The following is a 144,179-nucleotide window of genomic DNA, read 5'->3' on the forward strand; positions in this document are numbered from 1 at the left end:
CTCTGTTTGCAAGTAGAGACTGTCCTGCATTGTGGTGTTTGTCAACGGTCCCATGAGATGGGAGTACAAAAAAGACTTTCAATTGGTGTTCAGAAATGGTTCGGCTGTTGTAATGGTGGTTTGCTATCAAAGAAGACACTGTCTGCATTGATAGGAGTTTATATGGAGACACTTGTCAGTCCATTTTCAACTTCCCATGGGAGGTTTCTTTCTCTTCGGTAACCTTTTCACATCTGTACATGCATTCTTATATCTTACCTTACAAATCACTTTAGGTGCACACTGTTAAGTTCTTTGAAGATAGGTGAAAGTTTACAGGAGTTGAAAAATAACTACTCTTGGTACCCTGTCAGAACGATTTATATAGCAATGCATAGCACCAAGGTATAGTGATACAGAAAAATAAACTAACACAGCTAAAACTAGTAGAAGTCATGGCAAAATATAACCTGCCCTGACTGTTGGTATGATGGATGAGGAGATCATTGATAGATTAATGATAGATTAATGTGTTGTAGACACCTTTTTTTACTGGAACACAGATTAGGCAAATTAGTTCAGGAGGAAAACTCTAGGGACTGACTCTTCATTGAAAAACCGTAACTCTTAGAAAAGTGATGTTATATGTATAAGATTTTGTCAGTCAAATGTGCCTCTAAAATCTTAAGAAACTTGAATATTTGGAAAATCAATGGAGTTTTCAAAAACTCTTGTTAGTTCTTTTCAAGTATAATGTAGGTAACACATAGTTAATACAGACCTAGAGTTCCTATTAGGATTAAATCTAGGTGTGAGAGACACTGAGTTGTCTGTCAGAGATAGATAAAACTGGTAAGAATAATCCTATCCAACCCTTATGGCACTGACAAGATAATACTTGCATGTATGTGAGAACATGGGATTAAATTGTGGGCCTTTAAGTGTGCCTATTGAATAAAAAGCGTATTTTTACCTGCAGGTGGTGGTGGTGGTGGTTACATTTGCATATATGTGAGAGCATGGGATCAAATTGTCGGCTTTTAAGAGTGTACCAATTGAATAAAAAGCCTATTTTTACCTGCAGGTGGTGGTGGTGGTGGTTACATTTGCATATATGTGAGAGCATGGGATCGAATCGTGGGCCTTTGAGTGTACCTATTGACTAAAAAGGCCATTTTACATGCAGGTGATGGTGGTTGATATTGTTGTGATAATTTTCAGCAAGTACTTGAAAACCTATTGTTTATTTTGAAGATGGGCTTCACCTTTCAAGGTTTTACATATAAATCAAAGTTTAGTAGGAAACTCCCTCCTACTAATTAAATTATAACCGGAAACTATTGTTTCCAAGCTGAAAAGCTGAACTTGTATCTATTAATGTCAGTGAATAATGTAATTCTTCTGCTCTGTTGGTGGCCTACTGAACTGAACATCACCAAGTGTTGTCTAAGACATTCATGTTGAAGAGTTGAATTGACAGTTACCATGACTTGTAGAGGATCGTAAATTTAAAAATAGTAGGCTTGGTGATTCAGTGGACTAATAAAACCAGGCTTTGGACCATGTCATAACATCAGGCCAAATTTTGGTGTTGTGGTAATGACAGTGTAGCACATGTACAGTTTTCACTACAGTAAAATGCCAATTGTATTATTTACAATCGTCATAAAAAGTTTGATATTTTGATGATCATCAGTTTTGTACCTTTTAAATATATTGTTGAATAGTATGTTCATCAGATTCAATCATCAACCCATGCTATCACAACCCCATCCCAATACACCCCATCCTGCCCAATAAGTTTGTCATCTATTTCTGCAGGGAAATCCTTATAAAGGTTTAGTATTCATACTCATTCTAGACTTATTAATGTGACTAAACCCTACCTTAGATATTCCTGCTATGATTTCAACATTTCTGTCTATGGATTACATGTTTATATGTTGATGTGAGATCAGAGGATAATAAATATGATTAACTTCCCTGATTGGACAGTGCAAATGCCCATAAATAACATTAACTTCCACAATTGGACAGTGCACATGTCTATAAATAACATTATAAACTTTCATGATTGGACAGTGCGTATGTCCATAAATAACATTAACTTCCCCGATTGGACAGTGCATATGTCCATAAATAAAATTAACTTCCCCGATTGGACAGTGCATATGTCCATAAATAACATTAACTTCCCCGATTGGACAGTGCATATGTCCATAAATAACATTAACTTCCCCGATTGGACAGTGAAATGTCCATAAATAACATTAACTTCCATGATTGGATGATGAAATGCCCATATTAAGACTAATATTTTTATTATATGCTGCAGGTGACCATTTTTTGATTTTTGTCATTTTGGTTCTACCTCAACAAGAAAGCACTGATCTACCCAATCAAATCAATGTGTTAGTGAAACCACCTAAGTTTGATTGCCAAAATTGGCACATACAAATTACATTGTATCTTGCAAGTTTGGTGTATTTGCTTTGGCAAAAACATGTGTAAGAAGCTTCACTTGGCCACTGAGCAACTATTCTGAATGTTCCTATCAGAAATAGCATGAGACCAAACTCATATTGATTCATTAATTAACTTTGCTGAATGAAAAACAATATTATGGTAGCTTAGTCTTTGCACCTACATTTAAGCCTTCAAATACAAACCAAACATAATGTGAAATTATCAACTTACTCCCTTTCCAATTGGTTGCATCTGATTTACTTATTTGCTTAAGTACGAGTACCAAACTAAGACATGAAAAGAACTCTTTATAGCATGTTTAAAAAGATGAAAGGGATGACCCAAACAAGAACTGTCCCTCAGTTTGAAATTTATACAAGACTTAATGAATCTGGCTGCATTATTTGTGTGTGTTGACGATCCATTGGTTTGCAGCAAGCGCTATTGGCATTAATTTGATAAGGTTTTGAATCTGACTATTTTGGCCGACTGTTGATTTTAGATATGCTACAGTTGTATGTAAATCTCTTTGTGGGATTGAACTTAATTTGCACAGAATCTAAAGTGATGGGCAGCCTGGGAGTGATCAAGGAGTCAGTTTTTCCCTAGGGGTAAATGCTCTGTAAAACAGGAATGGGCAACCAGTTAATCTTTAAATGTTAGAAAGGGTTGTGTCTAGAAGTCAGGATTAATTGCTTCTCAGTTGAATAGCATTGACTGTAATCCGTACAGCAATGACTAGACAGTGAAAGAGGGTAAATACAATGTACTCATCAACACAAACAATCATACAGTTATACAATTGTAGATGAAAGAATGGCGATACTTTAAAGGCCTGTGATTCAGTCCCAGATTCTTACACAACTACAATCTGATGAAGTTTTAAGTGGAGCCATGAGGATTAGATGGACTCTTTTGTATATCAGCCCTTCAATACTTCATATCATAACATCAGTACTTCATATCATTCCATCAATGCTTCATATTAGCCCATGAGTACTTCATATTAGTCCATCAGTACTTCATATTAGCCCATCAGTATTTCATATCAGCCCATCAGTACTTCATATCAACCCGAAATGATAAGATGTACTGTTCCACCGAAATATCTTCTGATATGAAGTGCACACAATCTTGAAATGATATGTTTCAAGACTATCCAGTAGCCATAACGATCGGTTTCCAATGAACCTCCACTTGTTAACATGAATATTTTAATTGGTGATCCAACATACTTCTATAAATTCTATCCTACACACGATACAAGAAATAGCATAAATTGTGGGGCAATATCCTTGCTTTGAGGTTAATGGCCAAAACTGGGTTTCAAAATTAATGATTCTCCAAAACATTAAGTCAGGAATTTGATATATCATGTATGAGACATACCAAGGGTGATGTGATGTCAGACAGTGCAAATCTAGTAGTAGTGTCTAGTCTTTCAGTCACTTGTTCCTAATGAAAAAAGCCTACCCAATACTGTAAACTCTCACCACCTATCCGGAATTTTTTTTAATGTATGAAAAATTAGAACATAAACAAAGTTTTTGCTGAAGTGAAAGGGATTGCCAGATAGTGAAATGTGAAATGAACAAATCGAGTAAACTAAATATGCTGACAGACTTTAGATTAAAGTGGTGGTCTGATAGTCTCTGCTAATGCTTGAAAACAATAAATAATGTACAAACATGCAGAAGTACTCAAAGTCTTCCCCTGTAGAGCATAGAATGATATGATTTAATAGTCTTAGTTTTGTTTAATAAATACACACATGTACAAGTATGACCTTGCAGTGTAGTCACTATAAACTCCATATTGCGTTGGTGTCCAAGTTGTTCATGCTATTCTCTCTCAAAGAATTGTGTTTTAAACAGTCACATTTTCACCCACACTTATTGTGATTTCAACTCTTGGCATAATGAGGCTCTGGAAGTGGGATTTTTTTTTTGCTGTGACTATTTTTTAATTCTAAAATTTCATTTTGTGATATCAGTGTGTATGAGTATGTCAACCTGTCATTTGAATTGTTACTTTTGATCACTGATAAAAATTATTTTTCCATTGTTAGTACTACAGTGGATCAACCACTACTTTTGGCTAATATTTGAAAATTAACAATCCTTAAACACATTCATCAGGTCTATAAAAAATAGTTATTTATTAATACGTTCTTGTACCATGACCACGAAAAAAACCTTGATCATGGCACAAGTATTCCTACAATCATGGTGAAATTTTGCAAAAACAGTAGGGACTTTTAAAAGTGGCACAGTATTAGTCTGGCAATTCTGAAGTTAGTTCTAAACTAATTTAACTATGTGTAATTTTTCAAAGTCATAAGTTGAGACAAAAAACATCTCATAAACCTTTGATGAGGAAGACAATTAAGTCAACTTTATTGCAAGTGAACATATCCAGTCCTTATCTGGAGAAACAGACAGTTAATTGAAACTTGTAATATAGTTCAATGAGTTTCCCACCCACTTCCTGGCCCCATCCTGATAGATAATGCAGACACTAGAGTGTTTATTGTTTCATCAAATAACTTGGAGTTTGTTTCTGAAACAGTACAGACCACTGTTTATTTTCTGTCTAATCAAATCTGTAGGGAAGTGAAAACTTGTAAGAATTTACTGTCCTATCCTTCAAGTATGTCTGGTATCTTGGACAACAACATTTCAACAGCAGTGAACAGTATAGTTCAGAATCACAGTATCTCTGTATTGCATGGGTAGAGGTTTAATTTGATACAGACAAAGTACTAGTATGGGACAGGACAGCACTACCTACTTACAAAAGTTACATGGTTTGAAACTTGAAAGTAGCTAAATCTAATTGACATGGTCGATCATTTATTATAAAATACACCATTCTCTGGTTTGGTTTGGTTTGTGAGAAAGCAGTTACATGTAAGTACCCAGCATAGTAGTTAGTCTGGATGCCAACATGGTTTCTAACTAAATTGTGAGTGGAGGTGTAAATCGTAATGATACCAATAGGAACTAGACTGCTTAGGAGTTTGGTAGAACATTGTTCCATTGGATTGCTAATTTTTTCATCATAAATATGAAATTTATACATAGTCTGTTACATGTACATGATTTCTTTGTCAATTTGTGTGGTCATGAATTTGATGCAATTATCTATACCTGATTAATTCTCCAAATAAGCAATATTAAACTTAACGTACTCCCTGTAGATATTACAAACAAACTTGGTTTGAATCTATCTACTTTATCAGCTATACATAATATATATGCGTCCATTGGCACATTTCAAAAATCAGATATGATTAGAGAAGGTCTTAAGAAAGATTCTAATGTGCATGAAACGATAAAAAAATATTTTTCGACAATTTAGAAATGTTTGTAAATTTAAGCTTAGAGGTTGAAAACACATATTTTGTTATATTAATGTTTACTTTGTTTACAGAAAAAAAGTATGTTTAAATTTTGGAAAGTTTGTAATTTAAAGCCAGAAATTTAGAATGTATATGGTATCCACAATTAGAGAGAAAGAATTTTGAAAGTGTATAAATATTGTAAGTTAATGCCAGAAGTAAAGGAACATATTCCCTTGACATCTGTAAATGATATAGTATGTCATGCCTAGGCCAAGTAGTGGTCAGCAAAGATTAGTATGGGTCTATCAACTCTAAATATCACATCTCCACAGAGATCTAGTTGTGTCTATAATGGGTACATAATTCATTTCTGAACAGTGCATGTCATTTTGGTACCGTAATATCATCAACACCTTTCAAGTGGGACTGTTTCCACAACGATTTAGTAATGTGTATTCATTTATGTGTTGCCCTTGACACCTTTTCAAGTGAGTGTACCACAGTGACCCAGTAATGGTAGTGGGAAAATTCATGCCATTTGGTATTAGATGCCTTTCAAGTTGGGTATCCATAGCGATCAAGTTCTGTGTCTAATAAATGGAAATTCATTTCTAAGAGTTCATCATTTATGTATCTATCGATTCATCACTGACACCTTTCTAATGGGAATGTACCAGTACTACACAGTTATAGTTGATGAAAAATTCATTAATAATAATAGTCTAAACATTTTTGAAGTCGATGCCTTACAAATGGTGCTGTATCCACAGTGATCCAGTAAATGCCTGAAGGCCTAGTTTGGCTTAGGAATAAAATTTAGGTGTGAAAAATCCATTGTCTAGTAGAGCTGGAAAAAAAGGGAAGTTAATTCAGAACAAAAGAATTGTAATTTGGGTGCTTGGTTGAGATTAGACTAATTGAAGAACCCAGGATTGAGTCCTTCACCGTAATTACACTGGTAGATTTGGCCATATTTTCTGTGTTATCATTGGCACCTTCCAAGTGGAGCTATAATGTGTGCAGTGATTCACTTTATTAAGTGTACAATATAATTCATTCTCTACCTAACTGTAGAGTTTTCACAAGGGCTTCCTATGTGTGTAGATTGTCTAACTTGTAACATCTTTAATAGTACTACGATATGTACCTCCCTAGTAAAACTTTACAAAACAATGGTTGTTGACAAATTTAGTCAACTTGTGTCACCTTTGAAGTGGACCTATAAACTGCAGATGGCACAGTTGTACCAAGTTGCCATAGTAGTCAGAAACCATGTTGGGTATGATAATATCTTTTTCCTGTGTGACCTCTTAGTTATGCAGTCAGTTTGCTCATTTGACCCCAGTATCCAAGGACAAACTGGGGAATTTGAAAAAAACCAACATGCTCGTTTTGCAAACAGATTTAAGTAGTCCAGTGTACATGTCCATGTCAATTTACCCACTGTGACTCTCAATGCTCTCAGCAGAAGTTATAGGTTTACTTGTTGTGTACAACCATCATTAACATTCTTGCGCAACAAAGAAAAACTAATTTTATTCACATGACCATGTAATAAAATTGCTTCTTATCGTCTGACAGAACCCAGAAATTTGGCATATATGAACCACTCTTTTTATGATGTTATAGCTGAGGTTTTAGAAGCCTGATGATATAATATAATATAATGATATGAGTTTTAAAGTTGTTTGACAGATGAACATAAATTGGTATTTAAAACATGTTGAAAATGTATAATCTAATTTCTTGTAGTACAGTATGATTTATTCGAAGTAAAAGAACCATAAGATTCAAACTAAGTATACAAACCTGTATTTAATTAATATATAATAAAAAGTTACTAAAATACCTACAGCATGAAGTAACTTCCGCTTGAAATGAAAAGGTAGCAGTCAATAGCAGGTTCATCACATCAGTGATATACATCACTACATGTATTTACATCAAGTTCAGTTTGAATTATTTAATTTTCAACTTTCTCAAATGTTTCTGTAGTGATGACTAGTACGCATGGTACCTTTCAAACACAGCTATTACATTTGAAACCTTCTCATTATACCACAGTCCACATTTCTATTTGTTTAGAATTAGTTTTCCAATAACATGAGATTGTTTCTATGGTTGTATAAAGGGTGATCTGATCCAGCACCTAATCCTAACTGACAAACACGGTATAGTTTGGTTCTTTTCCCACAAGAAAACACAGACAGTATCTTAAATCACTGGAATAGTTTAATATAAACAAACATGTAAATACTGTTAGGGATTCTGTCTCAAATTTGTCAGCAGTTGGCTCTAGAGGTTTCCATTTCATTATTTTCACACGGTTAGCCACTTCCTATCAGTGATGGGATCAGAATGGTTGTATTACAGTTATTGTGTTTGTAATCCTGTCCTGTCCAGACCATGTGTACTGGTTCCATCTGTTTGTCACGGACTACCTTTCCCAGGGTATATGTACTGATTCCAGCTGCTTGTTAGTGACAACCCTGCCCGGACTATATGTACTGATATCATCTGTTTGCGACTACCCTGCCCTGCCCGGACTATATGTACTGATTCCATCTGCTTGTCACTGACAACCCTGTCCTAGCCCAGTGACTTGTTGTGGTCCCACTATCTAAAGCTATCATTTAAACAACTGAGATATCCATAACAGGTATCTGAGCTAACCCTGCTTGAACCATGGGTAGAGATTCCATCTGCTCACACAGACAACCAAGCACTGATTCCATCTGCTTGTCATCCTGTCTTCACTTGGAGACTTGTTGCGGTCTCACTATCTCAAGCTATGACAAAAAAAATACAAAAATAGGTACAGCAAGTTTCTGGGGTAACCCTGCCATTACTGTTAGCACTGATTCATTCCATCTTATTATCAATGACAATTAACCCTCCAGGACTGTTAGCACTGATTCCATCTGAACCCTGTCCAAACTTTTCATACTGACTCCATCTGTTTTTCCGTGTAATCTGACAGAAAAATATGGGCTACACAAAGACTATCAGTGTTTTCATTTGTACTAGAGGTGGAACCAGTTCTTATACTCAAATAAGACATTTATTTCTAGATGTTGAAGACAAGACAATTAGGTTAAGACAATGGCACAACAGACCAAGGGGCGGGAATGGGCCATGTACATGTATAGTTTGGTTCGTCGGGGAAGATAACAATGTGGTAAGTCTGCACGTGAAGGGATGTAGGGAGGACGGCCAAATGCAGTAGGAATTACGAGGCATAGCAATTTATGGTAGGGAAGTAGGACCATGAATGGTATGGATAGAGATAGAAGTAATAGAATGGCAGTGTTAGCATTGTTTCTCACTCTGTAGTCAAATAGTTACAGATGTGATCCCCCACAACAACTAGAACAATCAAATCAGTCACACCGATTTAATTTACATTACATGATTTGTATTTATTGAAGGAACTTTATCTTAGCTAATCGACAAATCCAACACATTTCACTTAAACCATCAATATCTGCAAATTTATTATTTAACACAAATTGAAAAGACCCTAGCTTCAAGCAGTGGCTTTTCTCAAATGGATAGGAAGGCCACCCACTTTAGTCTTTACCCCCCAAGACAGAAATTGTAGAGCAGTCTGCAACTAATAGAGGTATTCATTCATAAGTTGAACTGGTGTCAGAGATCACTTGCATCCATTTAATGAACTGTACATCAACACTTTCCATTCTTTCATTAGAAATTCTTCACTTTTTTGCATCTAGACATATTAACATTATGATGAAGAATCATCTAGAGAGGAGAATAGTTATGAATAAATTTAAACTTACTACTGCACTAAAATGCCTGGATAAATTCTACCTTTCAACCTGAGTTCTCAGGGATGTGAAGTCACAGTGTTGAAACATGTGTGACATAGCCATACTGACATACAATCATATATTATAACCATTTATAATGTGTGTAGTGTGATTTTATGAACTTTTATTGATGTGAAGTAATTATCATTCATATAATTATTTCATATTTGTTGACTATCATGAATTACAGGCCAGGTGCTAACTATAGGTCAGGGGCTAACTGTAGAAGCTAGATCATGATGTACATTGTACCTTACCTTACCTTTGAAACACTTGATTAACCAACCGTAGCAAAGAACATATACAGACTAGATGGCTATAACCTTATAATTTAAAACATTGGCTTTATGATGGAAAGAATAAAGGAAACAATGTCTGGTATCTCTGTCAGATTTCCTGTCAGTGACCTTGGCCTTAAAGTATGGCAATTTGAGGTATAAATCAAGATAATTAAAGGAACTCTTTACAGTTGACAATTAAGAAATGTCTTGCAAAATCAGCAGGATGGAACGGAACATCTCTTTTAGATGGATTTTTTTTAGAAATGTCTGCAAATGCATTAAGAGAACAGAGGGTTTGAATAAACACAATTACAGGAAAAGACCAAGAACTTGTTACAAGTTGGTTACTTCTCTGGTGATTGATTGTGCATTTGAACTTAAAGTATACTTATCATGAATTATGTGACTAGTACCAGGTGTGTTCAACTTGTAGGAGGGCTACATTGCTATGTGTATCATTTACAGGATAAGGTCAAGAAGATTTTAAATGCCACAGACAATCAGTTCAGAAGCCTGAAGTTTAAAGGCCCACTTCAGTGAAAATTTAAATGCGAAAAAAAGTTATTTGTGGAACTACAGAAAAAGTTTGTGTAGAACAAAGAATAATCATATTGAATCCTTATAGCTCCTTTGATAAGATAATGCTAATGCAAGAACCTGGGACTGACCTATGGGCCTTTAAACTCTGAATAATAGAATCTGCCAAAGCTCAGTTTTGCTGGCAGATAACAGACTTAAACTAGTGTGGCCTTCCCACCTTTGTGGTGAGGGAACATATACCACAAACCAAGCTATTTAGATTGTAAATTTATTCATGCCTGTTTTGCGTCAATGGTAAAACAGATCCCTACTCTTTGCAGTGATCATGGACAAAAATTTACAATTTACAAACGTTAGGAATGCTTTAATTGTGGTCGCCTACAGCTAAAACATCTTTGATCACTGGTTAATGGTATATAGGGACATGGCTAGTAGCCAAAATTGGAGGCCAAAGGAGATATAAACGTCAATTAACCTGTGAGACCTACTATGTTTCTGACTGCTAGACAGTATACTGTGATATGATATGGGATCCTGCAAAGCACTACCCTGGCCTGTTTTACTCAAAAGAGTGTATATAATGCCCACTCCTAAGAAAAAAATGTGTTTGTGGTATGAATGGGTTGCAGGGCTCGAAATTAACAGTAGTCTCATGTCCACACGCTACCAATTCTTGTCATGGGGCTACCATAATTTGTAGCTGTAGCCCACTAAGGCTACCACTGATTATGCAATGATTTAAAGGATGGAAGATTTATGGACATGAAAGTATTTTAATAACACACATATTTCCAATAGAGGAACTCTGTTTTCAGTTCAGAAATATGAGAGTATTGGTGACCATCCTTGGACTACCAATATCTGAAATTGGTAGCCTACTGGGACTACCAAAGAAAAAAGTTTGAGTCCTGGGTTAACAGAGTTTAATGTTTATTAAAATGCAAATAACTATTGCTCAGAATACTGGTCTACATGTACACCATTTGAACAAACTGTTGGTCATAGTTGCTGTATATTAAATGTTTATGTTCCACATATTATTGTATACATGGTTATGCAGAAGTTAATTTTGTGAAGTGTGAACAAACTACATGTATTGCATGGAGTTCTTTAGAAATTCTAGCAAAAGTTATATTTGGTTTAATGTTCAGATGTGAACAAACTCGTAAATTGCATATTGTTCCATGAATAGTTGTATGCAGATGTAGAATTGTATATAGGTTGATTTTGCAGTGTGAACAAACTATTACACACAATTCTGTACACTGTGAACAAACTGTGGATCACAGTTCTGTACATAGACATGTACCAGGTCAAGGCATAATTGTATGCAGGTGTATACACTGGTTAATTTTGTCATGTGAACAAACTATTGCAAATCATTCTATCCTAATAGTGCATGCAGGTATAGAAATCTATGCTGGGGTTACGTTGGACATTGACTTCCACAAAGGTATCTTCAGGCTGTTGCAATGCAATCAGTGAATTGTTGCCCAGACTGACTGCATTCAATTTATAAACACAGAAATTATTCATGACTGCACAAAGATTTGACCCGGACACTAGCAGAATGGATTGGGTCAACTTGTCCTTTAAGATGGTTTATCTCTTTGTTTGGCTCAGCATGTAAGTCTGTTGATATGGTGATGTAAATCAGTGTGTTATGTCTGTCTGGTCCTGTAGTTCATTTGGTTCACCAAAGGACAAAGACAAGAGAGTAGTAAATTTCTGTACATTTTGTATTTTGTAAAGGTTTGTATGCACACCACGTGCATACAAGGTTTGTCATTTTGATAGGAACCACAGAAAGAGCTCCATTTTCCTATAAATCTAGTTGAGCGCAATCATTGTTTCTGTCAAGGTTTCAGAATCCTGATAAAGTTTGTAAAATTTGCATAGATTTGCATACTTTATTTGTGTCTGAATTCCTGCGTTGGACTGGAAGTCTGGTTAAACACCTGCAGAGTTTAGGTAGATTTTATTGTATACTTGCCAGGTAGGGATTTAAGATGATGTGAACTGCATGTACTTCTAAATCTAACAACAAACTGAGATGCATGATCGTTTGTATGAAAACTGTCAAGAGAATTGTTACATCATCAGATTTGTTTGTACTTATAGCTAAGAAAGTATGTCTTGGAGATGATTAAACTTTCTTGTCAAAAGAATCTTGAAATAAACTATGGTCCCAGGCAGTGTGCACTCTAATAAGAGTTGAAAATTGTTTTTGTGGGTCAAAATAATGAAAAGTGGGCTTTCTTATGAGTCAATACATGGGTAAAGTGTTTGGCAGAACTCAATGACGCATGAGTGCAAGTGTGGTATACTCGGAGTACGATATGTTTATCAAAAAAAAACCACCCCAATTTTCCGTAAAAATGATACTACATGTATGCGATCATGCACGTTTGTGTAGAACGAGCTATCGCGTCCTCATTTTCATATCATATGCATGCAGGCATGCAATAATGCTTTCAGTATTGCACTGCACTAAAAATACCACTAGTATGCGTGCACACCAGTGCAAGTAATCTCTGGTACATATGTAACAATAGGGAGAATACAACATTTTGGTGGTTGACAAGAAATTACTAGCTGTGTGTTAGTGGTCCATCATATTAGCTCAGATGGGCAAGCTGATCCCAAGTGTCTTGAAACAACTATGTGGTTACAGTAGCCATGAAAGCAAGCCACATACATTGTACTCAGTTTTAATTGGTTGTTGTCCAGCTGGACTGAAGACATCGTGTTAGATCTGTGAGATCGGAAATTACCACTCCTAAGAGGTTGTAACCTAGTAAGATTGAAGTCTGAAGACAGATAGCCCTGATACAAGTCACGTTTTTGTCTCTCATAAATGATTGATGTCAACATTTGTACATTTGTTTCATACTGTGTCAGTGACATCAGTTGGAGTATCAGGCAGTGTTATGTCAGTCAGATATATCTCCAAACTAGGTCAAAGAATAATACTATTAGACACAATTATCAGCCACATGCTGAGAAACACACCAATCGAAAATAAAAACTAAAACTTATAAATCATTGTATGAATAATATATGTTAATATTTAAACATTTTAGACTTGCCAAATACAAAGAGTATCAAGACTAAGAAATTACGGTATGGTAAATATGATGTCATCACCAGAACTTTTCCCACAATCCCTTGCAGGAAATCTCCAAAATGGCCGAACACATGTCAAGTGCACTAAGGCTTCTTTACAAGATTTAAAAGTTGAAGAAGTTACTGACATGCTATTTTATCACCCAAATTCATATAGAAATTGATAGCAGTAATCAATACAAGTGTACTAAAGGTAGAAATGAGTCTGACTGGACTTTTCCTTTAAAGTTGATAGCAGTAATCAATACAAGTGTACTAAAGACAGAAATAAGTCTAACTGGACTTTTCCTTGAAAGACCCAGTTCGGATTAGAATTAATATTTAGATGTGAAAAAAAGTTATTTTTCAGAGCTAAAATAAAAATTAATCGAGAACAAAAGAATAATCCTGTGTAATCTTTATGGTTCTCACTCATGAGATAACACTGACTAAAACCTAGGATTGAATCCTGGGCCTTTAAAAGCTCAGTCGCTCTCTCTTTTCATATTTATAAAAATATTTATGTTTTACTTTGTCATTTTTGGTGTGGTTCTACCAGTTTAAACTGGTATTATTGCCTAATTATCAGGTAATTTCCATAGCTTTGATTTCTCCCACTATTAGAGATTGTCTAAATAATGTCTATAACTTCATAATGAATATTAGATCTTTCAGTAGAAATTGTTCTAGATCATATGTGGTAGTTTGGAAATGGGCCAAAACAAAATTTTACAATGATTTCACAATTTTCAGTGATGTTTTCATTCAAACTATTCTTTTTTTATACATTTAAAAAACTAATACATAATGTAGTGATACAAGTAGTCTGTAAGGTACACCATTACGGGAGTCTATGGTCTATGGTACAGGGTGAACGTAGCCTTTGTCAATAGAGGGCGTACTTTTGTTAAACTGGCATTGTTGTGCAATGGTTCATTCCTCATGATACACTTCATGTTCTGTGCGATGGCCAATATGGTATTCTAGATTTATGACTTATAAGAGAGCTCTACAGTTGGGACATTGATTATGAGAAAGAAAAGGAAGCGGTGTAGAAGTTACTAAAAGTTATGCAGTAGGTATGTGGAGTAGCTTGGTATCTTTGCTGGTTGATTTTGAGTAATGGATTGAACTTTATTTCACCAGAAAATGAGAACATAACATAAAACAATTTGCCATAATAATATAGTACCTACAATAAATGTTTACAATAAATGATAGTATGTTTCTGGTGAGGACCATGGATATAGTCCACTAGGGACTAATTTAGTCCATGATCCTGACTAATAAATGATAGTATGTTTCTGGTAAGAACCATGGATATAGTCCACTAGGGACTAATCTAGTCCATGATCCTGACTAATAAATGATAGTATGTTTCTGGTGAGGACCATGGATATAGTCCACTAGGAACTAATCTAGTCCATGATCCTGACTAATAAATGATAGTATGTTTCTGGTGATGACCATGGATATAGTCCACTAGGAACTAATCTAGTCCATGATCCTGACTAATAAATGATAGTATGTTTCTGGTGATGACCATGGATATAGTCCACTAGGGACTAATCTAGTCCATGATCCTGACTAATAAATGATAGTATGTATCTGGTGAGGACCATGGATATAGTCCACTAGGGACTAATCTAGTCCATGATCCTGTCAAATCAACCAGCAAGTTAAAGTGGCAATTTGGGGGTGGGGTGGGGTTTGTTAAGACGAGTTCGATTGCGAGATGGATCGGGATAAGAGAGGGGCATGAGGTTGTAGACAAAGACAATATATTAAAGAAGGGGAGGGGGTAAGGCAAGTGAATGGATTGGGACAACAGAGGGGTATGAGTTGTACTACATAAAGACAATTATTAAAGAGTTGTAATTGTTAGAGTTATGTGATCAGCCTTGGGATGGAGAAACTGAACTCAGACTGATAAAGTTCACCAGTGTAACTGTTTAGTTATAAAGTTCTGCATCTGATCCCGTTTAAACTATAAATTGCAGTGTGGCTCAGAGTAAATATACAGTGAATAACCCAGGCACAAGTAAAGTGTAAGATTACCCAAGACCTGACTGTATCCATTTAGTATTGTACAGCCAGCACTGTTATCATAGTGTACTTAAAATAGCATACTAGATTGATGGAAGGCATTTTCATTATTTTTAATGAGCAGTGTTTGTGAACTTTTATCACCTGTAGAGAACACATTTCAGTTTGTAAGGAGAAGGAGTGTAATTGAAATAGTCTTGGATGTTGTATGTTGATTCACCCTCTGAATTACAGGGTTCACCCTAGATGTTTATAAAGTATGGATTCCACTCAGACTATGATTTACAAGGGTCTCCATAGATCTTATGGAATCATATGTTCCATCTCATAATTTACAGGGTTCTGTCTAGGCCTTTATAGAGTGGACTCCAGCTGATCTGTATAACAATGCATTCTTTTGTTATGCTAATTTCCATGTTTCCTTCAATGTTTTCTGAGGAGAACACAGAACTGTATTATTTTGCACTTACTGATAAATGCCTGCAATGCTTCTAATGCTATTATATTTAAAAGTGTCTCCCTTCAACTATTGGTATTCATTTCCCATGAAAATATATGTGACTAAACTGTAGAATGGAATTCATGAGCATTTTGCAATCTAAGTATGAAGTAGAAAGATTGGTAGGGTTTATTTACATGTGCAGAAAAATATTACCAGAAATGAAAATGGGTGTACTTATCTAGAAAGTTCAGTCGAGCAGAGTACACAGAATAAAATTTAACGAAATGAAAAAAGTGCATACATGTACTTATGTTAAAAGTTCAGTGGAACATATTGTATATGTCACATTGTCAGAGAAGATGCTGATATAGATGCACAGCTGGGTTATCAGGCAACTATTTACCCTATGGTTGTCAATGAAAGGCTCTCAGTATTTTATGATAAATAGCTGTATAAATTAGATAGACAGCATTTCTAAACATTCAGTGACTTTTCTATCAACTAGCACCATTGTGAATTAGGTTGGATCTGTCATTACTTGCTTTTATATTATAAGTTAGACTCTACCAGGGATGACATTTAGTTTGTTTCATCTTATGTAAACTTTTCTTGGTGATTGTTCATTTGTATGGTTGAACTGCAAATTTGACAGAAAATATATGAGGTTGACAACTTAGGAATGGTAATTGGGACATAGTTATGTGTAGTGGACACAAATCTTTATACTTTATGCATTGTCAATGTTTGTTGACAGTAATTGGGGGTATAGCAAGTTAACTTTGGTAAAAAAGTAAATATATATGTCAATAAATAAATACACACTGGACAACATTGTAAAGTAAACTGTTGTATAAATGATTTATATATCATACTAGGGCTATATCATATTTGCCTAAATACTTACTATAGTATTATTAGAAATACATGACTTTTATTTCTAGTATAAGTTATTAACATATTGTGCTTGACATGCACAATGCAATTATTCGTTCAGTCTGCATATTGTAGATTGAGGATTCTTCAGAGAAAAATGTTTGCAAAACTGAAACATTGGAGGTTACTCCTTCAATGGTTGATTTTCTTTATGTGAATATTTTGGTCAAATGATCATTTTAAATATGCATTTTAGAACAAGTACATTTATAAAGACAACATGCATGGTTTCAGGCCAAAATAGTGCCTAAATCTGATAAAAATTTTCAAAAAGCATAAATTTTGTGTAAACAGTTTTTGCATTGTAATATTAGCAATTTGAACCAAGGTGATAAAAGATTAAGTTATTTAGGTCAAAATGTGTAACTACAAGTCATCATTATTTATTATCTGTACCGCGTACAAATGTACTTTCTCTTTTTTACATGTTGAATATATGGTTGCATCAGCTTTCTGTCAAAATTTGACATCGACACTTAGATCAAGGATTGTGTAAAGGTTTCCCGCCTTAAATAAAATTTAGATGTGTCACATTTTATAGAAAATAGAAACTTTTTTTTTTCAAATAAACTTGACAGGAAAGATATGAGTACAAGCATGGCTCATATGCTTTCTCTGAAAAGTGGAAATTGAATAGTTGAAGTGATACTTGATCTGAGACACACCAACTGTTAAGGTCATAGGGGCAGTCAGTGTTTGGTGGTCCTAAGGTGCCTGTGAGTAGAGTCAGTGCTCAGTTGATCCCAGTCCAAATAAACAATTCAAAACAAACCCAGTCAGGAAAGTCTCCTGTGAAAGTTACTGAATCAGCAATTGTGGTTTTGAAAGCCATGCATGTTTAAATGTAAATGTCATGTAAAAGGAATTGATAACCCGGAGTTGAAAGCCTGGGAGTTGTTAGGGTAGATTTTAGCTTTTGCAGAGTTAGTTGAGATTTAGTTGATTTATTACTGTGTCATAGCTATCAGTTCTGCTCTGGTAGTCAATGGTTTTCTCATGTTTTGTTATTTAGAACAGTTTTCTATTCTGTGTAAAGCCAGAGTGTATGTTTGCTTGTGTGGAAAAATAGCGTTTGAGAGTGTTCTACTCTGCACAAAGATGCCTGGTGTTTTACAATGATGAGCTGGAATCTATTTTTGTAAACCATCAACGTTTTCAAAGTAACTTGACAAAAACATGCATGTACACCAATATGCAAAGATCATGCCTTCCAAAAGATAGAAAAAAGGCAAAATAAGCATGCAAAAGGAAGAAGAATATAATAGTATGATTTTAAGTATCTTTCTGTGCAGAGTTTACACGTAAAAGAGTAAAGTGAAAATCCAGACCAATTCAAAGGAAAAAATAACACAATTTTCAATTTGTGTATTTCTAATTTCTATGCATTCTTGATATACTAGTACAAAGGTTACTTGAATGTTTTCAAAATCAACAATGTTATTTTGATCAGAAAATAATGCAAATATGATCAAGTTTCATAGATTTTGATCTAAATGGAAAATGTCTGGCTAGATAAAGGTTAATATGGGTGGTGTCGTCAAATACAGAAATACAAGATGGCCTGTAGCTGGTGAGGTCAATATGGACAGTATAATAGTTGTACTGTGTACTGCTACTGACTTTTAGAACGTTTCCCCAGCTGTCTGAAGCATCAAGAGATTATAGACAGCAATGATAATACTGAGATACTTCACATATTATTACTCTTAGCTTTTGATAAAGAAATAGTCTGACTTCTTACATGGCTGGATTAGATTCGAGACAGCTGTTGACGACAGACATACTTCTTGAATGAAAATATAAACTTTTATGAATATTTTTTGATACAATGGTTGTCAGTAACTTATGACAGTTGTAATAACAGATTCACAACTGGCGATTTGAAATGTTCAGATAGTCAGTTAGACTGTAAGATACGTTGTGCCGTTCTACCCTCACCGAGCTGCTCCCTGTAGGGCGCCTCATTACGACAAGGATTTTATATTGACTGTGACTTTTCTTTTAATTTCTTGCAGAAAAATTCTTTATGGCAAACAGACCCATGTAATATATGCAGCTGCCAAAATGATGTAGTAATATGTGAACAAATACAGTGCCAAGTACCTACATGTCAGTTTGTCAAGGTGAGAGGGAATTTATTGATGGTGATGGGGTGGTGGTGATGGGATGGGGGGGGGGGGAAGTAAGGGTTAAGGTATGGGGAGGGAAGGAATGAAATTATAGTGAAAACAGTACAGGTCAATCTACGTACATGTCAGTTTAGCAAAGGTAAGAGGGGGTTTATTGATGGGAATGGGGGTAGATGGTATAAATTGAGGGTAAGGTATGAGGAGTGAAGGAATGACATGATAGTGAAAAAAGTACAGTGCAATGTATGTACATGTTAGTTTGATAAGGTGAGATTGGATTTATTGATTGGCAAGAAAGATGGTTGGTTGGTTGATTGATTGGATGAATAGAATGATCTACTGTTCCTGTTCAGCGCCATAGAACATTACATCGTATAGCATTTTGGCGCAATACAAATTCCTTTGATTGATAAAAACGAGTATGTGTGTTTGTGTGGGGGTGTTTAGATGAAAGAATCAAGGAGGAGATGTGAGCATGAAATTTGGAAGGTGGTGGTAGAGAAAGTTGCATAGAAGTAATGTACAAATGGAGAGATGGAAGCTCATGACGTGGATGGTAAGGGATGGGCAAAGAACGAAAGATGTCTTCATTATGGGAGGATAAGGAAAGATGGAGGTGGGGATAGATGGTGGGAGAGATAGAAGGAAAATATCTGTAGGTTTGGATGAAAGGTGAGGGGAGATATAGGTGTGAATAGGTGGTATGAAAGATTGAAGGAAAGATATATTTAGGTTTGGATGGAAGGGGAGAGTGAGGGGAGATACTGGTGTGGATTGGTGGTAGGAAGGAGAGGGGTCAAAGGGGAGACTTTAACATTGAGGGGGAAATGTTTTTTAAGTCACTTTGATAAAAATATTTGAATGACATTGATGTACAATAGCAGACATATATGTAGCACATAGTGTTTATTAGACTTGTACATGTGTTACACATATGTCATATATATATAAACTTTCCATGAATGATGTATTTGTCATTATTAGGAACTATTATCTCCATTTGCACACTTCCATATTTACAGCTGATATATACTTCATGTCATATACATAACTAATATCTAATGTTGACTTTACAATATTTGCTAACAATTCCTCATCATTGGAAAATACAAAGGGTATGTATGTATCTACACAAGGTTTCATATACTGCATGAACTGTGCATGCCAAGTTTACGTTTTTAATACTGCTAGAAATAGTATCACTAGTGCCACCTAAGTCAGTTTCAATAATACAATATCACCAGTGCCACCTAAGTCACTTTCAAAAATACATTATCACCAGTTTCAATAATACAATAAATATCACCTGTGCCACCTAGTTCAGTTTCAATAATACAATATCACCAGTGCCACCTAAGTCAGTTTCATTAATACGATATCACCAGTGCCACCTAAGTCAGTTTCATTAATATGATATCACCAGTGCCACCTAGGTCAGTTTCAATAATACAATATCACCAGTGCCACCTGGTTCAGTTTCAATAATACAATATCACCAGTGCCCCTAAGTCAGTTTCAATAATACAATATCGCCAGTGCCACCTAAGTCACTTTCAATAATACATTATCACCAGTTTCAATAATACAATAAATATCACCAGTGCCACCTAGGTCAGTTTCAATAATACAATATTACCAGTGTCACCTAGGTCAGTTTCAATAATACAATATCGCCAGTGCCACCTGGTTCAGTTTCAATAATACAATATTACCAGTGCCCCTAAGTCAGTTTCAATAATACAATATCACCAGTGCCACCTAGGTCAGTTCCAATAATACAATATCACCAGTGCCACCTAAGTCACTTTCAATAATACATTATCATCAGTTTCAATAATACAATAAATATCACCTGTGCCACCTAGTTCAGTTTCAATAATACAATATCACCAGTGCCACCTAAGTCACTTTCAATAATACATTATCATCAGTTTCAATAATACAATAAATATCACCTGTGCCACCTAGTTCAGTTTCAATAATACAATATCACCAGTGCCACCTAAGTCACTTTCAATAATACATTATCATCAGTTTCAATAATAGTGTAATTTAATAATACAATAAATATCACCAGTGCCACCTAGGTCAGTTCCAAAAATACAATATCATCAGTGCCACCTATGGTAGGTCAGTTCCAAAAAAATCCAATATCACTAGTACCACCTAGGTCAGTGGGGTAACCTACCACTCTGAGATTTATATCAGGTCTTCATCTATCCTTACATTGCATATGATAACCAGTCACCTCTGTTAATCAACCTTGTTGTACTATGAAATGCATGTCTGATAAAAATGAACCAGCTTGACCATATATGGGCATACAGTTATAAAAACAAGATATGTCTGTAAGAGAACTGAGAAAACTTTATCGTATCAACTCCTGTTGACTTTTTGCATCATTCAAGCTATCAAAGTCAAATGAGAAACTGGGGCAAATCATATGAAGTGGTCTCTTAGAACTTTCTGACTGTTTAGTTTGCCAACAGTGAGCCAACATGAAGGACCTTGAAACGTGACTAAAGATTAAAGCATAACTTTTAATTGCAAGAAAGCTTGCTGGGATAAGGTGACCCTTGACCTTCTGTTTGTGTGAATGCAAGACATACAAGGTTGAAGTAAGACATAGACACTGTGATGAGGAGCAGAAATATGGAGAGTTAGTTTATCACAAAATCTATAAAACCTGATGGTTTTCATCTTGTACTATGTTCACTTATTCAAATGTCTTAGGATCAGAAATATGGAGAGTTAGTTTATCACAAAATCTATAAAACCTGATGGTTTTCATCTTGTACTGTGTTCACTTATTCAAATGTCTTAGGATCAGAAATATGGAGAGTTAGTTTATCACAAAATCTATAAAACCTGATGGTTTTCATTTTGTACTGTGTTCACTTTAATTTCAATGTCTTGTGTAATGCTGATTAAGTATCCTCTAATGTGATTGGATGAAATATGATATGATGTATAGCATCTTGTGTCCATTTCTGTATCATATATGTCCTATATATAAATGTTGTGTTGTGATGTACAATGTACGTGTTGCATATTGTATGTCCTGCAATGTGATGTGTTGCATCTTGTATCCACTTTTGTGTGATGTATATTGTATACCATAGGTATTTTGTCCTGCAAAGTGATGTGATGTGACAATACACAATGTGATTTTGTCCACTTACCATGATAGTGTATGCAATAATTTATTGGGTAAATGTTGTGTCCTGCAAAGTGATATGATGTGATGTGATGCATCTTGTAAGTCTTGCAAAGTGATATGATGTGATGTGATGCATCTTGTAAGTCCTGCAAAGTGATATGATGTGATGATATATGAATCTGTAAATTAATGTGTTGCATAGTGTATGTCCTGCAAAGTGATGTAATGTAATGTAATGTAATGTAATGTAATGTAATGTAATGATACAGAATGTGATGTGTTGCTTATCGTATCCACATACATGTACATGTAATGTAATTCTTTCCATAGTGTGATTAGGTACAATGTATGTGTCATGATAAAAAGTTAACAGTTTCCAATGTTTATTTTTGTTTGACAGGGTGAAAGTCTTCAAATCTTACCTAATCAGTGTTGTCCTGAATGTGTGTCTAATCAAGGCTCTTGTGAATATAAATCTGAAATTTATGGGGTAAGTTCATCTGAAATTGTCTTTACTAAATTAAATACTTACAGGACATTCAAGTTAAAGGGGTACACCACTTTAGGAAGAAAGGCATTTTTGTAAACTTATTGATAACCAATTTTGTTGGAGATTGATTGATTGATTGATTGATTGATTGATTGATTGATTGATTGATTGATTGATTGATTGGTTGGTTGATTGATTGATTGGTTGATTGATCGATTGATTGACTGACTGACTGACTGACTGACTGACTGACTGACTGATTTACTGATTTACTGACTGACTGACTGACTGACTGACTGACTGATTTACTGACTGACTGACTGACTGACTGACTGACTGACTGACTGACTGACTGACTGACTGAGTGAGTGAGTGACTGATTGTTTGATTGATAAATCGGTTGACTCTTCATATACAGACTTCATTTCAGTGCAGAGCAGAGCACAGTTCTCCCATTGAAACGTGTTGCATGATGTACAAACCAACACACTTCAGACAAAAAAAAACAGCCTACAATACAAACTGAAAATAACTTGGGAGTATCACAAAAAAGTTACAACGACAACATGTTACTTTAAAAAGGAAAGACAACTGAGAAGCTTAACAAACTAAATTCTTAAGTTCTATTTTCAAAGTTTTTGAATTCAGAGCTGATCTCATAGATGGGGACAGACTTCCACAGAACAGACCGGTACAACTGCTGACACCAGACTGTGGATGAACGGAACCTGTTACAAACAGAGAAAGTAAACAAATGAATTGGATTAATAACACTTGGCACAGCATGTTGGAAGACTTGTGTTACATTCCAACATTTCATAAGAACAATTTTATGGTCACTTTACATAGTAGTTCACGTTCACAAATAGATTTCCAGTTCCCTGGCATTTCATATGCACATAAAAAGGCCAAAAAACTGTTCTTATCAAACCATGGTGTGTACATGTAATACAAGGCTCTGTTCCAACATGCTGTGCCAAGGGTTATTAATCCAATTCAGTTGTTTACTTTCCCTGTTTGTAACAGCTTCCGTTCATCCACAGCCTGATGTCGGCAGTTGTACCACTGTAATGCAATATCTGTTTATTGCAAGACTTCTTTACTGCATGAGTTTTATACAATATCTATGTATAAAAGGCAATAATTTGATAATTTTGTTTCTTGTTTATTTTCAGCATAATACTCAATGGGAATCAACAGATTGCCAAACTTGTAATTGTTTTAATGGTGTTTTAGATTGTCAAAATAATACTTGCCAAACACAACGATGTCAAAACGACCAAGTTTTGCATCAAACTCAGGGAGACTGCTGTCCCAAGTGTATTTCTGTTGGTAGTAAGTAAATGTTAATATTATACGAGAAGAAAGGTTTTCACTCTGTTATGATGTTAAACATAAAATATTTCATAAAATAGAACAATGTCAGTATTTAGCCACCATCTCAGTGACCTGATCATCAATCGGTTCACATCATGTCATGTCAAGTCAATATTTTTGACTTTGTGATAAGCATTATTTTATCGCCATTATAATACACAATTAAAAAATAACCTTGCTGGAAGATCTTGGTGTTTTATGTTTATTGAATGTTTTTTAGAAATGCATGTAATGATATACAGACAATCTCACAATATATTATAACACCTTACAGTAAAGTTTAGAGAGAAAAAAATCTAGTTTCCTTTTGTAATCCACATGATAATAATTAAAGTCTGTATACAATCTCTGATAAAGTACTTTGCATACTTAAAACAGTGCAAGGAATGGTTCTGTGGTAACAAATTTGAAAATAGACTGAAGTGAGGGTTCTTTTACTCCCTTTTCTAGTTTAGAGACAGTTGCCAAAAATATGCAGTATTTGTATGGATCTGTTGTAAATTACTTTTGTGTGAATAAAAGCATTGATAAAAGATAACACCCAGCGTAAAATAAAGCACTTCGTACTGTCATTCCCTTTTTACTTGGGATAGTTGTTTCTTGGCAGAGGATACTGCCATCATAGTTCAAAACGAGAGAGCAGGACATCAGAGAGAGTCATGGTATGAAATGAAACCAATTATTACTGTAGTAAACTGTACAAGGTATATTGAAGTGACTTTAATGAAAGACAAAATATTTGAAGTATTTTTAAATCAAAATTTGAAATGTAAAATCCTGTTTATTTTCTTTTCACCAGGACCTTGTAGTTATGGTGGTACTATTTATAGGGATGGCAATGAGTGGAGTCCTGTGCCATGTACAATGTGTCAATGTAAAGATGGAAATGTGCAATGTTCTGTGGCTGATTGCCCACCTTTACTTTGTAGTCAGGTAGGTGTTCTGTGACCGATTGCCCACCGTTACTTTGTAGTCAGGTAGGTGTTCTGTGACTGATTGCCCACCGTTACTTTGTAGTCAGGTAGGTGTTCTGTGACTGATTGCCCACCGTTACTTTGTAATCAGGTAGGTGTTCTGTGACTGATTGCCTACCGTTACTTTGTAGTCAGGTAGGTATTCTGTGACTGATTGCCCTCCATTACTCTGTCAAAACATCTCACAACTAATGTTTCACATGCACCAAGAGTTCATAATTGAGTAATATATTAAATTTATCTCTGTGTTCACAGGAAGAACAGGTAGTGGTGAAAGAAAACAAATGCTGCCCAGAGTGTGTAGGTCCTCCATGTCTGGACAATGGCAATATATATGAGGTAATATAATCACTCTGGTCTTGGCCTATAGCCCCTTCACTTGGCTATGTCTATCAACACTCACTGAGATATTTGCCTCCTAACACTGACAGGTCTATTCAAACCAATCTTTAAATTATGATTTCAAGTGCTGACTCTCCAGTAGCTCCATACAGCAAGTTGATCGTATACTTTTTATCAATCATGAACATTTCATATTTCATTTTGTTTTTTCAAAATTTGTACCATACCTGTCATCCGGTCTATTGACTATATTTACATCACATAGCTCTACTCTCCCTGTTGATTCAGATCATGTGATGACACCAATGATGTCATCTGACACAGTGAGTAGATTTAAAACCCAATAAAATTTCTGACTGTTTTTTGACTGAAGCTTCATTGAATTCAAATGTGAAAGGTAGTGTTGAGAAGACATAGCTGAAATCATCCAATTGAAGGGTCTAGGTTGTCATAGACTTATTTAGAAGTATCTACGTGTGGGTCATGTCAAACTTGCAAATATAACTTCCACCAGCTTCCTTATAATTATTGTAACAGTTACTTTATGTCCTGTGTACTTCTTCTTAGAACTACATGTGAGGGTTTGACCATAGACCGTACACATGTAGGCTCTATGGTTTGACAAACCTGCAAATGTAATTTCCTATGCATTTCCACCAGTGGCTGGCATTTCATTTAGTTAACAGTTACTTTTATGGTCTGTGTACTTCTTCTGAGAACTTACACGTGTGGGTTTGACAAACCGGCAAATGTAATTTTGTATAAATTTCCACCAGCCTCCTGCATTTAATGAGTTAGGAGTTACTTTTATGTTCTGTGTACTACTCTTTGGTGAACACAAATAAACAGTATCAGCCCTGTAAAGTGCTGACCTTAAGATTGTTGCCCTTAGTTTATTACATGTGTACGTACTTTTGGATTATGGTTCGTGGACAGTCTTGATGGCCATCTATCAAGGTCAGGCTAGCTAAAAACAGTATTGTGGGCTATGTAAACTGTACTGTGTGTGTGTGATGTGCATACAGATTGCATTCCAAGTTCACACAGGAGAAATGAAGATGCCTTTAGTGTTTCACTGATGAGACAGTTTTTACAGAGACACCGACAACTTCAAAGGACTCTTGGTTCATTGTAACAAATGAAAAAACATTTTGACTCTAAATAAAAATTTGACCAGAAGTAAGGGACATAAGAACGTACAAATGAAAACTCCTAGTAAGTAGTAGAGTCAAGAAAATCTTCCAAAAAATATTTGGATACTGTAGTAGAAATTTTCATTTATCAGTACAATTATTTGTTGTGTCGCTAAGTTTGGGTCAAAAAGAAATTTCAAACCATGTAAAAAGAATTTTTTTCTAATCACCCTTAAATCTTATGTATTACCAAATATCATTTGATACGAACACACCAGGTTGCCCACATCTTGTTGAATACATGAACCCACCAGGTTGCTAACATCTGGTTGAATACTTTGCAGTGAGTGTCAGAATCCCTAGCGTACTTAGCATGTCATTGATCATACAGCTAGAAATACCTGAACGTAAACTTGATATTGTGCGGTATGTTTGCTGTACATGTACCAGTCATGGCCAAGTCAATTAGCTGAAGACTTCACTTTGAAAAATATTTAGTTTGTAAGATGAGAAGGCCATGTGTAAATGCTGCCATCTTGGTACTACACAGTCAATTTGAACTTTTCTACATACATTATGTTATTCCTGAACTTGCTTTATATAAGGGTTAGTGTCAGCTAAAATACTTTCAACTGCTAGGAATTTCATTTCATAGTGTTTTCTCCTGAAGAAAGTAACATACACTTGCTGATTTTGGGATGAAGTAAAATCACATAAGGCCAGCTGTACTTAATTCTGTATTTTACATTGAAACATCTTTAAAATAATGGGTCAATCGGTCGGTTAAATAAGAAAATAAAAGTTTAAAAAAAGTAAGTGTACATGTCCATGTAAGTGATACTTTCATTTCATAATCTTACTTTAACATTCTGGATGACTTAGAAATGACAATTAAAATCAGAAGAAAACTTTGAAGCAATTTTTTTATTTTGATGTTCCCAAATTTCAGCAATAAATTTTTGATCAGGTATGTGCTCTTGGGGATGTCATCATACAATCAGTGAAGTTGTGATTTTTTTGTAATCCTGACATAGAGGGCGTCATTTTAAAAATGATTTCGCCAGATTGAAAAAAAATGTAGGGTAGGGCGAATTGTTAGAAACAGAATTAAGTACAGCCGCACTAACATATAGTTGCTGATTTTTGGGATGGAGTGAAATCTAGGGTGAAATCTGGAGTGAAATCGTACCGAAATCGTACCATACATGATATCATATTTCACCTTATCTCACCTTCACATTAGTGAAAGGATGGTAATTGTATATATACATTGTAAAGATAATTCAAGTAGATGTGATTGAAGTGTAGTTTATCAGTGTTATAAGCCCATCAACACATTACACAAAGTCTAATTGTCTAAATAAATCACTTGTAAACAAGATGACCAATGTATGTAAACATACTACAAATCACATAGGTTTTGAATTAAGATAAAGGAATAAACGTACATACTTAAGTTTGTGATATGCCAGCAAAAAGTTGTAAGAAAATTGTGCTGTGTTTCATCTCTTTTTCTGAGTCAATCTCCATCCAAGTAGTTTCTTGTGTTGATTGTTAGCACAGTACATGATTTTTAGAAATTTAAAAGTTTTTAGACATATTTGAAGTATTTATGGATGTCAGTATAACTGTGGGTGTCTGTTTTTTCTTATTTTAGGATGGTAGCCAGTGGCAGAGAGATGCATGTACACACTGTGGATGTCAGGGAGGAACCACAAAATGTAGACAAATATCATGTGAAGATGACCAGCCTTGCCAAGCAGTAAGTCTCAGTATTAAAATTAGTAGTTTTCATATTCGTAAAATAGATTGATCATGCACATTTTGACCCCAAAATTTATATTGCCATGTTCTGCTTCAGTTCCATACTTACTTAATTACTTAGGCCAATCATATTGCCTTTTCTCAATACAAGGCAATACAAATTAAAGTCTGACCTACCCATTCTTGCAACCCATGAAACTACACCTCAATTCTCAGTTCTCCATTTTCACTTGCTCTGCAGTGTATGATGTGCACAAACAAAGTGATAGTGATAGGGGTTTTGGGAAAATATTCAGATTTGCAAGTCTCAAGAAAGCCCCCCCCCCCCCTCCCTCCCCTCAAAACAAATTACTGAAAAGTTGGTTGTGTACACTCCCGTCACTAGTGCATCACAGCTTGCCAACAACAATGACATCATTTTCAACACTCCTGTAGTCAATCATCACAGGGATGCAAACAATAGTGATGTCATTTTGTACACTTCTGTAGTTGCTCAACACAGGATGTCAACAACAGTGATGAATCTATCAGTCTACATTGCTCACCTGTCACAATCAACTCCTAAAATGCATTAGAAATTTATGGTATCAGTTTATCTTAAATCTAAACGTAAAACTAAATGTTAATTTTTTATTCATGAAGGATGAAGTTAAAATAACCAGAAGTGGACAGTGTTGTGCTGAATGTGTCTCAACACAAGGTAAAGTTACTATTTAATGATCAGTGTAGTGAAAGCTGCAGTAGTTGCAACTGGATCAAGTTTTGAAACTGTTTTGTTAGATATGATTACTTACTCACAATGTTGTATTCCTGTGACTAAACATATTTGTGTAGCTGTACACATGATATGGTACAACACATTGATTTTTAGGTCCTCACCCTAATGTGATCACAGTTTCAGCTTGTTTACTGTACTACTTATGGATAAAATAGTCTTAATCAAAGAAATAATACTCCAGTTACAGTGGAAGTTTTGACACTGGAAATACGATAGAAGGTCTATAACCTTCTATCTGTTACTGAACCCCATCAATGGACTTTGCTAAACATGGGTAAATTGAGACATTAAAAAACTAATCAGTGTGTATCCTTAGGCAACAAATTATCAATAAATCAACATTCTTTCTAAGTCTGGTAACTGTCTCATCTTCACTGTATGTCAGAAGGTCCTGGTTGGTTACAACATTCCATTCTCAAATTGATATTAATCTCACTCAAGAAATATTTTATATTGAGTCCAGGTTTTTTAGTCGTTTGTTATTGTATAATTTTTACTGGAGCCTGATTCAAAAGAATGATTATAAAAGAAAATGATAAAATCAAAATATGCATAACTTCTGTCACAAGAGGGCGCTATAGTGAATTATAATACAAGAGTTTCTGTCAGAAAAATAAGGTAAAACATTTGTCTTGTGATTCAAGTTTATCGCATTAAAGCTATTTACAGCATTTATGAATTTAAATGAAGTTGTGCTTATGTTTGTATAAATCATTCTTTGATTTATCAGCCTACTGTAATAATTTTCTTTAATTTCTTGATTCAGCAACGTGTAGGTTTGCAAGCAAAACACAGTACAGTGGTGATATGTGGAATATAACTGACTGTGAGTTCTGTATATGTACTAATGGTGCTGTCTCGTGTAAAGTTGCAGAGTGTACAAAACTACGCTGTAGAGAGGTGAGTCAATCAATTCTTAGGTACCGTCGTATAACGGAAACAAAAAATGCTGAATTTCCTGTACTAAAATTTGACCATGTTTTTGTCAAATCATTGTATAAGAATTACTCCTGGCACAGACTTATAGTGGCACAGCCATCAATTATTACCTCAACTTCCTGAGCATATCGTCACATCAGTGCAGTAAGGTTGTATCTGCCTATACAATTGCATAGCGGATATGATCTTATTGCACTGATGCTACGAATATTATAATTCCTACTACCTTCATTATTGCATAGTATCAGATCATTCAAATGATCACATCTATCCTACCAGGTTCCCATTTATACAACTGGGTTGACTGAGACACACAACTCATTGTTGAAATCTTGCCCAATGTACACTTATGTTGACATAAAATTTATGTCTTCCATAGGGTGAGGTTATTGTTAAACAAGAAGGCCAATGTTGTTCTCACTGTTCAACACCGTCAGGCTACTGTGCCCATGAAGGAAGAACTTATGTTGTAAGTATCCAGTTATTTAAAGATAGCATTTATTTATCTTTGTGATCTGTATGGCTGATCTCAAAAAGTAAGGTTGTTTGACAAAGTGTGGTATCTGAATGTGTGATTGAAGTCTACAGAAATCCTACATTTTATGTTGTACTGTACTGTGTTTGATTTCTTTGATATTGAGGGAATAGAATTTGTTCACAGGTAAGACATGTTCTTGCCATTAGTGTATGTGACTAAACACTGCCATATCAGTGATTGCATAAACTTTACAAAGTGTTCCTCTTGTAAGCAAGTATTATAGAGAGCATATGTGCTCTTCTTCAGTGACAATACACACACACACACACACACACACACACACACACACACACACACACACACACACACACACACACACACACACACACACACTCAGTGTGACCTCACTTTGGTAGCGGAACCCTTATAAATATCCTTGGAATCCTCCCCCAACCCTTGAAGACATTTCAAATGACACTTTACTCGTTAGATACACTTGACATACAGTCTTATTTCTTTCTTTTCTCTGTAGAATGGTGATAAGTGGTCACCTGATTTATGTCGTTCATGTAGCTGTGATAGTGGTACAGCACATTGTTACCATAGATCATGTCCACCGTGTCCTAAAGACCATGTAGAATATACAGTCAAAGGAGTGTGTTGTCCTATGTGCAGACCAGGTATGTGAAATACACAGTGTGGGGGAGGGGGGGGGGGTTATGATAGTGGTACAGTACATTGTTACCATAGATCATATCCACCGTGTCCTAAAGACCATGTAGAATATACAGTCAAAGGAGTGTGTTGTCCTATGTGCAGACCAGGTATGTTATTAATTATAAACACATCCCTACAGTAATAAAAAACTGCAGTCATTTCCAGCCATAGAATCTTTATCAGGACAGACCAAACAGTCAATGCTGTACAGAACAGCTTGAATGTGCCACATGCAACTACCCGATGTTCTCGCAAGCATGCTTAACAAACTAGATGGGAAATTATGTAAATTGTTCATTAATTCCAAATGGCTCCTTTGTCCTCCTTAGATGGAAAACTATTAGATATAGACTAGACCAGTTGTGATACAAGTCACATGCAACTTTGTAAAATACTTTGGGTGAAAATTGTTTGGACTAGATTTAAATGATAATTGTTTGATAATGTGAGATAATGTTTTTTTATTGCAATTTTTAGTAACTTGCAGTGATGAATGTGTTGGCTGTGATCGTAGAGGCTGCCTTCAGTGTCGGAACAATAGAAAGCTGTTAGAGGATGGTAGATGTGTAGATAGTTGTAGCCATGGTTTTTATAAAGCTGATGAACGTACCTGCCAAGGTGAGTCATGTCTCTCAAAATCTCTGTCATCATTAATGCTACTGAGATTTGCTGAATTCAAACATTTCGCTATATGTTAGTGTTTAGATTGTATTTCACATTAGTGGTCCAATATGCCATATTGTGAGACAGATAAAAGATTTTCTAGTTTGACCACTAGGAGTGCTGTTTGCAAGCTGTTTTGAGGTTGGAAACGTGGACCAGAATACTTGAGTACCGTATTGTAGAGACAACCGACACAAAGTTATCACAATTTATGTCACAGTGTTGTATTTGCTGTACTGTTTTATTATCGACTACTAGTCATCAAAAGTTATTTAACTAATATCGTTATGTACTTTTAAAAACACTGAGAGTTCTTAGCTTACACTTTAGTTTCATTTATTGCAATACAGTCAGCAGCCAGGACCAAATTTTAGCCCTTACTTTGCAGAGTCTGTGGCACCCTTTTGTGGTCATTGCAAGTGATATGGCTTGCACCTCGGTATTTTTTTAAAACCAGAATATGACATAATAAAAAATGATGACTTTGATAAAAAGACTAGATTCAGACCAATTTTGATGTATTAAAAGGCACCAGACATGCTTTAAAGTAGAATTTTTGAACATTGAGATTTTTAGCTCCGCTGTCAGCGAAAGCTGAAAGCGTAGCTTTAGGTATAGGTGGGTATTGAGGTATAGAGAGTAGAGTGAATCATAGGTGTCCGTCAAACTTTTATATTTTTACTATCTATTCCGAAAGTGACAGTCGGAATTCTTCGATATTTGGTGTGCATGTTCCCTGGGGGGAGGCTATTCAGATTTGTTCATGCCAAGTTGATCTGTGCCATTTTCAATTTTTTATGATTTTTTTTCATAAAATGTCATTTTCATCAACTCCTTGAAAACCTCTTATTAGATTGCTTTGATATCTGGCGTGTTGATGCGCAGGGTGTAGCTTACTCAGATTTGTTAATTTCAAGTCAGCACATCCTCATTTTTATTTTTTATGATTTTTTTTTTGTAATTTGAAAAAAAAATGAATATGTTAATGAGCATAATGACCGACGCCATATTGGAAATCAGTCGACGAGACTTTAAGTAAACTGCCACTTTTCAAAAGACACTATTGACGTCAAACAAGCAATGTAATATGTGCTATAGTCATAATTCTACGCATTGGGCGCCCAAATGACAAGCGTTTGTTCGAAACAGGGTTGTAAACTTCAAATCCAATTCTGCACCCTTCTACATAATCAGCCAGTCCGCAACATCCTCATTTGCATACTCTATCCTGATTCGACCAGAAGCTGAAGGTGACCTCATTTGACCGAGCGATTTTCCACAGCAAGTATCTTGAGTATCAACACAGGACATTCTTGGTACTCACTAAAATCACACTTCAGACCCACTATAAAAGTGTGATGTTTTCAGATAACATGTAACTTGTGGTTAATTCTATATTGTCGTGCAATTTGGAATGACAGTGAACCAGAATTCAGACAACTTGCGTAAGGAAGGGCATGCCAGGCATGCGGTTGAAGTTTATATGGCCGACAGTTCACATGTAAAGTTAAACGACATGAACATGTCTTGCCTTTCCAAAATGCAAATATTTGGCAAGTAAAAATAATTAAAATAATTACAACTTTAATTTGGCTTCAGACTTTGCATTATGTTTTGCGTATCTTTCCCCGTTTTACATGTAAATCCGAAAAGGTTCTCTCTCATCATGTCATCAGTGTCAGTGATCATACCGCGCGGGGCTGCTTTGAGTACGAACGAAGTGAGGCATGTTGAGGTATTTTGTTGAGAATTATAAATATTGCGAAATGTCAAGTACAAGGTTTAAATACAATGGCATGATGAAAAAAATGGCAGAGTCTGCTGACAGGATTATAAATATTGCGAAATGTCAAGTACAAGGTTTAAATACAATGGCATGATGAAAAAAATGGCAGAGTCTGCTGACAGGCGCCGGTCACAAGAAATACTGTGAATTAAAATATCAGACGATGTATGTATTAATCGCCGACAATCCACCCGTATGCACGAGGGACTAACCCGGAAGCAAGTCGTTGTCAGCCATACGTTACAGTGGTAACATCGTCCGTGAAATCGCTGCGTTCAGAGTGTCATTATTCACAGAATTGTTGTTTTCGAGTGAAAACCCGTCTTGAATTGTATAACTCTAACAAATGAAGACATGTCAAGTTATATTTTGAAAGTTGTATCGCTAGTTTGAGACGATTTTCTCACGTACTATCGAGGCTTACTTGGAAGTAGTAGGACCTTACTCCAGTTCATCGGGAAGTTTAGCCAGTCCGATAATTCTTTCTGGTTTAGTTTACAACACTTTTGATCACGCAGATTTTGTTGTTGTGATGAAAAGAAATAAAAAAAAGATCATTTCAACCATTTCGTTGTGTTTTCTTTGTGAAAGGTAACCGAACATGAACGAGTGTTACCACTGTAACGTGTGGCTGAGAATGACTCTCTTCCGGGTACTTGAGATCAGTGTCGCCGTACGGAAACTAAGATGGCGATTAATACATTTCTTCCCTATATATATCTACCACAACTAGTACAAGTTGAATGTTGTTGACTTTGTAAATTTGTTAGAAAATTGAAATTCAAATTGCCTCAAAATTATTTTAGATCCCTAGTTTATTTCATTCATCATTAAAATTTCCCAGGGTTAAAGCTGTAAGACAATGGAATTATTTATAGCCAACCTCAAAATCCTCTTTTTTTCTTTTTCTTGTGTGCATTTCCCAGTCATTTTTTTCTGAGATTTTGTGCAATTTTTCATAACAGTAGATTTTTGTTATAAAATGGTGACTATGGTATAAAAGTACAATACATTACCAACTTCTGTGTAAAATGTGTTTTATAGTGAGCCATCATATGAAACCACTAACCACTTTATTGCATCGCTAAAACAAAACTGCATAGTGAAGAGCTGATGACATGAACCACTTCTACATGTCACCAAAATAAAAAATTAAATTAAAAAAAAAACAGCGGAGCTATTCTGACCGATAGGTCGCTTGTTACAATAAAACATGGATGTCGAGGTGACCAAATCATGTCACATCTCTAGTGAAATATTTTTTGTGTTATTTATCTATCTCAGTAGGTGTTATGTTAACTAACATTGATAGTAGTAGTAGTAGTAGTAGTCGTTTAATCATAGACAGTGTCTATGGTTTAATAGAGTGACTTGTGACATTTTAACAATAGGATTACATCAAAAAAAACATTTTTCACCCCCTTACAGGTTTATCAATCACTCTGAATCAAAATTTTATAGATTGATATTTGCAGACACATGTAGATATTGTCCACTCATTGAACAATAGAAACAAAGTTTTATTATACTAGGGAATTTATAACCTGTTGCTATTGGTAACCAGACCCTAACTCCCTAGCTTGAACACAAATTTATATCTGTTGTACAATCGATCCGCTGTACTACATTCTTGCCAATATGTTGATCTATTTTTTTCAATTTGTCGTTGACAGCCTGCCATCCAACCTGTACAGCCTGTAGTGATGGAACAGAGTATCATTGTACTGTGTGTCCTGCAGACTCTCTACTCAAATATGGTCAGTGTGTTTTAGATTGTGGACCAGCTTTCTACCAGGAAAACACTGAATGTTTTGGTAAGTTTGCATATTAGATGAATTGACAGTTGCCATTTTCCACATTGTGTCACAGGACTGAACAGCAAACATAAATTAGAATTCACATGTTAGGTTATGCAATACTTACTCTTGATTTCTGGTGAAATTATGAATAGAAGATCATGCTACCCCATTAAATGAAACCATCTTTGTTGTTTGACATATGGGGCTCAAAATTAACTTTTTTCGTTGGTAGTCCTAGTGGGCTACCAATTACAGATATTGCTAGCCCAAGGATGGTGACCAATAGTTCCATATTTCTGAACTGAAAACAGAGTTCTTCTATTGGAAATGTTTGTTATTGAAATATTTTCATGTCTATAAATCTTCCATCTTTAAATTATCACATAATCAGTGGTAGCCTGAGTGGGCTACCAGCTGCAAATTATGGTAGCCCCATGTCAAGAATTGGTAGTCTGTAGACATAGGACTACTGTTAACTTTGAGCCCTGCCTCTTAAAATAATCTAAATTCTGAGTTTGACACTTGTATATACTTATTTACCATTCCATTTATTGTGTCTCTATACAGGATGTCATAGTTCATGTTTGGAGTGTACTGGACCAAAGAGATCACAGTGTTTAACTTGTACAAACACCACTAACGTCATCAGAAAACAGAAATGTGTTGAAGAATGTGGAGAAGGTTTTTATCACAAAGATGGCTTCTGTCTAGGTGAGTTAAGGATTGTTGATGTGTTACTTTCACTCTATATGGAGTTAAAATTGGTCAAATGGATAGTAAGACTTGATCTGACTCTGTACATGACAGATTCAATCCATGCTACTCTCATTCAAAACTAGATAACTGGAGTTCTTCTGCAAAATTTGAACCACATATGTTTCTTGGTGTAGTAGTGTAAATGTGTATCTGATAGGATGTGATTGCTGTGGTACAAGTTCTCTAGATCTTCATGCCAATAACAGTTCCTTGGTGCAACCAAACATGCCATTGATTTCATTTAGTTGGGTTGTCTGAGTGCTACTTTAGATCTCCTATCTAGTTGTGATTTCAATTTTCAGTGTGTAAAAGAAAATAATTTACAACACATCGTGTTCAAAATAACCTTCAGTTATTGGCTTGGATTGTATCATGTGGTATAGACTATTGACCCATAGTGACTTCAATTTGCATATAGGAGGCACTATTCTCATTCTGTTTTCCCTAGGGCATTATTCATGCAGTATGGAAGTCTTATCAGGGATTTGCTTTGACCATGCAGAAAGAATATTTGTCTGAGAATGTGATGTGTTACAAAACACTTATTGCCTGTCTTAAACGGGCACTAGTAGATGTCATATTACCCCTCATGCTGTTATGTAGCAACTATTTCTTTCATATTTCAGCCTTGGAAATAGTTGCTTCATAGCAACCCTTGGGGTAATAGACATCTACTAGTGTCCTCATAGCCATGCAATAAATGTATAATATGCCTGTGTTCAGAAATATATTTACTTTGTATTACCGGTAGTCCAGGGGCAAAATGATACATGCCTTGACAAGAACAACTACCTAAACAAGTGGATAATAACATAGGCTATTTACTAAATAGTTGCCTTTCCTGCTTCTATAGCTCCAGCAAATTGTTGTGCACCGTGAATCCTTTCTGTTCTGTACTTCATTTTTGATGTGTGTAAATATTTGTCAACAGAATGTGATGCGTCCTGTGCCCAGTGTGAGTTTGACGGCCCACGCTGCACCAGCTGTCTCTCCCAACAGTATTTACAAGATGGTGTATGTGTGACTAGATGTCAGCCTGGATTCTTTCAACATGCTGACTTCTTTTGTGAACGTAAGTGTTACTGTACAGCATGTTATACAGTACAATTGTCTAAATAGGAAAAGTTCTTTTACTGAGACCATAACATGATATTTAGTATTAGATATCCACCCACACATGCATGCACATACTGCATGTGAGAAGAAAATATATTCAAACTTTTTTCAGCGTGATGAAGTTCATAAAAGTAATCTATATTATGTTAATTTGTATTCATAGCTTGTCATCCTTCCTGTCATGAATGTAGTGGTCCTGGTAAAATTGCTTGTACATCTTGCAATACCAACAATGTCTTATTAAATGGGATGTGTCTATCAGACTGCAGTGATGGCTATTATAAACACAGTGGTATATGCTTTGGTAAGTATACAAAATTCTGTTTTGAGAGCAATGTTGTCATGAATTTATAAAAGACATCAATATGCAAATGATGTCATAAATATGCAAATTACATTGTTGATATGTAAATGATGTTATGGGTATGCAAATGATGCAGTATTCAAATTAAATTGTGCAACTTTCATCACTGCAAATTATGTCATTAAATATGCAAATTACATTAAGATGGAAATGATCTTATGGGTATGCAAATTACACAATATTCAAATAAAATTATGCAACTTTCATCACTATGCAAATTATGTCATTCATGTAGATTATATATTGAATACATGATGATGTCATGAACGTGCAAATGATATAATGATAACTGAAAATGATATCAATTTGTAAATGGTGTCACAAATATGTAAATTGTATATGAATATATTAGTTAAAAATATGCAAGGAATGTAATAATAAAATGCAAATTATGTCACGACTATGTATGAATGATGTGAATATGCAAATATTTGATTATATGGAAATAATTACATTCAAATGCAATGACGTTCATGGTAGAAACAGTCACCAATATTCAACAAACTTATTGTCCTTGTGAATGATACAGTGGCCCAGTGTCTTTTTGAAATCATTGATAAATAGTGTGAATGATACAGTGGCCCAGTGTCTTTTTGAAATCATTGATAAATAGTGTGAATGATACAGTGGCCCAGTGTCTTTTTGAAATCATTGATAAATAGTAGAGTTAACAAAATGATACCAATTTTGTAGGTTGTCATCCATCTTGTCGTACCTGTGTTGGTTCCGATGAGGAAGAGTGTACATCTTGTAAAGAGGATAGTCATGTTGTACAAGGACGTACTACATCACATGGACAGTGTGTATCTCAATGTCCACATAGCTATTATGCCAATGAACATGGAGTCTGTCAAGGTATGTGTCAAATTCAGAAAAATAAAAAAAAACATGAATCCTTCTCCCTAAAGCTTACGCAGAAAGTTGCTTGTTATGAGCAGAAGTTTAGTTCAATCTCTTGGATTGCACCATGATGTGGAGATTGCCTTGATACAAATATCTCCAAATTGGAGAACATAATGAATGTTTTTAGACTGTAATTACTGCACTAATGTTATGTTACAACTGCCAACATCAAACCATGGACAACTGGAAACTGTTACAAACGGGGAAAGTAAAACAAATTTGATGAATAACAATTGGCACAGCATGTTGGAAGTAGTTAGACTTATATTACACTCCATCACTTGATAAGAACAGTTGTATGGCCTCTTTCCATAATAGTTCAAGTTCACAAACAAATTAAAACTGGCACAGCATGTTGGAAGTAGTTAGACTTATATTACACTCCATCACTTGATAAGAACAGTTGTATGGCCTCTTTCCATAATAGTTCAAGTTCACAAACAAATTAAAACTTCCCCAGGTATGTCATGCAATATGAAGAGGCCATAAAACTGTTCCTATCAAACCATGGTGTGTAATGTACAGGCCTCTGCTTTTCCAACCTCCTGTGCCAAGTGTTATGAATCCAATTAATTTGTTTACTTTCCCTGTTTGTAACAGGTTTCATTCATCCACAATCTGATGTCAGCTGTTGTTGTATGCTATTGGTGATGTGAACCCCAAAGAAAATAACACATATTTCAAACATTTGATCCTAGGCAGATCATAATTTTTTTTCAAAATTGTATGAATTTTATAGTTCTTTTAAGTTTGTGATTTTCATAATTCTAAATTGATATAACTGATTGATTTTCAGGCTGCCATACAACATGTAGAACATGTGTAGACACTAGTTCTAGTGGATGTCTGTCATGTTCATCACCATTAGTTTATAGTGATGGTCATTGTCTCAGACAATGTTCCTCCAACCAATACCAAGACAGGGGAGTTTGTTACAGTAAGTTGCTATACCTGAATTTCAATATTGAGCAGGAATATGCAAATCATGTCATGAATATGCAAATACATGTTTGCAGGGGGCGGGGTGTTTAGAATTGGGCTGTATAGCTATTTCAGGGGAGTTTGTTACAGTAAGTTGCTATACCAGAATTTCAATATTGAGGAGAAATATGCAAATCATGTCATGAATATGCAAATACATGTTTGCAGGGGGCAGGGTGTTTAGAATTGGGCTGTATAGCTATTTCTATGTATCTGTTATCCTACTTATTTTGCACTGTTGTTAACATGGCAGTTCATGTTGTTATTTTTGTGTGTCATGATTGACTTTGAGTACCAAGTTCAAAGTTTATAACCTTGTAAGTTTGATGCAGGACCAATATAAGTAATTTGAATAAAAGCTGCTGATGTACTGAAAATCCTCTCAAATAAATTAATTTGAAAATCATGAAGACATAATGTTTATTTGTAGCTGTGCTATGTATTTTGGTAGATTATCTTCCGGACACAATGCAAACAGATACTGGCATACTATATGTTTACACTACTTTGATTACGTAGGTTACCATAGTAGCTGTGCGACATGTTTTGGTAGATTATCTTCTGTGTGTCCATCATGTCCACAACCAGACACTGACATACTTTTGTTTCCTGTACTTTTTTTTATCTAGAATGCCATAGCAGCTGTGCGACATGTTTTGGTAGCTCATCATCAGAATGTACGTCATGCCCACAATTAGCCAGATTACAGTATGGAGAGTGTCTGACCGGATGCAGAATATCAGAGTATCCTACTCCACAAGGTTATTGCCAAGGTTAGGATTATTTTCATCTGTCTCCAATCTAGTTGTAAGAAGGCATGTCATTGGTCATGAGTTGTTGTGACATTTTATGTGATTGGTCACTCATATTGTAATAATGTATTTGATTGGTCACTCACTTTTGTAACATTTTATGTTATTGGTCACTCATATTGTAACAATGCAATACAAAAAACTGTTTGCCAGATTCCAAAATCATTGATCTGTTCAGTGGCATTGGCATTTACTGATTGATCACTCATGTAACTGAGAACCAAATATGTAAGTTGTTGATCTCACGTTAATGATTAATTGAATGGGATGATATATTGTAAGAATGTATGTTATTGGTTGTTGATTATCTTGGCGAGTTATTTTCCATGATGTGCATAATTTATCACAATTGGTGACCTGGAGAGGTTAAAACCTTCTTAAGGTCAAGTCCATGTAAAAGACAGTGGCCATGGCAGGATAAGGGACTTTTAATTGTCACATGTACACACACACACACACACACACACACACACACACACACACACACACACACACACACACACACACACACACACACACACACACACACACACACACACACACACACACACACACACACAAATATGCATACACTTCTATATACATAACTCAATAATGTAAAGTTAACGTTTTATCATTTTTTATCCTTAATTTGTGTCCACAGCTTGCCATTCAAGTTGTGCTGTATGTGTAGCTTCATCTACTGGTACAAGTAGTATATGTACAGAGTGTGTAGATTCTAATCAATACATATTGAATGATGTCTGTGTATCAGACTGTGGTAGAGAATATCACATAGACAATGGAATATGCCAAGGTAAGAATACTATTAACACTTTGCCATTGTAGCTTTGAAATTTATCAATTTATTAAGATTGATAGACGAATGGATGGATGGATGGATAGGTTGGTCGGTAGGTAAGTAGATAGACAGACAGACAGTGGAGAGAGAGAGAGAGAGAGAGAGAGAGAGAGAGAGAGAGAGAGAGAGAGAGAGAGAGAGAGAGAGAGAGAGAGAGAGAGAGAGAGAGAGAGAGAGAGAGAGAGAGAGAGAGAGAGAGAGAGAGAGAGAGAGAGAGAGAGAGAGAGAGAGGGGGGGGGGCAGACAGACAGACAGACAGACAGACAGACAGACAGACAGACAGACAGACAGAGACATAGATAGATATGGACATGTGGTGTTGCTGTAAATATTTGTCAACTCTATAAACATCTTATTTTTATTTACAGCTTGTCATGATACATGTGTGACATGTTCCAGTAGTGGCTCTATGGGTTGTACATCATGTCCAAGGGGTCAAGTCTTAGCACACACAGGAACATGTACTAACAGCTGTTATGATGGTTACTATAATGACAATGGTATATGTAGAGGTAAGGTTATGTTTTTTTGACTACTAAGTACAAAGGTACTGTACTAAATATCACTATATATTGAAGGTAATAAACACTTCCACATCATGAATATTTATTGTTCATCTAATTTAGATGTCTGTCTTCTAAATCCCATGAGGCAACACTGGACCACTACTAGGACAATGAATGTGAAAACATCTTTCAGTGTGGTGTTGGCAATCATGCTAAAGTTATGCTGTATAAAAATTGTGAAATGACTTCAGAACCCAAAGAATATGAATTTTTTTTTCACTTCCCGCAGTGCATGGCATTCCCTTATAATATATATATCTTCCATCTGTACATAATTTTGTTTTCAGTGCCTATCAACAGATATACCATCGTGATCAATTCTTGAATGTGTTTGTTGTTATTTTTCCTGTAGAGTGTGCTCCTGGGTGTGTATTGTGCAATGGACCTGGTGAGTGTATGCGATGTAGGGACCCTGCCAGGAGTATACAGTATGGAGAATGCATTGAACAATGTGCAGAACAATTCTATGCTGATCCACTGACAAGAATATGTACAGGTAAAGGAAGATTATAGATGTAACATAGCCATTGATTGGCCAAGAATACTCTGGTTTTGAATGTCTTTGTTTCTTAACCAGTCATATTCACTGACATAAATATGACACAACTTGGTGTCTACTGGTTACCAGTCTATGGTATAAATGTTTCTTGGTTCCCAATGTTTGGACACTTTAGGAATGATCGCACAAAAGCTCAATAAATGAACTTCGTTCATTTAGGACAAAACCCCCTCCCTCTCCCCAGAAATGAACATTCATGAGAGCAACATTGACATGTTTATATATTATGTATTAAAATGATGATGAAAATTGTAGCGATAACACCATTACAATTGATGCAATGTAAAAACATGATTTTTAGTACACTGTATTACCACTGAGTGGGTAGAAGCTCAACTAGATATGTGATCTTAAAGTGGCTAAATGGACAAAAAGTGTTGCGAATTTGACAGATCATGTATTCATGATGTAAACACATTAAAATAACACAGCACTGCATAGTGCATTACTCATTAGCAGTAAATTCAGAACCTGTTATCATTGAAGGTGTAAAAGTTTTTGAAATTTGGTTAGAAGTGTGAAAATGAAGTTCAGCAATCTCATTGACACCCCTACCCCCTACCCCCCACCCCCACCACAAGGAGCAAAGTTTGTTTATTGAGCTTGTGTGACATTGTGTGATCTTCTCTTACTGGAGGTCTTCTTTCGAGTCTTTCAACATCAAATTTTTTTTTTGTCTTTCAGAATGTGATTGGAGCTGTAATTCATGTGTTGGTCCAACTGCATTTGACTGTATTCTATGCATGGATAGTTTTCTCTTACAAAATGGTACATGTGTCCCTGGATGCACACGTGGATATTACCCCTTGGAAGACCAATGCAGAGGTAAAATTGTTAAACCTAACATAAGCATTTCTAACTTTTCACCAGTTTTAAAAGTTGTGAAAAGTACATTGCATTCAGTAACCACAGTATTTGTCCATCAAGCTCTTTTCTGTGTCCTTGTTGATTTCTTTGCCACCATCATATTTTTGTTGTGTGTGCTGTTTGTTAAAGTGACAATATGGATGACAAATGGGTATTTATTTTGGATTTTTCTATTCACAAAACAACTCTACTATGTTTTTATACTTAAAAAAGAATGTGAAACAACGTATACCTAGTCCTTTTTTGTTACTCAATAAATTGCAAAAAAAGCTAGAAAGGTTGACAAAAAGTTAATTTGTTTCTTCTTTACAGTTTGTGATACTAAATGTTTGGAGTGTGATGGTGCTGTGAGTTGTACAGAGTGTTATCGGCCACTACTCTTGTTGGATACTCAGTGTGTTGAAGAATGTGGACCTGGAATGTATGCAGATACGGACTCAAAAACTTGTATTGGTGAGTATTTACATCTCTAAAATCTGTCTTATTAAAGTTTCCATTATTTCATCCTTTCTTCATAACTTGCTGATGATTGAGAATTGGCTTCTGTTTCAAAATTTTGTAGAAAGTGTTGCTTGAAAGTGGAATACACCTGGACCAATAGTCCACAAAATCAAACTCCTTAAAATCTTTCCAAACTTTGCAATATGAAAACCATCTCTGATCATTTCGAAATGTTACAAGAAATTTTTGGGGTTCACTATCTTGTTGTCAAGGAAATCAACAATCCTTTAGTTAGAGTTAACACAGTTTTCGGCGGCCATATTGGATTTTAAAATGACTACATTTAAATTGATAATATTTGGACCTCAATTTGTAGGTGACATCGATAAGTCCTGATTTTATTTCTTGATTTTAACTGAGAATGGGTTGATGTTTTCTTGAACAAAGTATTGGTAAAAGTTTAAAATTTTATTTCTGAGGGGCTTACTACTTTGATGTCTAGATAAATTTGTTTCAAGTTCATTGATACTCCTGATGTAATATGAATATTGTTTTACAGCTTGTTCCCAGTATTGCATAGAATGTTCTACACCATCTAAATGTGTGAACTGTATGGCTGGTAGCTTCCTCCTCAATGGCGTCTGTTTGACTGATTGTGGACGGGGATTTTATGCAAACCATGAAACTGGTACATGCGAAGGTAGGAAACTTGTCAAAGTGTTGTCAGTAAAAATTGCACATTACTTATATACAACACATAACACCAAAGTAAAGAGTTTTCTGTATATACTATTGTCCATATCAAGTACAACCCATAACACTAGTGAATAAACTGATAAATGCTACCAGACTTTGTTTCATTATGATATTCAGTTTTCGGGTTTTTTCAGGCTATTTTGATGTAAAATAAAGCAGTGTTATTGTCTTTACAAAGCTTGTCTACAATTTTCACCTACACTCAAAATGTCAACATTTTTCCTAGTAATAAGAGTATCCTTTCAGTGGAAAGGTTGTACTAAGAATATTGCTTTTCTTTATGTTTCAGTAAACATCTATCCACCAGGCCTGAGTGTGAATGGCACAATAACTGTCCCTATAGGGGGGTCTAAAGTATTGGATTCCTACTTCTTCACTGCCTATGATCCAGACACTGCATATCTTGATCTGATTTTCTATGTCGTTGATGCACCATCAAATGGTGATCTGATCAAAAACACTTTTGGGAAAGATGTCAAACTCTTACAAGGAGATGGTTTCACCTACGAGGAGTTGATACAGGGAAACATACGGTTTCAACATCAAGTTTATTTGCCCTTGAAAGGAAGTATCAGTCTGAAGGTCAACGACCGACAATATGATTCATCGACTGCCTATGTTAATATCATAGCCATATCCGAATCACCTCCTCAGATTGTACATAATGTACCACTAGTCGTTAGTGAAGGTGGTAGTGGGGAAATCACCACTGGCAATTTAGCAATCCAAGACTCCGATAATCCACAATCGGTAGTGTTGTCTGTGATTGGTGGACCTATGCATGGGAAGTTGGTGAAACTGCCACAGAGGACTTTAGTAGTTTCCTTTGACTTGGAGGACTTGGAGAAGGGAACTGTGCGTTATATTCACAATGGAGGGGAAACCACACATGATGTGATTTTAATGCAAGCTTCTGATGGCCATAATGTCATTAATGTTATGTTTGAAATTGTTGTACAACCAGAGGCAAGTAGAAGTGTTTTAGACTTGTGTCTGTTAGTCATAGACTGTAAGATACGTCGTGACGTTTTGCCCTCACCGGCCTCCTCTCACACAGGGGTTGGCCGATGTGTGAGGGCGCCCCGTCGTGGTGTACCTTACAGACTATGTCAGTCACTACTCTAGCAATCGGGGTCTTGATTTAATACTAAGATAAACACCAACTAACACTATTGTTGTGACATATTTATATCAGCTGTTGAATGGATGTTAGTTTAATTGTACTCGCAGTAGGGTGGCATTTCTGGTAACTTTCATAAATTTTGTAGTGTACATTTTTGGAGACTTTCAATGTTGACAGTTACTGTCTCCGGGCAACAGGGACACCACTATCACCCACAATTCGCATAATATACCACATTGAACAACAATAGTTTTAGTTTGTGTCTATCTTATTAAACCAAGACCTCAATTGCCAGATTATTATTTGTGTGTGTGTGCGTGTGTATGTGTGTGCGTGCGTGTGTGCATGCATGCGTGCGTGCGTGCATGCGTGTGTGTGCATGTGTGTGTGTTATATGAAGGCTCATCTTGTCATTGGTAGGAACCATCCAATTCATCTTGTCACTTTGATAGGAACTATTCAAATGTATTAGAAGTCAAGTTACTTGTATTGAGTATTTACTCCCAAGTCCCACCTTATACATAAACATTCCATAAGTACAATATGTATCACTTGACAGTGACCAACAGAAATTATATAGAAAAGTGACTAACTCTTTTTGGTTGTCTGTATCACATAGGATAACAAAGGTCCAGTCATGGTGAATAACATCCAAGCCAGAGTAGCAGAAGGTGGAATGGCACAGATTACCAATGATTTATTGTCAGCTACCGATATTGATTCTCCTGATAATGAACTTATATTTTCATTAACACCACCAAAGGACAACCCCAGACATGGTAAGTTAGGCACTAAACTTATATTTTCATTAACACCACCAAAGGACAACCCCAGACATGGTAAGTTAGGCACTAAACTTATATTTTCATTAACACCACCAAAGGACAACCCTAGACATGGTAAGTTAGGCAAAACAGATTTTTACCACCTAGGCTCATCATAAAAATGACAACAGTTTCTTGGTTGATACCATGACTTCTGCTGTGTTTACTACACATGCATTACTATAGGTGTGCATGAAATGAGTTGACTCCCTAGCATGTAGTAAATGTGATTACAGGGACTGAGAACTACACAGCATAGCGATATTAATATTGATAATTGGTTAACCTTGTTTAATTTGACTTTTCTAGGGGATCTAATGATGATACTACCAGTGCCATCTGATGGTTTATATGACGGTTGGACTGATAAAGGCAATGGGTTGATGGAGAGTAAAGTTGGACGGTTTAGACAAGGTGATGTAGACTATGGACACATATGGTACCAACACAACGGTGACGAAGACACCAATACTGACTACTTTATGTTTGAGGTACAGTTTAAATTTCACAATCTACACACACTAGAACCATTTTCAAATGAAAATTCATCATCTGTGTTGGTAAATCATAGTATTGAATTGAAATTTTGTTCCAAACACAAACTTGAAAATTGTTCATGACATTTTTTACTGTGTAGTTCACAGTCTTTGTCAACAGATTGACCCACTATTCAGCTCACGTGACCTATGGACACATGAATGTAATAAGGTGTCATAGATGCCTAGAAGTTTGTATTGCCCTCCATCTCAGTACAGTGATGGTTTATATATATATTATTTATTTGCCAGAGGTCAAAAAAAAAGTTACATATCAAGTGAGAAAAATGAAATAATTAAGTAATCACATTGCCAATGAGAAAAAAAAAGTATATATAAAAGAATAACTTGAACTTCTGGCTGGACCACAAAAATAGTTTGTTCAACTAGTTTAAGTGCCTGGATGTAGGTGGCTTCCCTCACTCCAAGTTCAAAGTGCCTGAGCTTCAGTGCCTAGGATTTTAACTTTTATCAAGGTCAACAGAATATCCTGGCGATTCACTACAACCATAATTATAATGAAGTGTTCTGGGCAAATATAAGTGTTGGATACCAACACCATGGTAGCAAAGACACCACAAATGATGATTTTATCTTTGAGGTCAAATTATCTGCCATGAAGATTTGCAATCTACACACACAATAGTACCATGATTATAATGAAGAGGAATCTCACAATAAACTTCCTGTTCAAACCTTTTTGACCATTTTATGAAAGATATGAAATGATTCAGTGCAATGTACTCTGATCTCATCAAGTCAAATTTAATATATGTGCTGAAATTTATTCAGAAACTTTGATATGTAGTTGTTGTGTTTTTTCTGTTTTGATGTGTACAGATTGCAGACAATGCCAGTCCACCCAATGTTCTGAGTGACCAAGCTTTTAATATTGCAGTCTTAGCTCGGGATGATGAACCACCACAGTTAGCAGCCAAAGTACCATTACCACTTGGTGCTACTGTAAGTTAACAACAGTATTTCATTGTGTTTGACAGCTGTGACCATGGACTAACAAATTTGTCATTGTGTATACACTTGTAATCATTCATGTATAGGGGCTATGATTTAAATTTACTTCTAATGTGCTATATAGTGCTGGGTTTCTGGTAGTATTGTAATGTGTCATATTTTTACATACATCAATTGTATTGGTGTCATCGCTACAATTTTCATCTTGGTTTACATCATATCTAAACATGTCCATGTTGCACTTGTGAACGTTCGTTTAGGGGGAGGGGTTTTGTCCTAAACAAACAAAGATCATTTATTGAGCTTGTGTTACATTGTGTGATCATCCCTAACACTGAAAAGAATGTTGTTGTAAACAAGTGATGACAAACATTGACAATCATTTCAGTCTACATTAAACATTTTGGAAGAAATCAAATGACGGTTTGTTGGTGAAATAAATGTACAGTGAGTAATCCTGGGAATTGATATTAGTTGACCTGAAAATTCCTGGAAAATAATTTGGAAATTTTCTGGAAATTTTAAGGAACTTAAATTGAAAAATTCCTTTTAATATTCCAAGGCCATTTCACTGTCATTTGGTTATCTGAGGTATGAAAGTAGACAAAATTTGAATTATTCTGAGGATTTTATGATTTTTTATTGAAAATTAATCCTTGAAGTCTGTCCTAACTTTTTTACTACTTCCTAATAGGTGTTTGAAGGAGAGGTGATTCCACTTGGTCGAACTCACCTGGCATTCTATGATCCTGATAGTCCAGATTCAGATCTGATGTACAATATTACCCAACCGTTGAAGGCAAACCAGGGAACCATAGAACATGTTGACAGACCATTTGTAGCCATCAAGTATTTCACTCAGTCTGATGTCAATGCACAGAAGATAGTGTATAGACCACCACCATTTGAACCTGGACAAGATATGCAACATTTTACTTTCTACTTCTCAGGTTAGTTTTCTACCTAGTGCACAATACAGGGCTAATTAGTATTCATTTATGTTAATGAGATCAATTACTATCCAAATTTATGATAATGAGTCCCATTTGGGATTTCCTGCCAGGATGTATGGAAAAACCTTCTGTCATTACAAATATCGAGTCTCTTTGTCTTTATACCCTTTGTATTTGTCAAGACAAAGAGATAAGGGTGTTTGTGTATGAAATGGTCAAAACAAAATGGCTGAACACATGTCAAGTACAGTAGGGCATCTTTGCAAGATCTCAAAGTTGAAGAAGTTACCTAGGTGCTATGTATTCACCCAATATCCATTATTTAGTTGATAGCAGTAATCAATACAAGTGTACTAAAGGCAGAAATAAGTCTGACTGGACTTTTTCTGTAAAATAAAATTGCTAACCATTTTCAATTTTTCAAGAGTTTTTTTATATTTTGTAATAAATCAGATTCATTTATTTTTCAGTGACAGCTCTTTAATGATCATATTATATTTTTACTAAAATGAATTTGTTGTCCATTGTCTAGTTTCTGACAGTTCTGGCAATGAGATTCCACCCCAGCCATTCACAGTAAGACTGATTCCAACTAACACTGCAGCACCAAGCTTTAATGACAAGACTCCACTAGTTACTGTTAGCCAGGGTGGAACAGCTCCAATCGGAGATGACCAACTGTCTGTCACTGATTTAGATACTAGATCAGCGGATCTGACATACAGGTTATCCAGTGCACCCTTCACAGGACATTTTGTCAAAAGTGATCGAACAACACGAGTTATTCTCAGGCCTGGTAAGGGATTTTGTCAGTACTTGTAAAAGTTAATTTGTTCTGTGTAATATGGTATGGCAGTTTGCAAAGAAGTTTACATATGAAAAGTACTACTCGCAGAGTCAAACTTTTCTTTGAAAGTGAACTCCAAATTATCACTGTTATCAGGGGCATACTACAATGGGCTATCCATATATGGTATTCACTCCTAAAGAATTTTGGTCTCTTGTTGTTTAAATATCAGCTATAATAGTTCACATGTGAAAATTCCTGGAGTGAAAGGAATTGTGATAGGGGAGGAAAAGTATAGATAGCTTGTTTGCTGAATGCCGAAGGGAAAGGGAATGAAGGGGGTAGGAGGGAGGTTAAGCTATTGTTTGCTGAATGTTGAGGGGGAGGGTGGTTGGGATGGAGGTTAGCTTGTAACAAGCTGTTTGCTGAATGTTTAGGGATAGCGTGTGGTGAAAAAGGAAAGGGGAAAGATGGATTGGTTGGTACATGTCATGGGGGAGGGGAGGGGAAGAGACAATTGACAGATTGTTAGAATGAGAAGGATGTCATAAATTTGATATATTGCAAAAATAATTCTACAAGCCTATTTCTCTTTCAGGTGATACTTTTAGCCATGGTGAAGTTACTAGCAATACTTTCTATTATGTACATGATGGATCCCTAGTTCTGGAAGATATCTTTGAAATTAGTGTTAGTGATGGGACTAATACAGACTCTACAACTATCACCATGGTTGTCTTGCCTGTCGACAAGAGTGCACCAATCCTTGAAGAATCTTCTCTACTTTCTCTTCTTGTTCCGGAATTTGCCACGGCAACAGTAACTAAGGAACATCTATCATTTCGGGATGATGAGAGTGCAGCTGATGAGGTTTTCCTAACTTTGTTGACATCACCTCAACATGGTAATTTACAACATAGGACTGTGTTGAATACATATGATGGCTTGACAGCTGGTAATACAATCACACAGTCTGATATTGATACTTATAATATTAGGTAAGTACACAATTTCTACACTGTTGAAATACAATGTACATTACAAAGTGGCACAAATTGAGTTTATTAATGTTTGTACCAACAGGTTATTTAAAGATGTATATACCACACAACAATTACTTAATATGACCAAAAATAGTCATCGGCTCGGTAGATTAAATGATTTACAAAGGTTATAACACACAAGCAGTTCAAAGTTTTTAGCATTGAGCTTTCGATCTGTCTTGGTTGACGATCCTCATCAGAGTGGCAATTTCCATAGTCACAGCTGACCACGAGGGCATCGAACAACCTAACATTGACAATTGGCTGATCCTACCTCCACCTAGTGGTCAACGGTAACTGTGGAATTTGTCATTCTGATTTGTATTGATTTCAATGTATGGACACAGTGCTTCATGTTTATTTGCTTAAATATAGTATACAATACATGATACAAATGATTCTAACTTCTCACATACAATTGATGACAACGGATTTTGTTGTGAATTCTGCAGATACCAGAGCGAGAATGAAATTGGTAGTCAGCCAATCACAGATCGGATCATCTTCAACATTAGTGACACCCACGGCAACATATTACCCAATCAGGTTCTGAGTATTACTGTAACACCTGTTAACAACCAACCACCTGTAGTGAAAGTGGGACATGGCATAGTGGTGAGTTTTGATTGGCTTAACATGTCATTATCAGAATCGCATCCAACTTTATCCCATGTTTTTTTTATGAGAGGTATGAAAGTCATACCTGGGTTATCGTGTGACTTTATGTGGTATTGTGAGATTTTTTGGTGACTGGATGTCTATTACAGTTTACCGTTGTCAGTAAAGGGATTATCGTATGCAAACTAACACTGTTTCAAAGGAAATACCATAGTTGAGTATTCTATTGGTGGAGGGTATATGACACAACATTGGTGATGAAAGATGAAAACACAGCATAAGAAGCACTATTGGTAAGCAACCTCCATTTATTGATATACTGAAGTCAGAAGACTAACTTTATATTGTGTCGTTTGTTGTAGGTTGAAGAAGGAAGAAGTGTGTTGATCACAACTCAAGACTTGATTGCAAGTGATATTGATACACTTGTCAGTGAACTCTTTGTTGTCATGGAGAAAGTACCCGACTATGGTTACATAGAGAGTGTCAGAAAAAGTGAGTCACACAGTATGACTTATATAATTACAATGAAAATCATGTTACTTGAAACAGAGCATTATCTGTATAGTTTCTTAACAGCATTTTGCTATATAAGCTCCCAGCTTATCAAAGTATGTTGTATGTATTGGTTAAATTTCTAATTCTTGTGTGTTATTAGCTTTGTAAAAATTTGTTTGTGAATGTGAACTATTATGAAAAGAGGCCATACAGCTGTTCTTATCAAATGATGAAATGTAATATAAGAGTCTGTACTTCCAACATGCTGTGCCAGGTGTTATTAATCCAATTCAGTTGTTTACTTTCCCTGTTTGTAACAGGTTCGGTTCATCCACAGTCTGATGTCAGTAGTTGTAATAATATTTTAAAAAAGAATCTGGTCCTTCTCTGTAAATGTTATTCCATAATGCTATGCCCCAATATTGTTTCAATAATGCTATGAAGGTTCATTTCAAGTATTTTTGTGGAAATTACAACAAATTCTTGAATTTTTTTTGGCATTTGCATTAATTTTGTGTTTGTGGAATTTGTCAACAGTTGTCGGCTCTGAATACCTTCCCAGTGGTGTACCACAATACATCTTTACAATACAGGATGTGATTGATGGAGTGGTGTATTATGTACAAGATAGTCATAGAAATGTGGAGACAGTAGGGGATGGATTTCTGTTTCATGTGTCGGACGGCACCAATAATTCCCCAACGTACAGGTTTAATATCACCATTCAGGTAAGTTATATATTAGGTTGTCTGTGGCCAAGAGGTTAGCTTGTATGCCTCTTACCTTTACAGTCTGGGTTCAAACCCACCGAGCGTCAGCTGGGTTTGAGTAAAATATAACCATGTAAAATATAACATGTAAAAATATAACCATGTAAAATGAGATAAGATAGTCAGAAGAGACACAACCAGAATTTTGAGAAAAATATCCTTCAATAAATTCAGCTTAGGAATACATGCAATTAAATCCTAATGTTTGAATCCCACTTTCTTTACATAGACAGGGTTGTTATATAAGCATCAAATTTGGTACAGACAATGTCTGAGGGTCATATTTAGTCAGAAAATAAGACTAGCCACTTGAAAATCCAAGATGGTGGCCATTTTCCAAGATGGCTGCCGGCTGCCAACCTAAATCGTTAAAATCCACTTTTCAGCTTCTTAGTGCTGTCTTATCAGTAAAACCATATGGATTACATAGGATCATTCTTTTGTTCTGTACCAACTTTTTGGAAAGCTGTCAGACAACTCACTTTACTCACACATTTTAATCCTCATCCGTCATAAATTGAGACAATTTTATTTATTGACAGTTGCTGAATGATGAAGAACCAGTGATACAAAAAGAACAGTTGTATTGTGGTGAGGGTGAGGCTGTTATCATTACCAATGTAACATTGTATGTAACTGACATGGATACCAATACTGAAGACTTACTGTTTACACTGACCCAACCACCAGCCCATGGACAGATCAGACGTAGGGATTTCATACAGGATGCTGTCCGGGTTGGACGTCAGATAGGACCAGGGGCATCTTTCTCATACCAGGTGATTATGATATTACATATGATTACCATAAAAAAGTTTGTGTTTTTGTGTATAAGACTTTCGATATAAGAAAAAATATTGTATATTCAGAGTCTTACTCCATAAATAATTGTACTCCTTATTTTGTTTACCCCTATAATTTACTTGGTTTTTGTTCTGTAACACGTGCATTTGGGCTGATGGCCTTGAAATACAATCAACTTGATTAGTTCTGTTGTGTTAATTCTCAGTAATTTTGCTTCAGATCTATTGATTTTACATTTGATAATCTCAAATGAACAATCATCAACAGGTATTAGATTATCAAAAACATGATTATCAGGTTTGATCAAGTAATCTCTGATAACCTTGTATTTGATTATCTGACCCTTCATAATCTCTGATAATTGTGCTATTCATGATTTTACTCCTGATAATCTCTGATAATAATGCATTCTCCTCTGATGATTTGTGATAATAATGAAGTTTATGATGTCACTCTTTGAGAATGTATAATTGCAGACAATAATCTGATCCTTGATAATGTCAGAGATTTACTTTTTTCCAAATAGCACAATTCAATCCACACCACAAGAAGGATGTTTGTTGATGCCAGGTGAAATGTTGTCACTTTCATTAAAACATTTTGTAATCATGCTAATCAGTTAGAAATATCCTCATTTCATTTAGGACATTTTACAAGAGTTGGTTGGCTATGTCCATGATGACAGTGACACACAGACTGATCAGTTTTCTGTGTCATTGACGGATGGTACTCATGTGACCTCTGACACCATCAATATTGTGATTGGTTTGATTAATGATGAAACACCAAGAGTGACTATAAACAGAGGATTGCAAATCAGAACTAGTAAGTCACTTCAGATAATGTTTTTTGCCAAATTTACTACTTACATTACATACATATGTAATATGCATCCATCTATCCATCCATCCATCCATCCATCCATCCATCCATACATACATACATACATACATACATACATACATACATACATACATACATACATACATACATACATACATACATACATACATACATACATACATACATACATACATACATACATACATACATACATACATACATACATACATACATACATACATACATACATACATACATACATACATACATACATACATACATACATACATACATACATACATACATACATACATACATACATACATACATACATACATACATACATACATCCATCCATACATACATACATACATAGTATACATACATACATACATACATACATACATACATACATACATACATACATACATACATACACACATACACACAGACACACACACACAGACACACACACACACACACACACACACACACACACACACACACAAATGCACACATACCCACACACACATTTTAACTATCAGTGATTGTGATTCTGATAACACTCAATTAAACACTTTGATGATAACTCTTGTTAGATATACACTATGATGAAACACTCAGTTAAGAATATATATATTTATATTCACAGGTACTGTAACTCCAATAACACATGACATTTTAACTGCCAGTGATGTAGACTCTGATGATACTCAGTTAACATTCAAAATGACAAGACAACCTGAAATTGGTGAGATACAGCTTTTAGAGAAGTCTGGATTTATTCCCGTTACAGTGGGTGGACCAGCAAGTAGTTGGACACAGGATGACATCAGTCAAGGTATGTACTTATAGATAAGTACAACTCCTAATGTAGGATTGAGACACTTCTGTACCCATTCACGTATAGATTTGACATGCAATGGTAAAGATTATTATAATGATTTTGAAACTGGGTCCTTATATACTGATGTTTACTTGTCCATTTCAGATTAGGAGTAAAATTTAGCCATTAAAAACAACTGTCTGGCAAAGCTATAGAAAAATCAAGTTTAGAACATAAAAATGATTCCCAGTAATCCTCATGGTTCCACTGATAAGGTAACACTAGTTTGATACCCAGGATTGAAACATGGCCCTTTAATACTATGCTTAGAGCAGTGCATAGACCCAGGAATGAATGTCTGCTCCAAGATCTATCATTAACCACCTACAGATAGGTTTATTTGAGCAATCCTTCATTCACCAGCAAATTAAAACTCAGTGCCTACATTACAGGGTAAAGCTGTGCAATACAAATCAATCTGAAACTTCGACTACAAAGTGCAAAGTTGATCATTTTGTGGTTGTCGATTACAGGACGTTTACGGTATGTTCTTGATGAGAAGGATCCAGCTGGTACAGTGCTGATGAAGTTTACTATATCAGATCCTGAAGGCAATCAGTTGATTGATCAGTCATTCGTTATCACCATACTAGGTAAGCTGAATTTATTATCACCATACTACGTAATTAAGCTGAATTATTATTGTCATACTAGGTGAGAGAGAGAGAGAGAGAGAGAGAGAGAGAGAGAGAGAGAGAGAGAGAGAGAGAGAGAGAGACAGACAGACAGACAGACAGACAGACAGACAGACAGACAGACAGACAGACAGACAGACAGACAGACAGACAGACAGACAGACAGACAGACAGACAGACAGACAGACAGAGGGCCAAATGTGTAATAGCTAACAATGGTCTATAGTGTTGATATTTATATATAATTTTTTTCTACAGAGGACCATATACCACCTCGTGTATTAGCCAACAATGGTTTAGTATTGGAGGAAGGTAGTGGTAAAAGAATAACAACACAACTATTATCAGCTACTGATGCAGACAGTAACCCAGCAGATCTTACCTATTACATCAATTCTGTACCAGTATTAGGACACCTAGAACATATTTTACAGGTATTGTCATCTCATTAATAATATGTGTACAATGAAAATTCTGCAACATTTACGTTATAAAATATTTTACTCAGTTCAGAATCTCAGGGCCTTGAACTTGTATACTCAGCCAACTTGTTTCACCTTCATCAGCTACTAATGTGCACAGTTTGATAACATAGACTTGTTCAATAACTACAGGAGGATGTTGATATGACCAGTATATAGGAGGTAAAGAATAAATTGTCTGCAGTTCAGAGTTCAAAATAAACCAGACCAAAGAAACAATGTTTGTGATGGTATCTACATTTGTATATGATTGAGATTATAACATTTTACAGTGCATCAGTAATATCAATTATAATTATAATAATAATCTTTATTTATACTGGATAGTTCTTTAAGAATATAAACACTTATCTCCCAAGAAGTCCAGTGAGGGCCATCCCTCATGGGTTCAGTGTTAATGCAGGAGGAAACCGGAGTACCCGGGGAAAACCTGCGTTGTTCGGTAGAGTCAAACTGAACGACACTCTTCTTACTTACAGCGTGGTAAATTTAATCGAACCCTGAATGGGGTTCGAACCCTGACCGCAGTGGTAAGAGGCAAGTGGTTTAACCACTCGGCCACCCAATTAATTAAATCCAATTAAACTTTTGTTTATCCCAAATGGGTTTCTTGTTTTGGTAGTCAAACAATAACCACAACACAAAAAGAGTCAAAAACAAAAACAGCAAATCAAACAGGACTTTCAATAAATAAGTATTAACACAATGAAAAAACCTCTAAAATGTATTGTTTAAAAATCCATACAGCTTCTGAAGTACAACAGTTCTTTGACCAGTTTTTCCACTAGCAACCATCTAAAATGTCTACCAGTTGGGAGAAAGTGGAGTCGAGTCTTTAAAATGTGGTCATTTAGCTAATATTGAATGAGATTTCCTTAAACTTTGCTGATTTTAAGTGATGGAAATACTTTGATTTACTTTATCGTTACTTTCTTTTCCAGCCTGGTTTACCAATAACTCAGTTTACACAGGCAGATCTTGCTGCTAAGGCAATTCAATATGTACACACCAGTACAGATGAAACCTACATGGATACATTTACATTCAGTGTTGATGATGGCTCAAATCAGGTGAGGATGAACTTTGAACCTTGTAAAGGTGACATTTGAACCTTGACCACTTAGAATACTGCTCCAGTGTATAATACCTATTGTAGGGAAGGTAATGTGCCAGGCAAGAATTTAGATTACTTCAGCTTAGTGCAATTCTGGAGATACAGTTATATTTTTTTAATGTAAAGCAAAATTGAGGTAAAAAAAGAGAAACTAATTTGCTGTCTTTGTCTTTGTAGATTACACAGACTTTCTACATAACAATAGTACCAGTGGATGACTCTATACCTGAACTAACTAACACAGGAATGACTGTACAGGAAGGTGTTAGAAAGACTATCACTGAATTTGAACTCAAAGCTGTTGATGCAGATACCAAGGTAAGAACTACTACTACTACTACTCATGGCAATTTTTACATTCCTAAAGTTAACCTAACCCAAAAGCAAACACGACATGCTGCTACTAACCACTGGAACTCACTACTGAGCCGTATCAAAGGCATAACTCACAGACACAGTTTCAAAGCAACTTTAAAAGCACACCTCAATAATTCGTAGGAAACGTGTATATATTTCTTTAACCTGTATCAATTTGATTTCAAATGTTTTTTGACATGCAAGTACTTTGCATTCGTTAGTCTACGTCACTACTACTGTTACTATCATTTCTTTTAGTTCTTCTTTTTCTATTTATTGTTCATTTACACACTTATATAGTGAAATATTCAAGAAAAAAATAATATTTTATTTTGTCAGGGCCACAGACTCGACAAGTTCAGATCGAACTCTTTCTGTGGTCCTCACCACGTGTATTACCATGATCATTTCTTTGAATTGTACACACTTTTATTCTCTTATGTATCTTTACATGTGTGAACCCATAAATCTCATGATGTAATATTTTGATATTGATTTTATTCACAGGAGAATATTGTGACCTTTACACTCATCCAGGAACCAGTACATGGTCAGATTCAATACACCATGAATGAATTACACTATAGTACAGTTAATACATTCACCATGGAAGATGTCTATGAGAACCGTATCAGCTACATCCATGATGGTAGTAATACGCTACAAGATAGCTTCACCTTTGTTGTCACGGATACCACTAATCCTCTTTTTCTCGTCAAAGATGGCGATCATGTGGTTACAACCAATGAAGCACAGGTAAGTCGATAAAATGAATATTGACGTCCAAAAGGGGCATTATGGAGTCATAATGACTTGATGTATTAATAGACCAACTATATTGACCTCCTGGGAGGGTAATAAAGATATATATTGACTCTACATCATCAGTAGGTTAATACTAATATAAGGAATATTAATCTCTCCACTTTTCTTCAAAAGTCAACACAGATTACTAGAACTTTAATTTGAATGTGTTGATGGATGTGTATATTTGATAATTATTTTTCATTTTTTTCCAGATCTTTAATATCAAAGTTTTGCCAGTGGATGATGGAACGCCAAGATTAGTGACAAACTTAGGATTGCAGTATTTAGAATATGTAGATGATAGGGTAAGTAGAACTATGTTAGTTTATAGCATTACTTAAAGGCCCATGATATCACAAAGTTATAATTGATAGTGCCAGTGACTCAATTTTGATGTTACTCACAGTAATTGAGCCTTCGGTTTACTAAGATAGACACCAACTAAAACTATTGCCACAACGTGCTGATACAACAGTGATAAGCTACTGCATGGAACTTGGTTTAATTATAGTCTCAGTAGGGAGGCATATCTGAAAACTACTTTATTTAGAGTTCCAAGAACTTGCAGTGCTGTTTGGGGGCTTCCGATGTTTACACTATCGATCACAGGGTGATTAGAATTGCACAATAGAGGAATCGCTATCACCCACTTGTGTAATCTACCTTATTGAAGAACAATAGATTTAGTTTGTGGCTATCTTAGTGAACCAAAGGCTAAATTATTCCAAGTAAATTTGATACAAAGTCAATTTCTGACAAATTTTTACATCTTGGCCTGAAACTTGTATCATTCCTGATTACCATGAACTAGCAAAGTAAACTTTTTTAATTCCACCATTTTTGTATTTTGATTAATGCAACGTGATTTCATTTGATTTCTGTAGGCAATGAGTATAATTATGAAACGTCACCTTAGAACCATTGATATGGACACAGAAGATAATTTGTTGCTGTATACTTTGACTACACCACCTAAATATGGATTTATTGAAAGTACTTTAACACCCACAATACCTCTGAATTCATTTACACAAGGTAGGAATCTTTCTTGTATAGAATAGAAGGCTTTCTGAATGTTTTCATATACTTTAAATCAATTAAGGCAAATCTGTGATATGTAATATGAAGATCTTACAAGTTGTTCTATTGGATGAAATGATATGGTGTTACTACAAACTCCTACAACGATTATCCTGATTGGTTGAGTGAAGCACATACAACACTCATATGGAATTCCATTGGAATTTCTGGAATTAATCTGGAAGGCGATCTATATATCAGAAATAGTATTCTTTAAAAACATTTTGCTATTTTTAACAAAATAAGATGTTGTTCAACATATTCATGTACGATAATTATACATTTTACATTTATACTGTGTACTTGTATTTTCTTGACAGAGGATATCAATAATGGCATAGTACGCTACATTCTCTACAACCACGTTACCGAGGAAACTGATGACAGTTTTGTGTTTGACGTAGCCGACAGCAAACCTAACATTGTTTCTAATAATGTATTCCGAATCAGATGGTCCAGAATTAGTTTTGAACATAGTCACTATAACATTAGTGAACAAGATGGCGTTATTAGTGTTAATGTGAGAAGAACTGGTAATCTAAACCAGGTAAGTTAACTAGTTTTCTACAAAGTCAACAAAACATTTTACTGACATTGCCGCATTTTATCAACAGGTGTGACAAACTTTTATTAATCCCCAGTGGGTGTAGGATCTAGTAAAACCCCATTTAATGCAGGGCTGTGCACTGTAGTGCCATCTGTGTTGAACATTGTGACACATGCTAATTTCAAGCAAACCTGGCACAAATGTCAGATATTGTAGCTCAATATGTACATTACTTCACAATAGTTTTACAAAATTGCTGCCATATTTATTTGTCATAAAATACAGATTATGAATTAGTAACTTGATGACACTTACTAACATTGCTATATTTTATCTCCAGGCCTGACAACAAATCTTCTTAAATATTGCTATATTTCTTCATAAAGTACCATCATGATAACTTTAATTGAGGTATCCATTTTGTATTTCAGTATGCCATTGTGTTGTGTAGAACAGAGGAAGGCTCAGCATCATCAGGGGATGTTAATTCCCGGCCTGGTTACCATGACTACGTAGAGCAAGCAGGACAGGTACAGACTCAAACTTCATAATTTTCTTTTGAATAAACTCAGTAATCTTTTATTCACACATAGTTACTACTCTGGTAATTGAGCCTAGGTTTGCTAAGATAGACACAAACTGAAACTATGTCACAACATGTTGATATAACAGTGATAAGCTATTGAATGGACGTTGTCTCAGTAGGGAAGTGTGGCAGGGTTTTATTGACAGCATTTCATGAACTGTGCAGTGTAGTGTTTTGAGTCTTCCAGTGTTTACACTATCTTAATTACAGAATGATTAGAATGGCACAACAAAGGAAATGCTATCACCTACTTGTGTAATCTACCACATTGAAGAACTATAGATTTAGTTTGTGTCTATCTTATAAAACCGAAGGCTCTATTACCAGCATTGTAACATTATCAACTACACACATTATGAATTTGCATTTAGATAGGATATGAACATTTCTGTTCCTAGAAAAGTTTTTAATTTAGTGTTACCTTTTGAAAAGTGTTTTTTTCTTGCTATGTAATAGGTGCAGTTTGAAGAAAGAGAGGCAGTCAAGTTCTGTAATATTATAATAAATGATGACACCAAATTTGAAGGACCAGAAATGTTCAAAATTGAATTAAGTATGCCAGCATATGCACTGTTAGGAGAACCACACCAAGCTACAATGACTATTGTAGATACTGAAGATGGTAAGAAAATAAACATAAAAGTTGCTAAGGTCAAAGGTTACATCCTGGTACTTTGATGATGAGCGTGGCATTGACTTTCACTGAAGGCTGCTGAAAGTGTTGCATGTAAAATAAGATTCGGAAACATCTGCAATTTATGAAGATGACATCTTCATTTTGTTAATTTTAAAATCATTTACTGAAAAAGAATTCCTATTTCTATGATTGCATTCAACTTAGTACCAAGACATTTGTTGGTTTCCCCGAGAGATAGTCGCCCCAGCCGTTTTGCTGCAGGTGAAGCCAGTAAGAACCCTAAGTTATCAGCTTGGCCCTATATGCCAGTATCCCTAACCGTAATGTTTCTTTCATCGGGGCTGTGGTATTTCTAAGTATGGCTGGTTCAGCAACATGAAGTCCAATGTTCTACAGTCTACCCTGTCCTCCAATATCCCTAACCCTAATGTCTCTCATTCGATGTATAATTCTAAAGTATGGCTTGGGTAAATATAGTCCAGGTCATCATGTCCTGTACTCCAATCATTCACGGCTGGTGTTGTAGTGGTGCATCCTCAAATAGATAAATAAGTATAATAAATAAATAAATAAACAGATAAATAGATAAATAATAAGAATAACAATAAAAAATATACTATAAAAGCTCTGAGAATTTGAGAACAGATCAGAATGTTCGGATGTTTCAAAGTGTTATGCTGGCAACTATCATACTTTTTCACTAAAACTGAGAAGAGTGCTTCTTATAGTATATTCTTTATTGTTATTTTTATTGATAAATTTATTTTTATCTATTTATTCATGTATATTATATTTTCTGTTTATTTGAGGATGCACCGCTACAATGCCATCTGTGCATGACTCCAATAACCCTAATGTCTCTCTCATCTGATGTATATTTCTTAAGTATGGCTTGGTGAAAACCATAAAGGTGATAGTACAGTTAGGCTTATATTGTACTCTACTCAGATTTCCTTTGACCTTCAACTATAGGGTTGTGGTGGGTTTCCTTTGCCTTACAGCAGAAACCGGGTTGCTTTGGTGTTGCACTCAGAGGACACAATGGCTTCTACACATTTCAATTCTAGATAACAATAATGGAGGCACCATACACACAATAGGAGCCTTGTATGTAATCACATTGAAAAAGTGATAAAGCATTGCTAATTCTTTTACAGTGAAGTAGAGACAGGCATCTGATAAAATTGAGTAGACATGAACTTGATGATGGAATCAGTTGTTTACAATATCATTGCACGACACTTCTATAATTGTTTATTTTGCATTTGAAGTTGTGTGAGTGTGTGTAAGAAATGTCAAGTTGCTTTGATTGAAATGCCAAACAGGTCTGTTTCTGCTGTAAGTTGAAAAAAGGGGTTTGGTGTACTTCATACAGTCAGTCAATATACATTGAGTAAACCGAAACTCTAGTTTTAGATAACTCTAGAAATGTAGAACTTACTGGTATGTATATATATAATATATATAATATATATAAGTGGTTTATTTACCCAAGCGTATACAATAATTACAAAATAATAAATGTGTAAACAAAGCTGTATAAAACTGCATAACATGACTGTATAACATGTGAACTCTGTAGAAAACCTAGATAGATATGGTTTCAGTCTTACACTATTTGATTCTTAGTCTTGATATTTTCACTCGTACTACATAAAGTTCAGCTTTGATTTGTGCATTGCGTTATTTCTGTTTTTAGAACCAAGTATTGAATTTGAGGGTGATGTATTTCACGTTAATGAAAGTTCTGGCTACCTGTTTGCTCCTATGATCAGAAAAGGTAAGTCCATGTAATGATCTTTGATCAAAAATGTTATGACTTGGACAATAAATTAATGTTATAATGTCATTGATTCTGAAAATACTGAGAAATTCAAGAGTTAAAATCTTTCCATAGTGTGCTTAGTTTACCGTACTGGTCAGTAAATTGAATGTATGTGGACTCATTGCAATGTATGCTTGTGGTGGTAGTGCAGTGGTGAAATGTACTATTCATTGAAAGTGGTGTCAGACTTACTCACAATATGGATGACAGAGGTCAGTTTATCATCACCATGGAAACAGCTAGAGCCACTTTTATCTTGTCTGTTGGTATAATTTGGTTTTTAGAAGTCTAGAAACAAACTAAGAATACAATTTTGTGATGTGCATGCTGTCTCGATCAAGTACTTTATATCTACTACAGTACAGTGCCATCTAGTGGCAGTGAGACATTCCCCTTGCATGTCCATGGAGAAGGGAAGCAAGGACCACAGGTGCCACTGTCGGGCCTGTGGGAGGAACAATCGTCAGGCCCGGGGGAGGGGTACAGCAAGGTTCTAGTTAAAAGTTTTCGGTAATACCTTTGTATTTGCAGTTGTGTGAAATTGGTTAAAAAGTATTTTCAGCAAGGACGTCAGTCTCTTTATCGATTTAAACAATCCATGCTCCAACATTAGTATCGGTAAGTGCCAACACCATTCTCAGAATTGTAACTGTGATGGAAATTTCCATTGTTTTCAGGTGATGCAAGTACCACAGTGTCAGTAGTGTGTTACACTATTCCAAAGACTGCTACTGGCAGTAGTCTTGAAGGGATTGAGACTGGCTCTGACTACAAATCACGTGGAATGACAGATGAATACAGAGTTGTATTCCCGCCTAATATCAAGAAAGCTTCCTGTGATATCAAGGTAAACTGATTTCCCCAAATGTTCATGAAAAGGAAAAAAATCCACCAGACTAATGTAGAGGAGTTCGTAAAATAAGACATACTAAATAAAAAGAGGGGTAGTGATATCAGTGATTTAGATAAGACTTCCTAATCAAATGTAAATTTTGTCTTTATAGTAATATGCATGTCTAATGTCATGCAATACAACGTTAAATTCATGAACTTTGACTGAATGTTTGCACAGATGAGCTTTCATCATCTAATATCATGGTTTGTTTGTTCATACTGGTAACTGCATTTTACAATGTAACTACATGTAATTAATATCTAGAAACAACATATATTCATAGATCTGCTCGGTATATGTATATCCAACATGAACACTGCCACTGGAGTAGAATCACTGTATATCTTCCACATATCTCTGAATGTTTTGTTGAACCATAGACCCTCGTGGAGGGTCTATGGTTGAACAGTTGCCATGTTGGTAATATATGCATTTTCTATCAGAAGATATTAGTTAATAAGATATAAGTTAATAAATTCTGGTGTCCAAATTGTGTTATTTTGTGTGTAGATTCTTGATGATGCTATGTTTGAAGAAGAGGAAGAGTTTGAGATAGCTTTGACAGATGCATCAATGATGACCAAAGTAGGAGTAGTTAGTACAGCTATGGTGAAAATAGATGGACCAAATGATGGTAAGTTGTATAACTTTTACCTGTTTCTAGTCATAAACATATACTTGGTTCAAATTCCAGGTTATGAGCACACAATTACTAGGTGATATTTTGAACCATTAGCCTCCTAATAGATGTAAAACACTTGTCAGAAATGATATTGAATTATTAGATGTTATTGTCCAATAATTGTCTTTGTTCAGCTGAGGAAAACACTTGTTACCTAAGGGGCATTGTCACTATCAGTCGCTTGACGAGTAGTGACAACCATTAGGTCACAAGTATTTTCTGGCTGAATGAAGAAAAATATGGGAGAATAATATAATTATACCAGCATTATTACACCGTAGACCCTTCTTAAAGTATGTGCATGGTTACACAAGAAAACATGATATAACAGCTATCATTCCTGTGATTTTCTTTTTAGAATCATATGTGTTCCTATCCAAACCAGAGTACTACTTTGGTGAGAATGAACACACTGTAGAAGTAGAGGTGAAAAGGCAGGGCAGTGACTTATCACACAGCTCAATGGTATGGTGTGGTACTAGACTTAGTAACCCACCATCAGCAACTCCAAGTGAAGATTTCATTCCAGGTGCTAGTCAGATCACCTTTGGTCCACATCAAACTACAGAGGTAATAATCTTTTTAAAATGTAGATGACTATGATACTTTTGTTGTATTTGTTTGTATTTTTGTCCCGTAAGATAACTTACGGTTGTTGTTGTTGTTGTTGTTGTTGTTGTTGTTGTTGTTGTTGTTGTTGCACTGATACTAACTGTTGTTGTGGTTGTCATTGCCACTGTCATTGTCGCCATTGTTGTTCTATTTGTAAAAGCATGTACCACTGCCCTTGGCAATTGATGTAGCATTCCATACATTGGAATGCATGTAGGACAGTTCAAAATGTAAAACCCTCCTCCCACCCCACCCCTTAAAATTTATGAGTCTACATGAACTGAATAACTTTATGTTATCAAGTTTATCTAACGTTTTATCTGAAATTCACACTTCGTTTAGTTGTAATGTTATTATTGTTCATTGTTCTCCTACAGACATGCAGTTTCACTATCTTAGATGACATTGCCAATCCTCAGATGGAAGGCAATGAAACCTTTGTTGTGTATTTGAGTTCAGCCATGGGATGTGCACTGTCAGAGCCACATTATTCAACAGTTTACATCATGGATCAAGATGACGATGGTAAGACAAAGTCCACTCACCTTTGAACTTTGACCCTTACTGAAAGTGAAACACATGAAATAACATTCAGTGCATAGCCAAACTTCACTTTAATAGTACTGGAGTGTAAATTTATTGACCAGACTGATTTGGACTTGATTTGTGGAGTCATAATGGTTGAATGGTTGGTCTGAGAGGGGTTGACTTTGAATCTACAGGTTGCAGGTTCGAGCCTTGCCACTGTCATTTTTTTCTGTATGGCTGTAAAGTCCTTGGGCAAGATTTGAACCACGGTTGTGTCAACCCAGCTGTATAATTGGGGACCTCATATAGGTCTATGTCTCTACTAGGGATAACAACTCTACCGCCATGAAAATAGGCATTTACCTATAGAGGATATCAAGTCTAAATAAAATGAAGTATTATTATGATAGAACTTGTCTAGCTTTTACTTTAACAGTGACAACATTTACATGTAGCTGTAGAGGGCATTTGAAAATTTTGACAATGGTATGTCAATTTCATAGTTTAGCATTTTATAAAGTTTTGCATTCATTGTAAGATCCTCAGTGTTTTTAGGAATTGTATTTCTGAAAAACTTTTACAATTTGTATGTGTATCTGTGTTTCTGTTTCTGTTTGTGCATGTGTATGAATGATGTGGGATCTGAATCTGTGTCAGTGAGGGGGTGATCGTGTGTGTGTGTGTGTGTGTGTGTGTGTGTGTGTGTGTGTGTGTGTGTGTGTGAAAACAAGATTGAAAAGTTAATTCCCATTGTTGAATAATTTGTATGTGTCACACAGTACCATGCATGCAGTTTCTGATGGAGGAAGTGATAGTGACAGAGTCTGATGGGATAGCCCATGTACCTATTGTTCGTACTGGTGATATATCATATGAATCCTCAGTTCGCTGCTATACTAGACAAAGATCTGCACATGTTATGATGGACTTTGATGAGAGACGCAACACCGATGAATTTAGAGTTGTGTTTGGACCTGGAGAAAAGGTATGTTTTTATATCATATCATCAGCGAAGGAAAGATCTATCTGTAGGACTTTGTGTGTGTGTGTGTGTGTGTGTGTGTGTGTGTGTGTGTGTGTGTGTGTGTGTGTGTGTGCATTTGTATGTGTATGTGTATCTGTATGAATATTTATATACCCCAGGTACAATAGCTATGTAAAGAACTTTACAAAGCTGTTGGTAAAACAGTTTCCCCTCAGAATTTTGTTAGCTAACCCAGAGACTGGCAGCTGGCAGACAATTTTGGTTGAGTGGGAAGGCAGCGAGCCAGATTAGTCAAATCTTCTGAAACTGACTTCTAAATGTTACACGCAAATCACAAAAAATAGTTTATGTGTATAGTTGTCATAACAACATGATTGCTGTATTATTTTGTAGGTCAAAAATTGCTCTGTTGCCATCATGGAAGATGACGTGTATGAAAAGGAAGAACAGTTTGTAGTCAAACTAGGGAGTCCACTTGGAAATGATTTCTGTACAGCTAAGATTGGAACCCCCAGTGAAGCTAAGATTACCATAACTAATTATGAAGATGGTGAGTATGGAACTCTTCCTCAACTGTAAAACTTATATCGTCCTCTGAAGTCACCATAGCTTTTTCCAAATTCTCAATACCTGAAGTAGAATATTACTGCCTAGGCACATCATAAAAATAACAAACATTCAATTTCTTGGTCGACACCATAACTTCTGCTCCATACGCTTCACATGCATTAGTATAGGGATGCATGAGAATAAGTCAACTTCTTGTTCTATTTTGATCGTCTAGCATGAGGTAAAATGCTGTTGCAGATACCGGGAATTCCATACAACAAGCAAACAAACAGTGTGTAATGTTTTCTGTGATTGCATAATGCCGAAACTGACCCATGTTTTTTTATCCTCTGCAGCACCTACTGTTCAAATAGAACGTATGGCATATACAGTTCATGAACCATCAGGTTACGATGAAACTTCATTTGTAACGATTGGAGTAATCAGAACTGGTGATCAGAACAGGACATCTAAAGTAAGATGCAGTACAAGGGATGGTTCAGCCAAGTCAGGCATTGATTATGATCCAAAGTCTAGTATGTTGAAGTTTTTACCAGGTGAGAAAATCATATTATCATACTGTTGAAATTTTGACCAGGTGAGAAATGTCGTATTATCATATTGTTCGAGTTCTTAGCAGGTGAGAAATATTATATTATCATACTGCTGAAATTTTGACCAGGTGAGAAATGTCATATTATCATATTGTTGGAGTTCTTACCAGGTGAGAAATATCGTATTATATTAGTGAAATTTTTACCAGATGAGATATATATTATTATTGTTTTGTTGAAAGTTTTTATCAGATGAAGAATGTTTATCATATGTTGATGTTTCTACCAGGTGAGAATATCATATTGTTGAAGTTCTCACTAGATGAGAAACCTCATACTAGTACTGTGGCAATCAAGGTCTCAGTTCACTAACTTACACAAACTAAAACTATTGTTATGCGATGTTGTACACTAATAAATTACAGAAGTAGGTAATAGTAGTGCCTCTGCTGTACAAATCTAACTTGAATCACCTTGTGATCAAGACAATGTAAACATTGGAAGTCCCCTAAAATGTCTAATTCAAGATCATGAAAGTTATCAAACATACCACCCTACTGTGAGTTCAAACCAACATCCATTCACCAGCTTATATCAACATGTCACTACAAAAAGTTTTAGTTTGTGTTTGTCCTAGTAAACCGAAACCTCAATTGCCAAAGTAGTATCAGAGGTGAATAGTTTCATGTCATTTCTAAATTCAGTAATCATAATAATTTTCTGCTAACAGGTGTTACACATTTGGAGTTTAGAGTGGAGATTTTATTCAATGAAGATATTGAATGGCATGAGACATTTGGTGTTGTACTAGGACCTGATGAACCTAGTAATGCTATCCTAGGAACAGTTTCCATGGCAACCATTACAATATTGGATCAAGAAGCTGCTGGTAGTCTGGTCTTACCAGCTCCACCATTGGTAAGTTTATGATGATGATGATGAAGATGATGGTGGTGGTGGGGGTTGTTAGGGTGGTGTGGGTGATGATGTTGTAGCGATGGTGTTTGAGATGATGATGATGATGATGATGATGATGATGATGATGATGATGATGATGATGATGATGATGATGATGATGATGATGATGATGATGACGATGGTAATGGTGGTGGTTTGGGTGATGACAATGACAGTGATGATGATGATGCCAGTGTAAAGATGATGACAGTGGCAGGATGATGACAACGGTGGCAATGACTACGATGACGACGATGACGATGATGACAATGATGATGACTAAATCCAATGCAAAGAATTAGTAAAAGAGTGAATGTTCTCAATTCCAGTGGAATTTCTTTTCAGTGCAACAGAAGTAATGAGGAAATGATATATAAAAGTACAGAGGAGAAAGTTTGATTTGAAATACCTGTGATTGTTTCTAGGTTGTTTCATTGATGGACTATGATGACGTAGAAAGTGGATGTAAGGAAGACCCTAGTCCAGGCTATCCTCTCATATGTGTTACGGTAAGTTCATCTCATTAATGTTTCCCCACAAGGATGATTGAAATGTATGCCACATACAAACATGGAAACAAACAGAAACATTAGATGAAATGATACAAACACATCTATAAAAGTCAACATAAGTTGCATTAATTAAAAGTTGTGTTTTAAAGAGAAAAGAAATACATAATTGTCATACAATATAGTTTGAATATTGATAATGTCATTCAAACTTTACCAAACTAAGTCAAAATAATTCAAAATTTGAAACAAGGTTTCAAACTTTCCCAAACTAAGTCAAAATATTAAAGTTAAAGTGAAGTTTCTCACAGAATATTTTGCGGTAAAGAATGTAACAACTAACAACTATAATCATGGTAGTATCATTAAAATTATTCATTTTCTTACAGCCATGTGACTCTCACTATCCATCATATGCAATGACTGGTGATCTGTGTCGTGAAGCTGGAATTAACTCCTCGACAATTATGTATAATTGGGAAATCGCAGCACCAACTGACCTGGATGGGTCACGACCTCCGTTTACTACAATCGTTGATAATACTCTATTTACCACGACAAACCATAAAGTTTTAGATAGTATATATTTTAGTCGACGTTGCCATGTTCGTTGTATTGCACAACCAAGAGATAACAGTGGAAACCCAGGTATTGGACTGAGGAGCAATATCATTACCATAGGAACAGATAATGGAATTTGTCATACTCCCATTGTAGCTGGAATTGCACGTGATTTTCAAGCACAGTCGTTCATTGCAACACTGGACTATATTGATAGCAGCAATAAAGAACATCCGAACACAGTTCATGTGTCTGTGCAAATACCTCACCAAGACGGAATGTTACCGTTGATTTCAACACTGCCACTGCATAACACTCGCTTTTTACTCACAGAACCAATCTACCGACAACAGCATGTATGCTCAAACATGATTTTAAAAATGCAAGAGGCAATATTTCCCGAAAGTGGTTTCTTGAGTCCGATGAACTACGACACGATAATTCTCGGAGCAGGGTACGATTACCCGTACCAATTTGATCCAAATATACGCGAGGATAAATCGTTACTTTTGTATCAACATTTAAATTTAAAAACTTGCACCTGGACATTTGATGCATGGTATCACATGACGGATTTGATTGATCTATGTGGTGGCGCTGTAACATCAGATTTTCAAGTGAAGCACAGTGATCAGAGTTATTTGACTGTGACAGTTCCTCTCTATGCAGCATATATTTACTCTACGACTCCTACTGGGTGGGCCTCTTTGGATCATAGAACAGAAATGGAGTTCTCGTTCTTTTACAGGTAAGTTTAATACTAGGACAGGTCAAACTTTTTGGTAGATTTAGATATAAATTTAGAGCATTGACCATAAACTTTGTAGTCTAGCTATTAGACCCCTTAGACTACTTTAAAAGTGACTGAAGGTTGCCACTTAAAGCACCCAGACAGAAGTACTGTCATCACCTTTCAGCTTTATTTAACAACCCCCAAAGTACAGATCCAAGGTCTTGCTACAAGACTATAAACTTTGTTGACATGAGTACTGTAAACATAATGTATTTTTTGCTCTGAACTTCTTTCAATTTCATATTTAGCTGAATTAATTTGTGCATCAAAATGAATCAACGTGAAAATGGAGTCATTTTCACTGGTAAATTCTGAGTAAATAATCATACAGCATGATTTCTAAACTAAAATATATTGTTTATTTTGTAATTGAAAGTACTGTGTGAGGGAGGAGAGATCTAGGAACTGTTTGTCTAGACTAAATATATTGTTTGTTTTGTATTTTGTTAGTACTGTGTTGTGGAGGACAGGTTTGGAGACTGAAGGAGAACTGAATGGTAAACTACAAGTACTGCATATTAGAATAGATGATGAAGGTAGACTAGTGATTGATTTCAAAACACAGGCCAAGTTTAGAGGTAAGTTAGTTGTGAAATGTACTCTTTCTCAAGTGTTCTTTGTGTTTTAAATTATTGATATCTGTTTCATGATACAAAACACACACAAAATTGGCATAATCGTTTCGGAGATAGAAAAAAAAAGATTTTTGTAATACACATACACATACACATACACATACACATACACATACACATACACATACACACACATACACACATACATACACATACACATACACATACACATACACATACACTTACACATACACATACACATACACATACACATACACATACACATACACATACACATACACATACACATACACATACACTGGTTAAAGGAATGACCTGAACATTGCCTTGAGATGAGGCATAACATTTCACTTTTCCCAAATGTTTTAGTGTGATTGTAAGATAGCACTTCTTTTGCTGCGTAAGTCACATAATAGCTGTCATTTCTTTGGTACTGTATAAACATATCGCATAGATCTTGGAGGGTCCCCCATAAGCATCACAGTGAATCAATGACCGTATTTCATGTCAAACATTTTCGTTTCTGCTTTAGGTTTATTTGTTCATGATCATCACACTCTGCCAGGTGTAGAGTCACGTATCATACCACCCGCTAGACTTGGTGTTGGATTTGAATTAGAGTTACTATGGAGTGAAGCAACATTTGATGGACCTCACCAGTTGTGGAGAGCTATTAGTCACTATAACTTGAAGGTAAGTGTTTGAAACAAGCTTCTATTGGCTGGTCGGCAGATGATTGTATAGTCTGGATGCTTTTTTGACCAATCAGCTGTTTGAATGGTGTATGTGAAACAAGCCTTTCTATTGGCTAGTCAGTTGATGATTGTATAGTCTGGATGTTTTTTGACCAATCAGCTGTATGTATATTTTTCATTGTAAATGAAATTGACAACATTTGGATTGAAAAACATAAGTCAAGCGATGGAACAGACAAGACAAACCTGTCATAGAGAGAGAAGGGGGGAATTGTTTGAAATTATTCGAAAAAAATAAGTATATGTATGAGAAAATGTAGAAAATGAAAACTGACGACTTTTAAATGAAAACTTGTAAAGAGTTGGCATGATGAGTTGTGTTGTGTAATACATAGGGAAATCAAACTTTTTTATTAGAAAAAACTTCAGTGTAATGCAGCAAACATATAACTGAGATGTTATGTTTTCCAGGATTATTCCGGTGATTATACCATGGAATTGATGCCATGTACAGTAACGTCAACACAGTCCTATCAAGTCATGCCAGATATGCCAGTTGTATGTACTGGACATATGCCTCACAGGTGAGATATTGTTATACATGTCTTGTAATATTTGATGAAGTTGAGAAATATTACATAGCTATTTTTTTGGCACAACATGTAAAATTATGAATTTGGTAAATGATTGAGTACACTGTACTTTTTGTAGTATTCCTCATTGTTGGTTTTATACTAGATTTATTATAGTAGTGATAATGGCATAAAGGGTGCTGTTCAGTGAAATGTAATTGTATGAGTGGGTGGGTGTGTGTGTGTGTGTGTGTGTGTGTGTGTGGGTGTGTGTGTATATGTATGTGGCTTGTGTGTGTGTTTGCACATGATTGTGTCTGCATACGTAGGTATGTAGTATGTATATGTATCTGTGTGTATGTGTGTGACTGACTGTCTGTCTGTGTATGGGCATATGTGTTTTGGCTTGTTAGGATTTATCTTGTTGTTAGAATCTTTAAAAACAATGTAATTGTTATATTAGAAACCATACAAATAACTCTTGCAGTGCCTAATATTTTGTAGAGCATGATATATACTTAGTCTTGGTCTCCTTATATGAAACATAATCATATCTGAAATGATTTTAATATAACCTTTCTGTGTTTAGTAACTCTGTATCATACATTTTATCATTTCAGATTTGTAGTACCGATAGCCTTCCAGCAAACCAACCGACCAGTACCTGTAGTCTATTCACTAGACACTAAGTTCCATCTAATGAACAATGAGAAAGTGTTCTTAATGAATCCCAACAGTGATATGATGGCATTAAATGAGATGGACTATACAGGGGCTTTTACCAAAGGTAGGTGAAATTTATATATATGCACTGTCCTCAATAATGTATAAAGGTAACTACCTGCAACCCCCCCCCCCCCCCTCCAGCTTGATATGAGGTGTAGATAATCAACATGGAAAGATTAAAAAAGAGTTCTATTTATGATAGCGCAGTGTTGAATTTTTTAACAAAATTACAAAGAATTTTGTTTCAGTACTGCTGATGTAGTGTTAAGATTTCACAAGGCTAAGTAAATGTGAAAAGACATGTATTGGGCAGAGCCAAGGAAAAATAACAGAAAGAATGATCGAATGTAATCCATATGGACCCATTGATAAGATAACACTAATGCAAGAACCTGGGATTGAACCACAGGCAAAGTTACAAAGAAATTTGTGTCAGCACACTGTGCTGCAACATGAAGATCTCCCAAATATGCTTTAATATACACTTTTTGCTCAGCTGTGATGGCACTAGTACAAGTAGATACCAAATACCACAAGGGCTATTTTGTGCAGCAACTATTTCCCAAGGCTGAAAGCTGAGGAAACTAGTTGCTACGTGACAACCTTAGGGGCAATACTAGTACCAGAATAAGGCCAAGCAATAAGTGTTTTAAACACATCTCATTACCAAGCACATATACTTTCCATAGCCAATGCAAATCCCCAATAAGATTCCCATGCTGCATGAATATTGCCCTAGGGAAAATAGAACTTGACTAGTGCCCCTATATGCAAATTGAGGTCACAATGGGTCAATAGCTCATACCATGTGATACAATCTAAGCCAATCACTAAAGGCTATATGAAAATAATGTAAACATAGTTAATCATTATTTTGTCCATCATATATTACAGGTCAGACTTTGTTTGGTAGAGTGTTATGGAATCCAAAACAGGATTTAGACACAGCTTACAGACTCCAAATAGAGAAGTTATACCTTTGTACTGGATCTGATGGTTATGTACCAACCTATGATCCAACTGGAGCTCTGTACGGTGAAGGCCCACAGTATGGATGTATACAGCCTAATAAGTTCCTCAAACATAGATTTCTTATCCTGGTAAGTTTGTGATTATATTTTTTGTACAGTATTCCGGGATTATGCCATATTGACTTGTCGGTGAAGAGTATAGTCTGTGCCACCACTCCCTATCTATACCTTGAGAAACTTGCTTTCTTACATCCATATGACAAGTGCCCTCATGAGTTCTATTTTGTTTTATTGCTGACCAGTTGGGATGAAGCTTTGTAGCGAACTGGGACACTGCAGACATCAAGATTTTGGACCAAGCACATGTTTTAAACTATAGTGTAGTCGAGCTTAGTTTTGGTACTTGGGTGTTGACACCATTCCAAAAAAAACATCTGTTTCAAGTATTTTGACTGGGTTTGATGTATTTGTTGTCAGTTGTACAGGTAGTGAAAAGGCTGGCATTTCACAAATTGCCATCTTTTTGTCTCTCTATCAGGACCGTGGTGCTCCTGATGTGGTCCAGAAAACTTTTAATGAAGTTCCTTTTGAAGCTGAATTAGCAGAGGAAAACCCAGCCTATGCTGCAGTTATTGAAATGCCAGGTGTAGATGGTTTTGCTATGAAAGTTGATGCTCTATATAAGGTAGGATTTGTAATTGTACATTACTTTGTATACATTGTACATCATTCTTTATTATACCATACACAAAACATGTGGAACAAAAAAAATATGGAATTATTTACTGTAGTCATTCTACATCACTACAATGCATGTCTGTGTCATGACAACATGTGTCTATATCACTGGTTCTGCTGTACTGGAGATATGAGTCTAAACATTTACTTTCCACAATTTTTCTTTGATATTACTGGTCCAGGTATAATGATGTTGTTATTCTCCAATATTTTTCTTCATTCAACTGGAAATACTCATGACCTAAGGGTTGTCCTAAGGCCCCTTAGGTCACTTGCATATTCCTTGTTGAATGAAGAAAAATATAGGGGAATAACATCTAAATACCTGTACTTTAGTAGTGCAAGTATTTGAACAAAAGTCTTACTTTTAATACTTTTATTTCTGATTTGGAAAGAATCATAGGGAATCATGGAAACCATCTTTGTTCAAAAATGTGTATTTTTACAAGATTTGAGTTTATCTGTCCATAATCCAGCTTCATACTGAACAAGTCCTTAGATATCAATCTAATACCAGAAATTCTGAAATTCCTGGAAAAATTTTATTAATTGATTTCCAGAAACCTAGTCAGGTGAAATTTCTGAAATGACCAATCTGCCATAAAATGTTGAAAATTTCTTGAAGTAAACTTTGTGTTTTGATGTAAATGTGTATGTGGTGTGTACTGCAAAAGGACATGGAAAATTATGTACTTTGACCTTAAAAGGCAGAATTTCACCAACATTTTTCTCATTTACAGATTGATTCTGGACATCAATGGTACCTCCAGGTCTTATATGTCATTGGTCCTGCTGATTCTCTACCTCGTTTCCGCCGTTCTATTTTCATGAATACTGCCATTAACAAACGAGATGTTGTTGATTCAAATGGAAACTTAATAGACAAAGATATTGTGTTTGGTGATAATAGTGATAACCATAATGGAACTAACATGCGAGTTCTTAAACTCAATTCAACTGAGTCAGAAGCGGAGTCGAGCCAAGTCGCGACTATTAGTGCTGCAGCAGTAGGAAGTATCGTACTTATTGTTGTCGTAGTAGTCATCGTTTTCATCATTTGCAAGAAACGGCAGCGTAAAGAAAAGAAAGCGAGCAACAATCAGCCCAAACCGAGCAACAGAGATACTGCCCGGATGAGGGAAAAAGCTAGAATAGCAGAGAAAACAGACAACACATTTGAAAGAGACTTGAAAAAGACTGTCACTGTCAGTAATATAAATATTAAAAAGCATGACAATTTACATAGTGGTAAAGTAAAAAAGGTTAACGTCGATATTAACGTCAGAAATAATCTTAAAGACAAACCTGGAACTGAAGTATAACTTTTTAATGTCTTCTCACATCTCCTAACCTAAGTTATGTCCAAATATTATTCATTTTTTTACAAACTGAAATATTCCTTTAAACGTATAAAATATTTTTAAAAGATTTTTAAAGTTATAAAGATTATTATAGGTATGCAAATTTACCCTACACTTGTAAAAAGTAAAAAAAAAAAAAAAAAAAAAAAAAAAGTGAGAAGTTGAAGGACTTCACTTGTATCTTATTTATTTACATGTCCAATTGTATGGCACTTGGTTTTTTTTTTGTAGGTTACAAAATGCTGCATAAAAGATGTGTTTGATAGTCTTAAAAAGTCTACCGTAACACAGAATTCAAAACTTATTATATGCCTCAGTGAAAGAGAAAACACCTGGTTGATCGACCAATCCGGCGTGAAATGTTCCTTGGGAATAAACTGTTGCAACTTTTGCTGTAATACTTTGTTGGAGAAAACCCCAACCCATTCTGAGTTTTAAAAAAGGAGAGAAAAATTCAGGGATCACTGTACAAAATCTTTTTAAAAGGTGAAAATGCTGTCAAAATTAAGCCATTTTTAGAATCCAATATGGCTGCAATTTTTAGAATCCAACATGGCCACCAAACACAGTTTAATAACTATGGGAAAATAAAAGATTGTCAATTTCATTGAAAACAAGATGGTGGACCCCCAATTTGTGATTAATTTTAAAGAACCAAAAGCAACCTACAATATGGCAAAGTTTAAAGATATTTTAAAAACATTGAGTTTCAGTAGCAATTGTGCCCAAGGTGCATTTTACATGGCCAGTAAGATTGCCTGGAGTTGGTCAACCCAGATGTTCATTTAACCGAACTCAGCAAGCTCATTTGAATAATGCAATGCTAGTAGGTAAATGTGAATAATGTCTGCAAACCCTGTGCAGTTTATTTCTTTTTTTTTGCAACAAAATTGAGGCATGTAGTAAACTTAAGAGCGGAAATACTTTGTGTTGTTATGTTTGAGATCATTTCCTTGTATTTTATCTTTAAAGTACGCCATTGCAGGGCACCCTCACACATCGGTCAACCCCTCTCTCTGGGGGAAAGGAGGCCAGTGAGGGCAGAGTGACATGATGTATCTTACAATCTACCTTGTATATTGAGCTAAGCAAATGATCTCTCGTCATATCAGCCATAGTTATTTATGTTGACACCCCTATAATCCTCTCAAGTTTGATCATTCCCATTGTTTCCAGTGGCTACACGGTCATTCTACTGCAAAATAGGGGTGTATTAAAGGTTTATTCTCTAAAACACCATTAAATACTAAATACCAAAAATCGTTTTTAAAAATATGTTTGGAATGTGCTTTTAATACAGTACTTAGTTCATTTTTTTTTAAATTTAGAGGAAATAAAACTTTAGATTTACTGTAATAAAATCTTGAAAGAGGGTATAATTGGTTATCTTTTTTAACTTGACTTTTAGAAATAAATTTGGTGTGGCTTGGAGGATAGATTTGCAAAGATATTAGGTGTGTATCTTCCAAAGGCAGTAGTTATGTTTGACTAATTTATTTAATTATGTATTATATATTCATCTATTTATGCTGCATATAGTTAGGGTACAACGGGATCTTTTTATAAAACAGTCCAGTTGTTATCAAGTTACCCCTTCAAATTGCTCTGTAGTGAAAATTCCAGTAGAGAGCATCTACCAATTCTGATGCTACGCATTCATAAAGTATAAACTCGCTCTTTATTCTCTGTACAGTAATTTTTTTTTAAAGTCTTGTAGATACTGTTATACTGTACTATGTATTTTAGTGATATTGCAATTATCTTTGTATTTTATAGTCGGTGTTATCCTGTCCAGACTATGCAACTTTCAGGTTTTACTTTGCATGTGTATGATAGCGTTGATCGCAGTTGCTAGTTCTTTTCATTTAATGAGAAATACACTTATGTTATGATGTGACAACTTTCAAAAGGTTCACTGATTTGTAAGAAAATGATGGGAAACAATGACTTATGTGCATTATTGATAACTATGACAAGGAGTATATGATATGTATGCTTCCCTGTAAGTTACACCCTTGTTGTTCTAGTATAAGTTGAAACATTTGCCAAGGTTCATTTTGATTATTTAGAAAACAATAAAAAATGACACCATTTGTCCGTACTATCAATGATTATAATAAGGAAGTATACTTGAATATGCTTTAAAATCAGTTGAACCTTTTCTGAGAGCTTCACATTTGCCCCAAATTCTTAGAATTTCATTTGGTCTACAACATGCTATTAACAAAAAAATGTATTTTGTTCTTGTAACTTCCTTGGTAACATAGACTGAGATGTATTAGTTACTGGTATAATAGTCACTGGATGTTATATGTTCAAGTAAGTTTTTTACTGTGAATGCTTCCTTTGTGAGATTGTTTGTCGATCAGCTTATAAAACACATTTGTAAGTGTTGCTAAAACATTTATGCACATATTGTCACAACACTATCAACATACTTCATGTACCATTTGGACGATTACAGAGACAAAATTGACAATTGTAACAAATTCATGAGATGGTGTTGAATTGTTTGTCACCCTTTGGATTTCTTTCAAACCTCTATAAAACTCAGCACAAATCAAAAGTGTACTGTTGTGCATATCTTGATGTGCTGTCACTTTTATCTAGTTTTGATGTCAAACTTTAAATAACAAATAAAGTTGACTGTACATGAATCCTAACAATTTGCACAAATATTCACGTAACTTTGTCATGAAAAGTGATGACATTACAAGTAAAGGCTTAATTAATAAGAATAACACATTTCATTTAATTTTGCTTAGTATATGTTGAGAAATCATTCTTTATATCGTATTGTGAGGAGCAGTATAAATATGATATTTACATCAAGGCAGCTACTCTTATTAAACTTTCTGCTGACCTCCAGACAAATTTCTTTATGATCCACCACTGGCCCCAATGATCTTTTGAACAGGAATTGTGTGTATCCATTAGTGAAAATTGATGCAAACATAACATAATGTTGATGTAAACATGATAATTTAGTCAAAAATTGGTTGATTGTCAGTTTTGTCCAAGTCTGTGTGGTCATATTACAGACAAGTCTAATATTTTATATCTCTACTACCTTAAACATTGTGGGAGAAAAGATAACATGGTATTCTTGAATAGATATTTTGTAATAGTGAAATAAAATTTCCTAATTTGAGATATCATATCAATGAGATGTTATCTTTGTTGTTTTGAGAAAGTGCAACATGATTAATGTTTTGCAGTCTTCTTTTTCAATATGATATGATATAATATGACTGAACTCCATGACATGTGAATGCAAGTGTGGTATACTTGGGGTAGTTACTCAAGTACTTGCAGTGTTCTCTGTGGTTATGACAGAAAGCACTACAAGGACTGAACTGCAAGTAAGGAGAAAACACTGTGAGGATGAGTTCAAATACCCCTGAGTACTTACATGTCACTCACATGGCATGGAGTTCTCTTATTAGCCCCAATGGGCAGGAGGGGCTATAGGAATGGCCAATATTCTTCATCCGTCTGTTATTGTGTATATCTCTGACACCCACAGCTCAGTTTCAACCAAACCTGGCACAAATGTGACACACTATAGAGTACATATGCCCATCACTTAATTTCAGAACTTTGACCTCAAGGACAAAATGGCAACATATTTGTGGTAAAACACACATTTTGCCTCTTATTTCCAAAAGTTTAAAACTATGGATGCCATTCAAGTGCCTACTCCAACATTATCAAAGTTAAGCTTTATATGTGCTACTTGTTCAATAGCAAACAGGGTCCCCAGTTGGTTAGATTTGACTGGCCCCTAACACTATGATGATGCATAGACCCTACACTAGGGTCTATGGATGATGTGATTAACCCAAATCTCAATGCTTGTTATGTTGTTTGCATTGCTACTACCAAACCAGAATGACTATAGCATTTGAATTAGGCAGCATGGCATTTTTACGTCTCACCATAGACCTGTGGAGGGTCTATGGTCTCACACACAATTTTGTCATTACAAATTATGCACATAAAATACAGACAGTGATCGCAAGTAAGTATATAAAATAATACATTGTATCTCCCTGTGAACACATATCAACATCAGTAACTCGTAATAAAAAAGAAAGAAAGAAAGATCGTGCCACCTGAAAGTGGTTGCTCTAATGTGCTAGTAGCATTGTAGACTTGTAGCACCCCTGCTTGGTCGGCAGTGAATGTCACTGTTTTTGACAAATTAATTTTGGTAGCTGAGTAATGTCGAAACAACTTGGAGATATTTCTATAATTATCAACAATATTCATAGTACTTTGTGTATTTATCAACTGATGATCATTATATGAAAGGGGAAAAACTAAGTCCAAGGTAAACCGGACTTCCAGGGGCATTATACAAGAAATCGACGAAAAAAACGTGAATTATTCAGTATATAAGTTTACTTATACTCTATACGATGTTTTTATAAAAATCGCCCAGGACAAGTCACTTCTATTGCAAAAAGAACAGGCTGCACGGACAAAGGTGTACTGGTCATAGCGCCATCTATGTTGGAATTGTGTGCGGACGATTGCGGATAAAGATGTGCAGATGTGTTCTTTGAATCATTGATTTGTCTTCCTTTATTCCAAACCATAAGGTGCTAAAATTAAGGATTAAAAGTAATCATCGGGGACAATAAAATGAAAAAAATAAATAAAAAACTAAACTAAAAGCAATGGAGTCCTGCTTTCAGAATAATTGCATCAGTCGTCCCTTCCTTCGAGCTTCTCAGGTGTTCAGCGAAACGCGTGTGCACTGTCGTCTGCAAGTAGGACTATGGTGGGCTGTGCCATGCCCGTTGCGTTTACAGATACACGTAATTATGATGCAATGAGCTAATTCAGTGAATGAGCAATACCCAGTTGAGTCGGGTTACATGTACTGTTTGTTGCAACAACAACTTGATGCAGAACACCCATCTACATGGTAATACCCAGGTGCCATACCATGTGGACAACATGTGATTAGCATATAACAGAAAACAACAACAGGGTTCGACTACTACTGCATTGACAAGATTGGGTCTCGGTTGTGACACGACCTTTGCATTGAATTCATATTGGAAAATTTCACTATCATTAAAAACTATCACATTATTTTTCTTTGTGTAAGTTAATATGTATGCAAGAAATAGTGAACTGAAAAGCCTGTTGAAGGTACTAAATAGCCAAAAGAACACAACATTGCAAGGATGGGGATGACCACCCCTTTAGAAAATAGAATAGTCTTTGACCTTGTCTGAATAAATTATGTTAATACCGTAATACTTCATATCGTAGAAGATGGCGGACAGCGCGAGTGAGAGCGATACAGACTCAACAAAACTCACTTCACCAGGTCAACTAGAGCAGCTCAGGGGACGCATTGCTTCGCTTGAGCAGCAGAACAGAGTCCTGAAAATAGAATTGGACACATTTAAACTAAAATGCAAGGCTTTGCAGGAAGAAAACCGAGAACTGAGACGGGCTAGTGTATCAATAGTAAGTATCGTTCCTTTAGTTGGTACATGGTGTGGAAATTTGTGCCATGCTGTGTGTACACCACTGTTTTTCTCGACCAGCTGTTCCGAACTAGAAATGAAACTACTCTTTTGAAACTAGTGTGTCAACATACCATTTTACCATTTCATACAAATGTATATTCACCGTGATAATTCACTTGAATGTAAAAGTAAACTAATTATATCGACTAGATACTGGCAGGGAAAAATCCCAATTTGGTTTGGGAAATCAGGCGAGTTATGCGAGATGTATTAATGATATTTGCGAAAACCGACTCCAAATATATAACTGGAATAACTACATGTTATGTGAAACGCATTCTTAGATATCCATTACGCATTTAAAATATTTTTGTCTCATCCAGGGAATTATAAACGGGTTTTGTGAGCAAGTATGGACAGGGCAGCCAAATGTTGCTTCCTGGGTGAATTTCGAGCGGTGGACGTACACACCGTTTACTTGATTTTCAAAGCATGTTTACAGTTTACTCAAGGGCGTTATAGATTCTTAGTCGTGTAAACTCAATGACAAAGAACTTCCTGAGTAATTTCTGAATACCTAGTGCTATTGTTCTGACTACTAGCAAATAGTAATTGAAAATACCAAGCAGGTGAGCATGCTTTTCGAGGATTCTATTGTTGACGGTTTTGCATGTTGACATCACACTCTCTCACAGTGTATTGTATACGTGTCCTGGAGGTGGGAGGGGCATGTAACGGAATATCTGAGTCAGCACCACGGTAGAAAGAACTTGCTTGCAATGATATTTTGATAATGACTTTTGGGCTACCCAGAACTTGTTCTAATGTTGGGGGAAAAAACCTTGTCAAAAAATATGTATAAACATGGCGGTAGTGTACTTCCATGATCCTTTTTCAGAGCCGTTTTTTTTTTTTGCATCAGTAAATATCCCATCACTGAAGCCATAAATGATTACATAGCGCCTTTCTTATGTTATGGACAACTTTTTCTAGGATAGCTCTGCCAGACAAATAAATTTTTTACCCTAATCTGAAATGAGCTGATTTTATTATTTCATAGTTAATATATATGTCTGAAAGAAAGAAGTTGTGTTTTCTGTGAACATCTTGTACTGGTTACCTTTATAAAAGGTGCAAGGAGGAAGTGAAACTGTCAAACAAATTTGTTGTTGACTTTTTCCCAGACATATTCATTGTATGTGTAGAGAGATGGCAGACAAAGATGGCAAGATGCCTATTTCTTAGCCTGTCTAGTGGCATCATTGGCAGGAGTTAGTGACTCCAGAGATGATAGATGTAAACTGTTGGAGTCACTCATCCTGCAGGACCAGAGTCATTCACCCTATGGCAATGAGTGACTGGTATCCACAACAGCCCTTAATCTGTTTACTATCCAGGGATGATAGAAATCTACTGTGGCAGAGTCATTCATGCAACTCATTTACCCTATAATAAACACACTATCCACAACAGTTCTTATCATTCAGAGATAATAGAAATGATGATTTGGCTTCACTCACTGGAGTCATTCAGCCTGCAATAGACACTGGTGCAGGCTATCCACAACAGTTCTCATCATCTGTACATGTAAGTGATTGTTGTGACATCAGTGTCATCACTCACTGGAGTCACTCAGCCTGCCACAGACAGGCTATCCGCAGCAGTTCTTAACATTATCTGTACATGTAGGTGATCCTTGTGATATCACTCAGGGGAGTCACTCAGCCTGCCATAGACAGGCATCCACAATAGTTCTCATCATCCAGAGATGAGAGAATTTCAAAAAATGACCCATGCACTTGCAGAGGTCACTAACCCTGCTGAAGACATGCTACACGTGCCTTTGCCCTGCAGCAGAAATGTAACGATATTGTGTATAGCCCAGAGTTTAGAACTGTATAGCGCCTTGTCGGATAGTCAAATATCCACATTGTCACCTATAGTCTGCAGATGGTCACTTTATATGTAACCTCAGACAACTGTAAAGCTGAGATGTAATATGAGTTCCAGTCCACTACATAGTACGGTACCTGCCTCTCAGCACAAATGTATTACATGTAATTTGATGGTGGGAGTTGATAGCCCTGAAATTCAGAACTGTGGCACGCGATACTGATCACACAATCAAGTAAACACATTGGCAACAAAAGTATGCAGAATTTTCCCTTTGGAGTGGCCATATGGATGAGGATTTGCTATTTATTTTGGATTTTTGATTTATAAAACAATTTTGTCATGGCTTCCTACTTTAGAAATCAATGTGAAACAGCATATGCCAAGTCCTTGTTTACAATAAATTGCAAAAGATGAGGGTTTTTTCCCTTGTTTATTGTAAAATGCTATGCAAGTTTATCGTCCTAAAATTCAGAATTTTGTAGTGCCAGATCAGATATTTGAAAATACACACTCTGTCCATCATAGTCTACAAATTGTTCCTTTGATGTACGTTTTTCATCACATAAGTGTAGTAATTGCCTCTCATGACAAATAGTATCAATGATGTCGTGGGAGTTTATAGCCGAGAAATTCAGAGCTGTGAAGCCTGATTAGCTACGTGCCATGTGGGTGTCAAGTCCATCACCCTCCATAAATCCATAGAATCTGTCCTTTACATTTTAAAATGCTTGGGTTTTAGTGATTTCATATGTTCAACAGATATGTTTTACCATCAACATTTGTTCTTATCAATCATAATTTTTGGGGTGAAACTATTGTTTTGAATTAGTTTTGAAGCAATTTTCTCTGGAATTAAGGACATCTGATATATCTGTTTCAGGATTATTTATTTATTTATTTATTCAACACAAAACCATTAGAAGGGGTTAGAAAGTCAATTCTTGTGAACCTGACACCACTCCAAGAAATAGAGACATTTTCATAAACTATGGCTTTAGGAGAGTAATTTCATGATTTTATATTACCTACAATTACTTCTAATTTCGGAGTAACATAAAGTTGATCTTTGTGCCAGTAAAGGGTATCTTTGCCATGGGATATTTGCATCATGGGAGTCAAAGGAAAATAATGTATTCAGTGTTGAACACAGAATAATCATGACAGATGTTTTACACTGACATGATGTGTTGCATTTCTGTACTCATGAATATTGGTTCATTCAATCCAAAGACCCTATGTAGTGGAGGGGTCTATGTTCAATCTTGCTATCTTGAAGTGTAGTATGTGCAGTTTCTTTGGTTGGTGTGTGGTTGTATCAAACAGAGCCAGTGAATACTAACATGAAAAGGGCAGTAAAGGGAAGTTCTGACTGGTAGGATGTAAACAGGTATTTATCCGATTGGCTGATCAGGGGCTACACAAAAAGTCAAGATGACTATTGATGGTCTAGCCACACAGTTCAACATTTTAGGATGGTGCAATGTAGTTCACATAGAATGTGCCTTAGAAACAAGTCTTAAAATTGTACTGTTACTTTGTTTAAAAAGTACCACTAATCACAGTTAAAATCAAGAAATAAATTCTAGGGTTACCTTGTGAAATTGAGGTCAAAATATTATCAAAATTTAGTATCCAATATGGCCGCCAAATACTGTGTACATGTATATGAGACAATAAAAGATTGACTCTTCCATTCTCCAAGATGTATAAAAGATACATTCATGTATAATGCAATCCTTTATGAATTATTGAAGAAAAGGAAAAATCCCAAATAGGTATGATTTAGTTTATATCAATATGATATGAAATGAATTTTATATCATCAGTTGTATCAGTAGAATGGTTGCATGTCGTGAACAACTGATTTCCTGCTGCCAAGATATCTTTGTATGGTTGTTTTACACATCTTAACACGTCCTATAGATAAGCCCTCACTTGTATACATGATTGAGGTCATCATTACGTTTGATAAAGGTAATCACATCCTAACGATCTAACATTTAGACAATCAAAATATCATTTTTCCCATAAATGTCAAGTAGTCACTGACCAGATTAGAGGCAGCTACATATACAAATGGAGTTGCCGTTTATCAGTTGTATTCATACAGGTATATTGTAAAGTATCTCATTTTTAGTTTCCTGATTTTTTGTGTGCAAATGCCATACAGAAATGTTCATTTGTTTGATTGTTGGTTTTTTAGCGGAGTCTTGAAGGTGTAGGAGTATACTTCTACACCTTCAAGTTAGTAACGATTATGAAATCTGGTAAGACTTTCCTAGCCTACATTTCCGGACATATACCTCGTACTATGCCTTTTGGTAGGGGAACTCTGTAAAAAAAAGTATGGGAACTCCAGTAGATGGATTGAGTCATGTCTCTATAAAATAGACAGTAGTTTTCGGTACTATAATCAAGTCTTATGAAAGCACATCAGATTTTAAAGTGGATGAATGTGAAACAACAAATGCCAATTATTTGTAACCCAATAAATTGTACAGACTGATAAATGTATGTTGTAAGTACAATTACAAACTTTGTACTCATTGTTTAGCTTTTTGCAATTTATTCAGTTACAAAGGAGGACTTGGCATATGCTGTTTCACATTGATTTTTGAAGTATGAAGCCATGATAAAATTGTTTGATGAATTAAAAATCCAAAATAAATAGCCAATCCTCATCCATATGGCCACTTTAACCAGACTGTAAGATGTATCCCAAGTCTTATCATTCAGTGGTACCTGCTGTACAGTAGTTGTACAGTAACTGCAAATAGCTTTGATAGAGGAACTCAGTAAAGACCTTGGCAACTTGGTTGATTTTATACACTTAGATATTGTACAATCTTTAAAACATCTTCCGAGGTTGTTTGATCAGATGTATACAATGGTTTTGTGTGAACACTTACAGCAACACAGATTGTGTGTATTGAAGACAAGTTGTAAGGACATGGCCTGCACCAGATAATTCTGACCCTTGTGTATTGTACTACATGCATATGCCTTGGGCTGTTTTGGATCAGTTGTGCATGTAAACTCTGTATATATGCGTTTACTACACATACTGCTACTTGTGCATGTTTATGGTGACCAAAGATAACATTTGATGAAGTTGACTGTCGAGACGCTGCTTTGGGATATATATTATATATATGTGTGTGTGTACCAACAATGGCTTTTGCATTTGGGTGCCATGGTGTGTATACCAATACAGCTGACTCTTTTGCAGGGCCCGTGTCAAATTGGGTTAAATTTGGGTGAGAAAATTAGTTGCCTGGCAAAGCTATAGAAAAAGTTAGTCCAGAACAAAAGTGTGGTGTTGTGTATTTTCCGTATGGCTGTATTGATAAGAATAAATGTGCAAACCTGGGATTGAAACACAGACCTTTAACTTCAGCTGTAACCAAGTAAAATGCTTGTTAGACTGCTATGTAGGGGATCCTTTTGAAAAGATAATTTGTACACCATCAACCTAGCTACATGTACCTGTAATCTTGAATGGCTAATACTACTACTGCAAGAATGTTTTATTCAAACATTAGGCTTCAAGTACAGATGTAGATTATCAGTATGGGTGTATACAAGCTCTATCCAAAGTAAACCGATTTCAGACTCAGACTTAATTTATAGTATGTATTGTATTGTAATACATTTAGGTATAAAGTTTGGGCCCTAGGACATAGGAAGTTCGTATTAGTGAAGTATTTGACATGTAAACAAGCAGTATTGTAGTATAAAGGAATAAAATCGTAATCTCAAAGTGCCCCAAGAAAGTGTACTTTATAATGCAGATGCTTTTATAAAGCTACCAAACTTCAGTGTGAATGTTGTTTGTATAACTTGTGAGGGGTAGGAGGGGTAGGAACAGAAAATGAGTGCAACTATATTGTACTTGTAATATCATAATATGCATCGTGTACCTGACTTCAATATGTATGTACATGTATGTATGTATGTATGTATGTATGTATGTATGTATGTATGTATGTATGTATGTATGTATGTATGTATGTATGTATGTATGTATGTATGTATGTATGTATGTATGTATGTATGTATGTATGTATGTATGTATGTATGTATGTATGTATGTATGTATGTATGTATGTATGTATGTATGTATGTATGTATGTATGTATGTATGTATGTATGTATGTATGTGAAAAGGAGAATTGGGACAGAGACGGTCACAGTGACAGATCATACAGGAAATACACACTTGTAAATTTTGATCTGTATGCACTTTGTGTGGCTTCACTTTACTTTCCCTGAGGAAGGTTGATGGAAGTTTTAGAATAATAATATAGAATAAACTCCTACGTAGAATGTTTCTACTAATAATTAAGCATTAAACCATATCCTGGGGATTACATCTTCAAAGGCTTTGACCAGTTGACATTATATGCAAGAGCGTGGGTATACTTTGATAATATAGCCTACAGTATAATATACATGTACGACTACATTGTAAAGGCAGTATATATGTAATTACACATATACACACCATTTGGTGAATTGTTGATTGTTTTGACATTGTTGCAAATTACATTACTTCACTTTAGCTGAGGGACAATCACATGATGTTAATACATAAGCTCAATAAATGAACTTCAGGGAGGGGAGGGGGTCTGGTGTCAATATGATTGCCGACCTTCATTTTCGCACTTCCAACCAACACAAATTTAGAAAACTTTCATACCTTCAACGATAACAGGTCCTGTATTTTGTATTAAGTTGATAAGTTGATTAATATTTACTGCTAATGACAGCTCATACAGGAAATACACACTTGTAAATCTTTGATCTGTATGCACATTGTAACATCACTGTACAGTGCTCCATCCCATTAATATTTTAATGTGTTTACCATCATGGTTTTACATTGCATCGATCACTACAATTTCATCATGGTTTACATCATATAGAAAGTATTGATGTTGCAATTGTGAACGTTTGTTTAGGGGAGGGGTTTTGGCGTAAACAAATGAAGTTTGTTTATTGAGCTTACATGATATTGTGTGATCGTTCCTAAGAATGGATTGATATATTTTTCAAAATAACAAAAAAACCACTGTGGTTATTTCTGCCAACAATAACATACAGTGTACATGTAGACATAGTAATGTGTAGTCTGTTTATCAACAAACATAGTCCCAATGATAATACCAATATTTCAGTAATGTACTAGTATTTATCCTGTGACAAGTTGAGTCATACATGTATAATTACATCATGATCATTGTATGTGTACCTTCCACCTAACAGGGTCATTGTCTGATTTAGGTGACTCATAGTCATTCTTTTCACCAAACAAACTTGTGTTCTTCCTGTCTTTGCTTTACATGTACATGTACAGGGGTGAAGAAATCCACTTGTCCTGGGACCACCAGTTCACAAAATGATTTGTTCACCCCTGATGTACATGTAAACCATTACCCTGCTATCATGAACAATACAAGAAACATCACCCACTTGAGTCAAAGGGGGTGTACCGCGCACGTTGAGTTTATACTTTTTTGAGTTTATACTTTTTTGGCAAACTTGTTGCTGTAGATCATAGATGGCCATATTGATGAGGATTGAGTATTTATTTTTGATTTTTGGACCCTGTTAGGTGGATAGATGGCCATATTGATGAGGATTGAGTATTTATTTTGGATTTTTAATTTATAAAACAATTTTATGGCTTCCTACTTGAAAAATCAATGAAACAACATTGACAAAGTCTGTGTTTGTAACTCAATACATTGCTAAAAGCTAATCAACACAATTGTTGACACATTTATTAATTTTTTGTAATTTACTGAGTTACAAACAAGGACTTGGCATATGTTGTTTCACGGTGATTTTAAAGTAGGAAGCCATGATAGAATGTTTTAGAAATTACAAATCAAAAAGAAATACCAACTCCTCGTCCATATAACCACTTCACTATGAACCCGGAGTTCATAAACACTCATTCTGTTATTTATTTCTCCCTTCCTCTCTCTGTTAAGTGTATATGTACAAAAGTGAGATACAGGAAGCTGGTCAATGACCTTATCTTTAAAGGTCACTTGAGGTTAAGTAGGATTTTCTGTATTTGGGAGCTACAAGATATTTGAAAATGTTCATGATTAATCTTCAACATTAATACTTTGAATGGAATTAGACCTTTTTTTGGGATAATTTTAATTATTTTATGACACGTTTTAATCACAAATTCAAATGTACCCATACCTAAAACATAATTGGAGTATTAGACTTTATACAAATTTGATTTCTAAATTTTGTCAAAGAAATTAGCCACATGCATACTAAAGGATGGAATTTTACGAGATGTAGATTGTTATCAACAGAAAATGACAGAAACCAGCAGAATTGATCTAGCATGTAATATTAGATTTGTATTGCTACATTTTTTGTACATGTACATGTAACAAAGAAAATGAATACCAAATTTAATAATTGTAATTTTGTTTTTATAATTTATTGTTTATGGTGGATATCAGTAAATCTGCAAAATAATGAAGGAAAAAAATTGAGTCCCATGGAGTGTTGATTAAAAAAAGGGAATTCATGTGAGGAATTGATTCAAAAAAGGAAATTCATGAGGAATCAGTTAAAAAAAATTCACTTGTTCTGTATTTATCTATGCGAGTCCATTATTGGATGATAAAAAAAGTAAAAAATTGGCTAGGTATGTTTGTTGAATTCGTGTGTAATCAGCTGTGTAAGAAATCGATGGTGTTATCACGTGTATGGCATGCAAAGTTTGGTCATATACCTATTAGCTATACAGTTCCATTTCACTGTAATAGTCTGTGTGCATGGAATATTGACATGAAATTCATACTTCTAGGAATTCATCATAGATTAGGGAGCACTGTATGTACAATGTAGAATAGAAATGTGTAATTTGCCATAAGCAATTCACAGGATGGTATTGTGACATTTTGCAAGAATGATATCAACTTACTGTCAACCTCGTAACCCCTCCTGACTCCTACCAACAAATGGTAATGAATCACTCGTTAACTCACATCACCCCACATTTTTACATATGTATGCAGTTGGTGTACACTTTTTACAGTACTTGATGTTTCACTTTGTCACATAAAAGTAGGCTTCAGGTATTTGCATGTACATGAAAATGCTAGTTTGTAATGAGAGAAAGAAGAGTGCTGTAACTATCACGAAGCAGTGTGCCTTCTACATATATCAGTCATTGACTTGTCTTGGTGTTACTATCTCAAGAAGTTGTCTCTAACAGGGAGTTGTCTTAGTGTTATTGTCTCAAAAATTTCTCTCTACACTATCAGAGACTTGTCTTGGTGTTACTGTCTCGAGAAGTTTTCTCTACACTATCAGAAACTTGGTGTTACTACATTGTACATTTTGTATCTCAAGAAGCTGTCTCTATCAGAAACTTGACTTAGTGTTGCTATCTCAAGAAGCTCTCTACACTATCAGAAACTTGACTTAGTGTTGCTATCTCAAGAAGCTCTCTCTCTCTACACTATCAGAAACTTGTCTTGGTATTACTATCTCAAAAACCTCTCCAGACCAGCGTCTTTAGATAACACCACGAAAAGTGTCAGGGCTAGAGTATGTAATAAGAGACAAAATCTTAAAAACATGTTTTACTTGCGAGTCACCACATACTATGGAATAGAGGAACACCAAATTTTTGTTGAGTCACAAGAATTGCTGTGCATCAGTTGGCACAAAATTGCTATGAGGGAATACTGCTAAGTGAGTGAGGTATCTGTAAATGTTTAGTGACGCACCATTTTAGTTATCTGTAAACAAAAATGATAACATCGAAATGAGTGGATACAAACTACAATGTACTTGCTGGATTGCATGCCAACACGGTTGCTAACTAAACCATGGTGGGAGGTGTAAATGGTAATGATACTGTATAGGAACTACACTACCTACCAGCTTGATTGCATGCATTGATTAATAATGATAAGTGAACTAAGTTCTGTGTGTCATAATACACTATACATGTAGCTCTTTTGAAATAACAGAAAGGCGATGGTGTAACAGGTGTTAGGTGTAGTACAATGTAAAGTTTGTGTACTGCAATATGTATTCAGGGCTTGTCCCGGTGGGTTACCAATTTCAGAAATTGGTAGCCCAAGGATGGTGACCAATAGTCTCATATTCCTGAACTGAAAACAGAGCTCCTCTGTTGGAATTTGGAAATACATGTATGTGTGTTATTAAAATAATGTCCGTAAATCTTCCATAATCAGTGGTAGCCTTAGTGGGTTACCAGCTGCAAATTATGGTAGCCCCATGTCAAGAATTGGTAATCTTTGGGCACAGGACTACTGTTAACTTCGAGCCCTGTGTATACATGTACTATGTACTACAAACTTGGAACATGGAACATGTAGGGGAAACCCAGAAAGGGAATACAAAATATGTGTATGACTAAAATTTTAACCTAATGGAAAACTTTGCAGTCCACATGTACATTACATTTGTATGTTCAAGGGAGTTGTTGGTGTCCAACTTGAAAGAATATATACATCATAACATACATGTTAATATCATTAGTACTAATAATATAATAATTAAGATATTCCCCAATATTTTTCTTCCTCCAGCCGTGAAAACATTAATGAGTTAAGGGACCTTGTTACCACGAGTCACTAGACTCAATGACAAACCCTTAGATTTGTGGCTGAATGAAGGAAAATATTGGAAATAATATGTTTTATGAAAAGGCGGGAAAAATAATATATTGACAATGTTTTGACTCGTATTTTGAATACTGTAGAACTAGTGATGTAGACACATGGTGTCATGACACAAGACAACCAGGGGTTAAAGTTAAAACCCATATTTTTCTGTTCAAAGATAATAACTTGGCTTGTGCATGAAATAAGTTACATGTATGTACATGGAACATGTTACATGTAAATCATATTCATAATATATAGTGGAGTAAACTTCACTTGTACATACATGAAACATTTTTTTTTTTTTGTCGTCTCCAGTTTGAATGACTGAAAATGCTAACCATAAGTTAGTGACTTGATGTTATGAAATCTAGCTCAACTGACGTACATTGTACGTAGTCTAAGGTTACTTGAGAATACACTGATCTGTAAAACTAATCATCTCAACTGTAATGCCAAGTAAAGGGGAAGGTGTGGCAATTAACCTACATTTGTATACAATTTTCTTTTCTTTTCATTTCTTCTCTTCTTCATTTGTACATACATTACCTCATTTTCTGATCTTGCTGTATGCTCTCCTCATCCATTTCTTTGCTCCTGCCTTAGTATTTCTTTGTCTTCTTCTGTTCCTCTCTTTCCTATGCCCCTCCCTTCCACGCTCCAGCTCTTCTCAATGCTCCTTCCCTCCACCTTTCTCCTCCTCCTCTCTTCCCTTCACCTCTACTTTCCATTCCTGTCCTCCCCTTCTGCTTTCCTTTCCACCATGGTATCTCTCATGTCTTCTGAATTTCTTCCTGTCACCTCTCCTTTCCCACCCTCCCACCCACCCACCTGCCCACCTCTCCTGTCCTTCCCCTTTTCTTTCCTCCATCTCTTATTTTCCTTCTACCTCCCCCGTTCTCTTATGTCTTCTAGAAATTTGACATAAAACACAACACCATTGTACTTGTTTGGATTAAACCCACTACAAATGTACATTGTTATCTGGTGAGAGCCATTACATGTCTTTCCTGTGACCTGCTTTAATACCAGTATAAATAAGAGAGATAAAAGGACTATGAAACTAGTGTAACTGATCCAGTTGTGGGTGTAACCATGTACACATGTCCTGTCGGTTTCCTGCTGGTTATAATTATGTTATCTCTGATCTCACCTGAACTTTGACCTTTGGCACCATCGGAATAAAGTCAGCCTGTTTAAGTCTTGGTTACTCACCATGCCAGCGAGAGTCTGGGTAACCTAGACCAGCCTGTTTGTTAATGTATACTGTATCATGTGTATCATGCATGGGATCTATTCACCACAGTGACCTTAGATAAAAGTGGTGAATTATTACGTTGGTCTGGAGATATATAATCTAATATTTCTGAAAACACTATCATTTACAAATGAAGGTATATTACTTTCTTAGTTTTGTATTTGTGCAACTTAAGAAATGGTGAAGGCACATGTTCACATTTAGCTGGCATGATGTCTATGATCACCTCCATCTCAGTCATTTGGAAGGAGGTGATCATTCCTGAAACAAACGACAATATACGATGGAAATTGAGAGGGGCTGACTGATGTGTGAGGACACCCCATCATGGCGTACCTTACAGACTATTCCTACATCAGATTAATCAGCTTGATGTGAAGTTGACTTGTTTTGACAAATCTTTTATTTGTTCAATTTTACAGCAAGCAAGAGCAGAACAAGAAGAGGAGTTTATCAGCAACACATTACTAAAGAAAATACAGGCATTGAAGAAAGAAAAAGAAAAGTTAGCTGTCAATTATGAACAGGAAGAAGAATTCCTGACCAATGACTTATCAAGAAAACTATTACAGGTGTGGTCTATTTTACTTATTTCAATAACAAAGATAGTAAACTGTCAATCATAATCAGCAGTGAAACATTCTGACCAAGGATTTATCAAGGATTTTACACATTTAAATAACAATGAAAATAAACTGTCAATCATAATAATGATAGTAAACTGTCAATCAGCAGTGAAACATTCTGACCAATGATTTATCAAGGAAATTATTAGAGGTGTGGCCTATTTTACTCATTTCAATAGAAGGTACAATATGTAATCACAAGAACATACAAAACAAAATATGAAAGAAAAACAGAAAACAACAATTTTCAGGCAACAACAATAAGACAAAAAAATCTGTTTATGATAAGAAATAAATTATAAACAAATCAATAATATATATATATTTTTTTTACAGCTTCGTCAAGAAAAGGTCCAGTTAGAACAGACATTAGAGCAGGAACAAGAGTTCCAGGTGAATAAACTGATGAGGAAGATAGATAAATTAGAAAGTGAAACAACTGCCAAGCAACAATCATTAGAACAGGTAGGGTAAAAAGTTATTTGTATTTATGTGGGGAGTTTACCAGTTTGACTGCATGTATGATGCAATTTGTATTATTGTAAGGGATGGTCGCACAGTGTCACACAAGCTCAATAAACAAACATTGTTCCTTTGGACCGAACCCCCTCCCCCTAAACAAACATTCACAAATGCGACATCACAGTGCCATATGATGTAAACCATGATGAAGACTATAGTGGTCATACCACTACGGCAATGCAATTTAAAAACATGATGGTAAACATGAATTTCCAACCTCATTAACTGTTTTCTGAGATGATGGTAAATACATCAAAATACTACCGGAAACCCAACACTATATGTCACACCAGAAGTAAATTTTTATCACCATATCAACATCTCAGCAGTAAATACAGAAGCTTTTATCATTCAAGGCATGAAATTTTTCCAAACTAGATTAGAAGTTGGAAAATGAAGTTCAGCAATCACATTGATGACAGACCCCCCCCCCTCCCCCCATGAACGAAGTTTGCTTGTTGAGCTTGTGTGACATTGTGCAATCGTCCCTTACTGTTTGTCATTATTGCAGTACAGCTAGCTCAAGAAGTTACAATTTGTAAATGTTACAATTCTCCTTGAATTGTATGTTGACAAGCTAGATATAAACTTTAATGATATTTTTGTTGTGCATAAATTGTAGCCATGTTATAAAATATAGCAATATTCATAAGATTTTTGTTTGGCCATTATGATAAAATGTAGCAAGCCATACAACAACATGTAGCAATGTTAGTAAGAGTTTTGTAGAGCCAGGTGATAACATGTAGCAATGATAGTAAGATATTTGTTAAGTCAGACTATAAAATGTAGCAATGGTTGTGAAATATCAGCCAACTGATAAATTGTAGCAATGTTAGTGAGATATTTGTCAAGCCAGACACTAAAATGTAGCAATGTTAGTAAAATTTTAGTTGAGCCATACAAGAAAACATAGCAATGTCAGTAGGATTTTGTCAAGCCATGCCATAAAATATAGTAAATCATTCAAGAAAATGTAGCAGTGTCATCACCACATGTAGCAATGTTAGTAAGATTTTTGTCAAACTGGATGACATTTTGTTTCAGTTTTAAGGGTTTGTTATTAGTAGAGACTCATATATGCATAGAGTCCAATCTTTATGACTTGCCATATGTTATCTACTTCATGCCAGTAACAAAAGATTACTATGCCATCAATCCAAGTTATTGAGGTTTTTAGAGGCACAAAAGCAATAGCATCATGACAAGTATTAATGGAACTCGACTGTAAATGTTTCATGAGACTGAGATATTGCTGAAATTGATTAAGATGAATAGCTTCTAAGAAGTGAAAAAAAAAGAAAAATATGTGTACGCTCACATGCATACAGATAGATTAGAAAGATGAGATAGATAGATAGATAGATAGATAGATAGATAGATAGATAGATAGATAGATAGTTATTAATAACACATGATAGCAAGGGCAATATCACAAGTTATTGCTCACCCAAGGGATCGTGGTTATGACTGTAATATTCATGATGCCAAGCCAAAGGTCAGGGTATCATCAACATGACCACTTGCCCGAGAGTAGGCAATGCATCATGATATTGCCCATGCCAATCATGTGTTAATTAATTATACACCGAACAAAAACTGTCAAAGTTGGGTTGTCAAAAATGAGCCGTTACCACTGAAAATATTACATAATACATACGTACGTACGGATAGATAAGATAGATAGATCAATCCATCGATCAATCTGTGTTCAGTGGGTGATATTCAGTAATTTTCAGTATCTAAATTGATAGTCAATTCCTAAAAAGTAACATTGATTTTGCTAAGATTTGAGAATATTCCTGACAGGGAGGGGGAAATCTGGTAATATTGGCATGGATCTCCTTACCTCATTCCATAATATTGCATGTAGTAGGGAACCATGGGGAAAAAACCAAGGGAACTCGGGTAGATTGTATACCTGTTATTCCTTATCAAAGCACTTTCAGTAAATATTTCAACACAAATGCTAGTACAATAGATTGACCTCGAAAAGGAAAACAGAAAACTATATTCAGTGCTTGATCATTGATGTGATTTATAGTTGTACGTGTGTGGATACGGCGATATAAAAGGATTGGATATTTGATAACTTAAGAAGCTAGAACACAGTAAATGCCAAATGATCAATATGTACTGTGGTGATGGGGAAATCACGGATTTGCACTGATCAATAAATTATCATGGAACTGTCAGACTCCATCCTTGACTATATATTTTGTATATGGTACATGTAAGCCATGTTGGGTATGGTTTATGGCGTGAAGTAATATTTGATGCTCATCAAATAGATTATATTTTAGAAGATTAATTCTCACAAATTGTTTATAAAATGGACTTGTACTTAATGTCACTTGATGTTTTACCTATCAAATCTATATTTGTAGAAGACTAACTTTTACAAATTATCAACTAAACTGGTATGTATTAAATGTACAGTAATAATATGTGAAGATTTGGGCACACAAATTTACTGGTGTAAAATTCTTACAAAGGTTTTTACCGTAAAATAAATGTGTTGGTAGATTCAGGTTAGCCTCCACAGATAATTGAGAGAAATGTAATTGGGTTGATAAAGTAAAGCTAATCCCCCACCCCACCCCCACCCCATAAAAAACCAAAACCAAAAACCAAAAAACAAAACAAAAACATAACAACTCTATACAAACAAAACAACATACATGAAGTACAGCGTTGAATGTAGCTATATGGTGAAACAAAGCAAATTGTTTGAAGTATTTTCATCTGCCAGAAAACAATATTAGTCTTTAGTCAGTACTTTAGCGTCTTCAGAATCAATGTCTTTACAATAAGATATTTTTTTATATTAAATGAATATCATTTCCAGATATGAAGAAAAGTAAACAGAATTGACACTTTCAATACCTGACTGTTACAAACTAGAACAGACCCAAACTAAATACTATTACATATGTATTCATGTACCTTGTGGCATGTAGTACATATAGATTACATACATTTGTAAATGAGTAATAGTTATGCCATGGTGCAATGGATGTAAACATATTATAATTTGTAAATGAGATATTAAGCATACACTTGTTGTAACTGGGGTATTATTTTTGCAAGTAGACAACTAACTATATTTTCACTGAAAATTATTTAATTTTTAAATACCAATATTCAATAATTTGATATTATACATGTTAATAATTATCTATACATGCATAGTATAGTGATTAGTTGAAATTGTGATTCAGGGTGGGTAGGATTTTTGGATGCAGACCCAAAAATCAATATGATTTGGATATTTTGCACCCTTCTATGTTTGCTGTTTACACAAATATAGTATATATTCCATATTGTTTGGCTTGTGCATGATATAACAGTTTTAGTTTATTTCTGTTTTAGATTATCTAGAGTTACAATGTAGTTTATCAGAATAGTTCTGAAGGTACTGCTGTACATGCATGTACCTGTCTTTCAGTTGAAATCCTACAGCATGGTGCATGTTTGTAAATGGGATTTTAAAACATATTGAGCAGTGGCACATCTGTTATTTGGCCTGTTGTCTAACAAATAAACAATCACACATACATGTATAGTTCATTGTTATCATCAAGGACAGCCAATAGGTAAAATGTACACGAGTTCCCAAGTCATTTTACCAAGATTACAATTTACCTACCAAAACTACGATGTGTGGTATAATATATGAAATCTATAGATGCAGATTTTACCAGATTTCCCCCTTATACATGTATTACCAGGGTTCGAAATTCTTAGAAAAACAGTGAATGTGCAATGTATATTTATACTATGTTATTTTAATAAGATTTTCCACCAAAAGTACTTATGTATGGAAATCTTGTGATGCATGTTTTACCTGATTTCCCTCTGTTATTAGTAGTTTTCAAAAACTTCAACAAAAAACAGTGAAAGTACAATGTATATATTTATTGATACTGTGTTATTTTACCAGGATTTTCAACCAAAAAGTACTTCTGTACAATGTATGGTATAAATATATGATGCAAATTTTACCAGATTCCCCCATCTATTAGTATTACCTGGGTTGGTTCCAAAATCATAGCTAAAAACAATGAAAGTACAATGTATATGAATTTTTATACATGTAGTGTGTAATTTTTACCAAGATTTTCAACCAAAAAAGTACTTCTGTACAATGTATGGTATAGATATATGAAAATCTTTTGATGCGTTCGTGTTTTACAAGATTTCCCTCTGTTATTAGCCTAATATTACATAATGTAGTGTTCCTAAACCTTAGCTAAAAACTGAAAGTACAAAGTACAAATGTACATGTATATGATACTGTGTCATTTTACCAAGATTTCCCTCTGCCATAAAGAGTGTTTCAAAACCTTCACTAAAAGCAGTGAAAGTATACTGTATATGTATATTATCGTGATTATCGTCAACTGATATTGCTTCAAATACATTCATTATAAATATAGCCACAGGGTATCTACAAAAGTTCATGGATGGGACAAATTATTTGTCTACCTTGTGTTATGTTTATATGGATACAAGGACAGTGATATAACAATGCTTGCTTGGTACGAATATAACAACAAAACAATGACTCATGGAGTTGATAACCCTGCCTCTAAAATAGGTGCTGTAAATTTGACCGTTTCCAAAACAGACCATGGAAAGGTTGCCAATAGTAACATAATAAATACTAGTAGAAATAGGTCATTCCTTTGATAAACAGCACAGAGTGAATTGAAATGTAGATCAATTGGATAGTTAAACTTGAATCTAAGTGTCAATTTAATTTCATTAAAGTATGCGCAGTCACTTTCACAAACATTCAAATTGTGGGGTGTTTTGTCACCTCTCTCTTGAACTTAATTCTATTAGTCATATACATGTATGGTGTGCCCTTTAATGATAGCCAAATTTTGTTGTGAGTAGGTATGATAAAAACTGGCATTTCTTGTGAGTCACCACATAGTAAGAGATAGGGAACACCAAATTTTGGTGCGTCATTAGCAATTGCGTGTGTGTCAGTGGTGGTGTGTCAAATTGGCTTAGAGGGCACACTGGTAATGTAGCCTATATACAAGTGACGTATTTAGAGTCACCGAGTTTAAAAAAAAAAAAAAGACATTAAATTACGTGTTCAGTCACTTACAATATTAAAATTGTGCCTTTTGTCATCCAGCCACCCCTTGAACAAAATTGGAAAATCTATATAAAAAAAATTATAGTTTATAACTAAGTGACCTTTTTAGAGTCACCAAGGTTTTTTTTTAAAAAGACAGTAAATTGTGTACACAGTCATTTTAACGAAACTGAAATTGCATTTATCTCTGTCATCATTCCTTTAGTAGAAGATTTCACTACACATAATTGTCTCTGTATCGCTTGTAAAAAAAACCAAAAACTAAGGCCACAATGTTCTGCAGAAAAGGTATATGTTAATTTAATATAATATGTACAGTCACTTTATATGGGGTATATGCTCCCTTGAGTGCAAGTTTCTACCTTATGATTGTCATGGTAACACCATATGGCCTACTAATTTGTAGCCTATGTTTTCAAGTGAGAGGACTACATTTGTAACTCATCTTGTACATGTATGTACCCTTAAATGTCAGAAAACAGGACTAGATCATGTTTTGTATTTAATAATACAGGTAAACATTAATTTAATACATGTAAACCACTTGAAAATTTCAAATTGCATATGTACTGACTTCACTGTGTGAAAATGTAAAGATGCATGTTCTCTTTGTGGTGTGTGTGTAACTTAGATAAAATATGTGCCTTGTCAAGTTTTTTGCAAGAAATAGTGAAAAAGGCCATATAATAATAATATTTTATTGTCATATGTATTTGTGCAATGAAATTTGCAGTGGTTCTGTGAAAAAAAAAAATTTTTATAGCCATTTTTGGAATGATGGTAAAAACCAGAGATAATGTGCTTTTCGCAAAATGGATATGATTCAGTGATATGGTGAAAACCACAGAAAATGAAAAGCACTTCTCAAAATCACTAATATTCAATGATTGTGGAAAATAATATGTAGACAGCAATGTTAATATTGATTAGATTGGAATGATTCTGTGCAGAGCACAGGTTTTGGAGGTCGGTTGAATCTATCCGTGTAATAAACAAGGTCCACAGTGTGTACATCATTTTATCGTTTTGTAGATGTTATTAATACATATTGTCAGTTGACAATAAAGCTATCATATGAGCTATGTGATTGGCAATAACAACATTGTCCCTTGTTTGACCCCATTATTGTCATCTGATATAGCAGGTATGAATGGGTGCTGTACAGTCAGCATAGAACAGTATAGTCTGAAGGTGATTTATTTTCAATCTATTGTCGGCACACAATTAAGTTCATTGACATCTGCTTACCTTGCTAATAGTACTGTGAGCAAGTATAGTGTCTGCAATCATCATTATATAAAACAATTACGCTGGTAGCCAAAAGTGAATTTATTTCCAATATATGATAGATATTTGAAATAAGGAAAGAAAAGTGACATGTCTCCTCATTTGTAACAAATATAAATATGTCATGGTGAGTTTCTTTGAAATTGAAATTGAAATTTATTTTACACAAAAGAGATAAACATACAAATAGCAAACATTAACATCAAAAAAGAAATGATTTAAAGTTGTGGGCAAGAGACTAGAAAATAGTTTTGAAAAAATTACATGTAATTGAGCCTAGTCACTCGATTTCAAAAGTATCAATTGCATATCATACTGTGGTGACTGTAGTTGTTCAAAATAAATAACATTACTTATAAAATCAGAAACTTCTAATGAAGAACCACAGCAACAGATATTTACATTGTTAACAACACTAAGAAACAAGCTATGGTGATAGGATAGGATAGTTTCACAGCAAGTGAAAATAAACAAAAGTAAATGTAACAGTAAAATGCCATACAATGGTTATCAAATAACCTTGTACCAAAAATCCCATGCTTTCATTTATAGCAATCGCAACCTCAACATTTGGAAATTTGTTAAAAAGTTGTTTGGTTCCGGTTACCCGACCCCACCTAGTTTTTCACGGCGACCTTTAACTTTTTTTTACATATTCGAGATAAAAAATAGGGAAATCACAAAAATTGTCAAGTCTCACAAGAAATAATGATGTGGAAACAGACATCAACTTATTATAAAACCATTCTTCCAATCTGTAATGGCTGTACATCTACTCCCCCACCTATTTTAAAATTGAATGTTATCGGAACCACATAATTTTTTTTTATGCCTAATACCATGCTGTTTAAATACTGGGTGTGAATAGTTTCTGCATTCATCATAGTAACATACATGGACATGAAGTAGATTTATTTCCAATCCATAGTGTATGCAATATTTTAGAATTGTTGGACTCTGCTTACCATTCTACATTGTAATCGTAGGCAAGACTTGTTTGTTTCTGCTGTCATTAGTTTTAAAAAAATCGAATTGAAGTCAATTTATTTCAAATAAAATGTATAAACAACATTTTGGAATGCATGTACATTGAAAGTGGAAGGCTGGAAGGCTGTATTATGTCCTCATACATGTACATTGTATGTATATATGTCAGAGTTGTTCTCAGTAGTTACAATTACAGCGTTGAGCCTCTGTACGTTTTGTATACATGTAGATGTACTCAACCATTTAGTCCCTATTCACCATTAAAGTGGCCATATGGATGAGGCTTAGGTATTTATTTTTAATTTTCTAATTTACAAAACAATTCTATCCTGGCTTCCTACTTGAAAAATCAATGTGAAACAACATATGCCAAGTCCTTGTTTGTAACTCAATAAATTAGAAAATGTTAATAAATATGTGCAAATGTTTGTTATTGTATGTACAATAACAAACTTTTTTACACATTGTTTAGCTTTTTGCAAAGTATTGAGTTACAAACACAGACTTTGTCAATGTTGTTTCACATTTATTTTTCAAGTAGGAAGCCAGGATAAAATTGTTTCGTAAATTAAAAATCCTAAATAATACCCAATCCTCATCCATATGGCCACTAAAAAAGTGACATTGTAAGGGAGATATTTGGGACAATAAATTCTGGCATCAATGCGATTGCTGAACTTCATATCATATCTGTGTTGGGTTTCCAATAGTATTTTAATGTGTAATACCATCATATTTTTATTTTGCATCCATCATAGTGGGGTGACTGCTACAATTTTCACCATAGTTTACATCGTAGTATAGTATAGTATAGTATAGTGTATTTTATTTGACATGAAAAAATATAAAAATACATTATCTGGAGTCAAAAACAACATACAGAAACAACAAAAACAAAAATAATAGATAATTATAAATATATATAAAAAATATATAAACATGTCGATGTTGCACTTGTGAACGTTCGTTTAGGGGAAGGGGGTTTTGTCCTAAACAAATGAAGTTCATTTTACTGAGTTTGTGTGACATTGTGTGATTGTCCATAAGTGAAGGTGTGTAAAGTGAAGGCTAGCGAGATAGCTTCTTAGAATACACTAAAGAAACCTGACTTACAGGAGAAATGAAGTTGCCTTGGTGCTTCACTCTTGGAACATGTTCTTAATACAAAGATAGATACAATTAACTTGTAGACTAACAATAACAGAGACACAGCAGGACCCTTTGCCCAATCACATTGAAAAGTGATAATTTAAGCATTGCTATTAACAGTGCAGTAGAAACAGGTGTGGATGATGTTAATAGCTGCAATTCAATTGTTTATTTTCCAACTGATTACCAACATGTTAAACTTGTCTGCTTTTACATATATACATCCTCGTTCATGACACCTGTAGAATTGCTTCTTTTGCATTTGAAGGTGTGTGTGTGTGTAAATACATTGCATCTCATGAGTAAAACACTAGGCATCTTTATTTTTCATGTAATTGTAAGTAAGGTTCTCCTGTGTATTCTAATTCTAACTTCAAAACTTCAGTTAGGATAGCGAAATAGTGTAGCGATAGCCGTTCTCTAGTCTACAGGTAGGCTAAAGTGTCTCTGATACAACAGATTCATTCTATATATAGAAATACTTGCTTAAAGTGTATGACATGAATTTCAGTACTAAGTGCATGTAGCTTGTACATTGAATTATAATGTACATGTAGTGTTATTACAAGGGGTATGGACCAGCTGGTACCTACATGTGCTTTACACAAACATTGTTAACAAAGCTAGGTTTTAGAGTCTCTGCATTGTCAGTAAAGGAGGAGAAAAAAAGAAATATTTTATATCTTTCCAATGCTGTACAAAATATTTCTGGATAAGGCCAAATAAAAAAAAATGTTTGGTTTCGGTTACCCGACCCCACCTAGTTTTTTACGCCGACCCTAAACTATTTTTACATATTCGAGAGAAAAAATAGGGAAAATTGCAAAAATAGTGAATTTTCGCAAGAAATAGTGGGTGCAGAAACAGACATCAACTTAAAAAGACAATATAAAACTATTCTTCCAGTCTGTAATGGCTGTACATATGATAGGAAGAAATAAACAACACAGAGACCATTTGGAAAACAATGGAAAACCTGAACTAGATACTCACACATGAAAAAAAATATATAATAAAATAAAATAAAAAATCTACCTACCCCACCTATTTTAAAATTGAATGTAATCGGAACCACATAATTTTTTTTTTCTTTTTACACCTAAGGACATTTGTTGACTACAGTAATAGTATTGTGTTGACCATAATCCTAGTTGTAGGGTTTACAGTGTTTTTGCTAAGGGCAGTAAAGTAGGTAAAATCTGGGGTTCCCAAACAAAATTACCATAGACTCTATAGGGGAAATACTGCCATTTTACCCCTATCTCTGATTCTGTTACTGGGGTTCTCCAACCTCAGCAAAAACACTGGGTTTCGATGCTTAAGTTGTAAGGTAAAATTTTGTAAAGGTGTTTTTCTACACCTTTGCATTTCACTGCTAGGTTTCAACCTTAACTGCAGTGTAGAGAGGATGGTCAGGTCATTGTATCAATTGTTTAAAACATATATTTGTTTCATAGTTGAAAAGTTCAATGTTACTAATATGTTTTTAACCCTCTCACCCTTGTCCCATGGTTTATCCCTATTGTTTCAATAATAGTATTAGACTAGTATACAGGAAAATAGGGGTGATAGGGATATTATAATGTAGACTTAGAACAAACATCTTGTCAAGGCAACAGACAAGGACTTCACAGTTGTAAATATTGATGCTGGGAAGGTTAATGACCTTTAGTGTTATACAGTGGTTGTTAGACATGTATATCACTCACTTTACTTGACTGGAGTGATTGTACAGAAGCGTCATCTAAAGAAACTTAACAGATACCTGTAAATGCATTCATCAGGTTGGTAAAACATTGTATGAATGGATTTTATGACACAACCAAATGTTCTTATTACACGTGAGTAACATTTTGCCTGTTCAGGTCAACAGGCTTTGTTAAGCTGCCACCTAGTGGTAAAGCCAGCCCACCTCAGCAGGTGAAGTAATAAGAAGCCTTGGTTGTGTTACAAGAACTATTTAGTGTTCACAGCTTCACAGCTAGTTCTGTCCTTACTGAAAAATCGGTGATTTCTTTTTGTTTTCAGTTGAGGAGAGAAAAAGTTGATTTAGAGAACACATTAGAACAAGAACAAGAATCATTAGTAAACAGGTTATGGAAGAAAATGGACAGACTAGAAGCTGAGAAAAGGTGAGTAGGACATCACGTACAGAAAATATATCGAAGGGTCACTGAAAGACTGCTACCATACACATTATGTTCCCCAACAACACTTTAGATAGACAAGAACAGGCTTCCCACAGACCAACCATTACAAATATAAACAACACCACACTCCTGTCCACAACTTGTGCAGGCACTGTATGTGTACACACGTCACCATGCAAGCATGCTCAAGTTCTTGCTAGTTTCAATTTGTATGTGTCAAAATCTGAGCATGCAATGTGATGACATTAAATAGCTTGTTAGTTCCAAGGACGCTGTGTGTGTCTGTTTGTCAATTGAGGTCGGATTGTTTTGTTTATATTTGTAGTGAGTGGTCTTTGGAAAACCTGTTTCTTATCCATCTAAATTGTTCTTTGGGAACATAAAATGTTAAATGATAGGGACAGTCTTTTGGCAAACTTTCAGTATTTCTGCTGTAGGAGTACTGAACCTTGAAATCTTATATCTGTAACTGTGACATCACTGAGTAGGTGTGGTGTATTTTGAAATCTTCCGTGTTTGTGAGAGTGAGACATCACCTAAAAATAGATGTACTTTTACCTTCATGTAATCTTTGCTTCATGTAATCACTGGCTGGATTTGCTGAATAGTGTTATTTTATGCTATCAAACTAATGCTTTTAGCAGAGAGACAGCAAGACTATTGAGTAGTTAAGATGTTGTTGTCTGAATTTCTACACATGTAATTTTTCATTCTGAGTACCCAGCAAGTCGCAACAATGTTTTCTCCAAATGTTTCCCATGCAGAATGAAATTACAACAATGTATAAAGAAAGGGAAGGTAGTAGTATCTGAGTGTGTGTGTGTGTGTGTGTGTCTGTGTCTGCCTGCATTACCCAAGAGTAGTTAGACCAGCTTAATATTGTACACAGTCATGTTGACTTGGCCTTCTTCAGGTGACAGCATACATCTAACATCTCTTCCCCTTGAAGCCTGTTGATCAGCCCAAAACCATTCTATTTCCCAAGGGCCTTGGCCGGAGGGAAGTATGTCATAGTCTCTTTGTATTCCTCATGTACTCATGCACAATGTCTGTCTTGCTGTCTGTAGGATGCTGCAAGAGAAGTTAGACCAGCCAGTGTCTGGCCCTCCATCACCAAGAGAGATCAAGAATGGAGATAGCACAGAAAGTCTGACACTCTACATACAGCAACTCAGAAATGAGGTTTACGTCTTAAAGAAAAAGATGGAAGAAGCTCAAACTGAACGTAAGTCATTTATAAATTACAAAAGATAACTTTATTGATCAGATCCTTCTGTTCTCCAACTTACAAACCAATGTCAGTTTAGGATTAAAAAGTAGGAGATGAAAACTGGGATTGAATTATGGGCCTTTAAAGATTAAGATTGAATTAGGATATTTGGATGTGAAAAACAATTGTCTGGTAGAGCTATAGAAATAGTTGGTATAAACAGAAATGATCTCAATAGCGAACTTGCAATCCAAACTGAGCATGCTCAGACGCCAAGGACTATGGGATTATCTGTGGTTATCGTAATACCTAATCTGGAGCTACTGATAAAATTAACCTCCCACAAAGATCAGGGTGACTATGAATTGATCATTCCTGGTTATATTGTTTACAATGCTAATTTATTAGTATTTATTATCACATTTCCCATGATGCAACATTCAACATGGCGGGTTTGCAAGTGCCGTATTAATATGTATATCACCCAAGACCCTGCAATTAAAACATTAGGGTTTTAACCAATAGTTGGGTACCTTTCAAACTACTGTAAAAATCCCATCAATTCGACCACCAACAGATTCTTAGAAATGTTATTATTTTTCTAATCACAACAAATCAATGTATATATTTTTGTTTTTTTATTTCAACCACCAAATATAACCATTGATAGAGGGGAGCTTTAGTTTTAAAAATGATCGACAAAGAGGAATGTTTGATTCACTCTCGTCTTGCAATTGGACTGGCAAAATTGCAAATTAATTTTCATAAATCAATTAATTAGAGCACAAGCAAATTGTAATTATTAAAATCTGGTCGAATTGATGGGATTATTACGGTATAAATCTAGATATGTCTCTGAATTTGCTATGACTGTCTTTTCTCCTCTTAATCCATCCACAGATTCTTAACAAAGCTGGGCTAATGTTCAATTTCAATATGTACTAGATATGTAGATTTAAAATCCCCTTAGAATTTACACTCGTTTTCATTACAGAAAAACATTGAATGGAAATGTCTAAATGAAATAGTCAAAATCCACCAGCACAAAGTTCTAGGTTATAAAAAGTTTAGTTTCATTGAATATGTAAATGTTAAAATTGATTATTTTGAATCTGATTTTGTCGTGTATAGATACAGAAAAGATGGCGCGGTATGCAGAAGAAGAAAAACATATCAAAGATGAGAATTTACGTTTGCAGAGAAAGTTACTCATGGAAATGGAGAGGAGAGAGGCTCTAAGTCGACAGTTGTCAGAAAGTGAGTCCAGTCTTGAAATGGATGATGAGAGGCAGTTCAATGAGATGGCATCCCAAGGAAGTTTACGTCCACGGACAAGGTCAAGTCCAATACCATACTCTCCAACCTCAAGCAGACCAATGTCACCTGGTAAGAAATATACTTAAATTAATATCAATACAGGAGAAAAGTTGAGGATGGTGTCAAAGTGTTTACAGTTAACATGATGTAGGCTTGGTATTTCACTCATGGGACATTATGTTTTTGACACAGAGCTAGACATATTCCAACTCTAGACTAACAATAACAGAAAATAAACATAGCAGGATCCTGGTTTCAGATAAGTTTAACTTGAAGTTAGGGACAGGGCAGTTATGCAAAGTTTAACAAAACCTGACACTTGTTTGGAGAATAGAGAAACAATGATCAGTATGTAGAAGTATTTTATCAAGTATATATATAACCCACTAATATGAAAACACATACCTGTTTGTGACAACACTTGGCACCAGGGGGGCAGTGATTTTAGTTTTAACCCCAGCAGATCCTGAAAAAGAGAGTGAAAATGACCTAGATGTTTTGATATTGTTACTCACATGACATGAGCAACACACATAACCTAGTTGCAAATGTCATCCTTTTTTGTAATCTTAGTTTACTATAAAGCCTAAAAAAATAATTCTTTGGTTCTAGTTTTCACTGCCGGCCCTAAAATCACAAAAAATTGTTAAGTCTTATGAGAAATAGTGGTTGTGGAAACTAAGATCAACTTAAAAAGACAATATAAAACTGTTCTTCCAATCTGTGATGGCTGTACATCTGATGAGAAGAAATAAATAACACAAAGACAATATGGGAAAACCTGAACTCGCACATTTAAAAAAAATACAATAATATAAGTTTAAAAATCTACCTACCCTACTTATTCTAAAATTGAGCGTAATTGAAACCAGTTTTTTTATTAGATGGAGTTACTTACACAGGACTTGCTTGCAAAGAATGTGTAACAATATATCTAGAATTAAAAATACTACATAGCACCAAGTGTCAGGTGTCAATATAATACATTGCTGCCAATTTAGTCACAGGTTTAGGTAACTTGTTTGAAACATTTACACTAAAGTATGTAAACATCATATGCAGAGCTCATTATCCTCAGCAGGTTGTCGGCATCCTCCATTCTCATGCCAATTTTATGACAGTTTAGGTAAAATATTTTGACCATTTCAACAATCTACATGCTGTGTGCTAGATGTCAGTGCCCTATTGCTGCCAATCACCCCCCCCCCCCCTGAAAATTATATAAAAAGCAGGGGAAACTGTAGTTTTTCTGTGATTTCCCTCTTTCTGTTACCAGGGTACCCACACCTTGCAAAAATAGTCAAAACAGAGGAATTTGAAGGATTGTGTAGCCTATGTAGAAGGCTATCATTATCTCCCATACTGCCTGCTAACTCAGTAATATTCAAATTTAGTATTTAGTATTGTTGGCCAAATCTCGTTATCTGCAACCACTTGGCAAAATTAACATGAAATTAACATATCACCTGCAAACATTTTATATTGTTGTTCCAAGTTTACACTTGTGTATACAGCCAACTCATATCTGGGTATCCAACTACCGGTACACAGTTATAATATGCAAATGTAGGTGACATGTGACTACGCATGTTATCCATAAAAATACTCAATTACTTCAAGGCTGTGTGGAGAGAGGGACTACATGTACATTAGACTACATGCAAGGATGATCATACTGCCCTCTATGGCAGACTAGAGACTATATATTTTTCTATGTATAATATTTGTTCTCTGTGTTGTCTTCCCACTTTGTCTGTGTTGTTTACTCACAAAGACACTGAAACTGCCCCATCTACAAGTTATTATAGGAATGTCAATGGTAAGAATAAATTCTCTTATGATTGATCATTTATCCATGCTTGATAGCATGCAGCAAGATGTGTTTTTATCCTTCTCTTTTGCCCCACAAATTTAGTCAGTACATGTGCAAGTTTTAATGTCCCATGTTTTGTTCAGTGTGAAAATGCTGTTGGTGTCTCAGGCTACTAGCCAAAATCTTTGAACCATAAAAGCAAACTGCATATTTTTTTCCACGTTTGGGTATTTTTTGTTGTAAAATCAGGCGCAGAAAATGTAAATTGAATTTGTATTTCTGTTGCATGAAATTAATTTGAAAATGTTCATGTTGTTCAGTTAATCAAATTACCTGCACCCATTGGTAAGTGAAAATATACAAAAGAAACTTGTGATTTTGAAATTTTTTGATTCAAATTCTCTATTAAGAAATGGTTTATTTAACTGAAAGAAATATTGGTCATTGTGTACAGTCCTGATCACTACAAATGATTAGATTATAGTTACTGCAGTACAAATAACGGTGAAATTTTTCAGTCAAATTGTCAACTATTAAAAACCAATACTTATGATGTTAGATTATATAGTATAGAAATATTATTGTATGGATATGTTAGTCAGAATGGAGGACTTTAGCTGTATCTGTTCATACCATTTAATGTTTACATTTTTTCCCCACTTTGATGGCATTAGTCTATAAAAACTTGCTGTGTTGTAGCAATTAAATGTTTACTAATTACTAATTGTTGTTTTCTTTCAGGACATTACAATGTAACATTTACACCACCATCATCATCACTTAGTCGTTGCTCATATTGTGGCTGTACACCATACCAGTCTACACCAGCCGGCTTATCAAGTACTTCACCACCAGTGTTTGCTCATTCTGTGCCAGTACATGTAAGTATTATTTTTACAATTTTTCATGTGCCAAAGATTTTCAAAAAGTTGGAAGTGTCATATCCATCATATTCCAGTTATACAATCGAAAGATTTTATAATTTGATTACTTAATGGTTCCGATTACACTCAATTTTAGAATAGGTGGGGTAGGTCAATTTGTTATATATGAGTTCTCTTAGATGTACAGCCATTATAGATCGGCAGAACAGTTTTAAATTGTCGTCAGTTTCTGCATCCACTATTTCTTTTGATATTGATTTTTTTTTCTGAAATACATATAAAAAGTTTAAAACTAGGTGGGGTTGGGTCACCAGAGCCAAACAATTTTAAACTCTTATTTTCAAATAAAACAACTATGGATGCCCATGGCCTCCCACTGAACAATGAAGAAATAAGTTGCAATTATGGATTGAGTCTCCAGAACCTAAAGTTTTACGAAAATTCATTATTTTCTGCAGTGGGGCACATCCCTACCCCTTTAAAGTACATTTATTTCTGAAGATAAATTTCTGTTTTATTCTCCCTACAGAGACCTAGAAATATTACTAGTCCAGACAGATTTGTGAAGCCTACATCACCCACCTCATAGGTATCACCCAAGACCACCGTATCCATGACAACTAATGATGTGAAGAAATTTGGTTTGAACATGAACTTGTTACTTAACCTTACCATATGAATGTACTACTAATAATAATGATTTGTTTGATGTCTTGCCAAAGTTGAAAACAAAGGACTAAAAATTATCTGATAAGTGTATCAAATGCTGATAAATTAAAAGTAAATTTTGTTAGTTACTGTACTCCTATGTAGTGAAAGCTGAACTCAAAGACAGGTAGGGCGTTTGCTGTTTCAGTGGAAATCTGGCAGTACAATTACCTTACTGGCTATACAGAGACATTTGTTATGGATGGGAATTTGGTGATTATTTGTAACTCAATACATTGCAAAAAGCTACAAAAAAATATGTAAAAAGTTTGTTGTACTATAACAAACAATCTATACATTTATTAATCTTTTATAATGTATTGAGCCATGAACAAGGACTTGTGGTATATGTTGTTTCACATGGATTCTTCAAGTAGGAAGTCATGATAAAATTGTTTTATAAAACTAAAAATCCAAAACAAATGCCCAATTCTCATCCATATGGCCACTTTAAAACAAGTAGTACATTTTTGCAAGTGCTTCATGCTAATATACAGCTTACAGAGGAAATGATCTCAGAATACTGCATAGAGTTTATGAGGGATTGTAGATGAAGTATTTGATGTACAAAGAGTAATCTTAGAATTCCATACCTGACGGACTTCGTAAGTGTAATAGCTTGCATTGTTGTGTCTTTTCTGAGGAATTTACATGTTCACAGATTTCCAAAATAAATTCCTGATTATGCGAAAGGTAAATGGTGTCGTAGTTTTGTGCATGCATTGAATATGTAAGTATCTCAGAAATATTTCTAGTTTATTTGAGATGAATCCTTCAACGTCAATACTACCAGAAAGAAAACTATACAATTAGACATTGTAGGGGGATAATGTAGTGTACATTGATATCTAGACACTCTGTGCCTTTCTGCCAAGTTATAGGAAGCCAAGCAGCTGTATAATATAATGTTTGTGTCTTGTCAACCATTTGAAACCTCCCCCCCCCCCCCATGTTTATATCCATACACAGTATCAATAATTGGAATCCCCTCCCTTTATGTTCAAAGTGTACAACATATATTACAGTTTGACTAGAAATTTACATAATTTGGTAAATTCATCGATATTATACAAACAACTACTTAATCAAGGAAATTAGACCTGTCCCATCATCTTGTGTACATACAGTTAAGAGTTGACTTATAGTAATTAGTTTGAAATACTTGCCAGGCATGCATTTCAGTCTCTCGCAAAACAATTTTAGCTTTATGTTTGTATCAGTGTTCAAAGTTGGAAAAATGGTTTTGTTAGGATGGGGGGAAACAGTTTCATTTCACTATACTTGTTGCTACTGTAGCACCAACAATACACTTTGAGAATATGTTCACTGTCTTCATGCCATTATAAGAGCGCCCTCAGTGTTGACATTTTGTACTACGTTTGTTTAATGCAAATCTCCAGATTGAATCATTCCAGTTCTAAGTGCCACCAGATTTGATTTGTTATCTGTTCTTCCATTTTGTAAAAGTTGATGAAGTGATTATGAGCTTTTTTCGTGAATTTTTAGCAACAACATACCAAATTGAATTTTCACAAAAGTTTATTCTTGCTAAAAGTATTTCTCAAATGTTTGGCGTGAAGTGTACTTCACATCATTTCCGTTGTAATGTGCAATTTTTATTCATGATTAGTGTACATTTTTTAATATAAATATTTAGTTGTCAGGTTTATTATTAGGTTTAGTCCATTTTCTTCTGCTAAAAAAAAATACTCTGCTCAAAAAAAAAACCCATTTGTGTCTGTATACAGTATTATAACTTCTAAGTCTATGATCGTGTTATAAGAGGCTTATTAATATTAACAATTCAACAGAGATTTCTCATTGATTTGTTCGCACTTTCCAAATGATTCACAAAGACAATGTGTGCTACACTGTATTTACCATGTTGTTTTGATCACAAGATGATGTCATTATTTCTCTCTAAGTCTAAGAGCTGAATGATTTAGCTGACAATATACTAGATAAATATGCGTTGATGTTTATTATTGTTAATCAACTATCATAAAAGCTTGGAATTCATAGATGTATTGAAAAAAATACAAAATTTGTTAGTGTGATTTAGACATCAAACAATTTGCCAATGAACAACAACAACTTGTAGATCAAAATATCCTGTGTATTTGTCTATGCAGCACTGTGCCCTCTAATGCAATTTGACGTTCTGGTGACTCACAACAACAAAATTTGGCTATTACTAGAGGGTTCACTGCTATACAGCTGTAAGACTTCCAAGCTATTTTGATAGTAGTGTGATCAAAACAAATGGGTATACTGTAAACATGGAAATTTTCGTTTATTTCACTGGACAACAAAATCGTAAAAATAAGTAGCGACTAAAATGTATTCTATGTACCAGTCTGGTAATAAGTAAAATTTGTTTTTGAGAACTAGCTGAAGATGAAAATATCTAGATTTACTGTATACCCTACTTGTGTGTATAATGTCAATTTTTTTCTGTTAACTATCACATGGTGTAAAACACAAACTTGCTACTTTTGTCTTGTTGTACTCTGCTGGGTCTACTCTAGCCAATAAATACTGTTATATATGAAAATATGAACAAAAAAATTGAAATAGAGTTTACTGTTGAAGTGTTTGAACTTTCATTTCAAACTCAAGTTTTTCATTCTTTTCTTGACTTATTAAGCAATTCTTGTTGATGAAGGAAAAGTTGACAGTGAGTTGGTGTAAATTTGTAAGATGAAATTGTACAAAAAAGAAATAAAACTATCTAGCTAAATAGGCAAAGGTATGTTGTGGTCTTTTGAATTGTGTGAAATGAGTGATTGATTGTAATTTGTGAACAGCTGAACAGATACACAAACATGTCCTCAACAACAGCCAAAAGAAATACTTGTGTAATATACCGAGATGATATATAAAGAGAGTTGCATTGCTCGTGGCTTTATACTTTTGAGGGAGACACAAAAAAAAATTGTTGCTGTGCTGCAAGTGCAGAAACTACATTTTGTATCTACAACATGTCAAATTCCCAGGTAACACCACTGCATACACTTTTAAGTTTCTTGTTTAAAGGTTTCTACTAACTGTTGACAAATACTGAAACAAACCAAAACACTACCATCAAATCAATTCCTAAGAATACTGACCTGTCTAGTACCTTGAATGTAATTTGTCATAATGATAAAATAATTTTAAATGGTATGGAATGCAACAATATACTTTGAGGAATTTTCTTGGTTAGTTTTCTGAATTCAAATTTCAATTGTGATCAGGAAAGGGTATTGTTATCACCTTGACATGTTAAAATAACACCAGATAGCACTCTTTTAGCCCTTAAATTTCACAAATTTCTAAGGACAAGCATAGACCCCCTCCCATAGCTACTCTTGTATTTCAAAGTTTAACTAGTATTGTTTTCACCTTGATATGTTAAAGAGCATCACAAAGCATTCTTTTAGTTCTTCAATTTCAAAAATTTCTAGGGATACCCACCCCCATACTGTTCCCTTGTATTTTGATTCAAATTTTAACTCATTATTACTATCTTGACATTAGTCCTTGAATTTCAAAAATACCACCAATGGCGTTGTAGCACAACTGTAGTTTTTAAAAATGTTTATCCATATGCTAGTCCATGCTAACAATAGGTGTTCATTTGCTGAATAACTATCCAAGTCTATCCAACCATGCTGCTATCTTTTATGATAAATGCTATCATTTGGCTGTTGCTATACGCGTGGTCATGTTGTTAGATATATTTGCATACATTTGTGTATGTTTTTGTTCACTTGTGTATGAATTCCTGATATTGTATTTGCAATATACGTGATCATTTGGCTGTTGCTATGGACGTGGTCTTGTTGCTAGGCAAATTTACATACATTTTTTGAATGTTTATTCAATTGTCTATTAAACCCCGTTATCTTTGTGAAATACACCGCCGTTTGGCTGTTGCTATGGGCGTGGTCATGGTTACTAGGGTATTTGCATACATTTTTTGAATGTTTATTCATGTCTTTCTATTCCTGTTATCTTTGCAATATACGTGATTATTTGGCTGTTGCTATGGGTGTGGTCTTGTTGCTATGCAAATTTACATACATTTTTTGAATGTTTATTCAATTGTCTATTAAACCCTGTTATCTTTGTGAAATACACGACCGTTTGGCTGTTGCTATGGGCGTGGTCATGGTTGCTAGGCATATTTGCATACATTTTTTGAATGTTTACTCACTTGCCTACCAGATGATGTTATTTGGTTGTTGCTAAAGGGCGTGGTCATGGTCGCTAGGGCCAATTTTGTCAAAATGTTTTGAAGAAAATCTGCAGAATAACAGTTTCAGACTCATTGATTAAGTACTTTTTGAGATATAAGTTTTTGACCAAAAATGAACATTCTTACACCTAATTTGCATATCACTCATGGAATCATTGTATGCTTAATATATCTTCGTCCATACATCCCTAGATGCATTCCCATTAAAGTTCAGCCCAATCTGCTAAGTAGTTTTGGAATTATAGATTTTTAACCAAAAAGACACATTTTTAGCCCTAATTTGCATATCACTGATGGAATCATCATGCCATGAACAAGTCTTACTTTACAACCCCGTAAGAATCTTCCCACCAAATTTCGCACCAATCTGCCCAGTAGTTTCTGAGTTTAAGTTTTTTGACCAAAAATCACATTTTTTGACCCAAATCATACACCTGTGATGCAATCATTTTGATTTGAACAATTTCCCAACTAGACACCCAAGGTAATGGACCCACCAAATATCGTGGCAATCGGTTCAGCAGTTTTTGACTTTAAGTTGTTTACACACACATCCACACACACACACACACAGACAGACAGACAGACGCCGGGCGATCCCTATAGCACTACTGAACCTCAGTTCAGTTGTGCTAAAAATCTCCAGGGGACGGGAGGGGGAAACCCCCTCCTGTACCCTCCCCCAAACTTCTATTCAACTTTTACAGCCTACAGCCTACAGCCTACTTTCCAATATCACTTGCTACTTTTGGAATACTACTTTTGAAATAAGCTACATTCATCCTGTATGTCTCCTGTTATTAGGAAAGTCAAATTCATAGTATATATTTTTTTTAAAAACATTTTCTGTGGCCCTACTTGGACTTGGCAGAAAAAAAATTGTTGTTGGATCCAAATCCTCCAGCTCAGCTCATCCCCCCCCCCCCCCCCCTTCCAGAAATCAAACGGTTCACCCCTAAGCTAAATTATGAAGGATGACAGCTCACACTTTATCTAAATTCCTCCAGCCCATATAGATGTGATACAGTATGCTGAAGGTCCAAAAGTTCTGATTTATATCCTCAGACCTCGACTCTTTAAATTACAGCTGATTTGACAAAATAAAGATGTTGATAGATTACTAGTATTGGTTTCAAAGTTAGTCTCCAAGTTTACTTCACTTTGTGGAAGTGTACAGTAAATTACTAAGTTTTGAAGATTTTACGATCTTATCACAGTTGCATACTCATAAGCAGTCAATGGATTTGACTGACTGAATAAACAACTGTAGATTAGGAGTTGTCAGCATGAGATATATGCCCATCAATTTTGTTTTTGAATGAGTCCATGTAAATATCTGCAAATTATAACTATGAAAGAATGTTCATCTTCAAAGTAGAATTACTTTAAGTCTTCAACTCTTGCTATCGTAGCAGCCATATTGTTCAAAAATACACTTGACTAGTATCGCCAGACAAGGCAACTTCTAAGTGTGTGCACCCTGGTGTTTACTGCTGATATTATCTCTAAGATTTAGTGAAACTTCAACAATGTCTGTCACTGTTGTAGCAAATGTTGAGACAAAGTTTGAAACCAATTCTAGTAATCTAACAATATCTATGTAAACACTTTCAGTCTTCATTTTGTCAAATCAGCTGTAAATCAGTTCCCACCGTGTAACGGCTTTTGTGGAAACATTTACATAATTTTATTTGAAAATTTCAAAACCGTAGCATTGTTACTGATGAGTTTTTGACTACCTATTTTTATTGGTCTGATATCAATGACTTATTTGGTGGAAGGAGACAGTAATTTTATGAAACTAAGATTTCTGAACATATTAATCCTTTCCCTTTAAGCATTACAATCATAATTGTACATTATTTGACACAGCTTGCTGCAAGGATGCTGATGAATTCGAAAGAAAGTTACAAATTTTCCATAGAAATGTTCCAAAATCTACATATGGTATGCCTAAAGTAATCATCAAACAGGTGGTTAATCTATATAAAGAGTTTTAACATGTAAATCTCTATCTGCTGTTCTACTACCCATTTAGAAAAACAAATATCATTAGTGGAGGTGTAATAGGTGCAACTATTTTCCTTGGCTCCATTGTAAATAATCCGAAGAAGTCGGTTAGAAAATTTTGAAAATTGCTTTCTTAAAAAAGTTCTTCCACTAAACTCATTGATATCTACACCAATGAAAATGGTCATTCAGAAACATCAGTAACAATTCTATGCTTTCAAAATTTCAAAAATGTTTTCACAAAACCCTGTACACTAGTGACTTTTACCTGAAATAAAAGGGTGAATGTCTGAGTGTGCAAATCAGAGAGAACTGTGGCCAGTCAATATACTATGGTGTATACAGAAGGTAAGCATGGCGCCCTCATCGCCACCTCTCCCTCAGAAGGCTCATGAGGGCGATATACTGTAAACCTAGATATTTTTTACTATTACAAAACTTGGCGATTTTAAAGTCGGCAGCTAGTTATCAAAGACTAATTTTCACTAAACACCAGACAAATACATTGTGTTCATGTACACAAAGGCATTTAATCACTACTTATTTTTACTAATTAATAGACTAGTACATTGTGTTCATGTACAAGAACATATTTTAGTCACAACTTAATTTTACTAATTACCAGACTGGCACACTGTGTTCATGTACAAGAACATATTTTAGTCACTTCTTATTTTTACTAATTACTAGACTGGTACATTGTGTTCATGGTACAAGAAGGTATTTTAGTCACTACTTATTTTTACTAATTACTAGACTGGTACATTGTGTTCATGTACAGGAAGGTATTTTAGCCACTACTTATTTTTACTAATTACCAGACTAGTACATTGTGTTCATGTACAAGAACATATTTTAGTCACTACTTATTTTTACTAATTACCAGACTGGTACATTGTGTTCATGTACAAGAAGGCATTTTAGTCACTACTTATTTTTACTAATTACTAGACTAGTACATTGTGTTCATCTACAAGAACATATTTTAGTCACTGCTTATTTTTACTAATTACTAGACTAGTACATTGTGTTCATGTATAAGAAGGCATTTTAGTCACTACTTATTTTTACTAATTACCAGACTGGTACATTGTGTTCATGTACAAGAAGGCAGTGTTGTCACTACTTATTTTTACTAATTACCAGACTAGCACATTGTGTTCATGTACAAGAACATATTTTAGTCCCTACTTATTTTTACTAATTACCAGACTGGTACATTGTGTTCATGTACAAGAACATATTTTAGTCACTACTTATTTTTACTAATTACTAGACTGGTACATTGTGTTCATGTACAAGAAGGTTGTTTAGTCACTACTTATTTTTACTTATTACCAGAATGGTACATTGTGTGTTCATGTACAAGAAGGCATTTTAGTCTTTACTTATTTTTACTAATTACTAGACTGGTTCAGTGTGTTCATGTACAAGAACATATTTTAGTCACTACTTATTTTTACTAATTACTAGACTGGTACATTGTGTTCATGTACAAGAAGGTTGTTTAGTCACTACTTATTTTTACTTATTACCAGAATGGTACATTGTGTGTTCATGTACAAGAAGGCATTTTAGTCTTTACTTATTTTTACTAATTACTAGACTGGTTCAGTGTGTTCATGTACAAGAAGGCATTTTAGTCACTATTTATTTTTACTAATTACCAGACTCGTACACTGTGTTCATGTACAAGAAGGTATTTTAGTCGCTACTTATTTTTGCGATTTTGTTTCTAGCAAATTAAACAAAAATAAATCTTCAGTGAAAATCAGAGGTCATAATGATTTCATACATAGACAATGAAAATCACTTCCTGCTGCAGTGCCACCTAATAGCAACCAAACATATTTAGAAAGGAACTATTCAAAAAAAACTTTTAAGTATAACACCAAGAACAAACTACAGTATCTCGATAAACCAGGATCATCTTCAATGAAATTCTGAGAATTAGTAACAATGGACAAATTTAGTATTTTGTAGTTTACTTTACAATTTGATGAAATACATTTTGTTTTGTTTTAATTCATAGAATTTATCTTGTATTCTGGATTCAAAGCTTGTTTTGCAGTTATTCTATTTTATAATTTGTTTTAGTTTAGATCTATTATTTAAAATATAAATATTAAGTACGATGGTCGACATTCTCATACTTTTTATACTATTTAGAGTTTGATATTGTCGTGTTTAAGAGTAAAATTGAACCATACCAAAACATACTTCATAAAAATTTAATTTGGTGGTGTGTGCGTGCGTGCATGCATGCATGTGTATGCGCGTACGTCGATATCACCACGAACTGCTAGCTTAATAATCTTAAATTTATAATACAGATAATTGCTAGAATTAACTAAATGGCCCTCAGTCTTTAGCAAGTACTCTAATGACATCATCAACTCACCACCTTTTTACCAAAATTCTGATTCAGAATTGGGTCAACCCCACAGTCTAAATATTTGGTCCTTGTCTAATAGTAATCTTTCCCATCAAGTTCCATCCCAAATTCTTATAAATATCCTACAAACAAACAAAAACATAAACAACCAAACCAACCTACCTGTTCCTTCAGTGAAGAATGTTGAATTAGTTTTGGTTACCCAGACTCCTCTGACTTCCGTTGGCCCCAGAGAACATCAGTGACTGGAAAAGTATGGCTGGATAAAGATGCTGACGCACAACATGACCTGAAGAAAACAAGCGACATATCGGTCAGAATAGCTCCACTGTTCTTTTTAGTTTTTATTTTGGTAGCAATGTAATAAAGTGGTTAGTGGTTTCATATGATGTCTCACTATAAAACACATTTTACACAGAAAGTTGGTAAAATATTGTACTTTTATACCACAGTCACCATTTTATAAAAAAAATTACTGTTATGAAAATTACACAAAATCTCAGAAAAATAAAGACTGGGAAACGCGCGCGCACGCACACATGCATGCACACACGCACGCACGCACGCACACACACACACACACACACACACACACACACACACACACACACAGGATTTTTGAGGTTGGCTATAAATAATTCCAGTGTCTTACAGCTTTAACCCTGGAAAATTTTAATAATGAATGAAATAAACTAGGGATCTAAAATAATTTTGAGGCAATTTGAATTTCAATTTTCTAACAAATTTACCAAAAACACTGTCCATAAGCTTAATTGTCAACACCATTCAACTTGTAGTAGACATAACATCGTCTAATATTTAAATTTACAGAGTGTCTTGTGACCGGCGCCTGTCAGCAGACTCGGCCAATTTTTTTTCATCATTCCATTGTATTTAAACCTAGTACTTGACATTTCGCAATATTTATAATTCTCAACAAAATATCTCAACATGCTTCACCTCACTCGTACTCAAAGCAACCCCGGTATGATCACTGACATGACTAGAGAGAACCTTTTCAGATTTAGTGAGTGATCAGTTTTATACGGCCGGGGTGGGTCGGTGACTTTTTGTTCATGTTGTACTTAAAAATAGTGACCCCCCCCCCCTGCAATTCATTCACAAAACAATCCAACCCCCCTCTGACAAATAAAAACACAATGAGCCCCCTCCCCATCTAGTGACAAGAAACACTCTTTTTGTTCTTGCAAAAAACACTCTATTCTCAGAGCATAATACCGCACACTACACAGTTAATTTTACATGTTACATTTTCAGTAATTTTAAGTGTATCTGGTAAATTGCTATCCCAAATCCATTGCTTCACATGTATAAAGCTCTTTAGATAGGAACCCTATGAAAAGTATGATTGTCTGTTCACAGACGTACAAAATATTCATGTTTTAGTAACCAAAAGTTCTAGGATATCTCTTAGATTGAGTGAACTATTAATATTTATTAATTCAGCTAATTATCAAGTACAATATTATAAATGGAGTTAATATACTTGTAAACCTATGTCCGTAACTGTCACACATAATGATGTACCTGTATCGTATAATGAATTGTTTATATCATATAAAGATATGTTCACATCACATAGTCAATATATTGTTTTCTTTAGACTTAACACAACTGCGGCTTTCCATACATGTATACGTCTGCACTCCTCAAGGCACTTGTTTGTCCTGTTCATAATTGTTCAGTTTAATCATGGCACTGACTCAAAACTCCACCTCCCTCCCCCCCCCCCCCCCCCATTCATTGCCCACGCTGATAATTTTGAAAGGTTTTGAATAATGAAATGTGATAAACGTCATTGGTTTCAAAATAGAAATTAAAAAATGTCATAAAAATGTTTACTGTACTACAGCAGTTTCTAAACTAGATTACTAATTCAATTCACTTACTATTGGCTATGTTGTCCAGTATATTGCTGGCAACATGATAGCCTTGAAAATAAATACATTCTAATACCAAGGAAATGTAATATTATGATCTGCTGACAAAATTTTACTCTCAGTATACAGTCACTCAATGTGGATACTAGATATTTCAGAGGAGATGTAAAATCTAATTTTCCTCATAACTTTGCACTGTGTCAGTACTATAGAAGTTCTGGCTACAGTAAATAGCCCTTTACTAGATCATCATCAAACAAGTCTGTGTTTATAACTTTGTTTATCAGTCATTCACATAATATATATTCTCTGAGAATCTGATTAATATTGTGTTCACCTTGGAATATATTTCTTTCTTGGTGGTTTATGGTGTAAAACAATAGCTAGACAAAAGGGGGTTTCACATGTAGCCTGGTAACATGTATTAAACTTGGTGATGGTCACAGGTATCAGAGAAGAAGTGAAACACAAACACAGAAAAGTTATTTTTGATAAGACATGTAGTTCATATTATACATGTAGCTATGCCAAGTAACAGTTCAATAGTTTATACATGTATGATAAATTAACATATTAGGGGTGAGATCAGTAGGTAAAAAAACTAATTCTTTTAGTAAGGCCTCAGAACCCCTTCCTCACCCCTTCTAACTAAATTGGTAAAATTGTTGCAGACAGCACGATCAATTTCAAGTCAGTATGTAGTATCATGTAGTGCTATGAATACAAAGCCAGTATGTAGTGAGGAAAAAATAGCTTTTTTATTGGCACAATAATGTATTTTAGGGCCATGCAAAACAATCTCCACGCCAAGGGCACTATCTATGATATCATTGTGAGGCAGCTGGTCACAAATGAATCTACCCAGCTGTGCGAGCTTAGGGGCTTTGGCCTAGTTATGATATTAAATGTATGGACATTGAAGTACAGGAGCATGGCTCATGATTTTGTTTAGTTGAAAACAAGGTGATTCACCTATACTCTATACCTTAATACCCATCTATACCTAAAGCTACGCTTTCAGCTTTCGCTGACAACGGAGCTAAAAAATGGTTGCAATTCTTGCTAAGTAAATTTTGGTTTTATCTTCTAACAAAGACGATTTTCAAAAAAATATACTCTAAAGGAGTTAGTGAATTCAAAATGAAATTGAATAATTTTCATCTAATCAGATGGTATCGTCCGTCTTGTCATATTTACTGTAATTGATCATCATAGCAGTTGTCTTGGTGACCGGATTTTGTAATAAAGCAACTCCAAATAGGCTTTTGTTGTATTTTTCCTGAAAGACTATATAATTTATTTCCTATTTTCTAACTGATTTTAAAAGATAACAACTATATCTGATGTTATGGAAAAGTTTCCGACAATGTTTTAATAAAAATATAGATAAAATAAGATGACCTTGAATTTTGAACTTGATATTGACCTTTGAGTGGAATTGTCATATGATCAATGAGTTGCCCATCTCCCCAAACATATACACATACTTTGATTATGCTAATAGCACTTCTGGAGCCCAAGATATGACATTTTTTAATGCTTAGCATTCTTCAAAATAATGTCACCTTCACCATGGAAACTGCCTGCTGTGAATTTGCGCAAGAGAATCCAGAGGGGCAACACCAGTTTTCTGATGGCACAATGTCCCCTCTAACCAAATATGATGTCAAAAACTGTACTTCAAACTATGTAAAGGTAACTCTTGTTTTCAGTGTAAGCCACTTTTTGACCTTGGCATCCTGACTAATTATATTGCTTGAGAATTCAATGAGAAAAAAAAACATTCTCTCATCCAAGAAAAATTTTCGAAAGATTCTCAGGTGAACAGTTACACACAATGTAAGGTTTGGATGTATTAAAACTTTTATGTTTATGGGAAGTGCGCCCCCAGTGGCCAATATATTTGGAAATAGCAGTGTTCTCCCCAGGATAGACTGCAAGGATATTGACTAATTTGCATATTCATTTACATATAAATGCAATGGCAATTTGCATATTAGTTTGCATAGTGATCAGTATATAGTATGCATGTCTTCAACACTGGAACAAACTCTGACATGTTTATTTTAACACATACACACATAGACATTGAGGATCAGCCATTTCTCTTCATGTGAAAATATTATTATGATTTAGTCATTCAAAGATTACTAAAAGCTCAAGGATGGTAGAACACTTTTGAAGCATGGTAGAAACCTGCCAGGCATGGCGGCCTAGATGGCAAGGACAGTGTTTGCACCATGCTTTCTCGATAGTGGGGAGAACACTGCTGTACTTGTACTAAAGTTTAGTAAAGTGCTTACCTATAGACTCCCAGTCTGACAAGACATTACACACGAAGTCCTTTGGTTCCGTAGTATAGGTTAATATTACAGATCCAACTGTTCATCCAAACATCTATTCAAGGGAGTTGGTGTCCGTCAAACCCACACTTATTACATATCCTGGCTCATGGCTAGAAATAAAAGAAGAATATGGAATTTTAAACATCAACAATACCACAAAGAAACACTTTTTGAACATTTGTAAAAGATTATTTCACCAAGAAATGGACCAAAGACAACGATAGACAAGACTTAAAGCTCAGAACTTACAAATTGTTACACAATAAGATACAAACACCCAGAAAGTTGGTACAATTTCAAGAATTAGACAGAGCTAACATGATCAACAAATATTGGAAGACATAATAGACCAAAAATAGAGATAGAGATATAAAACATAATATGCAACACCTGCAATATGATAGAAGATGAAATACACTTCATCACAACATGCAACAACTATAACATTGAGAGACAACAAATGTATACCCGACTAAGTGCAATCAGTGGTCTAGACAATTTCTAAGAACTAGACAATGAAACAAAATGTATTACTCTTTTTAACTCGGATCAAAGACACATACTTATGGTACTGACAACTTTCAGAAATTCAGCACTTATTGTCTAGGTTTCCGTCGCTGGATTACAGGAAAACAAAATGGGATTTTGCCCAAAACATGGCTGTTACTAAACACACATATTTTGGGGAAGAATGGTTTGTTTGTGCCAGATGATACCTATCCCACACAAAAATACATAAATCATGTTCAACCTATCAACATTAAATCGTTAACATGATATTTGACCCAACACAACAGTTATCCGAATAAATGTAAATCTCAGTCTTCCTACTATAAACAATTGGAACATGGAAATACACACGCAAATTCTATAAGTATCTACAAATATTCAACAGAAGTACCAGGGTTCTCCACAATTTTGAAAAATACAGGGGTGCCCTAATTTGCGTATTTATTTGCATATCATTAGCATATTTCCAGATCATAATATTAGGAAGTGAGAAAAGTTTCCAAAATCAAAAACTCCTATTTTATTCATTCAGCAAACTAAAATGCACTGAAATGTATTGATATCACCAATTTCCAAACCTTTAACAAAATTCACAATGTAAAAATTTCAGGAAGGAGGTTGACAGTTACACAAACGATGTCATAGTAATGTTGGCAAGCATGTTTTACACACAGGAGTGACAACACATGGCATTGTTGATGTACATGTATGCACCTCTAGGCTAGCTATCACTTAGTTTTGAGTTGTTGGTTTCACCTTGTAAATGTGCATGTCATTCATAAAAATTAATTGAAAACAATTCATTTCCCTTTATTTCTCTAAAATTTGATATCTTTTTAATTTTCATGAATAAATATAGTCTCCTATCGCAGTTCAAATAGAAAATGTTGCTTTCAAGTGTCTTGTGCATTAATTTTTGGACAAATATTCAACAGTGGTCACAATGAGTATTATGCACAGTCTCCTACTGAAGTTACAAAAAAATTATGATTTGATAGTATCTGAAATTGCTAATGTTCAACAGTAAACACTCCTGGTATACTTACTGTCTCCTACTGTGGTTACAAATAACTAACAGGTGCAGACTTTTTTCAATAATGGTCAGTAGCAACACTCTGCACACCATTTGGGGTGAGATCAACAGTTCAATGTAGGATAAAAAGTTCTTTTACTTGGGCCTCAGACCCCCCCCCCTCCCCTACCCCTCCTTTCTTACTAAAGTGGCCAAAATTGAAAATTGCTTCAAACCACACAATCAATTTCAAATCATTCAGGATGTAGTAGTATGTAGTGATATGAATAAAGCCATTTTTCAGTGAGTAAAAAATAGTTTTTTTGTTGACACTTTACTTTATTTTAGTGCCATGCATTTACTGTATGGAAAATTCTTCCATAACTCAACTTGACATTTTTTAAAGAAATATTTGTATTTAGGGGTGCAAAAGACAATAGTAAAATCGATTTTGTAGGATGAGAACTAAAATGGCTCAACCCCCCCCCCCCCAAAAAAAAAGTTTTCTTTCTTTTGTTCGAACAGCTGGTGTGAACACTAATGTCATGGCCTAGACACAGTTCTTTTTATCTGTACGCCTTGTGCACCCGCACGTAGGGATTGCCTCTTTTTTTTAAAAGTCTTTTGCGTAGCTCACCACACAAAATTTGCTAAATCCCTAATTTATAAAACGGTATGCGTGGTACACCACACTTTTTTAGTAAGCTCTACCCCACGACATAGGAACACCAAACAATTTGCTAAAACTTTAACTAATAAATAGTTTCAACAACAAAAACAAAACTGTCCTACATACCAGTTACTTGGGTATTTTTTCTGACCAAAAAATAAGAGCACACGAGTATTACATATCGTCAAACGGACCTGGCCCCCATTGATTTTGACTTGCCTCGTCTTACTACACAGTACACAGGTGCGGGGAAATTACATAGTATTAATTAGTAATACTATGCATAAATTAGCGAACACATGGAAACCAAAATAGACAAGACACTTTGCAAACCACAAAAACCTGGTCCGGTAACAAAATATGCAATACAGCAAATAAATACAACGCAAACCTGGTACTTCCCCGTGCACCTGAACGAGACTATCCAGGATTCAACGTTTAGGAAAAAATGCCAAAAATCCAAGATGGCACCTCCGTTCTGATTGCAGTGATGCACAGAGATTTACCCCAACAAAAAGTTGCAAAAAGTAATAAAGTTTGGTATGACTATCTTGTCTTCTGGTGCTTACCTCTATATACTCCCAGTCTGTCGAGACGTTACACTCGAAGTCCCTTGGTTCCGTATTATCGTTTAAGATGTAATATTATTACAGATCCGACAGTTCATCCATAGCCAAGCATGCACGGGTTGGTGTCCGTCAATGTCGTCAAAATCAGCTCATCTCCCCGTTGAGGGCGTCCTCTCGGAAGGCTGTGGCTCTCAGATCGACAAGTAAGTCTGTGGGTGGCTCAAAGCTTGCTCCATGTCCTTTTGAAGAAGAAAAATGGGGGGGGGGTGTCACCAGCACGTTTTCATGGAAATAGACGGTCATTTTGGATTCGAAAACGACTAAAATTAATCTGTTGGACTGTTGAACTCCGGAACCACAAGTTTATGTACTAAATACCTGGACAGGAGTGATACTGTGTTTCTCTTTCAATCATCTTCAAAATTTAGCTGATCAATATCGTAATCGCACTCCACCAGTGACTGTGACATGAAGCCAGAACTGAAAGAGAAATTGCAAGAGATTAGATTATGTATACTTTTTATTGCCGGAAATTCGTTTTGGCACTAGGCACACATCAAACGTAAATAAAGACAAGACATGCGTACAGACACAAATCACCAATATTAAACTGAAGGTATGCAGCCAATTAAAAAATAAAAGTGCTTGCTTGTGCTACAGCAAAATGACTGAGAACAATAGCATTAAAAATTGCGTTTACTCTTTGCCAAGTCCAAGTTTAAAAGTTTTACAGCAGATGGAATAAAGGACTTCTTTAAAAACGTTCTTTCGAGCTCTGGGTATCATTAGGCGGCGACCTGTGGTACAACGCTTGTAAATATTGGAATCGCGTTACTCCATCGATTCAGGATTTCACATAACACAATATGACTAAAAATAAAGCACTTTATCATATTATATTGTGAGTCTAATTCATGTTACTGTCACAGTGGTACATCTATTGGTAGCTAGCTCTCTTACACCAATCGTATGGCCTCCCTTTCTGGTGCACGGACGTCAACTGTGAAATATGTGCGGGTAGAAGAGTTTGATGCTGCGCAAACTGGTCAAGGCCTGTGAGACACTGTGTCACGGAATATCTACGCAGTAATGAAAGCTGTTCTGCATCTTTTAAGTGGGAAATCACCTGCATCAGTGATAACATACCACCCGAGGACCCGCCCTTATCATTGCGTTAATTAGAGAGACTATAGAAATCGACCTGGGCTGGTGATATACGGTGAGTGGTTGTTAGGTGTTATTTTTATCGATAGTTGTATGGGGCGAGGTTTGTAATTAAAATGTCATCAGTTGCATACGCACTTGTTGCCTCTCAGAACGTTTGCAATACATATTTCAAGTAATGCAAGGCATTTGTGTTCAAAGCATTATTCTAAGGAAAACATTGATATTTCACTTGACATTTAAATTAATTATTTCTTATAATGCAAACATCAGAATTGTTCTCGATACGATATCCATAGAATATGCTACACATAGTTTCGAGTGTTATTCACTGAAGGTCATCTCTCGCCTTGGCTTTGTTATAGGATGCATCGCAGTATGGCAAATTAAAACTGTGATAATGCAGCGTACAACAAAATGTGTAAGACTGAATAAACCAGATTTTAGTTAAAACCAAATCTTCTGTAGGGACATCGTTGATTCCCAGGGCAACTATGTGCCGAGTTGTAGGCTTGGAAAAGCTGTAACATAGGAAACACTATACAAGCAAGTCTACAGTGATCTACATTTTACAATCTCTCTTATTCACTGCTGTAACATCACGTAACACCCACTGTACACACGTACACCACCATGACGGTTTGTTACCAAATTGTTACACTTTCAATTGGATAACATTGAAAATTAGATACATTTTTCTTCTTCTTTTTTTCTGCTCTTTACGAAGAGCAGAAAAAAGTGTATTCACATGATGAATACAGAAAATCCACTATCTGATTAAGAATTATTTAATATAAACAATTGAAATACTACTGTCATAAGAAACTGTGCAAGCTATTTCTTTCATGCTTTTGAAAAAAGAACATCCTTTCTACAAGACTTGGAATAAGTACAGGATTTTCATATAGCTAATTTTGCCTATTTGAGTTCCTTATATGTTTTACACTGGGTCTGTGTTGTACCCCAGACCTCTACAGTGATCTGATGCTTTCTGGACTCTTGTCAAGATTGTACAAAGGGACAGTGGTAAGAAGTTTATTGATTAATAAAAACTAAAATATCATTTGTTTATTTACTCTAGTCATTTAGTCATGAACTATTCAATAGAAAGATTTGAATAACAGGATGAGACAGAGAAAAAAACACTGTATGGTATAAAATACTGTACATAACAGATTGAAATACAGCTGACCTCAAAACTGTTGATACGTCATTAGATGAACATTACTAAGTATGTTGCATTAGTATTCAATATTTAAAACATAGACACAAATCACTAACCCGATGACAAATACTATCTAAATGGTCATCGGATCGAAATGAAGATGAGTAATTGGTACTTTGTTGAACTAATGCAGTCATTGACAACTCTATACGATGTTCTATGTAAGTTAAACTGTGTGGTATTAGACATATTATCATAGTATAAACTTTTCAATTTCCAACACAAACAGTTTTAGAAAGCTGTGTCTAAAGCTTTTGTCCCTTACCTTAGGCTAAGGACTTCATCAGCAGACTGAAGTAATTACTATGCACTAAAACAAAGGCGTTAATTACTGGTTTGTGAATTCACACCACTCACTCACTTGCTTAGTGAGTGATGTTAACACCTGGTCCCAAGTATGTGAAACTTAAAACGGCCGTCATCCCTATACAATGTTGCTGGACCTGACACATTTCTGCACTACATACAAATTGAATTTGTCAACGATGTCGAAGCAAGATGTCCAAAAAACTACTTACTGCTAGTAAAACCCGAATCCAAGCCGTTAGTTCTAAATCGGAGAAACGCTATTATCAGATTGTGTAATGTCACTGTAAACTTGAACTCACTGGATAAATACACTGTTTGGTTAAATAAAAGTAAGGAACTTTGCAGGTTACCAACACAGCAACCCTCTGGGAAATTACACAACAAATAACCATACCAATACCTTACTCAAATACAGACATTTACAGGAACTCGTTTTTCGCATGAACAATTATAGACTGGAACGAACTAAACAAAAATTTCATAATTAGTAATAGTATAATTTTTTTTATTTGTGGTAAAAGCATAAGTGTAATTTTATACACTATTAAAGCTAGTTACCAGCATTTTTCGTTGACGACTTGTCGAGACATCAATTGATATTTATTGCAGTAGAATGGTAGCAATTATTGGTGACGCGATGTCAAATTATTTATCAGCAGTGACGTCACATACTGGTCATGCGCAATTGATTCAATTAGAGTTACGACCCTTCTCATCAAAATGTTACAGCTCACTTGGGATGATGTCACGCACTAGACATGCGCATTTCACTGAATTACAGTTACAACCCTTCTCATCAAACTGTTACAGCTAAGGAAGTGATCGACTGTTTTAATGTAAATTCACTGTTATCAAATACCAATGTATACTATTGATTATATGGACCGACCGCGCATGCTTTTACTGTCCAGATCGGTGAAAATAGTTATAATAATCCCCAGTGTAAAACGATTCCCCCAGCGTCCATTCTTATTTAGTGTTAACCTATCTTTTCAGCTTTTGCTATTTTAACGCGCTCCAGGAAAAGTTAAAATAACTTTTTAAATAAATGACCAGGGAACAGGTGTCCCTAGACTAGAAAGCAGTTTATGTTATTTCAGAGAACAATCTGATCATTTCACCTTTTGGGGACGTCATTTACTAACACTGCGCTTGTTTTGACAAGGTGTCTGTCTGTCAGTACCAGTAATGGATGGGGAGTGACATTATGAGAAGTGTTTGTGTAACTTGGACACTTTAAAACAGCAACAACGTTCTCCGTGTCACGTAACAATTACATGTCTGTTTATGCACCCACACCTCGTGTAAACATTAGAGATTTAAGTTGACATCCAACGGTGCGTTGATTGGTCGTACAGTCACCGTGAACACTTTGCTATCATACTCAGCCCCCCCCCCCCCCGGTCTTATAGAAGACAACACAAACTTAAATGTCAGAAGTACTCTTCGTTCAAACTTCCGTCGTTGCATTTAACCTCTGAGATTTAACCTGCTTTAGTAATCAAGCTACTACTTCTCTGTCTGATAGTTTGAAAAACGTCGGTCGTTTCTCAGCAGACTTTTATGTATCATCGTAACCCTCAGGCTCCTTTACTATACGGCATGAAATGTCCAAAACGTCCTCGCTCCATATTTCTTTTGCATCAGCAGAACCATGTGCTGTGGTTTGCGAAAATGACTTTCGTGATAATCATTTAGTGGAACGTCTAAAGGAAATGAACATGTACCCTATACGTGATCAATAGCGTAAATCAACAGCGGACAACAACCTGTTAGATTCAGTTGTAGCCGTGGTATTTTATTTACACAACATTCAAGTGAAACACTTCAACAGACCTGGAAGAGATGGCGATCTAGAGACAATAAATAGTAGTAGTCTGAATATACATTATCCACATGTACAAAGATCACGCGACGATGACAAAAAACACCCCAATTAGCAGTATTACTTTACTGAAAGCACTAGCAAGAACACAGCACAGCAGCTGCCCCAGTCACGTGGTAGCCAGGGCATCTCACAAAAGTCTGCTAATGACACAAAGGATCTAATCGAAATGGGAATATTTCAGATAAACATTATACAATATACACACGGAGAGGTTTGCAGACACCGTTAGATAGATAGCTCAACGTGTTTTCATTGGTGGTTAATTTCAAGTGACCAGATCAGGGGTCGCAAATATCAATTGTCAGTTCGAAGCATGTTTGTTTTACCACAGACAGACTTTCTTCTCCACTGTCGATGGTTTTACTCCGATGGGGTCATTCCTCTCTGCAGTGAGTGCTGATTGAAGTTCGCTGAATAGCTTAGCTTACAAACCGTTTACTTTTAGGATTAAGTAAAATATAATACAGAATACATTATCAACAAACTTGTCTGTGGAAGCATACAGTAATGTCGGCGGCATACACTGCATTTACTGACTACAATTAAATGGCAAAACTTGGACAACGCCCCCACAAAGACAGTGTGTGAATGAGTGCAACAGACTTTAATGTATATGCATGAGTGATCCAGGTGAAAAGTACACAAGCTTGAGCGCTTTTCTTAAGAACTCGATGTAGTTGCAATTTTGGGACTACTACGCTAAAAGGCATGGCGGAACTACAATAAAGTACTTGCTAGTATTACAGTGAATCAAAACAGTCTTAAACCAGGTCAAAATGAGCTAGACATATCGGAAATGCTAATTTATCATGAGGTCACCGCACCGTATATAGATCCTTCCTGGTCTGGATAATCAGTGGACTGGATTACGATCAGTCGATATCACATGTTTATGCATGAGTACGTGTCCATATATGTGCATTATTTATGCTAATTAGTAGTTTCGAAATTATGATGGTTAGTCTCATTGCCTGGCATTTTATTTTTAGCTATCGTTCTTTTCAATTACTGATGTATACACCACCAGTGGTGGGTTAATTTTAAACCATGATCCTCAGGGTTCGAATTTAGATGCGACATAGTGTTCACGTTGTATGTATTAGTATTGCACCATAGAGTACTATAGCGCAGACGCCGTAAACAGTTCATTCAACATGGCTGCTGCAGTCATCAGTACGGGAATCAGCCAGGTGATCTGTAAATGGCGTTAAAACAGTAATTACAATCGATCGATCTGTTGGAACTGCATGGCATAGAAACAACAACACAATGAACGGAGTCTCTGGATATGAATATGAGCGACCTGGCAGCTTCTCATGGCCGAGGGTTGCGTCTAAAGGGTGGACGCACATTTCCAACCCAACGAAAATGACAGAGGTTGCGGGGAAAGAGGTAACCTTGCAAATGGAGAACGCGGAACAGCATGCCGATGTGTCGCTTCGAGATTTTTACTTAAATTACATGGTTCACACGGCTAAGGCAATTCAAAGATCTGTCCTGCAAAGGATAAGTAATTATGGAGCCATACCTAAAGTAAAGGCTGTGAGAAGTGACCCAACACAAGATACAGAATGTCTGTGGGCTGATGTCTTATGTCAAACACTGGACAGTTATTCACATTTAGTTAACCAATACTCTAACGGTCAACTGAAGCGTAAACTAGAAAGGGAACTGAAGAAATTTGATTACAATGAAAAACTGAACCTTTGCCTACTGGGTCATGAACATATTGCGGTTAGGTGAGTATCTTAAAACAGAAATATATTAAACCGCGTCCATGTGTGTTATTTTTACATGGGACACGATAACACGCGTGTACACAACGGATTTTAGGACTGACAATTGGCAAACTATCCCAGTGACAATATCCTTCTTAATACCAACAAAAGGGCCCCTATTGAACCGAATTTACACACACTATACGTAAATGGACTTGGTATATCAGTATTTTCAATGGTTATGTAGTACTAGGTGATATATCGGTCACAGTCTAGTCAAAACGTTCAGTATAATTGACGTTTAGTTGTGATCTCTTAGCGTCACCCTTATCGTTGATAAACTTTGAACACAACGCTACCATAAATACCTTAACGATTATGATAACTGGTATCTTTCAAATGAAATAGACACGATTATTAAATGACCAGACTACCTAGTATTAACTATATTGATTAGTTTCAGGCACACCAACCCCCTTCAAACCTCCCCAACCCCAAAAAGTAAAAAGCAAAATACTTCAACTTTTAGCCCCACTGTTTTAACTTTCACTATTATATCTATCTATGTATGTGCCATGCGATAGCATCTACTTTAAATTTTCAACACACAAAATAGTCCCTAATACTTTCATGTTCGAACCAGTTCATCGACTGAAACCATAAAAGCATCGTTCTTCGATGTTAAAACAACTCATATAAGCTTCGCTGGTTTTTCACAATGCTTCCGAGTCGTAAAAAAAATTGCCGTAATGGAACAAAAGCGTGGTCGTGTCATCAACAAACGACCTAATTCACATACGTGTAGCTCTCTGATAAACAAACCAAGTACCCAGCTATTTGCTGAAAGATTTCTTGTAAGAATGGGGTCCTGAAACGAGTCACCATCAATCAAGACCATTCACCTTATTAAAACAACAAAACAAAAGAATGATTAAGGAGGTCCTGTAATCGTCGACGCAAACATTCAAGACACCCCGGAGAATGCATTTCTCGTATTTCTTGCACTCCCCCGACACTTAGGGAAGAAAATGACAACTTCAGTGATACTGGAGCAAAGAGTCATTACTTTACGGGATCAATTGTGTCTGTGAAACTTACAACAATGACCCATCTGTCAATAGCTAAGGGAAAATCTAAATTTATTTCCCATTTCTGTTGATGTAAACCTGTAGGCCTATATCTGGTATGCAGGTGGTCCTCGTCTCAATGCACAGTAAAAGTTAATTGGTCCGATGTTAAAAAAGAAATAAAAACGCCCATAACTTTTCTAGTGTTCGCGGAGTTCAAATCGAACCCAATGTGTGTGTGGCCGCGAACTTGAAATGTTTGATGTTCTGGTGATACCATCAGCTAATATGGTGGTATCTGTAGGACACCGTGTATGCTTGTTTGAATCATGATTTGTGTAAATTGGCTAATCCCAAAGTCTTAAAACGAATCACAGTGTGCGTGTTACGAAATAAAGATACACATACATGTAAAATGACTGAAAGACAACATGGAGATAGATAGATAGATAGATAGATATATATATAGATAGATATATAGATAGATAGATAGATAGATAGATAGATAGATAGATAGATAGATAGATAGATAGATAGATAGATAGATAGATAGATAGATAGATAGACAGACAGATAGACAGACAGACAGACATATAGACAGACAGACAGACAGACAGAGATAGATAGATAGATAGATAGATAGATAGAGAGATAGACAGAAAGACAGACAGATACAGAGACAGACAGACAGACAGACAGACAGACAGACAGACAGACAGACAGACAGACAGACAGACAGACAAAGAAACAGAGAGAGACAGAAACAGAGAGACAGAAACAGAGGGAGGGAGAGAAGAGAGAGAGACACACACATACACACACGTGGGTGTACTGTCCAAACGATATCCTTATCGGGTATCACCACGTGCACAGGAACAATGTTTGGGTCACTCGATATTTTCCTCTTATTTCAATCACGGTTTACTAAATTGGTAAAAGTGCAGAAACGTCGGAACATTTTGAGATGATGTAACCGGATATGATTCTACATTGTTGTTTAGATTCCCAGTTCTATCAAATTTAACAACGTGACAATGTCACAAAAATAGCACTTCTATTTTTGTAACAAAACCTTTAATAAACGATCTTCTAAAATATTTACATTGTGGTAGCTTAACTCACAACAGTTTCCATCATACACCATTGTTTGTACCTTATTACTCATCCTAAAAACATTTAGACTTAGTAGAAACAGTTTAATAATAAAAAAGGAGAGCAAAAAAGGAAGAAATAATAGGTCAGCATTTAGCAGTTAACAACAATGTATTGGGTTGAAACAGAGCATATGGTATCATCTTGCCAGTATACCGGTAACAGATGTTGTAGACTTGATTAGTCTTTTATAACACACATTTCCTGACAATTTGAGATCACGTTTGTACTTTCATTCAGTATATACTCTCAAGCTATTTCTTGTTTTTAAGGAAAACGGTATAAACCCAGCTCATTTCCATTCCAATTTTGTTCTTCAAAGAGAGTCTTGGAGCATAGACATATAAGTATATACATACACATATACTTGCATACATACAAGTATACGTACGTATACGTACGTATATACATACACACATACACACATACATACATACATACATACATACATACACACATACATACATACACACATACATACATACATACATACATACATACATACATACATACATACATACATACATACATACATACATACACACATACACACACACATACATACATACATACATACATACATACATACATACATACACACACACACATACATACATACCTACATACATACATACACACACACACACATACATACATACATACATACATACATACATACATACATACATACATACATACATACATACATACATACATACATACATACATACATACATACATATACATGTATACATATACATATATACATAGCTCCACTATTGACATTGCATTCAACTTTCAATGTCCCAAACGTTACACCCGATAAAACGAAAACAAATTAAAAATAAAATCCACAAATGATAAGTAATTCGCTGACATCGATCAGACGGTTCCAAAGGTTTCATTTCCAGTAGTGAAATATGTGTATACATTTCGAATAGTAATCAACTATTTATATAGTTTAACCCTGCAGAACTATTATTAGCACTACAAACAATATAACGAGTCGTAAATCATAAACCATGCCTTCACAAAGTTCAACAAAATAAAGTCGCAGGCCTGTAAATAAATGATTAATAAAAACGGTCACAAATGTGTTTTTCGTGCATTTTAAGGTAAAACACGTTGCATAATACAAGTATCAATAGTCGGTCATTCGCATAACGGTGTGCAGACTGTCACCTTGAGTGGAGGCGTGTAGACAAAACACAAGAAAATTGACGTAAAATTTGACATTGAGTCAACAGGCAATTTTTAATGGTAGACGACATCATAGCTAGACTATGCAGTAAGAAAATCGACCGAACTTTACATAAAACTAGACCACGCAAGGTGGTTATTTTGAGGAGAGACTTGTCTTGTATTTGTTATTAATATTTATAGTACCGAATTTAATATCTGGGGCTGATTTAGGGAACATATACATAAACATCCTTTTTTCTCTCTCGAAATTTCATGTAACCTATTTTTTCCTTCCGTTGTATTTCTTATTTAATATATTATATTATGGTAAGGAAGTTTATGAAAGAATTTGAAAATTCTAATCACAAGTTAAATAATTCAAATGTCTGAGATGTGTTTTGAATCACTCCCCTTCTAGCCTAGCTACTCCTTAACACTCCAAGTGTTGACGCCATGTATGCTATAGGTAACAAGAAGTGAAGTGGTGGGGTAATTTAACTTCAGTGGCTTTCCCCGAGCTAAACAAACAACTTTACGTTAGTAAATCATTTTGTTCTAATTTACGTCAATATATTAGCATGGCTTACTTATTACAAAGGAGAGCTATAAACTGCAAGGCGACAGCTTGAAGTATCTCGGTGTAGATTATAACTAATGGCACTCTAATGGCACTACTGGGCTTTGTTTGTCCAGCACTATTCACGTGTTGAGGGATATATCGTCGTAAAATACAAAAAATGCTAAAGCAGACTACCTTCGAATTCGTGGGAATGTACCCTGGAATTATCTATTTGAATGTATTGTACAGTATCTAAATTCATAATCATAATATTCATATATATATATATATATATATATATATATATATATATATATATATATATATATATATATGTATATATATATATATATGAATATTCACAGCATTAAGCCATCCTTTGCTATCCACGATATTATTCTGTTCTAAATTATTCTACTCTAGTCTATTCTATTATATCCTAAATCATTCTTTCTATTCTATTCTATTCTATAATCTAGTCAAGTCTAGTCTAGAGGGAAAACAAGTGAACTATTCGATTCGACTCTATTCTACAGTCTCGACTAGTCTACTCTAATCTAGTCTAGTCTAGTCTAGTCTAGAGGGAAACGTGAACTGTATATCAAACTCACAAAGTGTACGTTCAAATCTACACAAATCTTGCCAATCACTCTGCCGTGTTTCGATATGTAAATCTACCAATTAATATAAGTCACTTTCTGGGTTTAGAAAAAAATAGAAGGCGATGGCCTTTCTTCAAACGTCAACTATTCAACTCGAAAATATATAAATTATACAAGGGTTTGTCACCGCAGCAAAGAGATGTCGATGACAACACTAGATAATGTTAATGACCGATTCGATGTAACGATCTCAAAGTAATTACAGACGATCCATGGGAAAGTTCTTACTGTAAGGGTTTGTATTTTAGCGGGTCATGACCTCTATACGACTTTCTCTTTCATGATTGACGCTTGAGTTGATTTAGTTTGTTCATCTAAAAGCTTCGTTTGTTTCTCACATAGAAGACAGTCAACCACCCATCGTAAACATTCTTATGAAAGTTTCTGCCCTTCACAGCACCTGTCTATTCAAGATCTGTCAACTAAGTCACCTTTGTACGTACTTTCTGTACTCAGTAATCAAAGTTTCTGTAAGCCCTAGTTTCGCAGCTAACCCCAGTCTTTCATGTTTGTCTCGGTAACTGTAAGAAAGTACGTGAGAAAAATTACTGCGAGTTCCATATACACACAGTTTGTTGCAAGTACATGTAAATCTCACAGGCAATTTTTCAAATATATTTTTTTAATTTGGAAAGCCTTCTGCAAGGAAGCACGCAACAATATTAAATCTCTGAACTCTAACCAGTCAAAGAAACAGCTTGAATTCATACCTTCATCATGTGGAACGTCTGAACAAAATGTATAAAACCACTTGTGCTATTTCCCATACAGTTGAGTTCTATTAATGCCAGTAGGCATAATCACATCGTGTACCTTACTAAGTAAAATACAAAAAAGTAGGGACTTACATTACTAAGAAACCCCGTTAAGCTTTGAACTACGATGTATGTACCTTCAAGCGATTGTTGAAAAGTGGTTAGAGAACTGATATTGCACAGCATACCTTAACCTAAGAGTTCTAAGTAGTAAAGTCGCGTTCCTTATTTGCTTAGCAAGGAGCACAAGGTCCTTTCATTATGTGGTGTTTGTGTCTGAATAGAAAAGTAATAGCCCTTCACCAAACATGTAAAAATGCACCAACACGACCATAGAGTTTTTTGTATACACACAGTCATTCTCAACCCTGACTTGTACACGTAGTTCATCATCATGAAATAGAAAACAGCTCCTGTGGGTCTACTTTTGGTCGTTTGGAGATCCAAACAGGCAAGAATTTGAACATCATTTGGTACAGGTACGTCTATTAAGTATACAGCCATCCAGAGAACCGAAATATAGATTGGGTCATAGACCCTTCGTAGTTAGAGCTCAGACCACCATGGTCTGAGGTTAGAGTAACCACAAAAATACTTGAGAGGCCATGGACGGACGGTGTGTTACGCCCTCGCTAATGGCGAAACGACCGCCGAATACGGTGTCTAATTTGCGGCCAACATTGTAAATCAATGGTTTATTAAGCTGTAAATATTGACAATCTGAAGTATACCTTTGTTCTACTATACATGGTATTGTCTATTGCGGTTCTACTTATCCAGCGATATCCTAGCGATCGAGATCTGAATACATTGCACGGCTATACTGTGTATACTATTTTTTCGCGCAAAATTAACATTTTACACTCACTCATAAAACCTTTCAGTTGTAACCAGGAATATACAGTGAACTAGAAATATAGGTACACGTCTCTATCAAACATATGTTTGATGAAGTCACCCGTTTCCTTGAACTATTCACCCATGATGCAATCAGTCACAATCGCCCCCTAGATAATTCTTGTACAAAGTATATGTGGTTGCAATATTGATTATATATATGATATACTAGTATCTTCACCAGGGTTTCAACCACACGTAGTCAAGTCACAAAATGACGGCTACCTGTAATCTGAGTTACAGACCGGTATAAGACAGCATGGGTAACCAGGGAAAGACTCGTATGTATGTCATATGTCAGTGTGGTGTTGGCCCACGGATAAAGAAACTTCGGAAATCAACACAGTGGATATGAGTATCATTGTCTAATAACTTAAGGCACTGTGAACTTCCACAATCTCGGCAGAAAATCAAAATGGGGGTGATGCAAATAAAATTGAAGTGTGGAAAACCACATCAAAGAAATTATTGACCTAAATCCAAGCATGGTATTTTAACATAGAAAAGTACAGCACTGCTCCACGCTTCAGCAAGTAAGTCACTTGGTGACGTCATGAATCATAAGAACGGACATGCAAAGTCTATCATCACAAGACTCCTCTACACTACTGGAGGAAAGTTGAACCAACAACCTGCCATCAACTGTCGTAGGATCTTCAATCATATAACAAAACCTGTCCAATAATTACATGTAAAAACTACCAAAAAGACCAAAGACATACGCTTTCTATATATATATTTTAAGTAGATGGATATTGCTATTCAACTTGACATAGTTGTAAACATGACGACATCACAAATACACCCCTATAGGCTCAGAGTACTAAGATTTAGGGTGCACTTTATATTGTCGTAGAAATACTGGCATGTATACAGCACCATAAAAGCACAGACCTCTTTCAGCGGAAGAAATATGCTCTGGTTCAACGTTACACTTTATCGCTCAAAGTATAGTTCACACATTGCCAGGTAAAACCATTTTCCGAAAGAAACTAGCATGAAATGTCTTGAGATAAAGATGTGACCAGTCGGTGTCTTGGGGCAATGTCGCTAATCAAATCATTGTGGTAATTACCACGAAGTATTAACTTTGGCTATTTAGACACGTGGTCATTTTAAATCATGACGTAATTGTTTTCAAAGTTGTCGAATCCCGAAATAGTAAGCCATTCATAACAACGTCAAACTATTTAGGAATGCTATCGGAATCAGTATGTGAAATTGGCAGCCATACATCAAAATTATCTCCGACTGTCGTCAAAGTTCAGTGCTTTCTGCTAATTGTGGGTCGTTTGATAGTTATATCACGTCACTATATTATGAATCATCTCTTCCGCAGAGGAATACTTGTGTCTGACTTCAAATGAGTGATGGTTTTTCTGATAAGGAAAAATTACCACTTGTAAAATAATTAAATTCTCATTACTATAAAGAACATGGTCATTATATGTTATACATCGATTTCACTTTAACCATACTGTTTACGTTCTGCTTTTTATTAAGATTGCTATCTATAAAGAAGTCACATTGTCAAAACATTATATAGCGACAATAGACATATATGTGCTCACGATTTGGAAGTGTAATCATTGACACACACATGCGCCCCTCCCCCACACACATGCATGCACATACATACATACATACATACATACATACATAGATAGATACATACATACATACATCCATCCATCCATCCATCCATCCATCCATCCATCCATCCATCCATCCATACATACATACATACATACATACATACATACATACATACATACATACATACATACATACATGCATGCATACATACATGCATGCATGCATGCATGCATGCATGCATGCATGCATGCATGCATGCATGCATGCATACATACATACATACATACATACATACATACATACATACATACATACATACATACATACATACATACATACATACATACATACATACATACATACATAAAAACGTGTCACCTTCAATTTTCTAAATTTAGATAATGACTCATTTGTTATGAATAATATTAAAACGTGTACTGGTTTTCAACGAAAAATTACATTGTTAATGACGGTTTGTGCCATTGACTATAAAACTCTGAGTTACATAATGTGACGTCAAAATTTTCATATCCGGTATACGTATGTACTGAACAAGGCATGACATAGGTTTAAAATTGTAACAAAAACCACGCTATATTTTACTACTCATTTATTGATGATAAGAAGGTGAAATGTCTCCTATACAAATGAATTAAAATGTGACGTCATCTAAATAGTAGATTTTAAGTAGTTAGAGTTAGCATAATAGAGATAAAATTATTAGAAACTTTGTAAATTGATATATGTCTCATAATATCATTTATTTTGATATGCATTACTTATAATATATTATAACATAATATAATATAATATAATATAATGTAATTTCATGTAATACAATACTGTGCAATGCAATACATTATAATATAAGGTAATGTAATGTAATATATTATATTATATTATATTATATTATATTATATTGATATTTGTATGTTATGTTGTGTTATGTTATGTTGTGTTATGTTATGTTATGTTATGTTATGTTATGTTATGTTATGTTATGTTATGTTATGTTATGTTATGTTATATTATATTATATTATATTATATTATATTATATTATATATGAATAATATAATATAGACCCACAAATTATAATATTTCTGTTTGGTGATAAAATGGTTGTTATTGAATGAAGATAAAATGGCAGTACAATCAATCTAAGAAATGGTAACAACAACAACAACAACAACAACAACAACAACAACAACAACAACAACAACAACAGTATATTATTATGTATACTCAAAATATAGTCACAGTAGTGGTGATATGCCAAGCCTAATGGACTTGTCAACCTTTCAAATACGTACGTTTTTACAATGTATTAAATTCAATGAAGGTGTAGGTAGTCTATACAATTACAATTTGAGATCACAAAGAGAGCTGTGAATGTAACAGTAATTGTTTTAATAACCCGCACTTTTAATTGATTTTATAAATAGTGTGAAGTATATTAAGTGGGTAGGGGTGCAACCATGATGCATTTCGACAAGCACGTAGATGACACATTTATTAAGGGATGCATGTATGACGCAGGGGTATTAACTTGTACGGTGTGTCGGTGAATATATAGATGGATGGTAGCAAATATGTTTTTGTGTGGGGGAGGGGGTGGGGGATATTCGTAGGTTGGGTGGACGTAGGTAATACGTTAGCGTGAGATAACAAATAAATTATGTCCCATGTCAATTTCCAGTAACATAATTTGAGACTTGTATCGACGTTATATTTTTAAAATGATGATGAAATGAGAAATGTTAATTCAAATGTCGGAAATAATTGCATAAAAACAGTTCCCTTGATACATTCATGTTCTTCTACGAGACTCTATGAGACTAATAATTCAATGGATTATAGTCCACTAAACGTAGTCGATGGAGAGACGATGACGCAGGTGGCAATTAAAAACGAATACGACGTTATTAACACTGACAAGATGCATCATAAAAAATACATTTCAAATAGTATATGGGAAGGTAAAACACCTTTCCATCACTGTGGTAGTCAATGCTCATGAGATAAACACTAGCTGGGACATCGCCTTGATCTTATGCACATACATATCTTATATATAAAGTATTCACTGTTTGTTGTTAGGGTTGCAAAAACCTACCATTTCATTTGTGTATAAACCACAGCTAGGATCTAGGTTGAAGCCCAAACCACTATATTTTCTAGAGCGATCTAAGGTTATACCAATATACCTTTACTATGCCACTCCCTTGGTAGCTGTATGCCACGATGTGTGTTAGGAATTATGATTCAGAAAGGTGTTTCAAATTATATTATATTATATTATATTACGTTATATTATATTATATTATATTATATTATATTATATTATATTATATTATATTATATTATATTACGTTATATTATATTATATTATATTATATTATATTATATTATATTATATTATATTATATTATATTATATTATGTTATATTATATTATATTATATTACAATATATTACGTTATATTATATTATATTATATTATATTACGTTATATTATATTATATTATATTACGTTATATTATATTATATTATATTATATTATATTATATTATATTATATTATATTATATTACGTTATATTATATTATATTATATTATATTACGTTATATTATATTATATCATATTATATTATATTATATTATATTATATTATATTATATTATATTATACTATATTATATTATATTATATTATATTATATTATATTATACTATATTATATTATATTATATTATATTATATTTCATTTCATTTCATTTTTATTTCATGTCATGTCATGTCATTTC

At 35.1% G+C, this 144,179-nt stretch overlaps 2 protein-coding genes across 3 annotated transcripts; both read left to right on the forward strand.

The window, feature by feature from the left end:
• Positions 1–18,489: 18,489 nt before the first annotated feature.
• On the forward strand, positions 18,490–79,589 carry LOC144452509 (extracellular matrix organizing protein FRAS1-like). The gene is made up of 66 exons (XM_078143611.1): positions 18,490–18,540; positions 18,981–19,088; positions 22,655–22,744; positions 23,920–24,079; positions 24,921–25,058; positions 25,355–25,434; positions 28,228–28,332; positions 28,977–29,034; positions 29,879–30,012; positions 30,431–30,520; positions 31,062–31,209; positions 31,724–31,864; positions 35,369–35,509; positions 36,062–36,205; positions 37,182–37,322; positions 37,530–37,670; positions 38,424–38,585; positions 39,430–39,570; positions 40,244–40,387; positions 41,070–41,222; positions 41,636–41,779; positions 42,186–42,329; positions 43,077–43,217; positions 43,572–43,712; positions 44,260–44,400; positions 44,746–45,422; positions 46,199–46,358; positions 46,713–46,894; positions 47,780–47,902; positions 48,606–48,861; positions 49,397–49,660; positions 50,250–50,649; positions 51,147–51,309; positions 51,675–51,807; positions 52,348–52,538; positions 53,123–53,359; positions 54,029–54,209; positions 54,880–55,068; positions 55,587–55,706; positions 56,007–56,182; positions 57,172–57,300; positions 57,522–57,662; positions 58,209–58,457; positions 58,721–58,813; positions 59,393–59,543; positions 59,909–60,135; positions 60,567–60,665; positions 61,178–61,343; positions 63,058–63,138; positions 63,861–64,030; positions 64,589–64,712; positions 65,119–65,330; positions 65,750–65,897; positions 66,680–66,885; positions 67,279–67,435; positions 67,791–67,991; positions 68,719–68,906; positions 69,371–69,454; positions 69,844–70,763; positions 71,259–71,386; positions 71,937–72,097; positions 72,571–72,683; positions 73,292–73,458; positions 74,292–74,497; positions 74,907–75,053; positions 75,847–79,589. Exons 1-66 carry the CDS (start codon positions 18,490–18,492, stop codon positions 76,426–76,428), a joined length of 11,883 nt encoding a protein of 3,960 aa, XP_077999737.1. The 3' UTR covers positions 76,429–79,589.
• A 2,161-nt stretch (positions 79,590–81,750) lies between these two features.
• LOC144451945 (coiled-coil domain-containing protein 6-like) lies at positions 81,751–114,290 on the forward strand. 2 transcript variants are annotated; one of them, XM_078142867.1, is made up of 9 exons: positions 81,751–81,954; positions 94,208–94,357; positions 94,748–94,876; positions 105,498–105,601; positions 106,687–106,844; positions 107,961–108,215; positions 109,921–109,965; positions 110,701–110,840; positions 111,373–114,290. In XM_078142867.1, the coding sequence occupies exons 1-9, from the start codon at positions 81,757–81,759 to the stop codon at positions 111,430–111,432; spliced, it is 1,239 nt and encodes a 412-aa protein (XP_077998993.1). In that variant the 5' UTR covers positions 81,751–81,756; the 3' UTR covers positions 111,433–114,290. The 2 variants fall into 2 exon arrangements, with proteins under 2 accessions (XP_077998993.1, XP_077998991.1); XM_078142865.1 differs by lacking the exon at positions 109,921–109,965 and having other exon boundaries at positions 81,757–81,954.
• The last annotated feature ends 29,889 nt before the right edge of the window (positions 114,291–144,179 follow it).

The sequence above is a fragment of the Glandiceps talaboti genome, chromosome 22 (assembly GCF_964340395.1).
Source record: "Glandiceps talaboti chromosome 22, keGlaTala1.1, whole genome shotgun sequence".
Classification (NCBI taxonomy): Eukaryota; Metazoa; Hemichordata; class Enteropneusta; family Spengelidae; genus Glandiceps; species Glandiceps talaboti.

Coding starts and splice junctions, on each gene's coding strand:
- LOC144452509 (XM_078143611.1), top strand. CDS start 18,490: ATGGGTGGTGTCGTCAAATACAGAAATACAAGATGGCCTGTAGCTGGT. Junction 37,671..38,423: donor ACACAGTGGTATATGCTTTG/GTAAGTATACAA, acceptor CCAATTTTGTAG/GTTGTCATCCATCTTGTCGT. Junction 57,663..58,208: donor CTGTTGATGCAGATACCAAG/GTAAGAACTACT, acceptor TTTTATTCACAG/GAGAATATTGTGACCTTTAC.
- LOC144451945 (XM_078142867.1), top strand. CDS start 81,757: ATGGCGGACAGCGCGAGTGAGAGCGATACAGACTCAACAAAACTCACT. Junction 94,358..94,747: donor TATCAAGAAAACTATTACAG/GTGTGGTCTATT, acceptor TTTTTTTTACAG/CTTCGTCAAGAAAAGGTCCA. Junction 94,877..105,497: donor AGCAACAATCATTAGAACAG/GTAGGGTAAAAA, acceptor TTTTGTTTTCAG/TTGAGGAGAGAAAAAGTTGA.